The sequence below is a fragment of the Aquarana catesbeiana genome, linkage group LG08 (assembly GCF_042186555.1).
Source record: "Aquarana catesbeiana isolate 2022-GZ linkage group LG08, ASM4218655v1, whole genome shotgun sequence".
Taxonomy (NCBI): Eukaryota; Metazoa; Chordata; class Amphibia; order Anura; family Ranidae; genus Aquarana; species Aquarana catesbeiana.
Genome location: NC_133331.1, coordinates 154,546,596 through 154,690,774, shown reverse-complemented (window position 1 = coordinate 154,690,774; position 144,179 = coordinate 154,546,596). Strand labels below are relative to the sequence as shown.

Genomic DNA, 144,179 nt, shown 5'->3' with positions numbered 1-144,179 from the left:
TAAAATAACAGAAAAAATAGCCAAGAACTGATCATTTTGAATCATTGGAAACAAGCCTTTAGGGTTATTCTCTTGTAACAGACATTTGAACAATACACTGATCATTTTAAGAATTAAAGGTTAGACACCTAGCTTGTGATATTTCGATTGTAGGTTCAGTGACAGGCTGAATCGTCTTATGGCTTTTTCTTTTACCTTGGAAACATCACGATATTGTTGCTATGGTTACTGGTTCTACTCCCACCCATCCTGGAGGGTGTTCGATTTTCTTGCTTTATTTTTTTTTTCTAAATGCAAAAGGAAGGGTGGGACTACTCCATTGTGGTCACAGCAGGTGTGATGCCCAGAAACCCTAAGGTAGAGATCTCCCCAAGAGAGATTAAACCATTAGGTGATTAACCTCTACAGTGGCTACCAATATTACTGTAAGTTATTCGTCTTGGTTGAGCTGACACTTAAAGTACTCTGTTGCTTGCTTTGCTGCCTTATTCTTGAGGCTGGGTTCACATATGAGCATGCAGCGGCTCACAGCAGGAGTCCGGTGCATCCTCCTTCATCGTTTTAGGTCCGATTTCAGCCCAAATTTTAGGCTGAATTCGGACCTGAAACCAACCAAAAGATGCACAGGACTCCTTTGCAAATGGCACCAGAGCCAGAGATTTGTGAACCGGCTCCATAGAAAGCCGGTCACAATCTTCTGTGCGAATTGGATGCGGAGAAAGCCGCATCTAGTTCGCACTAGCGTGAACCCAGCCTTAATGTTTCCATTCTTCACACTGTGTGTCATTCAGATTAGTATTTTGAAGGTTTGTAAGATGGGATTTATCGAGAATGTGGTGGGAGGAATACCACCCCATTGTAACCGCAGCCCGCATTAGTCAGAGAATTACACTTTTTTTCTGATTGCAAAAACACAGGAAAGCAAACGTTGTGCTTTTTGTTTTGTATATTTATCATTGCATTTCAGATAATGATACTACTGGGAAACATATCGGTTAAAGCGGCATTAAACTTCACTAAACAAAATTTCTAAACAAGCCTACAGGAGTAAAGTGCCATAATATGCTAGTATGCAGCACATACTAGCAAAGGCTGACAGACTTGCCTGTCAAAATAAGCCTTCCAGTGCTGTGCTGCCAGTGCTTGGGGCTTCCAATGTCATTGACTTGTAATATTGATATTTCACTGCTCAACCAAGGAGCTTCTCCAGCTCCAGGTAAATGTCCAGAACACACCTCATCAGCATTTATGGTGGAGTATGTTTCTGACAATCATTACAGTGGAGGAAGCTACTTGGTCGAGCAGCAAAAGTCTTCACCATTAAAGAGCAAGTCAAGTTGAACCTGACTAACTACTGCAAGTTATATTGGGAGGGGTTTCTAGTAGCATCCTTTCAGAGAGATTGTGTAAAGCCTAAACTCCAGCCTTACTATTGATTTTATACAGTTGTACAGGCTCCTCTCATGTATTAGAATTGCTGTCTCTGATTTATACTCTGATGCATACTGTTTGCTTCTTACAGTGTGCATTAGAAGCTGAAGAAAATCAGATAGAGCCTGCCTCATTTCCTGGTTGGAGAGTGGCAAGCATCATCTAGCTCTTTTCTCCTGTGTCTTACTGTTTTTCATCCACCACTTTAATTTATTGGATTTCAGTTCTGTCAAATATGGGTACTACCCAGAACAGTCTGCATACTAATGCAGCCTGCCTCGGAATGCTTATATACCCAGACTGACTTGCACTCATCAAGAAATTTAGACATTTGCTTAATGCCTCCCAAGAGCCAGTTACTGGTTACACCAGGGCTAAGCACTTTTAGAAGAGTACTTATATGCTATGTACAGCACCCTGAACTCTGTCTCTCCCACCAGCCAATGATCTTCATGTATTGCATAGAGAAGCACAAAGATGACATCACTGGGTCTACAATAAAGTATGTAATAAAAATAGGTTTTATTGAACAAATTAATAAGCATATTGTTGCGTGGGGAAAGGAGAAACCAAGGATGGCAAAATATAAGCCAATTAAACTTTAGCTTTATTTTTTCTTTACACAAGTGTTTTGATTTGGTTAAACCTGCTCTAATTTTTATAAACCAGTGTTAGTCTGTTAAACTGTTTTCTAGATCAATAAAAACATAAATTATCAATTGTTGGCAAATCTGTGTGTTCGGGCACCAATTGTTCACTGTTGTGTGGGTAACAGGCTGCAGATTTATAGAGACTGAAATTAAGGCAAGCCAAAGATGATTTGATTTTCTAGATTCTAGATTCCCCCATCAACACAGTCATTGTTGATGGGGGGAATCTTTCCCGACACGATATTGTATTCTGTCGGCAGGAAACCTTGCCAGTTGGCAGAACACAATGATTACTGCTAGCAGCTATAGCAGTTGGCAGTAATTGTATGTAAAAAATCTGACAGGCTGGTTATACCCAAGTCAATGATCGATTTGTGTACAACCAGCCTGCACATAGATGGTTTGAATCTCTGTTGGTCCCTGCTTTACCGGCCAAGATTCAACCCATCTATGGCTGGCTTAATTTAAAATTAAATGAATGTATCAAAGCTTGTAAGATATTTTAGAGATTGGATTTAGATTTACAAAATTTTTAAAGTGGTCCTAAAGGCATAAGATTTTTTATCTTAATGCATTAAGATAAACATTCTCTGTGCAATACTTATCTGAGCCCCATCTCGATTCAGCAATGTTGCATGAGCATCTCAGCTGTCTGAGACTCTCCCTCCTCATTGGCTGAAACAGCAACAACGGGTGCCATTGGCTCAAAGTCAGTGAGCCAGTGAGGAGAGAGAGCGGACGGGGCAGACCCGCAGCTCCGTGTCTAAATGGACACACAGGGCATCGGCTCGGGTGCCCCCATAGCAAGCTGCTTGCTGTTGGAGCAGGAGGGAGGGGTTAGGAGCGCCGGCGGGGGACCCGACAAGAGGGCCAGGGCTGCTCTGTGCAAAACTACTGCACAGAGCAGGCAAGTATAACATGTTTGTTATTTTTAAACAAAAAAAAATCAAGACTTTAATATCACTTTAAAATGCAAATGATTCCGACCACATTATAAAGTAGAGAATGGGAATTATGGTCTTCGTTTTTGTATTCCTGTAGCTTCACTGTCTTGTTTTTCAGCTTGGTAAAATCTGCTTGATTGTAGTTGTTTCTCATATTGCTCTTTTCATTTCCTCGTGTTGACCCTATAGACATTATTTAATAACCTAAAAAGTACAGTAACCTACAGAAAATGTGAATTTATATTAGGTTGACCATACTTGGGTTTATGCCCAATGCATAAGGCTGACAGCCTTATTTACAACAAATTTCACCATTTGCTGTTATGGCCATAGCTGACAGATGCATATGTTTGGCACATGCATTTTCCCAATCAGGAAAGGTACAATAGAAATGATCAGTGGAAGGCCAAATATACAGTATGTGGGGACACTACCCTAGGAGAAGTGCATCTTCTACTCTACCTTAGACATTAAATATGAGTTGCAGTTGTCAGTCTCGATTATCAGAGGAGATTCTAACATTGAGCAGATTTCTGCAAGTAAGATAAAAATATACTCTGTACATAAAACTGCTAAAATGTAGGTGGTTGCCTCAGGCAACACTGCCATGCTATTAAAGTCCTCATTGTGCTTATGAATGGGTTTCCTGCTTAACTAATAAACTTATCCTGAACTACATGTATGCTTTTACTCTGTGCCCTTGCGGCTATGAGGGAATTAACTCCAGCAGGCTCGCAGTTAATGCAAATACTTGAAAATCCTTCTAACATGCTCATAGATGAGGATTACCTGGATTTGTCATGGTAGGTCAGTGCAGGCCATGGAACCATTTTCAGACCAGAGGCAATAAACCTTCCTCAGTGTATATCTCTATTAGATGGCATTAACTTTCCAGTTAACCAATACTGGGTTACATCTGATTCTACACCCCTCTGCTCCCACCAAATCCTTGCCCCAGATTTACCCACCCAGTTGCAAAATGTGTACGTTTTATGCACCAGTTGGTGCTATGGTGAGTTCAATTTTATTTATATATAGTTTTTAAGAGACTTGTTCTTACAGAAAACCAGGAGGCTGTCATTGCTAACACCTCTAAAAATGCTGAGCTATCCTGCTGATACAGTTTTTTTTAATGGTTTCTAAGACACTTCCTTACAAGTATGCAGATCAAGAGTTGTGACTTCACTCTGATGTGCTCATTTTCATTTTCCAGGTCAATAATGAAATCTAAGAAAGGCTACGTTTCCACTACTGCAACTTGTCATGTGACAAGTCGTACCCCATGATTTCCAATAAGTACTGTTCATACCTGTGCGACTTCAAATTAGTCCCTGCATTAATTGGTCCAACTTTAATGCGACTTGAGGTCCATAGACCACAGGAATACACAGGCATTGCTTCAAGTCACATCAAAATCGCGTCACTTTCAACTCGCAATAGTGGAAACCTAGGCTAACTGGTGGTATTAGAAATAAATTAGCAATGGCAGTTCCTGTGTTTCTCATTACGGGTTTCCTTTAATTTTCCTGAGCTAAGTGCCTCATTTGTGAACCTTTACTTATACATCAAGCTTTTTTGAGCAAGTGTATATTTGTTCAATAAAAATATGGTGTACTAAATTTGCTTTGCCTAAATGTTTTATTATTTGCCTAAATGTATTATTTAGCTTGTGGAAACAATGAGTATTCATTACCACTCCTCTACATGACCCACATATACTGTAAACAAATCTCTATCTTTGAAGCCTTTGGATAGGCAATACTATCACCAGCAATATGTATAGATTCTCTGTTTTGAGAAAGGAGCTGTTGAAATATAATCAGAAAGCAATTGTGTCAGGTTAAATAAAATCTTGTAGGTTGTTGATGAATTTAAAGGCTAAGTTCACCTTTTGTAAAAAATAAATAAAAAAAATAATAAATGTACATCGTTTTGCCATTTAAAAAAATGTGCATTTAATATCTTTTTTTACACTGCCGCTTATACGGGCAGACGGTTACTGAAGTGCAGGAAGCATCAATGAACTTTGGGGACGCTCACCAGAGGTGGCAGCTATGACTTGTTAATTCATTCACAGGTCACTGTGAATGAATGACGTGTCTGTGTGCATGAAACCCTGCACAGCCAAACGGTTTTGAAATTGTGACAACGGGTGCAGGGATAAGATCCCCCGCCCACAGTCACGGTGGGGGGGGTGTCAGGCAGGTGCTTTATGTTACAAAGGGTGAACTACTCCTTTAAACACTTGTTTATGTTTTATCAAACTTGGTGTTTAATGTTAGGCCCCTTTCACATGAAGCGGATCTGCTGGACGGAGTCCGCCAGCTCAGAGGAGGATTGCTCCATTGATCTCCGCTGAGCAGGCGGATGACTGGTCCGTCTCTGCTCACTATGCAGGGACGGACCTGTCAGAACCCCACTGTTCTCTATAGCGAGAGATCGGATGAAAATGGACAGCCGTTGGTTTTCATCCGATCAGCTGGACAGATGGCGAACGTATCACCATCCGTCTGTTTTGAGCGGATCTTGTCAGATCGGATGGCAGGCGGGTGTCAGCAGACACATCTCCGCTGACATCCGCCTGCCCCTAGAAGTCAATGGGTGGCCCGCTGTAAAACGGACAGGTGGATCCGAGCGGGCCGATTGTGTGAAAAGGGCCTAAGGAACTGACTTGACTAAATAGTAAATAGAAGATGGCAATTCCTCTAAATCGATTAGGAAGCAATGAGAGATTTGTGCTTTATATAGATGCAGGATTTTTTGATTATTGCAAGAATGCATTTTCTCAAATTTATGTTTGTTATGAAGGGCCAGTGTATTGATGGCTATTCACTACTACTACTGCTACTCTCCCTATGCAAGTCTATAAAAAAACAAAAAAAGCAAAAGCAGGTCAAATGCCACTGCAAATAATTCTGAATCTCAAGCATTTCCAGCTGATGTCAAAAGAACACATACATTTTTCCTTCAAACTCCAAAAAACACAGGCTCTAAGAGTTAGATTATTTTTTTTTGTCTGTTGTATTAGTGGAGTTGTGTGAATAACTAAAATGCCCAAGACCAAAAAGGAACAAATTTGAGAAGTTTGCTTTGCTGTCAACTGTATGCTCTCCCACAGAGTTCCTGAAGAGTTGAGTTTGAATACTCTTGCTTGTTGATGAACCAATGAGGAAACAATGGCCTCCGTGCCAGAAAACCAGATCATGCCAGAGCGTTAGAACATGAGGAGCAAAGAATTCTTAGATTGGTAATGGATTGAATCATCTTCACTCTGATCGGTCTGTTGTCACTTATGGTATACTGATTATACCAAAACTGTTTAGCACTTCAAGTGTTACTAAACCCACAACAGTAAAATCAGTCTGTATATGCAGTAAAGCATGCTTGTTATACTTACTCACTGGAACCTAAGGGGTTAATCCTCCGATTTGAGTCTTCTCTGATCCTCCCCTTTTACTGTCCCCAATCTATCTGCTGATAGCACAGAGCCCCAGGAGGCACTCTTTACTCATGCTCAGTTTGGGGTGTATTGCTTAGAGGGTTTTTTTGGGGGGGGGGGGGGTTGGAAGGGTGCGTGTGGTCAGCAAAGGGCCAAAATAAAATAATTGCATTTTTATGTACTGTGGGAGACCAGATATAGTGAATGCAGGGTTTAGTAACACTTTAAAGAACTATTAAACCCTGTCGCTAACTAATCATTGCTATTTATGTACACTGAGGGGAAAAAAGTATTTGATCCCCCGCTGATTTTGTATGTTTGCCCACTGACAAAGAAATGATCAGTCTAATTTTAATGTAGGTTTATTTTAACAGTGAGAGACAGAATAATAACAAAAATATCCAGAAAACCACATTTCAAAAAAGTTAGAAATTGATTTGCATTTTAATGAGTGAAATAAGTATTTGATCCCCTATCAATCAGCAAGATTTCTGTCTCCCAGGTGTCTTCTATACAGGTAACGAGCTGAGATTAGGAGCACTCTCTTAAAGGGAGTGCTCCTAATCTCAGCTTGTTACCTGTATAAAAGACACCTGTCCACAGAAGCAATCAATCAGATTCAAATCTCTCCACCATGTCCAAGACCAAAGAGCTGTCCAAGGATGTCAGGGACAAGATTGTAAGCCTACACAAGTCTGGAATGGGCTACAAGACCATCACCAAGCAGCCTGGTGAGAGGGTGACAGCAGTTGGTGCAATTATTCGCAAATGAAAATAACACAAAATAACTCAATCTCCCTCGGTCTGGGGCTCAATTTAAGATCTCACCTCGTCAGGGCTGGTGCAACTATTTTTGACACCCTAGGCGAAACCTAATTTTGCCGCCCCCCCTTTGCTCTTCCCCATGACTCCACCACCTCCGTTGCCCTGCCCATGTATCAGGAGGCGGTGCTATCCCTGAAACAACGGCTCTGCTTCCTCTAGTGCCGGCTCCATTCTTCACACTGATGGCGGGTCAGAATCACCTTACCGACCCCTTACCGACCCACCATCCCAGAGCAGGAGGTAACAGGCCAAATCATAGGGTGCCAGGGGTACCACGCACCCCTGCTGTAAGGCATGCATTGTGTGTTTCTGTGTGGAGGCCTCCACTCCTCAGCAGCTGGGCACAGCTGGGAAGCTCGTCCTGTTTGTGGAGGAGGAGGAGGCGGCCTCCATAGGAGAAGAACGGCACAGTGGTGTAGTGGATAGCACTTTCGCCTAGCAGTAAGAAGGGTTGCTGGATCGAATCCCAACCACGACACTACCTGCCTGGAGTTTGCATGTTCTCCCTGTGTCTGCGTGGGTTTTCTCTGGGTACTCCGGTTTCCTCCCACACTCTAAAGGCATGCTGGTAGGTTAATTGGATCCTGTCTAAATTGTCCCTAGTATGTATGAATGTGAGTTAGGGACCTTAGATTGTAAGCTCCTTGAGAGTAGGGACTGATGTGAATGTACAATGTATATGTAAAGTGCTGCGTAAATTGACGGCGCTATATAAGTACCTAAAGTCAAATAATAGGCCCTGGCAACATTACACCCATCCACATGAAGCAATGTATGGACAGACACCCGATACCAGTGCAGGAGGGGGTCACATGACTCACCAGAGACAGGTCACTGATCATAGAGGCGCGCAGGGGATGTTTGCTTCCGTTCTGCTGGGACATGTCAGTGCTGAGCCTCTATAATGACACTACAGAGCAGCTGCCTGAGTTACATGCAGCAGAGGCATCCCCTGCATTCCCTCTAGATGTGCATGATTCATCCCAGCCAGTAGCGCAGCATTAGAGGTTATAACATTGTTACAGAGGTATTTATAATACAGCACAGAAAACATAGTGCGGCGACGGAGAGTAGAGAATCCAGCAGCCGTGCGCCCTAGGCGGCTACCTAGTTTGCCTAGTGGTAGCACCGCCCCTGCACCTCGTGGAGATTCAATGATCATGTAAACGGTGTGGAATCAGCCCAGAACTACAAGGGAGAATCAAGTCAGCTGTGACCATAGTCACCAAGAAAACAATTGGTAACAAACACTGCCGTGAAGGACTGAAATCCTGCAGCGCCCACAAGGTCCCCCTGCTCAAGAAAGCACATGTACAGGCCTGTCTGAAGTTTGCTAATGAACATCTGAATGATGTTCATTAGCAGAGAACTGGATGAAAGTGTTGTAGTCAGATGAGACTAAAATCGAGCTTCCGTGTTTGGAGGAGGAGGAATGCTGTCTATGACCCCAAGAACACCATCCGCACCGTCAAACTTGGAGGTGGAAACATCATGCTTTGGGGGTGTTTTTCTGCTAAGGGGACAGGACAACTTCACCACATGAAAGGTACAATGAACGGGGCCATGTACCATCAAATCTTGGGTGAAAACCTCCTTCCCTCAGCCAGGGCATTGAAAATGGGTATTCCAGCATGACAATGACCCAAAATACACGGCCAAGGCAACAAAGGAGTGACACAAGAAGAAGTATGTTAAGGTCCTGGAGTGGCCTAGCCAGTCTCCAGACCTTAATCCCACAGAAAGTATGTGGAAGGAGCTGAAGGTTTGCGTTACCAAACGTCAGCCTTGAAACCGTAATGACTTGGGGAGGATCTGCAAAGAGGAGTGGAACAAAATCCCTCCTGAGATGTGTGCAAACCTGGTGGCCAACTACAAGAAACGTCTGACCTCTGTGATTGCCAACAAGGGTTTTGGCACCAAGTACAAAGTCATGTTTTGCGAAGGGGTCAAATACTTATTTCACTCATTAACCACTTGCCGACCGCCTTCCTCATATATACTGCGGCAAAGTGGCTCGGTTGCGCAAAACAACCTACCTGTATGTCGGTCTGTGCATGTGGTACTGCGGAAGCGCACACACGATCGTGGGAAAAAGGGCCAGAATGGGATCTGTCAATGTAAACAAACAGATCCCCGTTCTGACAGGGGAGGAGAGAGAGATCAGCTGTTCCTAGTGATCAGGAACAGCGAGCTCTCTCCTCTCCCAGGCAGCCCATCCCCCATACAATTAGAAACACCTCCCAGGGAACACGGTTAACCCCTTGATCACCCCCTAATGTTAACCCCTTTCCTGCCAGTGCCATTTATACAGTGATCAGTGAATTTTTATAGCACTGATCACTGTATTGGTGTCACTGGTCCCCAAAAAGTGTCACTTAGGGTCAGATTTGTCCGTCGCAATGTCGCAGTCCTGCTAAAAATCGTAGATTGCCGCCATTACCAGTAAAAACAATTTTAAAAAATTCCCTAACTCTTTCCCCTATTTTGTAGATGCTATAACTTTTGCGCAAACCAATCAATACATGCTTATTGCGATTTGTTTTTACCAAAAATATGTAGCAGAATACATATTGGCCTAAATTGATGAATACATTTGGTTTTTTATATATTTTTTTGGATATGTATTATAGCAGAAAGTAAAAAATATATTTTTTTTTTTCAAAATTGTCGCTCTTATAGCGCACAAAATATAAACCACAGAGGTGATCAAATACCACCAAAAGCTCCATTTGTGGGGAAAAAAGGACATCAATTTTGTTTGGATACAACGTCGCACGACCGCTCAATTGTAAGTTAAAGCGACGCAGTGCCGCATTGCAAAAAACGCCTGGTCAGGAAGGGGGTAAATCCTTCCGGGGCTGAAATTTTTAAAATGCAAATCAATTTATAACTTTTTTAAATGCGTTTTTTTTCTAGATTTTTGGGTTATTCTGTGTCTAACTGGTAAAATAAACCTATAATTAAAATTCTAGACTTATCCTTTGTCAGTGGGCAAACGTACAAAATCAGCAGGGGATCAAATACTTTTTTTTTCATACATTATGGGACACAGAGTTAGGCTAATATTCATTACTACTGGGGTATACGCCATCTCTAGGTGAACTGACACTGTTAGACAAAGTCTTAGACAGGAAGTGATCCCCTATATAACCTCTCCCATACAGGAAGTGCATCTGTTTTTTTACCAGTGTCTGCAAGGTGGATGGGCACGTTTGTTTGAGCTCTCTGAGCTCCAGGTCTCTAGTCCCACAAACGGTTCTTAAATGAATCAAGGGATTGACCAATCGGATCCGTTTGACACAGGCTCTATATGCTTAGATAAATGATACCCAAGCCTCGAAAAGAAGACTCAAGATCCTGTGAGGTTTTGCCTGTAATGCGACCTCCGGGTGCTGGGCCCTGTGAATTGGAATCCTGGACACCACAGTGCTAAGGCATTCCTGCAGGGTGCTATACAGGTCCAAGGGAGTGGATTCTAAACATAAAAAGGGTACCCAGTCCTTGAAGGTCCTCAAGTGACAGGAACCCGCCGTGATGGGTGAAGATTGGGCTCTTAGTTTCTAAGCTGCCCTGTGCCTGGACGGGTAAGTGAAACCCCTTTATTTACTTACCCCAATCACTGGGGTGTCCCAGTGATTGTAACAATCAGTCAAGCTAGCCTAGAGGCTGGACACCTGTGTGCGGTGACCATATGGGGGAGTTTAGGGCTAGCTGTGGGTGTTTGCAAAGGGTACCTTTTTTGCTTGTGTCTGGCTGTTTTTCACCTGTATGATGGCGCACAACGGTTTTGCCTCTTGGTTTAACTTGGTGCACATGCATTCGCAAGAGCGCTGCAGCAGTTTGGCGGCCATGGCGCACGCAGATTCGCCATAGGCATTATGCGCACTCACGCATGCGCCGTAGCCTAATCTGTGTGAGGATATTTGCCAGCACACCATGGAATGACATAAATAGCATCCAAACGGGTAATTTATTGCATGATCACAACACAAGGAGAGTGCAAAGTTTCTGAGTAATGCAGGACCCCTTCGTCAGGCATGTGATAAATGTGGGGTAACAGTGAAAATAATTTAAATAACCAACCAATCAGAGAAAGCAGAAAAAAGAAAAAAAAACAAAGCTCCTCCCACCCCCAGACTGGTATGACGTCACAAATCCCGCCAAAACAGTTCAAATAATTCAAATACATTAGCACAAAATCACAGATTTAAGAAAAAACATATAACAAAAGAAGGGATTAGAAAAAAGACATGCTGATAGTGCCTTTATAATACCTTTCTATTGGTGGTGGCGTGGGTCCCCAATCACTGTGGGGACAAACCAGCTGTCAGGGAGCATCAGGATACAGCGCACAATATTGCTATAGATCGGCGCCAGTACAGGGATTGGAAGCTGTGGGGCAGAACATGGCAGCGATCGCGGGCCGCGCTTGCGCAATGCAGCGACGGTATCCAAGGCAACCAGGGACGCTATAGTCGCAGGGCGCTGTGGCGTAGCCAACGTTAGTGCGAGGATGCTGGGTTTACAACAGCCACCGCCGGCCGCGCATGCGCGTTGTGCCGGTGGTAGCAGAGGGATGCTGCTGTACTGGGGCCACTGATGTCATGGAAACGAGTAACATCGGTGGACCCCGCCAATGAGGCAGAATATGTCCAATCAAGGGAGGTGGGCAAGAGAGGTGTAGTGAGGAACGTGAATACGAAAGAAGCAAGCAGCTACAGAATGAGAGACCAAGAAATGAGAATGAATAGAGGAGAGAGAGTGCAAGCATGAAGAGAAAAAGGGTACAAGCAAAAAGAAAGGAGAAGAAAAAGAAAAGAAGTGGGACCAAAGAGTTATGAAAGCCAAAGCGAGAATAGCAGACAAAATAATAATAAGGAAATAGTAAAGAAATAATAAAGAGAAAAAACAAAGTGAAATATATAAATAAAAACAAAAGAAAAGAACAAAAAAAACAAAAGGAAAAGAGACCAAGAAAATCAAAAGAAAAGAAAAAGGAGAAGAAAGAAAAAAGAGGAAAGAAGGGGGGTTTGTAAAGGGAAAAGGGTGAAAAAAGGGAGGGAGAAGGAGGAGGGGAAAGTGGAGAACGAAAGGGGGGTAGAGAGGAGGGCTCTCGATACGGAGAACCTGTTAAGCTTAGTTCAAAATGAAACTTAAAGTACATATATTGCAGGGAAAAATGCAGGTGAAGTAGTCACAGCAATTACAAAGTAATCCCGAAATAAGTTGCCATGGGTTCGTCATCAGATCATCGCCAAGATAGAAAGAAAAAAAGAAGAAAAAGGGAAGGCTTCACGTTGTAGCAGTTGACGGTCATGGTCACCACCTCTAGTGGGCTGTTGGACATGTTGTAAGACCATTCCCCTTAGTTTGTGTGTTTGATGTCTGTGTTTGAAAAAATGCACAGCCACTGGTTTGTTATGGTCGATCTGTATATCCTCCTCTGTTTTAGACAGTCTAAATGTCGCTTCTGTGTTTTTGAAACCTCCTTTTAAAAGGGCCGGTTATTTTGCCAACATAGGTGAGTGCGCATGGGCATTTGAGGATGTAGACGCAGTAGGCGGTGTTACAGTTTAGGTACTCTTTTATGCGATAGCGGTTACCCCTATGTGGGTGCATAAAGTGTTTGCCGCATATAAGGGAATTACACACATTGCAATTGTGGCATTTGTAGCAGCTGGTCTTCTGGGAAATTCTCCGTATGGTTTTGGCATATTTATGTCTAGGATCAGTAGCCTAATCTGGGCTCGCAAAGATTCATGTCATATGCGAATACAGCTGCGTCTGTTCGCCGGGAACGCGCACGTGCGTGTGCATGCATGCACAGAACGTACTGGCGCACAACCAGCTTATTTAACCTGTGTATGCCAAGCATGCAGTGCTTCCAGAAGCCAGCTGTGGGACACAGAGCAGGCTCTGAACCAGGCATTTGCAGCGGTTCATTTCTCCTTATCACGTGAGTCACCAGGTGTTGCTTGGCAGGCTAAGGTGCTTAGCAGGATTGTTGCATAGGGGCTTGGTGAGCCCTATTAACCACTTCAGCCCAGAGGATTTTACCCCCTTCCTGACCAGAGCACTTTTTGCAATTTGGCACTGCGTCGCTTTAACTGACAATTGCGCAGTTGTGCAACGTTGTACCCAAACAAAATTGACGTCCCTTTTGCCCACAAATGGAGCTTTCTTTTGGTGGTATTTGATCGCCTCTGCGGCTTTTATTTTTTGCGCTATAAGCAAAAAAAGAGTGGCAATATTGTTTACTTTTTGCTATAATAAATGTCCCGCAAAAATATATAAAAAAAAACAATTTTTTCCTCAGTTTTCTACATATTTTTGGTTAAAAAAATCGCAATAAGCATATATTGATTGGTTTGCGCAAAATTTTTTAGCGTCTACAAAATATGGGGATAGTTTTATGGCATTTTTATTTTTTTTTATTGGTAATGGCGGCGATCTGCGATTTTTTTTTTTTATCAGGACTGCGACATTATGGCGGACACATCGGACATTTTTGACACTATTTTGGGACCATTGTCATGTTTATACAGCGATCAATGCTATAAAAATGCATTTATTACTGTGTAAATGACACTGGAGGTTAACCACTAGGGGGCAGTGAAGGGGTTAAGTATGTCCTAGAGAGTGATTCTAACTGTTAGGGGGCTGGGCTTTAACACACAGGACAGTGATCACTGCTCTCGATGACAGAGAGCTGTGATCTCTGTCCTGTCACTAGGCAGAACGGGGAAATGCTTTGTTTACAAAAGCATCTCCCCATTCTTCCTCTCCGTGACACGATCACAGACACATGGCGGGCATTGAGCCTGCGGGACCCGTGGTCACGGAGACCGCGGCGGGCCCACGCCATCGGCCGCGCGCCCGTGACACCGCTTCTTAAAGGGGACGTACCTGTACGCCCTTTTGCCTACCAGCGCCATTCTGCCGACGTACATCGGCGTGCGCTGGTCGGCAAGCGGTTAAAGGGCTCCTTTCTGAGGTGTATTAATACTACACCCAGGCACACTTTTTGTGGCATGTAAATGTCTTCAAAAAAGAGGAGCGGGGCTAACACTATAGGGAAGGGCACACCTATGTCAGTAGCTCCTGATGAACCTAGTTGTATCCCTAGTGTTGTATCCCCTGAAAGACCAGAGGCTTCCGGGCAATCTGAGCCACTGCGCCTATCTGGTATGGTGCCTACAGTCAACGCTGCTGCTTCACCCTTTATCACCAAGGATGAACTGTCCTCGGCCCTAGCCGGGTTAGAGCACAGGATTGCTGGCATGATTGCGTCCATCCCACAGGGTGGCATGAAGCGTGACAGATCCCCCTCCCCTGAGCCTCCTAGTTTGGAGCAGGAATGGGTTAAGGATGGGGAAGAGCTAAGAAGAGATGGGGGCCTGGCGGATGAGTCTGCTTCTGAGCAATCTGGACAAGAAGATATCCAGTTGATGTCTGCCTCTCAGTTGCAGAGGCTTTTGATCCAGACTCTTACCAAGATGGTTCGTTCTGTCTTTAAGTTGCCTCTTGCAGAGGTTACCGAGGTTACTCAGCCCCCCTGGTCCTCTTTGGGGTCTCTGAGGCCTCTTCAGGCCGCACAGGCTTTCCCCTTACACCCATTGTTGGAACAGACGGTGTATTCTGATTGGGAATATCCTGACAGGATTTTTAATCCTCCTAAGAGGTTTTCCCTTTTATATCCCATGGATGAAAAGTTAATTAAGAAGTGGAGCATGCCAGCCGTAGATGCAGCAGTCTCTTCCTTGAACAAGAACTTAACTTGTCCGGTGGATAATGCATGGGGTTTGAAAGACCCTGTTGACAAGAAACTTGAGTAATTATTAAAGGCTTCCTTTTCTTTGGCCAGTTCAGCTATTCAGACAGCTGTTGCAGCAATTGGTATCTGCCAGTCCGTAAAGGATCAGGTCAGATGGCCTGACAGGCCTAACCTGGAAGGATCTTGCTGAAAATAAGACAGATATTCCTCGAGTGCTGTGTTTTGCTGTTGATGCCTTTTAAAGGATTCAATACAGCAGCCTTGCAAAAGTATTCATCCCCCTTGGCTTTTTACCGATTTTTGTTACATTACAGCCTTTGGTTCAATGTTTTTTTTTAATCTGAATTATATGTGATGGATCAGAACACAATAGTCTAAGTTGGTGAAGTAAAATTAGAAAAATATATGCATAAAACTATTTTTCAGAAATAAAAAAATAATTGGCATGTGCGTATTTTTACCCCCTTTGTTATGAAGCCCATAAAAAGCTCTGGTGCAACCAATTACCTTCAGAAGTCGCATAATTAGTGAAATGATGTCCACCTGTGTGCAATCTAAGTGTCACATGATCTGTCATTACATATACACACCTTTTTAAAAGGCCCCAGAGGCTGCATCACCTACGCAAGAGGCACCACTAACCAAACACTGCCATGAAGACCAAGGAACTCTCCAAACAAGTAAGAGACAATGTTGTTGCGAAGTAGAAGTCAGGATTAGGTTATTAAATAAAACAAATCTTTGATGGTCCCTATGAGCACCATCAAATCTATCATAACCAAATGGAAAGAACATGGCACAACAGCAAACCTGCCAAGAGACAGCCACACACCAAAACTCACGGATCGGGCAAGGAGGGCATTAATCAGAGAGGCAGCACAGAGACCTAAGGTGACCCTGGAGGAGCTGCAGAGTTCCACAGCAGAGACTGGAGTATCTGTACATAGGATAACAATAAGCCGTATGCTCCATAGAGGTGGGCTTTATGGCAGAGAGGCCAGAAGAAAGTCATTACTTTCACCAAAAAACAAAATTGCATTGAATTTTGAGTTTGCGAAAAGGCATGTGGGAATGGCCAAAAAAAACAGTGGTAAGATGTGGCAAGCTCATAGAGACTTAGCCAAAGCGACTTGGAGCTGTGATAGCCGCAAAAGGTGGCTCTACAAAGTATTGACTTTAAGGGGGGGTGAATAGTTATGAACATTGACTTTTTCTGTTATTTTGTCCTATTTGTTTGTTTCACAATAAAAAAAAAAATCTTCAAAGTTGTGGGCATGTTCTGTAAATTAAATGATGCAAATCCATGTTAATTCCAGGTTGTGAGGCAAAAAAACATGAAAAATGCCAAGGGGGTGAATACTTTTGCAAGGCACTGTATGTGCAGACTTTTATGGCTTAAGAACTGATCAGCCGAGCTTCCTTGTAAGAAGTTATTGGCAGGTTTCCCCTTTCATGGGGAACCTTTGGTGATGATTTGGACAAATCTATCCAAAAGATTTCCGGAGGGAAGAGCTCTCTACTTCCTGTAAAGAGAAGCACCAGATGTCCCCCGCTTAAAAGCTTAGGGACTGCTTCCTCAGGTTCTCAGCGCCAAGGAGGTTCCTCAGCCAACAGGGCGCTAGAGCCAGGGGCAAGCCTTGCATATTAGCCTAACTCTGTGTCCCATGGCCAGAAAAAGCCCGGGGTCCAAAACTCTTCTAAACCCGGCACCAAGCCCTCCTTTTGAGGGGACGCCCCCACTCCATCGGGTGGTGGGAAGGCTGCTGCACTTTGGGGACATTTGGAGAACAGTGGTTCAGGACGAGTGGGTCACCTTGACTAGATCCTGCGGTTACAAGCTGGAGTTACAGGGGGTTCCCCCTCAGAGGTTTCTAAGATCCAGCGTTCCCTCGGATCCTCCAAAAAGAAACTTACTGTTTCAGGCACTACATCCTTTAGTGCATCAGAAATGATTGTACAGGTTCCTGTATCCGAAAGGGGTGTGGGGTTTTATTCAAACCTGTTTACGGTTCAAAAACCAAACTGGGACACAAGGCCGATTTTTGATCTAAGATCCCTGAACCAGTATCTACTAATCCAGTCCTTTCGGATGGAGTCTGTCCGCTCAGTTGTAGCCTCGCTCTAGATGGGAGACTTTCTAGCCTCCATCGATATAAAAGACCCGTATTTACATGTACCTATCTTTCAGCCTCATCAGAGGTTCCTGCAATTTGCAGTAGAGGAATGTCATATTCAGTTTGTGGCTCTACCCTTCAAGCTTGCCACAGCTCCCCGGGTGTTCACAAAGGTCCTACCACTAGTCTGGGTCTTTTAAGGGCCCAGGGGATCTTGGTGCTCAGAAAACACTCACTACAGGCTCTAGAACAGAGCATAACCTGCACAGTGCAGTATTTGGAAAGCTTAGGCTGGGTCATAAATACCGAAAAGTCAGCCTTGACACCAGCTCAAAGTCTAAAGTATTTAGGTCTGATCCTAGATAAAAGCAAGGGTATTTTTGCCACCCGTAAGGATTTGTGCCCTGAAGGATCACAACCCTCCATTCGGCTCTGTATGAGTCTTCTAGGAAGGATGGTGTCCTCCTTCGAGGCAGTGCCTTATGCCCAGTTTAATTGCAGGCCTATACAACAAGACATCTTGTTGGCTTGCAACAGGAGAGGACAAGCCCTGGATTATCCAATGTTCTTATCTCCTCAAGCAAGCTTAAGCCTAAACTGGTGGTTGCAGGATCAGAGCCTGCGAAAGGGAAGATCCTTCCGGTAACTTGGAGAGTACTGACTACAGATGCCAGTCTCTCAGCCTGGGGAGCGACCCTAGAGGGGCTCACAGCTCAAGGGAAATGGTCAAGGACTGAACAGATCCTGCTCATCAACATCCTGGAGTTACGGGCAGTATGTCGGGCCCTAAGGTCCTGGACGGTGGAGCTTTGGGACTGCCTTATCAGGGTTCAGTCTGACAGTGCCACTGCAGTGGCCTATATAAACCACCAACGCTGTAGCAGGAGTCGTTCAGCTCTGAAGGAGGTGAACCACATACTAGCCTGGGCAGAGGGACATGCGGCAGTCCATATCCCCGGGAGTAGAGAACTGGAAGGCAGATTATCTCAGCCGCTAGCAGATCTGCTTGGGGGAATGGTCCCTACACCCAGGGGTGTTCCAAGAAGTTTTCCAGCGTTGGGGATGGTCAGAGGTCGACCTATTGGCATCCAGGTTCAACAAGCTACAGCAGTTTGTGTCCCGAACAAGGGATCCTCTGGCAATCGGAGGAGATGCTCTGGTAGTTCCATAGAGCCAGTACTCCCTGGTTTATGCTTTCCCCCGGATCCCTCTGCTTCCACATTTGTTGCGCAAGATTCGGAGAGAAGGGGTTCCAGTCATTCTGGTGGTACCAGTCTGGCCCAGAAGGCGCTGGTTACCGGAGATTGTGAGACTGACAATAGACGGGCCACTTTACTTCACACTCCTAGTCGCCCCAATCTACCTTCTCAAGGTCCTATATTCCACCTCAATTTACAGTCTCTAAATTTGATAGCATGGCTATTGAAGGGTGTTGAAGGACTGTGGCACCTCGGGACCAGTGGTGTCTACCCTATGCTAGAAAAGCTGTCACTAGGAAGATCGATCATAAGGTCTGGAAGACTTATATTGCTTGGCGTGAAGCCAGAAAATGGCATCCTCGGAAATACTTGATTGGGAGAATTCTCTTTTCTACAGTCAGCTGTGGAAATCAGATTGGCTTTGAGTACAATCAGAGGTCAGATTTCAGCCCTGTCAGTATTCTTCCAAAGGCCTTTAGCCTCCCATTCGCTGGTATGAACCTTTATGGGGCAACGTGTTTGTTTACCCCCATTAGGTCACCTATGTGTCCTTGGGACTTGAACTTGGTGCTGTCTGTTAGTGTTGCTGTCAGTTTTTTGTTTTACCAAAAGGACCCAAGAAGGGACAGGCAGGTTCCAAAGCTTCCATTGCCAATTGGATCTGTCAGTTGGTCATTCAGGCCTATGGTCTGAAACGTAAAGCTCCTCCCTTTAGGGTGAAAGCTCATTCTACCAGGGGTGTAGGAACCTCCTGGGCTTTTCGCCATCAGATTTCTGTGGCTCAGATTTGTAAAGCTGCTAACTGGTCTTCAGTGCATACGTTCACAAATTTTTATCAAGTGGATGCTCGAGCAGCCGAGGATTCGGCTTTCAGACGCAGTGTACTGCGGGCTGTTATATAAGGTCTGATGGCTATTGTTTGGCAGGGTGTCTCCCTCCCCTCAAAGCTATTGCTCTGGGACGTCCCAGTAGGTAATGAATATTAGCCTAACTCTGTGTCCCATGATATATGAAAAAGAAAATTGTATTTTTTCTGAAACGTAAAGCTCCTCCCTTTAGGGTGAAAGCTCATTCTACCAGGGGTGTAGGAACCTCCTGGGCTTTTCGCCATCAGATTTCTGTGGCTCAGATTTGTAAAGCTGCTAACTGGTCTTCAGTGCATACGTTCACAAATTTTTATCAAGTGGATGCTCGAGCAGCCGAGGATTCGGCTTTCAGACGCAGTGTACTGCGGGCTGTTATATAAGGTCTGATGGCTATTGTTTGGCAGGGTGTCTCCCTCCCCTCAAAGCTATTGCTCTGGGACGTCCCAGTAGGTAATGAATATTAGCCTAACTCTGTGTCCCATGATATATGAAAAAGAAAATTGTATTTTTTCTGAAACGTAAAGCTCCTCCCTTTAGGGTGAAAGCTCATTCTACCAGGGGTGTAGGAACCTCCTGGGCTTTTCGCCATCAGATTTCTGTGGCTCAGATTTGTAAAGCTGCTAACTGGTCTTCAGTGCATACGTTCACAAATTTTTATCAAGTGGATGCTCGAGCAGCCGAGGATTCGGCTTTCAGACGCAGTGTACTGCGGGCTGTTATATAAGGTCTGATGGCTATTGTTTGGCAGGGTGTCTCCCTCCCCTCAAAGCTATTGCTCTGGGACGTCCCAGTAGGTAATGAATATTAGCCTAACTCTGTGTCCCATGATATATGAAAAAGAAAATTGTATTTTTTCGTCATACTTACCTTTAAAAATCTTTTTCTTTGAGTACATCATGGGACACAGAGATCCCTCCCCTCTTTTTTGAGGATTCAGTGCTTGCTACAAAACTGATGTACTTCCTGTATGGGAGGGGTTATAAAGGGGATCACATCCTGTCTAAGACTTTGTCTACCAGTTTCCATTCACCTAGAGATGATGTATAACCTAGTAGGTAATGAATATTAGCCTAACTCTGTGTCCCATGATGTACTCAAAGAAAAGGATTTTACAGGTAAGTATGACGGAAAAATCCTATTTTTTTCCCTCACTGTATATTCTCTTTTACAACAGATATAAACCTTTTTTAAATGCTCAATATTGGAAAAATAAATCTGAAGTGTCATTTATACTACGTTTGAAGTGACATACGACAAAACGCTCTGCTTGTCTGCTTCCCCCTTACTGCTGCCACATTCAGCAACTTTTGGGAGGGAGGAGGGAGTGGGTACCTGGTTTTGACAGGTACCCGCTCCCACTTCCAGCTCAGTTTGCCATGGCAAACTGAGCTGGGAGTTTGCACCCCCTCCTTCCCCCACAGCCTTCTGGGACACTTCACAGGTCCCAGAAGTCTGTAGCCCTTTCACAAAGCGCATGTGTAGTACAAAACTGTCTGTGAAACCGCAAGGATTCGCTGCTAGTTTCCCTCAGTGAAGATGGTGGTGCTAGCACCAGATAGCCAGTTGAAAAAATGGAAGCTGGCCGCCGCATCCTTAACAGCAGATGACTCATCAGCTGTCAGCAGGTTCACCCCCACGATGCATACCTCAAAGCACCTCATCCCCACAACTGGCCGGTGGTTGTGGGAGTCTGCGTGCAGGGGACTTATCGGAATCTGGAAGCCCCCTATGTTAATGAGTATCATGTACATAGAACCCTTACCCATTCACTAAAAAAGTGTCACAAAGTAATAAAATAGTGTTCCCCCCGATGTAAATCCATCATCAATCGCGACGCTCACCGGACCCAAAAAAGAAAGAAACAGACGCTCCAGCTGTAGAAGGCTGGCTGCCTACGGCAGGCTTTGCCGTTTGACATTTGTTATATGGGTAAGGGGCGGGGCCACCTGGCTATGTTACCTGGTGGTACCGCCCCTTGTGACATCACTGACCTAGCATGCACCAGGCTGTGACATCAGAAGGGGCGGGGCCACCAGATGATGTAGCCAGGTGGCCCCGCCGCTTACATATATTAGAAATGTCAAACGGCGGAGCCTGCAGTAGACAGCCAGCCTTCATTGTCAGCCTTTTTTTTTTTTTCTTTTTCGGTTTTGGTGGGCGGCGTAATTGGCGAAGGATTTAAATCGGGGGACGCTTTTTTTTTTTTTTTTTTTTTTTTTTTTAGTAAAGGAATAGAATCGTCACAAAACTGTGTGTGTGTGTGCTTTTATTACTTTGTGACACTTTTGGTGAATGGGCAGGGGTACCCAATACTCATTCACATGGGGTAGACAGCCAGCCTTCATTGTCAGCCTTTTTTTCTTTTTCGGTTTTGGTGGGCGGCGTAATTGACGAAGGATTTACATCGGGGGACACTTTTTTTTTTTTTTTTTTTTTTAATAAAGGAATAGAATTGTCAAAAAACTGTGTCTGTGTGCTTTTATTACTTTGTGACACTTTTGGTGAATGGGCAGGGGTACCCAATACTCATTCACATGGGGGAGGCCGGGATCTGGGGCCCCCTTCTTAAAGTGGGCTTCCAGATTCCGATCAGCCCCCTGCCCACAGACCCCATGTTGATAGGGACAAGGGCCTATTCCCCACAACCGTGGTCGATGGTTGTGGGGATGAGGCCCTTGTCCCTATCAACATGGGGACTAGGTGCTTTGGGGCAGTGGGGCCCCAAAGCACCCACCCCCCCATGTTGAGGGCATGTGGCCGGGTATGGTTCAGAAGGAGGGGGTGCGCGTTCGCCCCCCTGCTTTCCTGACCTGCCGGGCTGCATGTTTGAATAAGGGTCTGGTATGGTTTTTTTTTTGTAATGTTTACATTTTGGCGTGGGGTTCCCTTAAAACACATACCAGACCCGAAGGGCCTGGGATGCATTGGGGGACTCAATGCTTTTTTTTTTCAACATTTTTGTTGTCTTGTTGTCTGCTTTTTTTTTTTTTTTTTTTTTTTTTTACATTTAGCTGTCAGTGGGTAACTCGCCAAAATGTCCAACCACGTCACTTGTAGTGACTCTCCAGTAACAGTAGTTGTAGATTTAGAGGACTTGGCTGTTTTCACAGAATAGCGGCAGCGTATACACTACGGTACATGACAAGTCGGCTGTTTTGACAGCACACCGGCTAAGGCGTAAAAAAGTTGTCGCCGCCTTGGAGGCGACCATGTTAGTTACTAGCGGGCTAACAATGTCCACTCATATCATGTACGGTAGTGTATACGTTGCCGGTGTTCTGTGAAAACAGCCAAGTCATTCTAATCTCCCATTATTGCTGTTGGAGCATCACTGAAAGTGACATGGTTGGAGATTTTGGCGAGTTGGCAGAACACCGGCTTCCTGGCCTGCTCCTTAGCAACCAGCTATTTGTCAAAAAACAGCGTGGGGGTCCCATTTTTTTGACAAATACCGCCAGCAAAACCCTGCTGGTAAATATCACATACTTTTTTACTCTCTGATCCATTTGTGAATTGGACTTAAGAGCGTTTTATGCAATATTTACCTGCGCATTTTTTTTCCTGGTAAATATCGCTTAATTTTTTTAATGAATTGGACTTTATTTACCGCATGCGATAATTATGCAAATGAGTAATATGATACCCTTATCACATGAGGTAAAGCTTAGTGAATTGATCCGTCCGTGTAATGCTTGACAGATGGCACTATACGCTTCCAAACTTAAAGAAATCTAGGTTGTTGGAACTTATTTATTAATAGTTTAGAAAAAACTAGTGCTCTCTGTATAAGAATTTTATTAACATATAAATACACCAAACATACGCAGCAAGGGTCAATGATGGTACTCAACAGGTTAAATTTAATTCACTCATGTACAACAGGATCAGTGAAAAGGCAGATTGTCGGCAAACTGACTCTTTGCAGGTATGGAGTAACAAACTTGTGTAGCATGATTACATCACAAGGTAGACGCCACCCTTACGTGATACGTCCCAGGATTGGACTTCATCAGAGGGTCCCTTAGTGTTTCTTCACATACTGTACCTTTTGAAGAGGAGTGTTTTGAGTCTGGTTTGTGTTCCTTTACTAAAAGAAATTGTCACAAGGACACATCTGAATGATTTTAGACTCAATGCACATTGGACTTTAAGTTTCTTAATTTGTTGTGTGTCACTTTGCACATGCAGTACTTTATAAAGGTTGTAGACAGGTGTAAAAAAAATAAATGCTGTAAATTAAGAATGCCTTCTGAAATAGAAGGGTTAAAAGTTTAATTTTTATCAATTCACAAAATATTAAGTAAATTAACAGAAGAGAAATCCAAATCAAATCAATATATGGTGTGGCCACCCTTTGCCTTCAAAACAGCATCAATTCTTCTAGATACACTTGCTTGCAGTTTTTGAAGGAACCCAGCAGGTAGATTGCTTCAAACATCTTGGAGAACTAACCGCAGATTTTTTGTGAATGTAGGCTGCCCCAAAGTCTTCTGTCTACATGTAATCCCAGACAGAATTGATGATGTTGAGATCAGAGTTTTGTGTGAGCCAAACAACAACTTCCATTTTATCTTCACCTCAGTTCTTATGTTTTCTTGCATAGTTGAGTCGCTTAGCCTTGTTTCCATGTCCTATGCATGAAAACAGGAACTGGGGTACCAAAATATGGCAGCAGGTGCTCTGAAGGGATGAGTTAAAATTTGAACTATTTGGCTGCAGCGAAGGGCTGGAGAGCGGTACAATAATGAATATCTCTGTAAGCAACAGTGAAGCATGGTAGAGGTTCCTTGCAAGTTTAGGGCTGCATTTCTGCAAATGGAGTTGGAGATTTGGTCAGAATCAGTGGTATTTTCAATGCTGAGAAATACAGGCAGATACTTATCCATCATGACATACCATCAGGGAGGTGTGTGATTAGCCCCTAATTTCTTCTGCAGCAGGACGATGACCCCAAACATCAATAACTATATGAAATTGGGTGGGGGGCAAAGATTGAGACTTTGAATGATCAAAGTACCTGATATTTTTTAGTATATGTATTATGGATATCAATCGTCTGCAATCATGTGGGCAAATGTCCTCATTGTACAGTGCCTTGCAAACATATTCACCCCCTTTGGCTTTTTACCTATTTTGTTACATTACAGCCTTTAGTTCAATTTTTTTTTATAGCTAAATTATATGTGATGGATCAGAACACAATAGTCTAAGTTGGTGAAGTAAAATAAAAACCTGATAATTGGTATGTGCGTATGTATTCGCCCCCTTTGTTATGAAGCCCATAAAAAGCTTGGGTGCAACCAATTACCTTCAGAAGTCACATAATTAGTGAAATGATGTCCACCTGTGTGCTATCTAAGTGTCACATGATCTGTCATTACATATGCACACCTTTTTGAAAGGCCGCAGAGGCTGCAACACCTAAGCAAGAGTTCCCACCCCGTCACTAGATACAGTAGTTATGTTATGGTTGAATGTGTGGCATATCCAGTCAGGAGCCTTGGCTCCATCATTTCCGGGAGCTGCGATTTATCCCACGGGCCCTCCTCCTCCTCTTGCCCCAGGGCGGGTGGACGTCCCTGCGCCGTGCATCGACATCACGCCACCAGTGGTGGAGATTACGGCGCCACTTTCTGCGACGGAGCACTCCCGCGGTCATGCATACCGAACGGCTAGATGGCTGGATGTTGACGGCGCCTGGATTGGGCGGCTTGCCAGCCCAATACTGTTGTATTGGCACTTTTAGGTTGATCTCTTTTTCTTTTTGCTTGATGATTCTGCTTTCTAAGTTTAACCATTTCAACGCCTTTACCTATACTACCTTGGACCTCACTATCCCCCTGCCCTATCCTTTATCAAGTATAGGACATGTTATACACTGTGACTAAACACAATATTTCTTTGTAGTATCTTTTGATGGTTCCAACACTTATGATCACTTTTCACTTTTACCTTGGAAGTTGCCCTCCCTGGATGTCTTCCTTGCTGGGTTACAGACCGTCCACACCACCTCAGCCCCCGGTGCTGATGCCCTTAGGGGATCTCTGGTTCTTAGTGCTATTCTTTTACCATGCAGGTATATTTTGTAAACATTTCAGAGAGTGGAGTCTATATCATTTATTTACATTTTATTTATTCCTCTCATACCCTCTTCTCCTTGGCAGGGTCAGACCTTTATAGAATATATTCCCATCATTTTCACGCGCATGCTCCTGAAGAGTGGATAAAGCCACGAATTGCATAGAGCTATTATATGCTGTGTCCTCATGTACTACATGTTCTACCTGATATTTTTTTGTATATGTGTATTATGGATATCAATCGTCTGCAATCATGTGGGCTAATGTCCTCATTGTATGTATATTGATGTATATGAATTGTATTGGATAATATTATATGTCTAACCATTTTATATATAATATATTGATTTCCAATAAAAAATCTAATCTGTATACACCTATGTGCTTCATTCAAAGTCCCAATCCCCCCCCCTTTCATGTCTCCCACGGAGCCCTGATCTCAATATTGAGTCTTAGTCTGTTTTGGATTGCATGAAGCAACAGAAGGATTTGAGGCAGCTTACATCCACAGAAGATATGTGGTTAGTTCTCCAAGATGTTTGGAACAACCTACCTGCTGAGTTCCTTCAAAAACTGTGTGCAAGTGTACCTAGAAGAACTGATGCTGTTTTGAAGGCAAAGGGTGGTCACGCCAAATATTGATTTTGATTTGTATTTCTCTTCTGTTTATCTACTTTCCATTTTGTGGACTGATAAAAATAAACTATTAAAATAATAAAAAATAAAAAATAAACTATTAACACTTCTATTTCTGAAGGCATTCTTAATTTCTAACATTTTTCACACCTGCCTAAGACTTTTGCACAGTACTGTATGTATAGACTACTCTTAACCTTTCAATAGTAAAAAAAAAAACAAAAGCTGGTCTGTTGTATATTGATTAGTGCTAGGGTGGTTTTTTTTTTTTGTGTGGGTTAAATAACCTTGCTTTCATTTTTGAGAATTTACATTTAATATGTTGCTGCGTAGTGACATTTTTGCACATATTACCTATGACATGCTGTAAAAAAATTTAAATACCGGTAATAAAAAAATAGATTTTTGTGTACAGCATAACAATATTATGTCCTGTAAATTGTTGCAAAGAAAATTGACCTGGTGCAAAATATGGGTGAATTGGAGAGTAAAGAAGTAAATTATTGCACATTTTGATGAGTCTGTTTTGTTTGGGTCAGCTAGATTGTCAACCTGAGACAAAGGCAAAGCCATTTATTGGGTATTCTAAGATAAAATTCCTCAAACATCTTTTTGATTTAACGACAAACAGAATATTAGAAATGGACTCGTCAATAACATTTTATGAATGATTCACTTTGAATGCACTTTCTTCCACTTTATTTACAAAATATGAAAACATTCACATCTTTCCTGCTTCAAAAGATCTAACCATGTAATGTTTCCACCACAGTAATACTACCACTCACAATTATACAAGCTATAGACAAGTTGGTGAAAATCCAATTAAACTACATCTGTTTTTGGATAGTGGATGAAAGCTAGTCACCTATTGCAAATGCAGGAAATTGTACAAAAAATTCCTGCTAAATATGCATATTGTCTTTTAATCCTTCGTTTTTTGTCACCATCAAAAGCTTAGACTGTCTAGCTACACAGTAACATTCTGTGTCCTTTCTGCCCCCAAACATCTGTGTAAAACATAGCTGGGCCAGCTCCTCACACATACAGGAATGGGATTTGTTATGACAAAAGGTACAGAGAGGTGACAGGGTGTTAGCTGGCAGCTCCACTGCATTGAGAGATCAAGCCTCTAATCCTGTTTTAGATAACATCGTGTCTGGGGACTAGAATGTTTTTGTGTCCATGTGTGTGTTTGGGAGGGAAGTGGGGATTGTTAGGCAGTATTTGTTTGTAAAGCCACTTGCTCTGTGAATAATACTTGCACTAACTTCTATTGAGAGTGTTCTACGAAACCCTGCAAAGTCCTTTCCCAAAGTGTCTTTGAAGCAAGGAACTCATTGAAAGACATAAAGGAAGGGAGAGGGGATTAGTGTGTTCAGCAGCTGTGAATTTCGGTGGGAGGTTGATGAACTCTGAAGTCTTTGTTTAAATACTAGTTGAAAAAAAGATATCCTTCTCTGTTGGGTTTAAACACACACAGTGGCCACAAACGTAACTCGAGAAGAAACACAATCTGCAGGGTGCTGCATGGTCTCTACCATGTTCTTGCCTTAACTATACTGGAATGGGTGAAATCACTCAAAAACAAGACATGATAATTAAATGGATTAGCTGAAGTCAATACCGTGCTGCACTGACATATTTGACTCCGTTGTGTTTTAGAGTTTGCTGTATGCTAATCATAAAAATGGCAACAAAAAAAAGGAAAATGGCACCTGCTATGTCAGTATATAACTAGTAAAGGAAGGAGCATGTGGAAAGGACATTTGTACATTACAAAAATTCCTGAGCATTCAACCCTTGTAGCCAATCAGGAAACATTCTACCAATTTAATAAAAAACAATATCTCATCTGCGTACATTTGTCAAAATATGTTGAAGCCATACTGCTTAAAGGTGCTGCCATAAGTGTGGAACTATTCCTATCTGTGAAACATTTGGACATATCCAGCAATTAATCCAAAGCTGGATTCTACTGTGTCCATGTTAAAGGTACAGCAATATGTGATCAGACTCTCACAAAGCAGGGAAGTCATTGCCCCACATGCATACACCTTCTTTGCTAGTTAAAAATTGGTTGGCTGGCTGTCACTTTCTCTTTACTGTTTTTGATATACACACACATAAAGTTTTCAACTGCTTTCTACAAGTCTGGATTGCACATGGGTTGCCTCTAGGTAAGCTAAAGCCTGGTACACACTAAAGTTTTTTGTGTTTTGTTTTTTTTTTTGTTTTTTTTTTTTGTTTTTGTTTTTTTATGAAAAAAAACCTGGCAGCTCCGGTTGAGAGCCACTATACTAACTATGCAAGGTTAGTCCATCAACCTCCCCTGCTAAGCTGTTGTGTTCTAACAGGGGGACGCCACCACCCCCCTCCCCACCGGAACACTCCGATCAGCGCTCTCCGCTATTGGCTGAGAACGCTGATCAGGAGTCGGTTGGACTTTCTGCCCGTGTCTACAGGGCTTTACTTTCATGTTTAATTGTTTTATATGTTTGTTATATGTGTGTTTTCTTCAACAAATTCGAGTATGGGTACAGATTGCCAGGAGACAAACCTATATACAGTTGTGCTCATAAGTTTACATACCCTGGCAGAATTTATGATTTCTTGGCCATTTTTCAGAGAATATGAATAACACAAAAACATTTCTTTCACTCATGGTTAGTGTTTGACTGAAGCCATTTATTAATCAACTGTGTTTACTCTTTTTAAAATCATAACGACAACAGAAATTACCCAAATGACCCTGATCAGAAGTTTACATACCCTGATTTTGGCCTGATAACATGCACACAAGTTGACACAAAGATGTTTGAATGGCTATTAAAGGTAACCATCCTCACCTGTGTTCTGTTTGTAATTAGTGTGTGTGTATAAAAGGTCAATGAGTTTCTGGACTCCTGACAGACCCTTGCATCTTTCATTCAGTGCTGCACTGACGTTTCTGGATTCTGAGTCATGGGGAAAGCAAAAGAATTGTCAAAGGATCTGCGGGAAAAGGTAGTTAAACTGTATAAAACAGGAAAGGTATATAAAAAGATTTCCAAGGAATTGAGAATGCCAATCAGCAGTGTTCAAACTATAATCAAGAAGTGAAAAATGAGGTTCTGTTGAAACGAAACCACGGTCAGGTAGCCCAACTAAAATTTCAGCAACATCTGCTAGGAAAATTGTTCGGGATGCAAAGAAAAACCCACAAATAACTACAGGGGAAATACTGGACTCTCTGAAAACATGTGGTGTGGCTGTTTCAAGATGCACAATAAGGAGGCACTTAGAAGAAAGATGGGCTGCATGGTCGAGTCGCCAGAAGAAAGCCATTACTATGCAAATGCCACAAAGTATCCCGCTTACAATATGCCAAACAGCACAGAGACAAGCCTCGAACCTTCTGGCACAAAGTTATTTGGAGTGATGAGACCTAAATTGAGCTTTTTGGCCACAACCATAAACGCTACATTTGGAGAGAAGTCAACAAGGCCTATGATGAAAAGTACACCATTCCTACTGTGAAACACGGAGGTGAATCACTGATGTTTTAGGGATGTGTGAGCTACAATGGCACAGGAAATTTGTTTTAAATTGATGGCAAGATGAATGCAGTATGTTATCAAAAAATACTTGAACATTTGTATTTATCAGCCAGGAAGCTGCACATGGGGCGTAGTTGGACATTCCAAAATGACAATGAGCCAAAACACAAGGCCAAGTCAACCTGTCATTGGCTACAGCAGAATAAAGTGAAGGTTCTGGAGTAGCCATCTGTCTCCTGACCTCAATCTCATTGAACCACACTGGGGAGATCTCAAACGTGCAGTTTATGCAAGACAGCCCAAGAATTTACAGGAACTGGAGGCTTTTTGCCAAGAAGAATGGGCAGCTTTACCATCTGAGAAGATAAAGAGCCTCATCCACAAATACGAGCCAAAAACAAGAAGGATGGGAATCCTGCCTAAATAAATACAAAATAGCACTCACCGGGTGTATTGCGGGGGGTGTAGTCAAAATACTAAGACAAAAATATATCAAATAAAAAAACAAGACTATAACACATCCTAAAGAGTTCAACTACACAATTTTATTAAGCTATAAAATCAAAATACAAAAGGCAATATATAAATCCCTAAATCCCCTATAATAGATCAAAGAAGGAAGTCCCACATAGTGGGAACCCACCAACCTGTCTATAGCCTCCCAAATAATGACCTATAAACAGATGGTCCATGCAATTGAGTCTATATGACTAAAATGGAAATCTGCAGTCCATGGAACCCTCCCACCCCCAATATAAAGCACTCCCCTTCTACGAACCCCCAGCTACCTAAAAATGAGGGCTGAACCCAGAAATTCCCAAGGAGAAGCTCCGAAGAAGTTCCATGATATAGGGAAGGAAACATGTAAGCTTGTTACCTTGGGAGAAGCACCCCGCCATTCACCCACCCCAGCTAACACTTGTTTGTGGGTGTTAGGGCACTGAACTGCTACCTGTCAATATAATTTTGGAAGTGAATACATCTAATGACTCTCAGATGGAATGGTTACAGACAATCAACATTACCTACAGACATCATGGATATGGTCAATAATCATCCTCTGATCTGCTACCAACCCGTGTGAGATACATTGAGATATCGCTTTCTTTCCTTTTTTTTGGGATACCGTTTGGACATATATTACACAGTGTCAACTGGATATTTACAGCACATTCATTGATTGACAGACTGAATCCTACGGTGCATCAGTAAGACTTCTGAGCAATCAACTATCAGTGAGTATATTTTTTTGTCATCCACAAATACCACAAAAGACTTCAAGCTGTCATTGATGTTAAAGGGGGCAATACACGGTATTAAAAACTGGCGTATGTAAACTTTGATCAGGGTTATTTGGGTAGTTTCTGTTGTCATTATGATTTAAAAAGAGTAGACACAGTTGACTGATAATAAATGGCATCAGCCAAACACTAACCATGAGTAGAATAAAGGTTTTTGTGTTATCATTCATATTCTCTGAAAAATGGCCAAGAAATCATAAATTCTGCCAGGGTATGTAAACTTATGAGCACAACTGTACATCTACAGCAGTGGTCACCGTTCTTTCGGACCTCACGGACCACTAAACTCACAATTTTGAATCCCGCAGGCCGCTAACATGAATTTTACATGCCTGGCTCTCTAAATTGGGCAATAACACATTCGCAGTTGAGTGAGCATTCAAATTCCATGTAGTGCCACAATTATTTTTTAAATCTTTATAGATAACATCCTAGCTGCTTGCAGTGCTTATATGATCAACTTTGTACAGCGTGGATAAGAATAGCGGACTCTACTCAATATGTCAGCACTCCATGTTCTTCTACAATACCAGTTAGCTATGATATCCAGTCATCAAGTAGTTCTTATAGATCTAGTGTGATAGGGACCACCATATAAGTTGAGTTGAGTTGCGTCTTGATATAGCGCGGTCATTTACCCCATAAGATCTCAACGTGCTTGGGAAGGAAATAAGGATCTAACTCTTCTTTTTCAGTCCTTCAACTTAATTCTTCATAACCCAATTTAAACCAAGAGCATCAAGTAATCTAAAATGTTTACCGTGAAAGGTGGACTTTCTAGTAGCAACCGACTTGGCTATCTCTCTACTAATTAGGCCTTACTATTAACCTAAACCAACAGGGAATAAGATCCTCTTTTTAGATTCACTCTACATTTGCAGCTGCAACATTGTAAGCTCTTTATGACATGGCTTCCATAGAAGACTAGTTAGGGAATAGTTTGGTCCTTTCTTCTCACTTTCTCTGTTGATTTTTAGTATTTTGCAGACCATTGGTTTTTGGATAAATGTACATGAAAAAAATATTCTTGAGGGGGTCATCTAAGCAGTGGAAGAAACAAATGCACCCATGCTCGTGGTACCAGGCACCCTACTTATATGTGGTGATAGCATAGGTCTCTAAGAAAAGGATTTACTAGTAAGCAGGGCAGGGAGATCTTTTCATAAGATATACATTGTATGAAATATACCTGGACTGTTTGTATTTTATATTTTTTCTTGGTGATCAATCCATGTATTCTACCACACATTTTATATCAAGGACACTAATACTTAATGGAGTAGAAAAGACAACTTTTAGCTCTTGTTAAAGCTAGATTCAGACATGATTAGTCTTTTCTGTGATCTGGTAAAAATAATTTGGAAGTTGTGTGCAGTCATGTGTTAGAGCACATGATCTGATCCTTTTGAAATGCCAGGTCCGTAATTGCATATGTTATTCCTGTTTCTTCAGTTTACGTTCCCCTTCTGATTATTTCATTTACTTTTTTTTCACTAATTTGCTTAAGAAGCTATTGTATTTGTTTATTTTAACTTGATTTCCATAAGTATAGCTGTAAGTTGTTTGGCTGTACAATAGGAGCCCACCATAGGACAAGGTCTAATAATAACTTTGCAAATTGGTCATGTTGTAGAAAAAAAAATATTGCAATAACTTCAGCTCAATGTGAAAATGAGCAAAAAAATGCTATCTTTGTCAAATCAGTTGATTCTTCCCCAAAACAGCACCACAAGCAGATTTTTTTTTGAAAAATATAAACGAAATTTGAGCATGTGAATTTAAATTAGGATAATTATAAGCTTTCCAGATACATTGAATGTTTATAAAGCCATGAATGTGGCATACCAAACATTTTTCTGCAGTTTTTATTCCTGGTGCATGTTTTAAATTATGATTGATTCACCTCAAGTGAATGTCTTGTTTACTGCTTTTAAAAATAAGCCCTAAATATCTGACAAAAATATTTTTATATCAATAGATTGTATACTTTGTTAAAAAAAAAAACACGTAAAACTACCAGTGCAATTTCAGCTCAACTAATCAGACTGCATGGTGTATAGAAAGATGATATTAAAAATATTTGTATCGTCTTTGCATCCCCCAATAGGAGCTTATCCTGCTTTTAGCTAAACATAGTATACAGCCTTTTTATTTAAAACACAAAATGTTTTTATTAGGGCTTTTAAAAACAAAAAGAAAGTTAGATAGATGGATAGATAAGGTATATGGTAACAAGGTAAAAGGGATAGAAATGTAAGCGCTTCCTGGTCTGTTAAACTTTTTTAGGAAGTAATAAACATTTTGTATTTTTTTTAAAAAAGCTGTATATAATGATTTGTTGGGAGCAGGATAAGCTCCTATTGAGGGATGCAAGGTTGGTCTAAATAACCTATGAAGTATCCAGTAACATGAATTTTAATTTTTTTTTCATGAAATTTTGTGCATTGGCAACCGCTCCCATAAAAGCTATTTAACATATATATATATATATATATATATATATATATATATATATATATATATATATATATATATATATATATATATATATATATGTTAAATTTTTTTTTCTTTTATATCAGCCAAAACATTACAAAAAATTACAAATCCACCTCAAACAGGTCCCCTAATCTAATTTCCTCTTTAAAATACAGGGTCTATACCTCTAGTTATTTGAATCCAATAAAAAATGCGTGAAAAACATTGCTGAAAAGACATCTCCGTTTCAATAATGAATTTGTTTACTTTTGTGTATTTATTTTAATTACACGGCAGAAATAGACTGGGGGCTCTCCAGAGCCGATGTGGGCCTGTATTATGAAGGAGCGATGAAATTAGAGGACCTGTTTTTATAGGAATTTTGGATTTATTTATTTTTCTACTCTCCAACTCTGAGAATTTTAGGGATAAAGTAATTTTTATCGGTGATAATACAGTTTTTTCCTGTGATAATAGTGTGGGTTAGGATTAGTGGGTACAGTAAGTCCCCTACATATGAACATTCAACTTACAAACTTTCACAGATACGAACATGCATTCTCATGTCCTATCCTGTAAAGCTGGGTACACACAGGTTTTTTTCGTTCAACCCAGTGGGCTGAACAAAAAAAAAAAAACGCTAGATCGCCACCATACCAACACAAGCAATGTTGGTCCAGCGATCTCCCCATCTGTGCCTTTATGCTCCTACGGGGGGGGGGGGTCCCAGTGATCAGCACTCGCAGCCTTTGTCTGCATGCACTGATCTTCGCTGGATTTACGAACAAGTTGAACTTAGGAACGGAACTCATTTGTAAGTAGGAGACTTATAGTAGCTTTAAGGTAAATGTATTTCCAAGGTTGGATTTAAGGGTCAAGGGTAGGGATGCACTGATACCAAGCATTTGCACTAATTTCGGTACTCGTGGAAATGCTCCGATGCCTAATCCGATACCTGTTGTATGGGACCAGGTGTCCTCAAGCTCAGCAGGGGGGCCAGGCAGCCTCACAGGACATTGGTGTGGCAGTGGGGGCAGTTACAAACACCGATCTCCCTGTATAGCTTTTCTGACAGCCGCTTCCCTCCCACGGCTGTCAAGTGCTTTATTGAAAGCTGTACAGGGCAATCGGTGCATTTAACTGCACCGATCACTCCCCACTGTTCCGTATCCTTCTCCCTCTCTCCGGGTCCCCGGGTCCTCCTCCCATTCTCCGGGTCCCCGGCTCCCCATGTCCTCCTCCGGTCCCCCTCCCCTTGTCCCAGATCTTTCAGGATGGAGAGCAGAGGAAGGAGCCGGTAAATCTGTCATTTACCGGCTCCTTCCTTTTCTGAATGCACAGTCAGTGATCACTGACTCTGTCCATTCATGACTGAAACATCTGTGTTTACGATGCTTTAGTTTATGAATGGAGAGGAGCCTCTGCCTCCTCCCCATTAATTTTCAGTGTTGAGTGCTGAGGCTGCAGAGAAAGGGACTTGGGAATCTGTGTCTTCAGTCCCTCTCTCTGTCTTAAAGAGAAGATGTCGGGTTTGTTCAGACCCCTGATATCTCTCCAAAGCCCCACCAACAGGGCCAATTTAAAAAAAAACGTAATAAATAAGTATTTAGAGGTCAAATTGTAAAAAGAAAAAGAAAAACACTGACACCGTCCACTCCCCCTACCCCCCCCCCCCAAAAAAAAGGAAAACGGAAAAAAAAATAACATATATATAAATTGTAAAAAATAAAATTGTATAAAAAATATAAACAAACTACTGACACAGTCCACGCCTCATCAGTGCCTATCGGTGGTGCATATTAATGCAACGGTCACACTGCATTAAAAAAAGTATCGGTAATCAGTATCGGCGAGTACTTGAAAAAAAGTACCGGTACTTGTACTCGGTCTTAAAAAAGTGGTATCGGTGCAACCCTAGTCAAGGGCTAAGATGAAGTTTATGACTTAGATTTAGGGGCCAAGACTCAGTTCAAGGTTCCATTAGTTAAGTACTACATTTTACAGATTGGATTAGATGTTAGGTTGACTATATTACCAAAAGTTATGGGACGCCTGCCTTTACACGCACATGAACTTTAATGAGTCTTAGTCGGGTTCAATATTGAGTTGCCCACCCTTTGCAGCTATAACAGCTGCCACTTTTCTGGGAAGGTTTAGGAGTGTGTCTATGGGAATGTTTGACCATTCTTCCAGAAGTGCATTTGTGCGGTCCAGGCACTGATGTAGACGAGAAGGCCTGGCTCACAGTCTCCGCTCTAATTCATCCCAAAGGTGTTCTATTAGGTTGAGGTCAGGACTCTGTGCAGGCCAGTCAAATTGCCTCCACCCCAAACTCGCTCATCCCTGACTTGGACCCTGCTTTGTGCACTGGCCCAAATCATTTGGTGGAGGGGGAATTATGGTGTGGGGTTGTTTTTCTGGGGTTGGGCTTGGACCCTTAGTTAGAGTGAAGGGAACTCTTAAGGTGTCAGCATACCAAGACATTTTGGACAATTTTATGATCCCAACAATGTAGGAAGAGTTTGGGGGTGGCCCCTTCCTGTTCCAACATGACTGCGCACCAGTGCACAAAGTGTCCTGACCTCAACCTGATAGAAAACTTTTGGGATGAATTCGAGTGGTGACTGCGAGCCAGGCCTTCTCATCCACATCAGTGCCTGACCTCACAAATGTGCTTCTGGAAGAATGGTCAAACATTCCCATACAAATGCCCCATACACACCGTCGGATTTTCCGACAGAAAATGTTCGATGGGTGCTTGCTGTCAGAAATTCAGACCGTGTGTAGGCTCCAACGGACATTTTCCATCGGAATTTCCATCACACAAAATTTGAGATCTGGATCTCATATTTTCCGACAACAAAATCTGTTGTCGTAAATTCCGATCGTGTGTACACAATTCTGACGCACAAAGTTCCACGCATGCTCAGAATCGAGCAGAAGAGCCGCACTGGCTATTGAACTTCATTTTTCTCGGCTCGTCGTACATGTTGTACGCCACCGCGTTCTTGACGTTCGGAATTTCCGACAAGATTTGTGTGTATGCAAGTCAAGTTTGAGCCAACATCCGTCGGAAAAAATCCATGGATTTTGTTGTCGGAATGTGCAATCGTGTATACGTGGCAGTACACTCTTAAATCTTATGGACAGCCTTCCCAGAAGAGTTGAAGCTGTTCCAGCTGCAAAGGGTGGGCCAACTCAATATTGAACCCTACGGATTAAGACTGGGATGCCGTTAAAGTTCATGTGCATGTAAAGGCAGGTGTCTCAATACTTTTGGTAATATGGTGTATTTAGAGCTTGAAGGCTATACCGCCAAAAAACCTTTATATAGCTGTATGGCTATACAGAAGAGCATAACCACGCTCTGGGTAAAAAGGTAGCTTACAGGAAAAAAAAAAAACCTAAGGGCTAATGAGTTTATTTCTTTTTTAGGAAAGATTTTCCTTTTTGTCCTCGTATTCCAGGCACAATGGATATATTTTCAAATCTGGTTTGAATATGTTAATATTTATTTTTATAATTTGGGGTTATCAATTTCTTGAGTTTCACATCAACATTACTTGCAGTTTCTTTGTTGTTATTTTGGCTGCTTTGACCTGTCTCCCTTAAACTTCCCCCTCAGCCTGCCACATTGTCCATGGGAAATAAATAGCAGCACAACTGCATGACAAAGTTCGCAGCATAGCAATGGCTTGGTAGAACTACAGGAGGGCTCATAGAGTTTTGCTCTTGGCAGCAGGTGCCACTGTGGTGAATAGAAACCTCCATAGAAGGTTCACGTCACGCAAAAACATGACATAAAGAGATGTGCTACCAGCCATTGTATGAAAGGCATTGAGAGCTGCCTGCTGGCCAAGACAGGGAAACACAAACAGTGAATGTGCAGAATCATGAAAAGAGAATTTATGAGCACTGATATCTGGTTTGTTTCCCTCACCCTGGGCTTTGTGTTGTGTACTATCCAAATTCTTCCTCTCCTTCTATGAAAGGTGGAAGAAAAGATGAATATCCTTGCTAATGAGGAAGTTTCTGAAAGGCATAAAAACTGACACATGCCTTGGGAAATAGAAAATGATTGTGTTTTTCTGTGCAAAATGGGAGTCTGTGTTATCAGTTAGAAGAAGTGCTTAATTATGCCCAGGCTCCAAACGGCTTATTTGCTTTGTAGCCACTTTCCAAAAGTACATGATAATTATTTAGACAGGATCAACTTGCCTTTTAAGAATATGAAAATACTAGCTGTTAGTGATGGAGTTGCACATTCAGTACAAAATTTCGCTCTGTCCTATATATGGCAAAGCAGTGTCTTCCTAAAAGCTACTACATGCGTCATTATCACCAGAAATCCCAAAAATTAGGGTTGTGTTCCACAGTTTATGATAGTGGGTAGAACCATGCAAATTGTTTTCCTATATCCCATGACCAAGTGTACATTCAAAACCACTGGCACAGGGGCAGCCTACTATTAAAGAGCCAATTATTCCAAACCGCATACAACTGTTTCAGGCATGTTGGCCATCATCAGTGTAGTCACAGTGCATGGATACCATGGCTTCTATTGAGCACATGGAACTATTGTTATCTAGAAAAGGCAGAGATCAGTGAAAAGCCAGGAACTTTATATTTTAAGAGGCAGCAAAATCATTTTTGTTGCCACCTTGACTACTGGATATGTCTTGTGCTTTGTGTATGTACAGCTCGTGGCCAGGGCGTACCTGCAGCAAGGCGAACAAGGTGGCATTTTTCAGGGGGCTGGCATCGTCCCCTAGGCGACTGCTATATAGCTGAATGACTGCTTTGGACACCGCTGATCAGTTTGGGGTAAAGAGCCAATCAAAGCGGCTCTTTTTAACACTTGATCAGCTGTGTCCAATCACAGCTGATCACCATCTAAACACACTTGCCGGATATCCACATTCCTTTCCTCACGCTGTTACAGAGAGAGCCGGCAAGTGTAAAAGGGGACATCTACACGGATTATCAGTGCAGCCCCAACAATGCCCATCAGTGCTGCCTATCAGTTTCCATCAGTGCTGCCAATCAGTGCCGTCTCATCCTCTGCCCTGCTGACCCTGTCCTATGTCCCGCTGATCCCATCCTCTACTCCATTGACCACATATGTGGCACTTGGACGAATCATGTCTCAGGGTCTGATGAGGAAGCCGCAGTAAGGAGTCATCCTCCCTTGCGCTGCCCATGCATGACATGCATATATCTACCTTTGATTCATTTATACCCAACAGACCTAACTTTTAATTGCTAGGATCTTTGGTTTGCAAGGGAATCCTTTTATATAAAATGCAGTAAATGTGTATCATTCGGTATTGGATACAACGTTCGAGTATGGATATTGCATACTGCTTTTGTTATACACTCTGGATATATTTCTCTACTTTTGTTCTTAAATATGACAGAGCACCTCTTCTGTATGCCGGGTGCAATTCTCAGTATCAGTTTTTATTCTCTTTGTATAGATGATGCACATGAGAAGTGTCTGTTCTGAGGCTGCATATATAGAGGCTGCACATTGCCACTTGTATGCTGTATCTCAGTATACATTATTTAATATGTCTACATAGACACTTGCCCTTGCATCTTGGAAGTTTTTAAACATTCTTATAGAGCATGCGCCAATGATCGGAGGTGTCTGGCAATAGATACTTGGAAACATTTCATATAAACAATTACTCTTAAACATGACTTAGTTTAATGCATATCTGCTGCCACCTTTTTTTTTTTTTTTTTTTTGCTGTATCCCAGATGGGAGATTTCCCTTCACATCTGTCCTGTACACACATCAGTAAGTGAAAGGAAATCTGTCCATTGTGAGGGAAACCCTCTAACTCTCCATTCACACTCTTGCGTCTGTATTTTCATGTGTTTTTTTTTTGTTGTTTTGTACAGTGTTTACGCACGTTTATTCACACTTTTGTATGCAAGTTTATATGCACATTTATGTCAATTCATGCATTTTTCAAGGTTTTTTTCTTTTTTCATTTGCTCACATTAAATGCTATGGAGCCAACATTTCACAAACCAAAGGAAGTACCTGCACCTTTCTCTAAGTTACACTGCAACAATAGTTCCTAAAGGAGGACTTCCCCTCTATTCTTGTTCCATTGACAACTTAAAGGTGAAGTTCACCTTTAGTAACATGTTACGTTACACCCGTATTCAGGGTGTAACATGTTACTAATGCAGCAGTTTTGCACCCCCCTGATCCCCCACTGTGACAGTTGGTGGGGAATCCTCTCACTGCACCCTCTGTCACAATTTAAAAACAGCCCAGCTGGGCAGGGTTCTGCCCAATCAGCCGCATCATTTATTCACAGTAATCTGTCCCATCTTCCACTGCAGCAGACGGCTTATAGTCCTCAATGAACGACCAGGGTGTTCACCTGCGTCCTTGTAATTCACTGACACTTCCTGCAGTGGAATAATAGCTATCTGTCCATATGGAGGTACAAGCAAACAACTGTCAGGAGTGCCTGCAGAAGCCTGACATTGTACCTGCGGTCCACTGATCGTAGATGTAGTGCTTTGCAGGCTTCATGGTAAAAACGACTCTACTCAAACTGAAAAAAAGTCTATTTCTGAGCTTTGTGACTTAAATGTTATTATAGTCTTGGCCTGTTGGCCCCTAAATGAATTTGTATGTGCCGAGCCAATACCTGTTTGTTTATTTTTTTGTCATGACTTATAGTGAGATGTAACTATAATGCTATTTATCACTGAATAAAAATATTAAAGTAAAAGGTGGCATTACAGTGTCTTGAAAAAGTAATCATACCCCTTGAAATTTCCACATTTAGTAATATTACAACCAAAAACATAAATATATTTTATTGGGATTTTACGTGATAGACCAACACAAAGTGACACATAATTGTGAAGTGGAAGTAAAATGATAAATTGTTTTCAATTTTTTTTTTTACAAATAAATATCTGAAAAGTGTGGCGTGAATTTGTCTTCAGCTCCCCAGAGTCAATACTTTGTAGAATCACCTTTTGCTGCAATTACAGCTGCAAGTATTTTTGGGTATGTCTCTACCAGCATTGCAGATCTAGAGAGTGAGATTTTTGCCCATTCTTTGCAAAATAGCTCAAGCCCTGTCAGAGTGAATGGGGAGCGTCTGTGAACAGCAATTTTCAAGTCTTGCCACAGATTCTCAATTAGACTTAGGTCTGGACTTTGACTGGGTCATTCTAATGCCCTGTACACATGGTCAGATTATGTTGTCGGAAATTCCAATTGTGTGTGGGCCCCATCGGATTTTTTCCGTCGGAATTTCCGACAAACAAAGTTTGAGAGCAGGCTATAAAATTTTGCGACAACAAAATCCGATCAGTTAAATTCCGATCGTGTGTACACAAATCCGACGCACAAAGTGCCACGCATGCTCAGAATAAATTAAGAGACAAAAGCTATTGGCTACTGCCCCATTTATAGTCCCGACGTACGTGTTTTACGTCACCACGTTCAGAACGATCGGATTTTCTGACAACTTTGTGCGACCGTGTGTATGCAAGACAAGTTTGAGCCAACATCCGTCAGAAAAAATTCATGGATTTTGTTGTCTGAATGTCTGATCAATGTCCGATCGTGTGTACAGGGCATAACGCATGAATATGCTTTGATCTAAACCATTCCATTGTAGCTCTGGCTGTATGTTTAGGGTGGTTGTCCTGCTGGAAGGTGAATCTCCGCCACAGTCTCAAGTCGTTTGCGTACTCTAACAGGTTTTCTTCTAAGATTGCCCTGTATTTGGCTCCATCTATCTTCCCATCAACTCTGACCAGCTTCCCTGTCCCTACTGAAGAAAAGAATTTCTACAACATGATGCTGCCACCACCACATTTCACAGTGGAGATGGTGTGTTCAGGGTGAGGTGCAGTGTTAGTTTTCCACTACACATAGTATTTTGCTTTTAGGCCAAAAAGTTCACTTTTTGCCTCATCTGATCAGATGAGGCCACATGTTTGCTGTGTCCCCCACATGGCTTCTCACAAATTGCAAATGGGACTTCTTTATGGCTTTCTTTCAACAATAGCTTTCTTCTTGCCATTCCTCCACAAAGACTAGACTAGATTATGACTGACCATAGCCTACTGGACTTTGTGGAGGAAACCAGAATAGAAATAACCACGCTATCTGACCATTCTCTGATCTCAATGAGGATTAGGTTACCGGGGTCCCAAAGACAACCATTTGCATGGAAGTTGAATGAAAATTTATTAAAAGATGATAAAGCGGCAGAAATAGTGCAGAAAGAGATTGAATTATTTTTTTAAGGTTAATGAAACAGGCGAAATAGCTGCCTCCACAATTTGGGAGGCTCACAAAGCGTTTATTAGGGGGGTCCTTATATCCATCGGGGCCGGGGAAAAAAAAGAGAGAACAAAAAGAAGGGGAAAACTCATCGAGGAAATACATTTACTAGAACAAGAACATAAAAAATACAAGGGACACCACCAGGAAAGTTTACACCAGCTGACCATTAAAAGGGAGGAGTTAAGAGAGAGCATGGAACAGGACTCGAGGAGAGCCCTAAACAAAATAATAAGAGATAGATATCTTTGGGGAAACAAGTCAAGCAAGCACCTCGCAAGGTTATTGAAAAAGAAAAGAGACTTGAATTTTATTGAGAAAATACTAAATAAAAATGGTGAGGCAGTATCTACAACTAAAGGAATAGCAGAAGAGCTTAGGAAGTACTGTAAAGCCCTCTATACTGTAGGAAAAAAGGGACATCCGGAACAAATAGAGGACAGGAAGGTGGAAGAATTCTTGAATGGAGCAGGGGTGGCAGGGCTGACTGAGGGAGACAGAGCTGACATGGACAGACCTATAACTGAAGACGAAGTTTATACTGCATTAAAGGATTCGCCCCTGGGAAAGAGTCCGGGCCCAGACGGGTTTACCACTTATTATTTAAAAAAATATAAAAAAACGTTGGTTCCGAAGCTCTGCCATTATTGGAATGAACTGGGTACCAAATGTGAAATGCGGGGAGATGCCCTATCTGCAACCATCACCCTGATATTAAAAGAGGGAAAAAATAACATGCTGTGCTCTAGCTATAGATCCATTGCCCTATTGAATGCGGACACCAAATTATATGACAAGGTTCTAGCGGGCAGGTTGAAGGATAAAATGACTACCTTGGTGCACCCAGACCAGGTAGGTTTTATACTGGGAAGAGAGGGTAGGGACAATGGAGTGCGATCATTGCTCCTCCTTGAGTCTATTAAGTCCAGTGGGTCCCCAACTCTATTCCTGTCGATGGATGCCGAGAAAGCGTTCGACAGGGTAGACTGGGGACTCATGATCAAAACATTGGAATCAATGGGAGTAGGCCCAAGATTTATTACATGGGTAAGAATATTATACAATCACCCTCCGGCATCCGTTAAAGTGAATGGGGTCCTTTTGAGACCTTTTAAGATGGTGAACGGAACCAGACAAGGGTGTCCATTGTCTCCCCTCTTATTTGTATTAACTTTGGAACCCTTGCTAGCTTCTATCCGAAACAATCCAGACTGTAGCGGGGTAAAGATAGGAACAGAGGAACATAAACTCACGGCGTTCTCTGAAGAAAATGTATTTCATAAACTACATACCCTTATAAGACGAAATTAAGCAAGAAATAAAAAATATGTCAATGCGCTCCCTCTCTTGGATCGGACACATTAACACAGTAAAAATGGTGTTGGCCCCGAAAATCTTTTATAAATTTCAGATGCTTCCGATTCCCCTCCCACAGCCATATATGAGAGCCCTACGAGGCCTAATTGCGAGGTTTGTCTGGTGTAACAAAAAGCCACGAATTGCATACACGGTTTTGACCAGGGGGAAAAAACAAGGAGGATTAGCTCTACCGGATTTTAATAAATACTAAATTGCAGTGACACTTTCACGGGTTATGGAATGGTCAAGGGAGGTCTCGGATAAGAGATGGGTCAATATTGAACATAGTATGAGTAGCACACACCTAGGTCACATTATATGGAAGCCCCCAAAATACAGAACACTTAGCACAAAGACACCGGATTTAACACTTAATACACTAGAACTATGGGATCAGATCCACACACAAAATAAATGGTATTATAACTCTCCTTTGATTTACTTGAAGGATAATAAACTCTTTGAACCGGGGATGAGGGAGGTGGGAGGGAATTGGTTAAAGAATGTAAATACACAATTAAAAGATCTAATTAGAGAAGGGAAAATTCGCACATATCACGATTTGAGAACTGAGACAGATTTAATGGAGATTGATCCATGGCGGTACATCTAGTTGTCGCATTTTGTAGAGAAACTTCCGAAACCAATTAGAGGTGAAGAAGATTATAGGCCGCTTGAGCAGCTCTGTAAGAGAGAAAAATCAAGAAATATAATTTCTCAACTTTATAAAATTTTTATGTCTAAAGAGGAACTGGATGTGCCTCCCTATATCAAGAAATGGGAAATGGAATTACGGACACAATGTAGTAATCACACGTTAGGAAAAATTTAGAAAATGATACCCAGTTCTTCAGTTGACACCAAGATGACGGAAACAAATTTTAAGTGTCTAGCAAGGTGGTATGTGACATGGAATGTATGGAATGTTGGAGAGGGTGTAAAAATATTGGAATGATGGCTCATATATGGTGGGAATGCTCCATCATTAAAGCATACTGGAAGAAAATTATACATCTAATAAAGGAAATTACTAATAAAACTATATCGGAAGATCCATGGACATGCTTATTCCATGGGACAGAGGAGTCAATTAAGCAATATCGGACATCTATAGTGCCTATATTGTTGGATGCTGCCAAGAGCCAGATTCCAAAAAAATGGCAGGAATCAGAGTCCTAAAACTCGAGAATGGCTTTTTTGTGTTAATGAAATCTACAATATGGAGTGTTTGGATGGTAATGGAATAGAACCAGATGAGGGGGCTGAACGAAAAGACAAATGGGCAGGGTGGCGGAGGTTTAAGAATACGTGGAGTTATGTCGAGGAGATTATTGGCTAAAGCTTAAACGAGTTTAAAGTCAGGGAACTATTGGAGGAAATCAGGTTTTCGGTATGCATAATGAAATAACTGCAGGATGGTGGTGGGAGGGGGGTGAGTTTCTAGTTTAAGAGGGTTACCAGAGAAGCACTCTTATAAGATGTATGTTAATGTACGGATTTTAGCTTTGTATTTGTAAAACATAAATAAAGAAATAAAAAAAATAAAAAAAACAATAGCTTTCTTTTTGCCATTCCTCCATAAATGCCAGATTTGTGGAGTGCACAACTAATAGTTGTCCTGTGGACAGATTCTCCCACCTGAACTGTGGATCTCTGCAGCTCCTCCAGAGTTACCATGGACCTCTTGGCTGCTTCTCTGATTAATGCTCTTCATGCCGGGCCTGTCAGTTTATGTGGACGGCAAAGTCTTGGTGGGTTTGCAGTTATGCCATACTCTTTCCAATGGCCGGGCTTCCCCAATAGGTTGGCTCCTTCCTTTGTCTCCCTGACAGTGACACACGGTAGCGTCCCCAGTGACAGGGCGCAGCCTTGTTCGCACTTGCGCAATAGTGGAGAGTCGGACCCGGTGACGTCGGTGCCTGACGTAATACAGCGCCGTACGTCTATCCGGGTTGGGAGTACATAAGGCGGCCTCACTGGCCGCTTGTATGCAGACGGCTGACACCCGGGTTTTGGATTCACCAACACAGTTAAAGTAAGTTCAGTCATCATTTTGGTTACATGTGCCTTGTCCTCTCATCCCTCCAGGTGGATGGTGTGATGTCAAGGGCTGGGCTCTACCGATGGTGGGCCCAGCTGCTGCAGCACACCCCAGATGGTTTGGGGGGAGCTCCTAGGCATTATCAAACATCTCATGGTCCTCCTTTTTGTCCTTTATTTTTCAGACCTTCCCACACGAGTATTACTGTTCATTCCCGGGTGTCATTTATAACAATTATTTTTCTTTTTTTTTTGGTTTGGTGCGTATTTGTACCGTACGAACTTTTGTGTCCACACCACCCCCTGGGTGCTTGCAGTTGTTGATGGGACTTTTTATTCATCCTTACCTTCCCCAACCACTTTTCCTTCTGCTTCTCTTCCTTTCCTGACCATTCCCAGCCATCCCCCTCCCGTTCCCCCCCCTCTCTTTTTTTCCCCCCTCCTCTCCTCCCCCCCCCCTTTCACCCCCCCTTTTTTCCCCCCTTTCCTCTCCCTTCCTTCCTCTCCCCTCATTCCCTCCCTTCCCCTCGCCCCTTCTCGCTTTTCCTTTTCTCCCTTTTCCCCTTCCACTTTCCTTCCCCTTTTTCCCATCTTTTCCCCCCCTCCCCCTCTCCTCTCCTTCCCCTTCCTTTTTCCCATCCCCCCCTTCCCCCCCCCCCTTTTCCTCCTTCCCCCCTTTCTCCCTTCCTCCTCTTCTCTCCTCCCCTCCTTTTCCCTTTCCCTTCCCCGTCCCCCCCATACAACCCCCCCCTCCTTTCTTTCTTATTTCCACACTTTGGTGGTGTACCTCTTAGTATAGTTTATAACCCAAACCAACATTTATTGTATATCTTTTTATATTAGCCCGTCTTGTTAGCCCCCCCTTGCTCACCCCCAGGGGGAACGCCCGTTTCTGGGCGTCTCATAAATGCCATTGTTGCCTGATGGGGCAGTTGGTGATTGTGTTTATATGATTTGTAACTACTCCAATATTATGTTTCAATTTAATGTATTAATATTTTTGTATTTTGTAACTGTGATTGTTTCCTCTCCTAGATGCTATATTTGGAAGCCTCCTAAGGAAACGGCATTGGCCGCGAAACTGTTGAGGTTAAACGTCCTTTAATACACCAATGTGCCTTCATTCATATATTTGGGCGTTACTTACTATCATTTTAATGTATGTCTTTGCTGCAACAGTTCCTAAGTTGTCTTGTTGTAAATTGTATATACAATTTTTACTATTTGTAAATTCAATAAATTGAAATTTTATCTATAGTTTTTGTCTCCATTGGGTACCGCTATAGTCCATGCATTTCCTTATGGGGAGGTAGGGTTTGTTTGGAGTAGCCCTCGTTGTATTCTCCCCATTCCCTTCTAGCTTCTATACTTCAGGATGATGGTACTCGTAAATTTAATAATTTTCAGTTAAACCCCTCTGGCAATACCGCTTTATGAGGCCACATGTTTGTTGTGTCCCCCACATGGCTTCTCACAAATTGCAAATGGGACTTCTTTATGGCTTTCTTTCAACAATAGCTTTCTTCTTGCCATTCCTCCATAAATGCCAGATTTGTGGAGTGCACAAATAATAATTGTCCTGTGGACAGATTCTCCCACCTGAACTGTGGATCTCTGCAGCTCCTCCAGAGTTACCATGGGCCTCTTGGCTGCTTCTCGATTAATGCTCTCCATGCCCGGCCTGTCAGTTTAGGTGGACGGCGGGTTTGGTGAGTTTGCAGTTATGCCATACTCTTTCCAATTTCGGATGATGGAATAAACAGTACTACTCTGTGAGATGTTCAAAGCTTGGGATTTTTTTTTTATAACCTAACCCTGCTTTAAACTTCTCTACAACTTTATCCCTGACCTGTCTGGTGTGTTCCTTGGCCTTCATGATGCTGTTTGTTCACTAAAGTTCTCTAACAAACCTCTGAGGTCTTCACAGAACAGCTGTATTTATACTTAGATCAAATTACATAAAGGTGGACTCTATTTACTAACTAGGTGATATCTGAAGGCAATTGGTTCCACTAGATCAGGGATATGCAATTAGCGGACCTCCAGCTGTTGCAAAACTACAAGTTCCACCTGTGTCATGCTATGCCTCATGGGAACTTGGTAGTTCTGCAACAGCTGGAGGTCCACTAATTGCATATCCCTGCACTAAATTTTATTTAGGGGTATCAGAATAAAGGGGGCTGAATACTAATGCACGCCACACCTTTCAGATATTTATTTGTAAACGATTTTGCCAACCATGTATCATTTTTTCTCCCGCTTCACAATTATGTGCCACTTTGTGTTGGTCTATCATATAAAATCCCAATAAAATATATTTAGGTTTTTGGTTGTAACATGATAAAATGTGGAAAATTTCAAGGGGTGTGAATACTTTTTCAAGCCACTGTAGAAAACCTCAATTAGCTGAAATTATATCAGACAAAAAGTCTTTAGTGCCTTTTGATCTATGTACACATTTTAATGCTGCAAACACTAATTCATGGGTAAGTTTAACAACTTGTTTTATTTGAAGAATTCATCTAAGCATGTTTAAAAAAAAAATTCTTGGTCTTGAATTTATTGGATTTTCTAAAAAAACAAAACAAAAAACATAGAAAAGCGCAGTCATCTCTATAAAAAAACTACAAAACTTTACAAGTATATACAAACATTTATCCACAGAGTTGACATAGGTAATCTGTCCAGCTCTTACTTTCACATACAGCTAGCAAGCAACAGTGTTTTACTACAGTCAAGGTGAAACTATAAAGTTCAAATGCTCTATACTGAGGTTCTCATATTCTCATAGTCTTCCTCTTTCATGTGCAATGAGCTACCCAGTACATATGAAGGTGCTAGACATTGGGGGAAATACAGTGGAAGAAAGGGCCTTGTTCCAGACCCAAAACCTTCTACCAGGGAATTGCCACACTAGAATCAGTAGACAATGCTATCATTGTAGGAAAAGGAGCTGCAGCATCTGCAATTTTGAACAGAGTCGGAGTAGGGTATACTTTCAATATCTGTGTGCCAACCATCACAAGAATTATAGGTTTTGTTAAAAGGACCTGTCTATTATGAACTTAGAGGGTGTGTGCTCAGTAATGACTTCTCTCTTTACATACCAAAGTCAGAATTAGAGTAGAAGTATTTCACTATAGATGCTCACTATGAGTAAATGTCCTATAACAAGAGCTGGACAGTTATACCTTTACACTGTGTTTTACTATGCTGTTTTCCAATTACATGACCATGTTAAACATCAACTAGTAAAATGAATCAAAAGATTTCTGTTCTGTACATGATAGCAAACCATGCTGTGCAAAATTCAGTAAACTCTTCAGTTGGTGCTACAGTATACCAATCAACTGAATTGATTTATTAAAGGCAATTAGGCTGTTCACTTTGAAAGGTAAGTTTCTCTTTGCAAGGGATTTTGTCCTAGAGCTGAATGTGGTGAAGCAGCACTTTTCAAAGAATACCCAACTACATGCAAGGAAAAAAAATTGCATTTTTTTTTTCAACATGATTGGATGAAGTCAACAGAGCCTCACCACAATCGCTAAGCTCTAGGGGAAATTACTTTGCAAAGTGAACTGTCTAGTTGCCTTTAGTAAATCAACCCTAATGAATTTAAGATGGAATGACAAAAGATCATCCAGACACAAAATATGAGATTGCTGCCTCAGTCTTGCAATACATTTCTGTTGCAGGGTTATAGATAAAAAGTTATTTCTAAACTTTGTGACTAAGTTGTAAATTTCAAACATGCTGGAAAAGTTGAGACCAAATCTACAGCTTTGTTCTGCACCAAAAAAAAAAAAAAAATATGAGCATCTTTGTCAAACTAGCCAACTATCAACAATTGTATGGCCAAAATGACACGCAATGTAAAGTTTGTACCAATAATTTTATTGTGGTTGAGCACTTGAGCTTTCCCCCTCTGTGTTATGTGTATACTTCAGTACCTGTGCAATAAATTAAAGTAAAAAGTGCTTCACTTTCTATATACAACTTAATTAAAATGTATCTCTAAATACTAATCGTTAGTAACCAGAAAAAAAAAACCTAGATTATATTCAGTGGCACAAATGATAAATTATTTACAATATCTCTCTATAACAAAATTATGTTATCAAAATAAGGCAATTACTTTGTCATTCTAACTTTTTCATTTAAACAACATATTCAAATATAATCAATAAAAAAAAGAAAGACAAACATCTTGTTCACTTAAGAGAGAGTTTGTTTCCCCTCCCATAATTTACAAAAGGATGGTCCTATGCAAAACTCATATTGCAGTCTTGGCTCGGGTTTTGTACCTGATTTCAATAAATTCTTATATCTCTTGGTACCTGTATACCAAGAGCTCCACATCTCATTTCCTAAATCTTTCTGCTGCTTTTAAACCAATGGAAATCCTAATATCACCATGGATTGTTCAATTGTTAAAGTATTAAAAAACACAATAGACAATAAACTTTAATCAGCAAGGTGTTTCTTGCTGCTTACAGGTTTGCTTTAAGATATAACACTCCCTTCCCCCATAAAGTTCAATCATCCACAAGGCAATGTAGGCAGGAGCTTATGACCTGGCGGTTACCTGGTACAGTAAACCAGGGTGATAGCACTATTGTTCAAACTGTGTATAATCCTGTCACTTCACAAGGGAGGATGAATGTGTAGGCAGTTGGTGTCTGTAGGGAGTGAATGCCAGTACAGAAAATGCAAATGATACAGTTCCTTTTCAATCCTTATCAATGTTGTTGGAAGGGATTAGAGTAGATTAAAACTGCTACTTTAATACATCTCTCATCTCTAGCAGCACATACCTTTCCTTTCCTCTCATGCTGTTCCAAGTCAGCCCTCAGGAGTTAGGCAATACTCCTAGATTGTAAGCTCTAACGAGCAGTGCCCTGATTCCTCCTGTATTGAATTGTATTTTATCTGTACTGTCTGCCCTCATTTTGTAAAGCACTGTGCAAACTGTTGGCACTATAAATATCCTGTATAATTATAATACTCAGTACTGTCAGGGATGGCCGAGTGTTGACTCTCTCCACTTCCTCTCATGTGACCACACAAAAGACCGATGTCCCATCGGCAGAGTGCCCTTAACCCTATACAATCTCCAACTGCAGCAATTCAAAGCTCACACAGGGCTGTTTTTCTTTGCTTTAAATGAATACGAACATACAATTCAATTTGCAAAAGTCACACCTGTACAAGAGGAATTGAGATTGGCTGCTAGGAGTTACTGCATTTAATAATCAGCACTGAAGAATTAAAGGAGAAGTATGGGATAGTGCTAGGCTAAATCGGTGGTCTCCAAACTGCGGCCCAGGGGCCGAATGTGCCCCTTTGCTTGTCTCTGTCCAGCCCTTGGAGCACTATTCCATCCACAACTGACACCAATGATGGGGTGTTGTTCCTCCCAATGATATCAACAATGGGGCACTATTATTCCTACTGATTCCAACAATAGGGCACTATTCCTGCCACTGATACCAACAATGGAATGTTATTCCTCCCACTAAAACCAATGATGGGAGATTTTTTACTCCGACTGATGCTGGGTCATTTTCTACTCCCAATGGCCACAGTCTGGCCGTCTAAAAGACAGAAAACTGCACCTTTGTTCAGAAAGTTTGGAGACACCTGGGCTAAATAATTAGCAAATATTACCATAATCATGAGTCGGCTGTTTTCTCCTTCCTTTTGTTTTTCCAGCAGGGGCACGTCATCTGTCATGTAGATCCCAGTAACAGTCCACTTGCTGTTAGAAGGTTTAGAGGGAGCGGTTTTAACTTCAGCAATCCAACCCCCCACCCCCTCCTCTTGCTGTCCTTCCTCCACTGGGAGACGTGGCCACACTTACTGAACAGGCACACACCTGAACAGTAAACAAGTTCAGGCGCACTGTGCTATTCCTCTGCGTAAAAGTGGAAAAACCATAAGTGGCATGGACATGGCTGGATCTAGAGGAAGGTTTTGGGAACCCCCAGTTGTTGTGCCCCCCATCCTCCATGGATGCTGTGCCCATTGAGCTCCTTCTGACATCCCAGCACACAGTCTGGGCATAGACTGAGTATGCTGTTCCTTCAGAGAGCTGTGCCATAGCAGTGATTCCCGTGCTCATGCGCGGGAGTGACATCATTGTGGCTCCGTCATTCAAATGGCTGGAGCCTATGAACCCGGAAGGAAGACTGGGTGATGATGGAAGCCCTGTCAGTGGTGACAGCACGCTGATAGAGGGCTTCGTTTTAAGGCAAGTCTTTCACAATGTGCTGATATTCGATGCATACTAGCACATCATGCCCTTAACTTGCAGGGGGGGGGGGTATTTGGTTTTTTTCCAGACTTTACTACCGCTTTAAATGATTTTCACATTCTCAACAAGTAAAACAAGCTGACTGCTTGTAATGTGAAGTAATTTATTCTCAAAGATCACAACAAAAACTCTGAAATCAGGATTCTATCTTAGAGCCAGTTTACACCAGAATCGCACAGGAAAGGTCCACGTTCCTGTGCATCTCAGTGCTGTGTAATTCTTAGCCCATTAATTTCAGGAAAATGGGTACGTAATGCATGTTTCCCACACAGTGAACAATCACAACAGTTTAGAAACCTCATCTGCTTACATTAGTAGGCTGGCAGGCTGCCAAGATTCTGGTACAACAGAAAGGATTGGAAAGTTTTGGTGTGTACTTTGAAAACAAGTTTCTCCACAATGCCAATAGCTACAAAAGTAAGTAAGGAATTGTTGGAAGTTCTTTTACTACTTATTCAAAATATGGAAATACTTTTATGCCCCGTACACACGGTCGGACTTTGTTCGGACATTCCGACAACGAAATCCTAGGATTTTTTCCGACGGATGCTGGCTCGAACTTGTCTTGCATACACACGGTCACACAAAGTTGTTGGAAAATCCGATCGTTCTAAACGCGGTGACGTAAAACACGTACGTCGGGACTATAAACGGGGCAGTGGCCAATAGCTTTCATCTCTTTATTTATTCTGAGCATGCGTGGCACTTTGTCCGTCGGATTTGTGTACACACGATCGGAATTTCCGACAACGGATTTTGTTGTCGGAAAATTTTATATCCTGCTCTCAAACTTTGTGTGTCGGAAAATCCGATGGAAAATGTGTGATGGAGCCTACACACGGTCAGAATTTCCGACAACAAGGTCCTATCACACATTTTCCATTGGAAAATCCGACTGTGTGTACAGAGCATTAGTGTGCACAGGTTTACTTAAAGTGGAGTTCCACCCACACATATATATATATATATATATATATATATATATATATATATATATATATATATATATATGTGTGTGTTTTTTTAAGGCACCCTTAAATATATGAATATGCTAAAATGAATTAGACACTCTAAAGGATGTTTGTAATAAATCTGCCGTTCCAGTACATCTTTTTTTTTTATATAATTACTTACCTTTGTTTTCTCCTTGCTAAGTGTTTCCATCTTGACTGTGGGCATGTGGGCATGTTCCGGGATAAGGTGCTGCTGGCAATCCAGCATGCACCTCCTGATCTTTTCCATGCATGACGTAGCCTAGGGATTGTATCTGGTTGCCATCACAATGGGTGGCGTCGAAGGAAGTGCCCGCCCCACTGTTATGGCAAATAAGAAAATCGATCTCCACCAAAACCCGGAAGCCTCAGCCTAGCAGAGAGATAAAGCTGCTGTAGTGCTGGGCTGAGGTGAAGTTACTTATCATGTTAACTGTTATACACCTCCATATTTTTACTCTAAACCTTGAAACCTGTTAGTGCTGACACTTCTTCATATATATATATATATATATATATATATATATATATATATATATATCAGTGTTAATATTATCGACTAAAACCGAATAAAACATTTTAGTCGACTAACTTAATACCATTTTAGACTACTAAAATATGACGAAAATTAAAACAATTGAGATAACTAAAATACGATTAAACTAAAATGGCATTTTAGTCAAAAGGCTAAAATGGGACTAAAACTAAAATGCCATTTTATTCAAAAGACTAAGACTAAAACTAATAACTGAATTTGAAATTTGACGTCAAAATTGGTCTGTAGTGCACTGGTCTGTAGTGCATGTTCATACCTCAATAATAACATTAGATTTTTTCACTCCAGCAGTATATAATGAGTTTGGAAATTGTAGAGAAATGCTTAAATAATGCATTACAATTTAACTACAGCCATTCGATTTTAGGTGACTAAAATGAGTTTTAGTCGACTAAAATGATTTTAGTGGACTAAAATGTACTGGAGATTTAGTTGACTAAATACGACTAAAACTAAAACAATTGCAGAAGACTAAAATGGGACTAAAACTAAAATGCCATTTTAGTACTAAGACTAAAACTAAATTGAAATTTGCTGCCAAAATTAACACTAATATATATATATAGTGGGGGCGGAAAGTATTCAGACCCCCTTAAATTTTCACTCTTTGTTATATTGCAGCCATTTGCTAAAATCATTTAAGTTTATTTTTTCCTCATTAATGTATACACAGCACCCCATATTGACAGAAAAACACAGAATTGTTGATATTTTTGCAGATTTATTAAAAAAGAAAAACTGAAATATCACATGGTCCTAAGTATTCAGACCCTTTGCTCAGTATTTAGTAGAAGCACCCTTTTGATCTAATACAGCCATGAGTCTTTTTGGGAAAGATGCAACAAGTTTTTCACACCTGGATTTGGGGATCCTCTGCCATTCCTCCTTGCAGATCCTCTCCAGTTCTGTCAGGTTGGATGGTAAACGTTGGTGGACAGCCATTTTTAGGTCTCTCCAGAGATGCTCAATTGGGTTTAAGTCAGGGCTCTGGCTGGGCCATTCAAGAACAGTCACAGAGTTGTTGTGAAGCCACTCATTCGTTATTTTAGCTGTGTGCTTAGAGTCATTGTCTTGTTGGAAGGTAAACCTTCGGCCCAGTCTGAGGTCCTGAGCACTCTGGAGAAGGTTTTCATCTAGGATATCCCTGTACTTGGCCGCATTCATCTTTCCCTCGATTGCAACCAGTCGTCCTGTCCCTGCAGCTGAAAAACACCCCCACAGCATGATGTTGCCACCACCATGCTTCACCCTATGGGACTGTATTGGACAGGTGATGAGCAGTGCCTGGTTTTCTCCACACATACCACTTAGAATTAAGGCCAAAAAGTTCTTTCTTGGTCTCATCAGACCAGAGAATCTTATTTCTCACCATCTTGGAGTCCTTCGGGTGTTTTTTTTAGCAAACTCCATGCGGGCTTTCATGTGTCTTGCACTGAAGAGAGGCTTCCGTCGGGCCACTCTGCCATAAAGCCCTGACTGGTGGAGGGCTGCAGTGATGATTGACTTTCTACAACTTTCTCCCATCTCCCGACTGCATCTCTGGAGCTCAGCCACAGTGATCTTTGGGTTCTTCTTTACCTCTCTCACCAAGGCTCTTTTCCCCCGATAGCTCAGTTGGCCATACGGCCAGCTCTAGGAAGTTTTCTGGTCGTCCCAAACGTCTTCCATTTAAGGATTATGGAGGCCACTGTGCTCTTAGGAACAATTCTGTCTCTGAGCTCTTCAGGCAGTTCCTTTGACCTCATGATTCTCATTTGCTCTGACATGCACCGTGAGCTGTAAGGTCTTATATATCTATATATATATATACATTAATGAGGAAAAAAAATGAACTTAAATGATTTTAGCAAGTGGCTGTAATACAACAGAGAGTGAAAAATTTAAGGGGGTCTGAATACGGGGGTCCCCACTATATATATATATATATATATATATATGTATATATACACACACACAATGACAGAACATCCCATTTAAGTAGTGACACTGGGTCTGTCTCAGTGGTAGAGATTTAGAGATTGCCATGTCTGGCTGAAAGTCTCAGTTTTTAAAGAGCAAGTCTTAAATCCACTGTGTTGCCTCCTGTACAAAAAGATTATTAATACTTGCCTTCCTTACTGCTCACACTACTGGTCTTCAAGAGCTATCACTGTTAAAGGGTCATCTGTATCTGACACACTTTTTGATGCGTCCTTGGTCTCCTACTGTGCACAATAGTTCCATTTGTCAGTCCCTACCTGACCTGTAATTGGAACCATAGAGTGGAGAAACCAGGCATCCAACACACCCCAAACTGTGTTAGGCCCGATTCACACCTATGCATTTTTAGTGCTTTTTGCATTTTGCAGATTTGCACTACAGTCCATTTAACATGGTTTCCTATGGAACACGTTCTGTAGAGCAAATCTGCAAAATGCAAAAAGCACTAAACATGCATAAGTGTGAATCAAGCCTTAGATGCTTTGGAATTTTCTTTTAGCACTGGTAAAACAAGGTGAAATCAGTGGCATGGACAGTGTTTTTTTTTTGTTTTTTGTTTTTTTTTTCCATTTTTCCCAGGTAGCAACGGAGTCGCTTAAAGCAAGGATTAACAAGATAAGATGTGGAACCACAGATAAAACCAACTAATGTGCATGTAAAGAGCATCACAAATTATTATTATTAATAATTATTATTATTACAACTTCAGATATAAAAGAATCCCAATGCATTTCGAAGTTCCATAGATCATAGTTACCAACTGTCCCGGATTTCCCGGGACATTCCCGGGATTTAGACTCTATTCTCAATTTATTTGTTTCCCGGGAAATGTCCCGAGAAATCCGGTTCTTCACGGATTTTCTCCGCCGACGCTAGAGGTCCGCGGCTCCGCCGGCCTCCATTTTTAAGAAGACCAGGAAGATGGCTGGGGGGGTTAGACGAAGCTCCTGCGTTGCCGCCCACCCTCCGCCCTGCTCCGCCACACCCCGCCTACCCCCTGGGCCGGATGTTATTCTAGGAAGCGCCATGCATCTTCACACCAGAGCTTTCAGTGGGAAAGTAAACCGTGATAGAGCTGCTGCTCGGGTCCTTCCGTGCAGCAGGGGGCGCACTCACACGGAGACTGCCACTGGATAGCGCCTCATCTAGTGGGATAAGAGTGGGAGGGGAAGTTCTGTCAGAGTCCAGGCGCAGTGTCGGAGTACAACATGAGACATGAGCACCACCGGGCAGGTGAGCTGGCACTGGTAGGGCAGAGTGGTATGTACAGACATAGAGCTGTGGGCACAGTGCTGATAGTCTCACTGATTATCTGCGGGAGAGTGGGACGGGTTTGTCTGTGCAGTAAACTTGAACTTGTTGGCGCTCAGCACTGAATTGGCCCTAAGTAATGCTTGTAGAAGGGAGGATAATGGGTGCTGTGTATTATTAAAGATGTAATGAGTCCGTCGCCGCCCACCCTCCGCCCCGCTCCGCCTCGCCCCACCTACCCCCGTCAATCTTCCGCTGGGGACTCCTGGTGTGAGGGGGGCTCCGCTGAGACTCCTGATGTGAGGGGGGCTCCGCTGGAGACTCCTGACATGAGGGGGGCTCCACTGAGGACTCCTGATGTGAGGGGGGGCTCCGCTGAGGACTCTTGATGTGAGGGGGGCTCCGCTGGGGACTCCTGATGCAAGGACGGACTCTGCTGGGACACCTGATGCAAGGACGGACGGCTCGTGGTAGGCGACGTGGCAGGTGACACGCTCAGGGATCCCACTGATTCGGCATTATGGTGAGTTGAATGATTTCATTTTATATTACAATGTAATAATAGAAATAATGCACTTCAATCATCCCAACACCATAACAACCATGGTGTCAGAATGATTGAAGTGCTAACACCAGGTGTTTGGAGTATCTTTATCTGCTGATTGTTAAACTTTCTAGAATACACATATTTCCATTGTTGTGTAGGATCTGGGGCTGCTGTCTGTCCATCTCTCCCCCCCCCCCCTTTCCCTCTCCATCCCTCATTCATCTCAGACTCTAACCACACCCTCTTTGAGCCACGCCCATTTAAGACATGCCCTCTATTCCATGTAAACCACGCCCATTTTTGCCGCGCTTTGCACGTCGCCTTTTTTCTTTTTCCCTGTGCCACACCCACAAATACATGCCCCGCCCCCTAATTATAACAAGACTCCGCCTACAGCCAAAAAAGTGTCCCTAAAATTTTTTTTACAATGTTGGCAACTATGATAGATGTCCCTCTGCATTAGAGCTGCAAGAACTAAAGAAATGGCGTATAAATAACATTTATTAAAACAAGCATTAATGCAGAATTTTTTATGTCAGAATTTTCTTATATCATTTGTGGTGCTCTTGACATTCGTGGTAATTAGCACAGTAGTTCACAAAGATAACAGAACAGATAAGGATACTTATTTTCAAAAAAGTGATAGTTCTCCAATGGGAGTCCAATGGGATATGAAAACTTCAGTCACATGGCTGAAATAAAGGTTCTTATCCTGACATTAAAGCTTCCTGAATTGAGTCTTTTTTTAGGTTAATTTTATTCCATGGCTTGAAACAAGTCATCTTACCAAAATCTCACCTATGCTATGTGGAATAAAAGTCCACGGAATGCAACTGGCACAATCACTTCTCCTTTGCTTAACCACTTCCGGACCGCCCACCACACATATATTGCAGCAGGGCAGCCCGGCTGCGTGAAACAACGTACATGTACATCGTTTTGTGGATGAGATACTGTGGGCTTGTACCGGCTGCACGCTGGGGGAGTGCGCACGCAACCCGCGATCGCTCAACAGAGAGGCAGAACGGGGTCCTGCTTATGTAAACAAGTCAGATCCCAGTTCTGACAGGGGACAACACTGAGATCGGCTGTTCCTAGTAATCAGGAACAGCGATCTCTGTGTTGTCCCAGTGAGCCCATCCCCTACACAGAACACACCCAGGGAACACAGTTAACCCTTTGATCGCCCCCTAGTGTTAACCCCTTCCCTGCCAGTGCCATTTATACATTGACCAGTGCATTTTTTTTAGCACTGATCACTGTATTGGTTTCATTGGTCCCCAAAAAGTGTCACTTAGGGTCAGATTTGTCTGCCGCAGTCCCGCTAAAAATCGCAGATTGCTGCCATTACCAGTAAAAACAATAAAAAAAAAAAAAAGAAAAGTCCCTAAATCTATCCCCTATTTTGTAGACGCTATAACTTTTGCGCAAACCAATCAATGTATGCTTATTGGGATTTTTTACCACAAATATGTAGAAGAATACATATTGGCCTAAACTGATGAATAAATTTGTTTTTTTACGAATTTGTTTGGATAAGTAAGTTGGTAAGTAAAACATTTAGTTTTTTTTCAAAATTATTGCTCTTTTTTTTGTTTATAGTGCAAAAAAATTAAAACCGCAGAGGTGATCAAATACCACCAAAAGAAAGCTCTATTTGTGGGGAAAAAAGGATATCAATTTTGTTTGGGTACAACGTGGAATGATTGCTCAATTGTCAGTTAAAGCGACGCAGTGCCATATCGCAAAAAATGGTCTGGTCGTTAAGGGGGTAAATCATTTTGGGGCTGAAGTGGTTTTTAAATCAGCAGTCGGGGGCTGAAGATTGCTCTTGTTGGGTAGCTAATCCAGCATAGTCCCATTGCATGACAAGGCAAAATGGTTTGTGTAGCAGTGGCGTGCGGGCAGTGTCCACTGGAAAAAAAAAGCACTGCATGTGTATTTGCACCACACAACAGCCAGTTGAACTTTATTAAATGTCTGGGTGACATTTCAATAAAGTTAGTCAATAAAAAAATATTAACAGTGCAATGCGCTGATCCTGCAAGAGTGCACTGCACATCAGCCTCTGCATTGTAACACAGCAGCTGGTGTGAATGGACCCTTACGAATGCATCTTTATGAAAAAATGCTAATTTAGCAGGGTATGGGACTGGCCTTAACTCCAAAAATGTCATTCACTATAACAGTCACTAAGAATTTTAACTACAAATATTTTATAAAACCAGTGGAAAGCTGGAGATGTTGCAACGAATTAGCTGTTTTTCTGTGTTTGCTTTGGTTGTGTGTATGATTCAGCACAGATTTTAAAAAGGCTATATCCTTGAACTTGATGTTAGGATTTAATAGACATTTGATCCAAAACTGATAATTGATTTATAATGCATGTTTTATACCGGATTTCAAAAGGTACCTTTTAGGTGACTAATGCTGTTAACTGTCCTAACTCTACAAACTGGTGGAGTACAGTTGAACCAAATGATAGACTATTTTTTTTTTTTTTTTTTTTACTGTCCACCAAGATAATTGTTATTAGGAGAACCTGTCACTAGGTTTGGGGTTATTTCAGTATTCTACAGGTACTATGAAAAACCATACACGGGCTATTCATAGTACCCCTATATGTTTTAAGCGCCAATTTACTGGTAGGCACTATATGTTCCTACATGCAGGAAACAATTTGGGAAGCTGCATTTTCCTTGCACACCAGGGTCACCAGAACTAGCTTCCCCATTGGAAGATTTCCCCTTTTATTCCTGTTTTTGAGACACTCCAAAATTTGAGATTTTCTTTTAACTGTACTATAGAAATACAGGTGTTATAATCCTTCTCCACTCTAACCAAAACTTAAAAATGTATGTCTTTAGTTATACTTTGAAAATCTTGAATGGTTACTATGATTAGTTGCCAGCACAGAACTTGGTTCTGTATCTGCAGTGTCCCCTTTAAGAGCTTTACTACCCTGTTTCCCCGAAAATAAGACCTAGCGTGATTGTCGGTGATGGCTGCAATATAAGCTCTACCCCCCAAATAAGCCCTAGTTAAAGTCCTTGTAGGTCTTATTTTCAGGGTAGGGCTTATTTTCGGGGAAACAGGGTAGGGCTTATTTGGGGTGTATGGCTTATATTGCAGCCATCACCGAAAATCACGCTAGTTCTTATTTTCGGGTAAACAGGGTAGCTGTAGTGTACAGCATGAGAGCAATGCTTTATGACTACTAAAACGGACTGAAAATCTTCTGGCCCTTGTGTATTTTTTCCCAAGCTGTGTAAATGTATTGGTGTGCAAGATTAATTAATAGAAAAGCCTTTTTTTTCTTTGTAGAAATCCAAACTGCATATTTTCCTTAAAGGCAAAATTAAATAAAAAATGTTCCCCATACTGCATGGTTTTAGTAGTCATAAAGCATTACTCTCATGCTGTAAACTACAGCTAGTAAAGCTCTTAAAGGGGACGCTGCAGATACAGAACTGAGTTCTGTGCTGGCAACTGATCCTAGTAACCATTCAGATTTTCAAAGTATAAGTAAAGACATAAGTTTTTGAGTGTTACTAAATGGAGGAAACAAAATCAAAAAAGTATTTTACTGTAGTTGATGTAAGCCATTGTTTCCCAAATCTGGCCCTCCAGCACCAATAATCATGTGTGTTTTACACCCCTCTACACAGAATAACAATTCTTGCGGATTGATGCTTTTTAAAGAGGACCATCACAAGCAAAACACTGTAAATAGCCATTTTAATTTAGTATAACTTGACACTTGAGGTTCTTGTATCACTAGCTATTCCTCACTTTTTCCATGTAAATTCTAAAGCCTTTGCATTTTAGCATGTGTGTAGTTTCCTTGTTTTATGTTGCTTCAGATAGAGAGTGACAGTCTGAAAGCAAACAGCTCTGTGTTTGTGTTCTGTAAACCTTGTGTCATGAGTGCACGTCATAGCAAATGTTAAATTGAAAATCAAAGATTTTAGATAATAATTAGGAAAATCTATAATGTATCGATTTAAAAATATATAATGTTTAAAACTGTAAATAACCTCCAAACCTCTAAAGTTTCTCTTTAATTATTGTAAGTAATTGGACTGGGCTCTTCTTTATCGCTTAGTGCAGATCATTCTGGGTTTTTTTTGTTTGTTTTTTTTTTTGCAAAGTCCATTTTAATACACCTGTGATCCTGTGTAGAAAACATGCACAATTATAGTGAAGAATGGTTTGGAAAATACTGCTGTAAACCATGTAGTTTAGTCTCACCAGATGGAGAAATCCATTGTGGATATCTGCCTGCACAGGCTGCAGTCTCACAAATGTTTTAATTACAGCTATGTAACCTTTTAAAATTTCTTTCTTAGTTTACTTTCTTTCTTGCGGGGGATTCCACCACCACTCCTCTCACGCTTCTCCTTTTTGACGCAGAAATATTTTGTGACAGTTTTCCTGCACTGTTCACATTTAACAGCACAGCACCAATGAAACTTGCAGTTGCAGCTGGAGACCATATCTGCTCTTCTCTCTTCCACCGCCAGTCCGCAATCTCCGCACAAGCGTTTGCAGCTCCTTTTTTCCCACTTGCTAAGCGTCTTGCCTCTCTTAAGACACTCCCTGCCTTCTGTTCCCAATAGGCCCAGTGTCTTGTTCTCCAGGCAGTAGTCTGGTGAGTCTTCTAGGTGGACAAGTTCTTTCTTTGAAATGGAGCTAAATGTTTCAGCTATAGCGCCCCTGCTGGCTGCACTATTCCCTGCTCCTTGCAGCAAATCAACTTTCAGAGCTTTGTGATATTTTTCCTTTAAATAGTATCCCACTTCTCTAAATTCCGGCAACTGTAGCCAGCAGGTTTGAGTTGTACAGCTTCCAGAAACCCCATGACATTTACATGTCCTCTTCATTGTACTCTTTACTGCCTAAATAGAATGGAAGTAGTAAACAGGACATTGCAGTATTTTACTAGATAATACACAGTATATGCCATATCAAAGAGACAAGTTATCAACGTGTACTTTTTGTTCTGCAATAAATAGAAGGTGTGTGTCTCTGTTTTTTCTGTGTTCATTGAACTGGATGGATTTGTGTCTTTTTTCAACCAGAGAAACTATGTAACTAAAGTATGGACCCTGAAGTGGCAACCATAAAAATCTAACAGGTTTGGAATAATTTTTGGACCTCCCAGGAATTTACAAGTTTGCATAAATACATTCCTGACTGTGACAATAACCGCACCTATTGCACCTTTTATCATTACTGTGCTGTCCTTGAGCTTCGGGTAACTGAGGAAGCATTTCCTCAGTCTTCTCGGCTCCAGTGATCAGACTGCAACATTTTTACTTTGCAGCAACTGGAAGTGTTCAGCAGGGTCTGATCTGTGTCAGACATTTGTGAACAAAGTCAAAATTGCCATGATTGTATCATCTCTACACCAGGAAATAAATTCTGACTCTGGATAATTCCTAAACAAAGTTGGTTCTGTCCCTCTGATGAGCGGGTGAAGGCATTACTAGGGGAAGTACTGTGATTTCTGTGAAAACTAATGTAGCACCCTCTAGTGTGCTAGAGTAGGTTTTTTTTAGTGCATTAAAATAGTTTAGGCTTGGCTGGCAGCCAAGCCTGTTTTTTTTTGTTTTTGTTTTTTATCTGGGTCAGGGTGAGTCACTCAAGGAGGGCTGGATGACACACAGGCAGCCCATCCTGAGACCTCCCCCTACTTCTGGAACTTGCTGGAAACTTCCAGAAGAATGGGAGTGGAGGTGAGGAGGAGCTGCCTAGAGTATTCATGAGGGTCCTAACCAATCCCCAACAGATGGCCCCTTCAAATACTCTGGGTCACCCCAGCTGGGGCAGCGGAGTTCGGATGGAAGCTGGAGATGATGTGTTAAGAGGCTGTTGGAGATCCTTAAGAGTAACCCCCTAGTCTGGGGGAGGGTGGGTGGCCTTGGGTCTGGGAGCTCAGTTGCGTAAGGGACCCTCTTCACAACCCCCAGGGGTGTCCTGACCGGAGGCACGGGAGCAGGAGGAGAATATTGCCGGGCAAATCTCCAGGGAGGAAGACAGCTAAATGGGCTGGTGAGTGTTACGATCGGGGAGGACTGAGTGAGAGCAGTCTGAGATGGATGCAGAGTCAGTCTGGGAGGACTGTGGAAGTTTAGCCACGAGGGCTGGAAAAAGGGGCAGCTGTAGCCAGGTGGGCTGGCAGTGCCTGAAGAGGTGGTGCTGGGATCAATAGCCACAGAAGGACAGCTGAGCACTAGGACTTTGCTACACAAACAAGGGGCCTGCAGTCCCTGGCATTTCCTACCTATCCAACAGTGCCAGCTGGTCCTGGGAGTTGTAGTGCTTTAAGCAAGTATTGTGCTGGAGGAAGCTGAGTGTAAATAGACTGTACAAAAGAAGTTTGTCCTTGAAGGTTCTCCCCATCCAAGGCAAACCCCCCTAATAAAAATAAAGAAAAAGAAAGCACTGGACTATTCCTTGCCTCAAAGTGTGCGGTTTGCCTGGTTGGACAGGGTGGGAGATCCTTTTCTACTTGTGGCTCCTTAACTGGTGCACTACATTTGGGGGCATTGTCTGGAATATAGCCCATGGTCAACCTGCACAGCCGTTGCTCCTAGCAACCAAACTTTCATTGAGCCGGGGAACTGTCACGTGTTCCAAGACCATCAGAGGTTTGAAACTGGGGAAAGGATTTATGTGCTCTGCCAACCTGTGACTGTTCAAAATTCAAGTGCCAGCAGGAGCTGCTACTGAAATTACTGTTGCCCTGCATACCCAGTTGCCCCAACCGTGGCTGGAACGGACACTTGTGTTAACCTGCTATTCAGTAAACTTAACCATGTGCTGTTACCCGTGGCAACTATGGCAGGCGATCACACCCATATATTACCAATATGTCCAACGATATGCTTAAAGCTGGAAAAAGTTACTTTATGCTTCAAAATTCTGCTAAACAGTGTAAAGTAAAGTATGCACAGGAATGTCTGCTGTTGCCCATGGTGATTGGAGTAAGCCAGCGGGTGCCTGCAGGGGGGAGTTTGCCAGTTGTCCAACCATGATTGATGGAATGGACTGTACTAAACCTGCTAACTACAGTGAGATATGTGCCAGAGATTTTGCTGTTGCTAAAGGCAACCACAGTAAATGCCAGCTGCCACCTGCTCCCAGTTGCTCGGGCACAGTCGGTGCCAAGCGGCATGTCTGGAAATGTTCTGCAAGTGCCAGTGTACATGTCGTCATCATTATCATTGTGCCTGCAAACTTCAGTACAGTGAGCAAAAGGTTACAGCTAAACGCCCAGGAAATAGCCTGCTTATCAGCATTGCAGGTGCCAGCCAGTCTGGAAGCTTGGGGGTAGAGCCACACCCCGGAGAAGACCCAGCGTGCCCTGCTAGCAGCGAGTGAGAGGAGCAAGATACCGGAGGGTGCACACGTGTACCTGACTTTAACCTGGTTGCCAGATCTGCAGTAGTGGACACCGGTGTCTGGTTGGAGCATCGCAGGGAATTTGGCCTTGACATGATTGAGGGGACCGAGCGACACTGCTTGCTGTGTCCTGCCTGCAGAATACCAGGTGGTCAGTGCCTAGATCCGGTGCAAGCACTGTGACAACCGCTCACCAGGTTGACATCCAGTGAGCAGGAGCCACTGAGCTATATTGTGGACCTGCGGTCAGGACTTTGAACATTTACAGCCGCAGTAGTCCCGGAAAGTCGGTGCAGGCCTGGAATCATGCTCAAAGTGGGGGAGAGTCTGAGCCTAGCGACTCCCATGCAAAGAACAGCGACACTGTGGAAGAAGGATGGAGATCTGATATGGCCTGCAGTCCGGTCAGGGACCTGGTAACCGTGAGTACTGGCTAGCAGGAACAGACACTGTCCCTGAAATGCTGGCTGTGCCTATGTGCTCTGCTGACCCCTCCTAATAAGGAGCCAGTGCAGGAGGGAGACGTGCCCTCAGGTGAGCCAGAGGGAAAAGGCAGTAACAGGGCCATAGACTGGGGGTCGCCCAGACTCCAGGCAGAATTCAGGCCCTTGGATGATGAGTCGTTGCGGATTAGTCGTTGCACAGTAGCTCAGGAGGAATGGGAGTGGGGATACTCTCAGGAGAAAGAAGTCCACTCCGAGGTGTTGATAATGCCAGATCCAGCTGAAGGGACCAGAGAAGCCGCAAAGACCCCAGTCAGCGTCAGACTAACCTTTTTTTAGCAGCCCCTCCACCACCCAGATCAGGTCAGCTGACAAGCAGTGGGTCAAGAGGTCCCCCAGCGCTTGCGTCCTTCCAGGAAAAGGGAAGCGAAGAGCACTGCCTAGGTTTTCCAGGTTCCAGAGGGAATTTTAGCGCAAAACAGCTCTGGAGCGGGGTCTGCACTACCTCTATGTTCCTCCTGACATCATGGACATCATTGAGAGTGGGAGAATGACCTGGTGTGGGAGTATATGCACATCCCTAAGCCTCTGTGGGTTCCAGATTGTGAGGAGATCTGGACATAGTTTCAGAACATTCATCAGGAATGGAGGCTGGGGAGGGCAATCTACAAGGACAGAGTGGTGATTGTGAAGGCAGGACAGCCCATTGGGAGCCACTCTTTTTCTGCCAGGAGAGCTGATGGTAGCATGGGAAGATTGCCAAATCCTGATTTTTATCTGTGAGGGACTGCTGCAGTGTGCAGCTTACAGGTGAAGATCTTTACATGGACAGCTGGAAGAATTGCTGCCTGTGTCTTTTGCTACTATGGACTAGGCCAGCCTGCCACCCTGACCTATGCCAGATGGATCCCTCTGATGAACTCGGGTGAGGCCTAGTCTATGATACAAGCCTTCTGAAAAGAGCCTGCTGACAAGGGAAGGGGCTCCACTCGTCAGAGACTCTAGAAAGGAAACAATGCTTTGGTGTTTATTTTTTCTATCAGAAGGCCTATAACCCCCTGCTGACAGAATATGTGAATAGTTAGCTGAAGTTAGTGATGGGATTGTGTTTTCCTGTTCTTCTTTCCTGTTTGCAGGTGTCATTTTGGGCGGCCACCCACCCTAGAGTTGCCTCCTTATGCCTTTAAACCCGAACACAGATGAATTACACAGGTTCTGAGGTTCATTTAATGCAGCTAAGGCACCAAGTGAGTTTAATTACCACCTTAATCTGCCACATAACCTGTGTAATTATTATGTGTTCAGTTTTAAAGGGATGAGGTGGCAACCCTAGCCCACCCTGCTGTTCACCATGCAACATTTTTCAGCGGGCTGAGAGGGCTTCCCTCAAGGGGGATGTGCTCTGGCCTTTTTGTGGCTTTTTATATTGTGTAGAGTTAGCTCCTGGGACCTGTAGCTAGGATGTATATTTTGTGCATATAAATTGTATATAATTATTTCAAGGGGACCTGAATAATTTTTGATACCTTTCATTTATTTGTGTATATCCCTGTCCAAGTTGATTCCCTTTTCCCATCCCATTATATTTTATGGGATGTCCTTGCTCCTAGGCTCAGGAGCTATTTTTCTAAATTTCCCAGCCACAGGGACAGGCTGGACTTTAGGGAGGAGGGGGGGGGGGGGTGTAGCATCCTCTAGTGTGCTAGAAACGGCCTTTGTTAGTGTAGGAAAATTGTTTTTTTTCTTCTGAGACCTCCCCCTACATCTGGAACTTGCTGGAAACTTCTGGAAGAATAGGAGTAGAGGTGAGGAGAAGCTGCCTGGTATTCATGAGGGTCCTGACCAATCCCCAACAGATGGGTTGGCAGGGGGAGGCCCCCTTAAATACTAACCCTCTAGTCTGGGGAGGGGGGGTGGCCACGGGTCTGGCAGTTCAGGTGCAGAAAGTACCCTCTTCCCAACACACAGGGGTGTCCTGACCAGAGACACGGGAGCAGGAGAAGGACAGCAGGAGGAGAACACTGCAGACAGCTGGGTGGGCTGGTAAGTGTTACGGTCAGGGAGGACTGAGAGGACTGGGTGAGAGCAGTCTGAGATTGATGCAGATTCAATCTGGGAGGACTGAGAAAGTTTAGCCAAGGGAAGGGAAAGAGGCAGCTGCAGCCAGGTGGACTGGCAGAGGTGGTGCTGAGATCAGTAGCCACAGAAGAACAGCTGGGCACTAGGACTTTACTACACAAACAAGGGGCCCGCGGTCCCTGCCTGTAAAGGCCATTTGCTATCCTGTGAGGAATCAAAGGAGATGATGGAAGTCGCTGTTCCATTAAGTAGTGGGAGATTTGTCCATCCAAGTGGTTTAGTGTTGATGGGAAAATCTGTCTGTCTATCTCTCTTGTTCTGCCCAGTGGGCTATAAATCCTTACATGTATGATCAGCTTTACAGTTACACATCACATACATGCACTTAGCATATAAACATATCTTATATAAGGCCCACTCTAACCAGTGGATTAATAAAGAGCACAAGAACAAACAAAAACAAAAAAATGAAAAAATAAACAACACAGAGCTCTTAAGGCTATACCTTCCTTCCAGCCTCATTATTATGAAGATTCATGGCGGCTCTAGCATCTTGTCCAGTCTCCAGTGCATCCACAAACTGCTTAGATATTGCCTCTCCAAAACCAACATTGTCACTGCAACCACCCCAAAGCCACCCTTGTCCTCCTGTGAGCAGACAAATTAAACACCTGATATGATTTGTTTAATTCTTTTAACATTAGATATACTGTTTTTAATGCAGGATATACTTAAAAGGTCAGACTACCCAAAACTGGTATTGCTGGGAATTTAAACACCTGATAATTGCTTTAATTTTTTTAGGGACTGTTTTTAATATTTGTACACTTGTGTTCCTGGGTCTTGTGGCCATTATAGGTGGTTCCCACTTTTTTACTGGAATTTCTTTTTTTATTTATACTATGGAAAATGCAACAGTAGGGGCAAGCATTTGCAAAGATGTGCAGGAACACTGAACACTCACATGTGGACAGGAATAGAGTTAAGAATTTTGTCAAGCTGATTTACCTTTCAAGATAAATTAGGAGGCAGGGACTTAAAAAATATCACTTTAGGGTGGGCTGACCCTTTAAAAATACGTGTATGCATAACATAATACAGCAGAGGCATCTGGTGCAGATTGGACAACAGAAGCAAAGTTTTCAGGATAACAAAAAAAAAAACAGAATTTACATTTTATCAGCAAATTTCAGTCAGCCAGAGCAGTAAGTTTTCCCTTTTGTCATATTTACATTTCTTTTTTGAGGGATAATGTACACAATAAATTAGCTCCAAAGTCATTGGGGTTTATTCTACTAAATGCAAATAGACTGTGCACTTTGCAAGTGCAGTTTCACTCATTTTCCCCAGAGCTTAGTGAATGTGGTAAAGCTTTGTAGATTTCTATCATCCAATCACGTGCTCGCAAAAATGCTTTTTTTTTTTAAATTTTCCTTGCACCTGTTTAGGTATTCTTTACAAAGATGATCCTCACCACATTCACTAAGCTCTGGGGAAAATGAATGCAACTACACTTGTAAAGTGCACAGTCTATTTGCCTTTAGTAAATTAACCAAATAGACAAGCAGACCTGTGGTAAATATCTGTGGTTTGGTTGGTATCTGTAATGCAGTGTTTGCAATGTATTGGTTAAATTATAATAAAGTTTACAGGCTACCATACTTCAATATCAGATTACAGCAAAACATAGGGCAGTGCACATAATGCCATTCACTTTAATACATGACTAAAACTGAAATTTACCAGGCTCACTTTATGTTGTCCACAGCTGGGTGCTACATTGTCATATTACACCACATAGATACATAAGGGAAAACTTCACCTAAAACACTAATATATACTGCATTATTGTTAAACCATTTTGCAATTTAATGTTAATATTGGTATTTCAAACTTCATTTGGCTATGATAATCCAAATATTACTTCCTGTACTCTGTGTATAAATATCCACTGGAAGGTCAGTAACTGCCCATGTGGTTGGTTTGATGCTTTTCCAAACAGTCTATCTCTAAAAGCACTTTCACTGGTCATTCCCAGTGTTTTTTTGAGCAAGCACCCTGTACATGCCGGGTCTAAAATGGTTTACTAATTTGAATGGTTCAGTCACACCTTGCAGCTGGGATGAAGGGTAGCATTATTTAAGTATGTTGTCTGCATTGTTCTGGCCAGGGTTGCCTATCGTTCTCTCTGCATTTTGTTCCCACCACTGCTGAAAAACATCTTATAGATGGTGAAAAGAACCATATGCCAACACTAGTGCTGATTATGAAGTGATAGGATGTAAATACAGTGTGTATATATATATATATATATATATATATAATGACAGAGAACTCTTTTGTTCTTACCAAGTTGTCCATTTCTGGAGTCATCGCAACCACAGTTATCAAAATCTCCAAGGCTACAGTTCCGTGTGAGTGTATACATTACTCCAGCTGAGCTGATGGCATGCACAAAGGCAGTTTCTCGATTTGCTGGAAAAAAAAATAGTGCTTGTTTAAAATTTTTTTTTTTTTTACTTATATTATAACTAAGATAAACACTTAGGCTGGGTTCACACTGTGTGCGGACGTGGCTCACAGCAGGGGTCCGATGTGTCCCTTTTCAGGGACAAATCAGGCCCAAATATTTGTCTGAATTTGGACCTGAAACAGAGCCAAAGATGCGCAGGACCTCTGTGCAATGCGCTCCGTGGCCACCCCGCAGCTGTGTGACCCAGCTCCATTGAGAGCCGGTCACAGTCTCCTGTCATGCGAATTGTATGCAGAGAAAACCGGATCCAATTTGCATCAGTGTGAACCCAATAAACGTGGGAAAAAACCACGCTAGAAAATATGACCATAAAAAACAAAAGAAAAAACAAAACCTGTAGCTGCACAAACAAACACCAATATCCGTGTAAACATAAATCAATAATCAAAAATAAGTGCGCTTACAGCTTGTATACAAACATTGGTAACAATGATTGATTAAAAGATGAATTGTGAATTTCCGTGCATAATGGTGAAATCAAAAGTATATATCATAAAGAGTGATGCAATGAAAAGCAACTGTGAAAACACTGAAAATATACCATATACTAAATGAGTAATTATATCAAACTACTACAGGACAGAGTGAACTTCATTAGTAGTAAAAAACAAAAAACTAGTAATGAAAGTCCATAAATTAGAAAAAAGAGCGAAAAGACAAAATAAAGTTCATGAATGAGTATCAGCTTCATGCAGATAGGGAGGCACATCCACGCTCCGTCCCGCCGTGACCCATGTAGGTGAAGGAAAAGGAAAGGAGTATAAAGATGTGACTCTCTGTTGAGGTGACTCCAAAAGCAGTGCTAAAGATGGACCCTTACCGCGAACGGTGGACCTCCCTTATAGCAAGGTCTATCGAGCAAGCGGACGGCTTGGACGGCTTCACGTTACGGTCCCTGCAGAGGTGAACACATGGAGGAGAGGACAAGTGAGCGCTCCCCCCCCTATACCAGGTAGACTACTTGGACTGCGCCATCCTGGAGATGCAGGACACAGCGACGGGGTTGGACGGCTTCACGTTACGGTCCCTGCAGAGGGCTAGATCTGCTTGCTCGATAGACCTTGCTATAAGGGAGGTCCACCGTTCGCGGTAAGGGTCCATCTTTAGCACTGCTTTTGGAGTCACCTCAACAGAGAGTCACATCTTTATACTCCTTTCTTTTTCCTTCACCTACATGGGTCACGGCGGGACGGAGCGTGGATGTGTCTCCCTATCTGCATGAAGCTGATACTCATTCATGAACTTTATTTTGTCTTTTCACTCTTTTTTCTAATTTATGGACTTGCATCACTAGTTTTTTGTTTTTTACTACTAATGAAGTTCACTCTGTCCTGTAGTAGTTTGATATAATTACTCATTTAGTATATGGTATATTTGCAGTGTTTTCACAGTTGCTTTTCATTGCATCACTCTTTATGATATATACTTTTGATTTCACCATTATGCATGGAAATTCACAATTCATCTTTTAATCAATCATTGTTACCAATGTTTGTATACAAGCTGTAAGCGCACTTATTTTTGATTATTGATCAGTGTGAACCCAGCCTAAGACTAACATTGCTACTAGGTATCCATTAAAAAGTTAAATGACGTTTATTGCTCCTAATGCAATATTTTCTCACTTGCAAAAGCTTATAAGACCCATTGGAGGTTATTTACGAAAGGCAAATCCACTTTGCACTGCAAGTGCAACCCATTGGAGGTTATTTACGAAAGGCAAATCCACTTTGCACTGCAAGTGCACTTGGAAGTGCAGTCGCTCTAAATCTAAGGGGTAGATCTGAAATGAGTGGAAGCTCTGCTCATTTTATCATCCAATCATGTGCAAGCTAAAATGCTGTTTTTTATTTGCATGTCCCCCTCGGATCTACAGCGACTTTACTTCCAAGTACACTTGCAGTGCAAAGTGGATTTTCCCTTAGTAAATAACCCCCATTGCATTGATCCCATTGTAGTCCAAGATAGGGGGTTGTTTAGGTGGTTTTGTCTATCTCTAATATAGTTCTTAATGCAATTTGTCTTGGCAACACTGTTTTATGCAAATTTGTGCACATGATGCATAAGTCCACAAACACCTTCATAAATGGTGATATCTATACATTGTGCACCTACAAAATCTACATTGCAGAAAGTATACAACACTGAATGCCCTCCTGGGGTCCCCTGGACCTGGAGGCCCACGTGCCTTGCTGCTTGCATGTCCAAACTCTCCACCTGTGGTGTTGGTTAAAGTGGACCTGTGAGGATAGAAATATGAAAACTGCTATTGCTCACATTGTTTTTAAAGGTCCAGTCCTAGGGACTGTCATGCTAATCCTTATTTCACTACCTAGTAACTGACCTGGAACAAGCATGCAGCTAATAAAGTCTGGAAAGCATGATCTCCTGCCCTACATGCTTGTACTAGGTCAACGACACACTAGGCAAAGATCAGAATGACATCCCTGGAATTAATACAGAGTCAAAAATGAGAGCTATTTCTTTCCCTACATATTCAAATTCTTAGTCACTGTGGGAGAGATTTACTAAAACTGGTGCACACAGAATCTGGTGCAGCTGTATAGAGTAACCAATCAGCTTCTAACTTCAGCTTGCTCAATTAAGCTTTGACAATAAAGCCTAGAAGCTGATTGGTTACAATGCCCAGCTACACCAGATTCTGTGTGCACCAGTTTTAGTAAATCTCCCCTTGTGTGTCTACCTGCAAGCCAAGGGATGCACATTATTCACTTATTTATCTTATAGCATTTATTGGTATTGCAGAATGTAGGCGCGCAGCTGTCTACCATGATTTACGTATCAAGCTCCCATCAATAAATGTCGCCAATCCTTACAACTAAAGAAAAATTCCCAATTCTTTATCATGTGCCTAAATCTAACTGCAGCCTGTTAAATGTCGCTTTTCACACGTCCTACGCTATTATGAGTTGGTTGAATTACATGTAAAATTTATAAGATATTTTCCATGGAAAAAAACACATCCTTGATGCAGTGGTCCAGGACTAAAATGTAGGAGAGAGAACTGAAAATGGATATAATGGAAAAAGTGAAGCATTATAATAATTTTCACTTTTACATTCATGGATCTCACTAGCAGCAAGTCATTAAAGAGGAGAGCAACTATTAAAAAGGTTTGTACCTAACTTTTTAAAATAAAGCATGACTACAATTATTGCACATGTACTTATTCAACAACTAATACAGAGAAACAGAGAATAATCATTGTACTATATAGGACATACATACTGTATACCACACAGCACATAGGCAAAGAAAATATACATTTTAAGCTAAAGTACTTTGGCAAGAATCAGTAATGTATTTGTTATTCAGTAACCATAATATACCCTTCTATGCCTGTAATAACATGCTGATTCCTACAATACAATACAAAGTTGTAATATAACTAGCAAAGTGTAATTTGCCATAATCATACCAAAATCATAATCCTTTGGTTGTGTGACAGGTTGCTCAATTTTTTTAGAATTTTGTTCTGAACCACAACCCATGACCTTCTTTTACTGCTATTATCTATTATATAACCCATAAACTAGGAAAATATGCTAGGATATGTATTTCCAAGAAGAATGGAGATTTTTTTCCTGGCCCCAGTTGTGTTTGATGGGGAAGTGGGGAAGGTGGCAGCAGATATACAGCCCTGGCCAAAAGTTTTGAGAATGTGAAAATTAATATTTGTGTCAAAGTCTGTTGCTTCATTGTTTTTAGATCTTTTTGTCAGATGTTACTATGGCATACTGAAGTATAATTACAAGCATTTCATAAATGTCAAAGGCTTTTATTGACATTACATTAAGTTTATGCAAAGAGCCAATTCAATATTTGCAGTGTTGACCCTTCTTTTTCAAGACCTCTGCAATTCGCCCTGACATGCTGTCAATCAACTTCTGGGCCACATTCTGACTGATGGCAGCCCATTCTTGCATAATCAACGTTTGGAGTTTGTCAGAATTTGTGGGGTTTTTGAGGATTGACCACAAGTTCGCAATGGGCTTAAGGTCTGGGGAGTTCCCTGGCCATGGACCCAAAATTTCAAGCCACTTGGTTATCACTTTTGCTTTATGGTAAGGTGCTCCATCATGCTGGAAAAGACATTGTTCATCACCAAACTGTTCTTGGATGGTTGGGAGATGTTGCTCTCGGAGGATGTTTTTGTACCATTCTTTATGCATGGCTGTGTTCTTAGGCAAAATTGTTAGTAAGCCCACTCCCTTGGCTGAGAAGCAACTCCACACATGAGTGGTCTCAGGATTCTTTACTGTTGGCATGACACAGGACTGATGGTAGCACTCACCTTTTCTTCTCTGGACAAGGTTTTTTCCGGATGCCCCAAACAGTTGAATTCATCAGAGAAAATGACTTTAACCCCAGTCATCAGGAGTCCAATCCCTGTACCTTTTGCAAAATATCTGTCCCTGATGTTTTTCCTGGAGAGAAGTGGCTTCTTTGCTGTCCTTCTTGACACCAGGCCATCCACCAAATGTCTTCACCTTACTGTGCGTGCAGATGCACTCACACCTGCCTGCTGCCATTCCTGAGCAATCTCTGCACTGGCAGTGCCCAGATCCCGCAGCTGTAGGAGACGGTCCTGGCACTTGCTGGACTTTCTTGGGCACCCTGAAGCCTTCTTCACAACAATTGAACCTCCCTCCTTGAAATTCTTCAAGAAGTGTTCACTGACCACTGATTTCCATAGTCTCTGAGAAAAAAAATCACAATCCTTTGTGGTCCACAATAGAACAGCTGTGCGGGTGAAGTGTGAGTTCTTAAAACACTCTGTCTGAGACTGCTTGCTCCAAAATCTCTGGTGTGAGAATTGTTGATGTCACTACTGTCATTCACGGATCTTCTTGCAGGACATGACATTTTACCTTGGTCTGCAGTGCAAGGATCTCCTTGCTTCTACTTCATTCTTTCTCCATTAGTCTTTATATAACCAGTCATCAGGGGGCCACTCTGACATGAGAAAACAAAACCCTATTCTTCTACCAAATTGGCACCTTCACACAGAGACACAGGCATAGTACGCCAGTCGTGGAGAAAAATATTGCAGGGAGACCACAGGCAATACTGATGACTAGTCCTTTGCTCTCTGCTTGCCCTTTTTGAGTACAGTTTCCACAGTTCAGGTCCTCTTTGAGCCTTATATTGCCAATGAACAATGTTGTTTTAGAGTCCACTGTAAGGGTAAATTATAATTCTTGCCCTCAAAAATAATGGTAGTTTTTTCCCCCACAACATATCATATTTAAACTTATCATAAAGGTTCTTAAAGTAAAAATAATGGCAGGGATGATTGACAAAAACATATAAGATCAAATTATAGACTTTTTCAGTCTTCTTGGAAGCCCTCGGTAGCAGTGGTTGCCATTCACCACTTACAGATGTTCTGAGGCCATGCATCTAGAAAAAAATCAGATGTGTAAACTATTATTTTTTGTAAATGTATTTAATACTACTTTGATTTCTGTTTAAACAATGTACTGCAACATCAAGACATTTTCAGTTCAAGGTCTCAAAGTCATAAGCTCTAGGCGCTATGGTACCTAGTGCTCATTATTTGATGTGGTCAATTCGGCCAATGCTTTTGTGAGTTCTTTACTAAGCACAAACATATATTGAGCTATTTGATTCAATATAATCTCTTAGTGACCTTAGTGTCAAGGTGGTGTTAGACTCTTTAGATAGTTGGGAGCTTGGTGCATGCTCCTAAGAAGAAGAAAAAATATGTCTTTAACAGTCCTTATTACCCCAGGGAATTGATAGATGGCACAAAGAAGGCTAAGACCTGTTTCACTATAGTACGAAGCGTCCATCAAGGAAAAAAGCAACACAAAAATTTTTTTCATGAAAGAAACTCAAGCTGAAATGATGGCGTAAAAGCAGCAGGTTATGTGACAAAGATTTGTTAATGATACAGAAGAATAAAATATTGATCTTATAATTAAACCCAAAAATGGAAATCTCTGTAGGACTGGGCAAATTATTTTGTAAAAGTACAGAATCTGGAAAAAAATACTTGCACTGTAGCAATGGAGCCATGAAATAGAAGAAAGCTCTAACCTGGAGAAAGGAATCCCGCAGAAAGAGATACTCCAGGTGGTGGGTAATTCGGTGGAAATGGGATCTGGAGACGAGATAAGAATGTCCGGTTGTACTGAGATTCAAGTCTAGAGAAGAGGATCCTGTTGAAGTGAATGCTCCAGACTGGAGAAGAAGGCCCGGTGTCATAGAGGCTGCTGCCTGTGGTGGAAGATCCAGTAGAAGGGGGGGTCCAGTCTGGAAAAGAGGATACTTGGGAAATTGAGGGATTTTAACCCCAACCAACTTATCTTGAAATATATATCCTGAATTGATTGATAGAATGGAATCAATTTGGACTCCTGGAGGCATCCATTGGCAAAAGGTCAAAGGGTTAGGTGATAGCTCTTGGGTAGAAATGGCAAAACACCACCACCAGGAAGAAGAACCAAAATCCCCACATTACCAAACAATTTTAGAAAAGTCACCCAGGAAATATTTCATAATAAAGCCACAGAAAACACGCTATAACTTAAGTTTATATATTCCTATGACAATTTAAGTAACTAACTTCTTACTACCTAAATAGTTTAAAGGATATTCTTAAGATGAGAAGAAGAGCACACAAGATACAACAATCAAGATATGATGAATAAATGAAAAAAGAATTACCGCTGCGTAGACCCCCATGGCTGGAAAGCTGTAATGTTCTCTCTGGGCAGTTCCACCGGTCCCAAGCAAACTGGTATTTACACTCTTCAATACCACTCTGTGCCCCAGCTGCCACACTGCTTGAGTAAATAAGATAGGCCTACAGGAAAAAAAATCAAAGTAGATGGTAAGTGCATCTACTTCCATGTAGTGGTAGAACAAAAATATATTATGGAAGCGTGGTAGGAGACAGGACAATCTTGTTTTTTTAACATATGTAAGGCTTTAGCTTCTATATTCAATATCCCAATAGAGGGTCCTGTTTTTAAAAATTGGTGAAGCAAATGCTTTTCATTTTGTCACACTTAACTCTTCTGCAATGCTAATTTTCACCTGTTTTTATACCAATATACTGTATATGAAAAAAATGCAAGGTCTGCATTTCCCTTGTTACTCTCTCAATGACCACTGACATCTTTTGCCAATTCTCCTGTGGAGAGTTGCATTGTCCCATCACTTGACTCCATACTCTGCATTTTACAGATGCTGGGAATGGGCCAAGGTTTTTTGGAAAACACTTTGCTAAAACACTCTAGCTTACAGTATTTTTTTATTAGAGGAATTTTGTTCCACTTTAAAAAGAAGACAAATTGCTAAAACAAGGCAAAACACAATCATGGACACAACTTTAAAGAAAGTGGAAGTAAGGTTGTGCACAGAATCATGTGTGCTGCCATGTTTTCCTTGATTTCTGCTAAACGAACCATACTTATTTTATTTAGGAGAGCCTCGCGAAAAGTGTTGTCCCTATAACAAGGCAGTCAGAGGGATGCATGCTTGTGTCTGTAATACAGTTACACTGACAAGTCTTTTCTGTGGACCCATGCAACTGGGAGATTTACATATGATAAGTCTGAATGACTTATTCGCTTGTTAAGGTATTTTTAACTATCTTAATTTTTTTTTTATTTTACATTAAAAGACCAGTGCATTCTTGCTCTATTTTTATGGATACCTATTTTATTCAGTCTGACTTGGCCTAGCACTAGACATGTGCATGATGAAAAAATTTGTTTTGTTTCGTTAATCTAGTTATTTAGTTTAGTTCAACTCAGTTGATTCATTCAATTCGTATTCGGAATTTTTAAATTTTCTTTGAATTTACTAATTTTTTTTTCGATTCAAAACGTTCAAATCGATACATTTTCGAATCTGTCAAAATTAAAATGTTATATTGTTTTCAATTTGAATGCAGCAAAGTGATCAAACAAAAGAAAAAAAATTCATCAAATCATTCCAATGACTCTTTAAATCACCTTAGGCTTAACAAAACAGTATTATTTTGAAATGGTACTCTAATAACACACATAGTCTTTGATTTCAGCAATATGTGTACAGTTAGAATTCGACTGGAGTTCAATGTAAAATAAGATTCGAAATTCGGACCAATTTTGTTACGTTAATGGGAGCATTCGGTAAAATTTGTATATTTGGGTATTCGGATATATCTGAATCTCCGAATAATGAAAAATTTGTCCAAATATTAATTCGGAACGAAACGAACCACACATGTCTACCTAGCACAGGAGGCGATTTAGGGACTTATAATTGTGACAATCTCTTTATGGATAGGGCACAGCCTGACACACTGGAAGACCTCCAAAGACCAACATTGGTATCACACAGGATGTAAAAGGTTGTAAAGTTGACAGAATGTGTAGACTGCAACTGCAAACCCTATGTTCTGGAAATCTGGCTGTCATGCTCATTCTTCTTTTCTCTGAGTTCCTATGTTACTGTTTCCGATACAGTTACGAGAAATTGCTTTAAAGGGCGCTAAATATAAGATATTACCAGGCCGTGCCCATACTTCTCAGTAACATTGTTCAAATTATTTCTGTGTTAATAGACTACCAACAATCATAAACTATGAGTTACAATTTTGAGAAGATGGAATCTTTGGTTTGCCTCTGCCTTTGCCTCTATTGTAGTATCCCTATATTCGAGGTAAGGAGCATTGCAGTTTTAGATACTGTACAATGCAGATGCATAATCCTCAAAAACTACACATGTAGCTGTAATATGTGACGGTCCTCCAACCCTGCAAAGGAGACCTCTTACAGGACAAAAATCACTCTGCAAAGTGTAAATATAGATCAAAGGAATGTCTCTTACCTTGGGACCAGTCATCAGAAAATTGTTCACTGACCTGCAAGAGACAGAGCAGACCATTAATTGAAAGAAACATACTCCAGCTTCCCCATCCAGAACATGCCAGGAATTCTTCATTCATTTGTCTTACGAGATGCATCCATTATAATACAGAAAATATAGAACATGTGGAAGACTACTTCTAAAGAGTATGGCCAAACATTATAAAGGGCATGTTGTGTGGGTCACTGTTATGCTGGATTAGTTTTCGATTTTTCAATCAAACAGACAATCATACCCAACAGTTAGTCTATTTAGCTAAAGTCGGCATATGCTTTGTTTGCATAGAACAATTTCCTTTGTACAAAAGAGTACTCAAATAAAAGGACTAAGCAGCTGTATCGTATATGAAGTTAACTGAGCTACAAATATTGTGTGCATATTTCTGCAGCAGACCAGTCCCTAGCAAAGATCGCTGAACAGTATTTTGGGAGGAAAGGTACTTTAGCACAATATAAACTTGTGTTAATGAGAACTCGAGTCACACCATGCAAGCGACTTTTTCTAGGGTTAAAACATCTACCTCCAGTCACAACAATGGAAATCGGGCAAAATCTGTAATCCATTAATGCACTTATGTGCAAATATTTCAAATACTGGTGTTAGGTAATAATTAGCATTGTTACTTTGCTTATGGATGCCAAGGAATGGCAGAAGTATTGGTCTTTTTTGGGATGCAGTATTATAAACAGGCTACACAGGGTCAAATTAGTCTTCCAAATTATTAATGCAGTTCAGAGACTGTCTACAACACTCCCTCAGCTGTGTACTAGCCTTCTGTTCCTTTCTGTTGCTAGAAATTTAGTGTAAAAGTAAATGTACATTGAGGCTGCATTCACACTTTTACGTAGCGGGAACAAGGGTTCCCACTCGCATTTTGGTTGATCAATTATTATACAGGATTTATATCACGGCAACAGTTTGCGCAGCTATTTACAATAAGCACAGCACTTTACAATAAATTTGCACACGATTTTGTGTGTTGCATAGGGCCAGCCCATTTACTTCAATGGGCTGCCCTATGCGCATTTGACGCCCCAAACGAAGCTCCTGCTTCTTTTCAGATGACAAGCTTCAAACAATTTTAAAGGCGCAGTTTGCTGCATGACAAACACAGCAGAATCAGATTGCGTTATTCTTTACTGACACCCAAAAGCACATCATACATTGCGGTGTTCCAGCCAGCGATCCCAAAACGTGGGATGTGAACGGAGCCTGAATGTCTAAGCTTAGAAGATAACAACTACAAAAGCTCTGATGCCAAGGAGCTAAATAGGTAAGTAGGGATGAGCTTCGGGTTTGGGTCAAACATGAGCTCAACCTTTTTTGCAGTTTGGAAAACTGGCAAACTAATGTGGCCATTTACTGCTATAGTAACCAATTTAATGGTCTTTAAACTGTAGAAAGGTGGCTTGAAAGGGCCAATATAGGGAGTTGTCCCATGTGACAAACATCTCTGTATATAAAAGTCAGGGCTCCCAGCATCTTTTTGTCAGTGTGTGTGTGTGTAGGGTCCTGGAATGGGTGGGGACAGCTGACAGAGTATTTGCAGTTGCTGTTATACAGAGCTAACCTGTGCTATATCATGCAAAGATATTACAGTGTGTACCCACCTCTTTGTTCACAGCGAATATAAACTTCTTTTTTTTTTTGGTCTACCTTTTTGTATGTCTCAGCAAGAACTTCAGTTATTGTGTAGCGCTGTGCCTATATATATATATATATATAAATATATATATATATATATATATATATATATATATATATATATATATACACAGTATCTCACAAAAGTGAGTACACCCCTCACATTTAAATATTTTATTATATCTATTCATGTGTCAATACTGAAGAAATTACACTTTGCTACAATGTAAAGTAGTGAGTGTACAGCTTGTATAACAGTGTAAATTTGCTGTCCCCACAAAATAACTCAACACACAGCTATTAATGTCTAAACCGCTGGCAACAAAAGTGAGTACATCCCAAACAGAAAATGTCCAAATTGGGCCCAAAGTGTCAATATTTTGGGTGGCCACTATTATTTCCCAAAGACACACTTGTCTTTGTACTCCTCACCTGGTTACCGCCAAACACGCTTGACACCATCTGAACTAAATAAGTGTATATTGGTCTTATCAGACCACAGTACATGGTTCCAGTAATCCATGTCCTTAATCTGCTTGTCATCAGCAAACTGGTGGAAGATTCAAGCCTGTCCCTGGATAGGAAACCAGACTAGCAGTAAGTTTGGGCTCATTTCATCTCCTCCAGGGGCGAACGAGTTGTGAGGCTCTCCTTTCCCACCTAGCACTTCTCCTGGATTGGAACCGGATCTAACCCTACCGTTTGACGGTACAAGCTTATCTGACTCACCGCCAACGGCCTGTGAGTCCATCATCTCTGGTAAGGGCATTACTCTTTTCTTTGTTTGAATTTATGTTTGGAGAAGACCTGGTTTTGCATGTTGGTATGCCTCTGACTTCGCTGTGGGAAGCATTTTTTAAATTTTGGAGCATCCTGCATACCCATGAATCTCCACTTTATATATGGACTTTTAACACAACATTATACCCATATGTCACGTTTTTCCTAGTCAGTATTTGTTCTGTGCATTTTTGATATGATAGACATGTGGCATCGTCTTTTCATCTATGTTTGCATTACCACGCTAATGTGATTTCTGAGACCACTCACTGTATTTTGGCTCATTATATATATTTTTTACCTTCTCCTTTTTGCACTTTTATTTTGATGTCACATCTAGTAGGACTCACTCACACTTTTTGTGGTCACTAACCTAGTTTAGAATTCTTAGATATAGGAATTTCCATTTTTGGGGTTACACACCCTATATAGGTTATTCACATAACTTTGTCACTTTGTGTATCATCCTTACCATTGTGACTCTATATTCACCAATATAGATTTTCAGTATTTTTTATAGCGCCACACATTATTCTTTTATTTAAGGATTATAGAAAGGGAGGGCATATGCTGCCATGGATTGGCACCATGAAAGGAAAATTACGGAAAGGTAAGTATTCAATTTTCCGTTTTCCTGGCGCCCTCATGGCAGCATACATATGATCAATAACTCACTCACAGGGAGGGTTGCTGCAAAAAAATTGTTTTAATTTAGATTATAGAGCAGACAACTGCAAAGCTTTTTTCCCGAAGTCACGAGAAGTGAGCGCGGCTGGATCTAGACTGTAGTGTGTCATGAATGTGGTGAAAGATGACCAACTTGCCGCACGACAGATACTTTCTGGAGAGACTCACACTAATGCCGCCCAGGAAGGTGCCGTTCCCTGCGTCGGGTGAGCATTGATTGATTTTGGAACCAGTAAACCACTAGCCCAATATGTTCTCTGAATGAGACGTACAATCCAACTTGCCAAGGTTGTCTTTGACGCTGCCATTCCTCTTCTTGCACCCTTAGGGATCACAAAGAGACGTTGATCTTTACGAAAAAATTGTGTCAGCTCAATGTAATGTCGGAGAGTGCTTGCCACGTCCAGTTTATGCAGCTTTAATGTTGCTGGATCTTCCCCAAAAGCTGGGAGTACCCATTCTTGGTTAGGATGGTATACAGAGGGAACTTTAGGAACGAACTGGTGAATCGAGACCACCCTGTCTGGAAAAAAAACATAATGTAGGGGTCCTAGCTTCTAAGGCTTGAATTTCCGAGACCCTTTGACCAGAGGTGATGACGATTAGATGCTTTGAGAGTAATGTCTTCTAGAGAGCATTCTTCCGTAGGTGCAAATGGAGGAGCTGCGAGCGCACTGAGTACCAGAGGCAGATCCCACTTTGGATATAGCGACTTCCTTGGAGGTCTTAATCTAAGGACTGCCCTAAAAAAAACATTTTATTAGTGGATCTAGAGCCCATCTGGTGTCTTTTAGGGCAGATAAGGATGAGACCTGAACCTTCAGGGAGTCCCCCTAAATCTAACCTCTTTTGTAGAAACAAAAGAACTTTGCGAAATACTGGTTTTAACGGATTGAAATTGTTAGTTTCCGCAAATTCTGATTTTTTTTTTGCCAAATCTTGTAGTAGGTGCTATTGGTGGAAGCTTTTCTGGCTTGAAGCAATGTCTGTATTACTCTGTGGGAGCAACAGAATTTTTCCAGCCTCTCCCGCTCAATTTCCAGTCCTTCAAATCCAGGATTTCTGGATGTGGAAGGAAGAGGTTCCCCTGAGACAGAAGGTTGTGTGTGACCGGAAGTGTTAATCGATCGCAAAGATGGTTACTTGTTCTTCTGTTAGGCGTTGAAGAAATCTCAGTATCGGAGGGAATGCATATCCTACTTGGAAGATCCATAGTTGGACAAGGGCATCCACCCCCGCTGAATCCCGGGCTGTAAACCTCTTGAAGAAGCGGGGTGTTTTAGCATTGAGAGGAGACGCGAAAAGGTTTATTTGAGGGCTGCTTCATCTGTAGCAGATCCATTGGAAAACCTCCTGGTGCAAGGACCATTCGTTGTTGATGAACTTCCTTGATAGGCGATCTGTCGGGTGATTTTCAAGAGCTGGGATATAAGATGCTCTGAGGTTGGTGAGATTCCTTTTGGCCCAGAGTATTATCGGGGCTACCTCGTTGGACAACGACCTGCTGTGCGCCCCCCCTTGGTTCTGGAAATAGGCTACTGCCGACTTGTTGTCCATCTGTAGCAAGATGGACTTGCCTCTCAGAGAGAATGCTAGATGAGATATCACCATTCAGGCTGCTCTTAACTCCAAAATGTTGGATATTATGCCTTCTGTGTTGAACTGCCATCTCCCCTGGATCAACTGATTTTCGAAGTGGGCGCCCCAACCCAAACGACTTGCATCTGATGTAAGAGTGATCCAAGAGATGGGGCCAAGATGGCAATGATTTAACAGATTGTGGGGTCTTGTCCACCACCATAGACTGGATTTCATCAAACATGTAATCAGAATCAAGCTGAAAAATGCGGAGATGCCACCAGGCCCACCTTACCATTGGGATGCATGAGGAAAATTATCCCAGGAGGCTCAGACACTCCGCTGCTTACATGGTTCTGCTCGCCATAGCTCTCCCTACCTTGGCTATGATTAGAGGGATTTTCTCTGGTGGGAGTGACACCGCTCTCTTTGGGGTATTGAACAATGCCCCAAGGTATATCATTTTTTGTGCTGGGAAAAACTGACTCTTCGGATAGTTTATTAGCCAACCGTACTTTGTTAATGTTGTCCACAACTTCCTGTAGGTGAGTTTGGAGCGTTTCCTTGTGTTGAGACAGGATCAGTATATATCTCTAGAGTGCAGGATACGTATCCCCTTCTCCCAAAGAGTAGAACTGCCACCAACACCTTTGTAAAGGTTCTGGGGGCTGTCGATATACCGAAAGGCAGACCTTGAAACTGTAGACGAAGTTCCCCTACTTTGAATTGTAGAAAGGGCTGGAAATCATGATGAATTGGAATATGTAGGTAAGCATCTTTGAGGTCTATAGAGACCATCCAATCCTTCGGTTGCACTGCTAGGATTTCCGTATTGAGAGATTCCATGGAATGTTCTAGACTGATGAATTTGTTTAATCTCTTTAAGTCCAGAACTGACCTCCAGCAAAAAACCTTTCTGATTCCGGGAACTGATATTACTGCTTCTTGATGTAACAATGTCTGTACATACTGGATAAAAATGTGCTGTTTTTCTCTGGAACTTGAGATCTTGGTGGGTAGAAACGAAGAACGGGGCGGGTGGTGCCTAAACCTCCAGAAGTGCCTGTAGAGTATTGTGGAAGTGACCCACTGATCTATAGACATGTGCATTCGTTTTCATCCGAATGCATTTTCGTCCGAATTTCAGGTTTTTTCGTTATCACTTTAACAAATGTTAACGAAGGTGAAGAATCCGAAAAACGAAAGATCCGACAATAAACAAATGCTTTATTTTCGTTTTTGTTGCTACAACAGTTCGATATAGATATGAGATTCGACATGATGATGACAATAACAATCTGTGTCCATCAAACCTGTGGTCGAATGTGCCTAACCTTAACTCTATTAGTCCAAGATTATTCTACATAGAGAGAAAAGATTCGACATAGAGAGAAAAGATTCGACGTAGGGGAGAAAAGATTCGACGAAGGCGAGAAAAGATTCGACGTAGGGGAGAAAAGATTTGACGTAGGGGAGAAAAGATTTGACGTAGGGGAGAAAAGATAAATAAAAATAATGATGATGATGAATGTTATTGGCTGATTGTAACCAAAGAGGAGGAGCAGTAAAATAGCTAGAAATAAGTACATATGTACTTTGGCTTATGGTGTCTGTTGAAAGTTCTAAGAAGATTCAACGGAGCAGGTAAACTATATGGCGTCGTACAGTTTAGCTGCTCCATCGAATCTTCTTTGAACATTCGACAGACACAATAAGCCTTCAATGACAGATTCAACCTTAATTTGGATTTTCGGACGAATGCAATTTTTAACGAAAAACAAAATAAATAAAAACGAATTTCGGGAGTAACTAAATACAACGAAAATTCCGAAACGAAATATTTCAGTGTGCACATGTCTACTGATCTGTGCAAGATTTCACCCAAACTTGGGCGAAAGCCCTGAGACGAGCCCCCACTGGACCGGTTTGGGTGGGCAGGAAGTCAAGAAGACTTTTGATTTTCAGGCGTAGTAGATGTAGTCTTCTGCTTTCCCATCTTTAAAAAGGTAGCCTGGGAACCTCTCCAGCCTCTTCTATATTCCCTTCCTGGCCTATATGACCTGGTGTCCTTGTTTCTCTGTTGAAAGGAAGGGCGGGCTGCGAACTTTTTCCTCCTGTTCCTATCCTGAGTTATTAGCCCACTCTTTCCCCCTGTTACTTGGTTAATGGCCGTATCAAGCTTTTCGCCAAAGAGGGCTTTCTTGTCATAGGGTATGCGGCACCATGTTTGGTTAAAACCATGGTCAGCGGACCCCTCCTCCAAACTAAGTGCTCTTCTGGCAGTAACTGAGTATAGCATGGCTCGTGCGGAACATCTCAGTGTATCAATGGCAGCTTCAGCCATAAAGTTTGAAGCCAATTTCAATTCATCCAGGGCTTTAATAATCTTGTCTGACTCGATACCCTGCTTCAAAGCTAACTGGATACTATCAGTCCACGAGCACGTCTATAAAGGAAACTGCATCTTCTAAGGGCAGTGTCGTATCTCTTGCTAACCTTATGATAGAGGTGTCTACTGATGGTAAGGAATAAAATAGCTGCGCATCTGAGTCAGCTAGGGGATACAACTTGTGAGAACACTTATAGGCGACCGGCCTTTTTTCCACCTTCCACCATTCCCCCAGAATTACCTCCCTTATTTCTTCCATAAGTGGGAAGGTTGGTGCTTTTTACTTTAAATTTCCTGGACTTGGCAGGAGGTTCAGAAGCTTCTTCCCATTGGATCGCATCTTTTACTGCCACTACAAATGGTTCAATTAACCCAAAATCAAAAGAGGAACAGTGTTCTTCTGTCGTGTCTTTGTCTTCATCTGAACTGAATTCTGCGTTTGTTTGCTGAGCCGGGGGTCTCCGCGGAAAATTCACTTGTTGAAGGAGTTGCTAAATCTTGGGATGAAGATAACTCCTGAATTTAGTCCTTTATCAATTTTTTCATAGTGTCTATGGACTCTTGCTTTTCCTTTTCCTTATCCCCAGCTGCCTCCAGAAAACATGCCTTTGCAGACCAATTTCTCTGGAAGTGCTTTCTTTCTGCAGACTCAGCAAGCCTTGTCTCTGGGGTGGGCAGAATAATGTGGAGAGGGAGCTCTTCTAGTCGTATGCAGGGGGGACCTGCGGCTACGAGATGCATGAGCTAAGAAGAGTGTTCCCTTCTTGCGATACTGTGACCTTTCGACCTCCTATCTGGAGAATCTCTGCAGGATGATTGACGTTGCGGGCTATAAAGAAGACACAGGAAATCTTGTTTTTCCATACAAAACACCCGGATGTTCTTTTATTTGAACTTACGTGGCAATTGCAGCCACTTACCTAGTGGTATGTTGAGAATCTTTTTGTGACACTGGACTGTGGGAAGTGGCTGTCAAAAAGAAACCAAAAGGGTTAACTCTTTTTTTTTTTAATACTGTTCAGAAAGAAAAAATAATTTTCCCTTTTTTTAATTTTTTAATTTTTTTAATTGCATTTTTTTTCCGGCTCCGCTCCACTTCCCTTAACTTGGGCTGGCTCCATAATGAGAAGCACGAGTCTGTTTCTATAAGAGGGAACCTCTTCCAGCTCTTAGGAGATGTTTCCCTGATGAGAGCTGCTGCCATAATGAAGTCACACAGCTCCTTATATACAGACAGCTAGCTTGGGTGCACCAAAATGGCCGCCAACGGCTTCACAAAGCCACAGCGCATGCGCCAATGACGTCACATTCCCATGCGATGCAGTTCTGACTCTGAAGGGGATAAATGAGTCCTGGGAGGAGCACGCCAAGCACCCCAGATGTTACACAGCGAGGGGAGGCATGTGGCCAGGCTCTGCAGTATAACGTTTGCCATGCCAAGCGGGTCTCTTGTTCCAAGAAGGATAAAGGAGTGGTAATGAGCTGAAGAGAGCCCAAACAGGTGGGGGCTGTCTTTACATTGGAGCAGTTTTCCCAGCAGAGAAATGGAGGGAATGACTGAGCTTCTGACCCTAAAAAGATCTACAGAAAAACGGGTTCCCAAACTTTTTGGTGCCTTTAGTAACCTAAGTTATGGGACTCTATATACAGGGAAGCATGAACCTGCAATGGTTGTACCATTATAGTGGTATAGTAAGGGTTGTATCCAGGTGATCCATGATCCTGCAGGTTTGAGGACAGAAAAAAGAATGGCGTGTGGGGGGGCTGACTCTTTCTTTTATAGATTAAAAATTGGTCCTGTGGGTTGGGTTGGGTTGGGTTGAGACCAATCATTCAGGGACAGCTACGGGGATAAAATGGCATCGGATCACTTTCGGCGGCCCTGTCGAAAGTCTCGTAACTGGCCAGCAGCTGAAACCGGAGAGCGACAGTGTCATTGAGGGTGCGCACTCAGCGACTCGGGGCCAGGAGGAAACAAGGCTGGCCAAAATGGGCAAATGGGCCAAGAAAGGCTCTTCTAGCTCATAGCGTGGACGGACCTCCGGACCAGAGCTTGAGGGCACTGTTGGAGCAAAGTTCCAAAGTTCAGAGTTTCCCAACCACCAGTCCCAATGCATCCTGATCCGCTGGGTGTAGACCCTTGAGACTTTGGTGATTCGGCCAGTGTCAGGGATTCAGGCAGCTGAGAACAAGGACGCAGTTGGTCCGCATGCCGTCTGCAAATGGAACCATCTTCCAGGCAGACCCTATACATCTTGAGTCCCAAAGTCTCTGCAACGATAGCAGGAAGCCAACAGGTGTTGGAAGCCCCATAAGATTGGGCCCATACCTTTTTGTTGGGCTGTGAACCGGGGGAGCTCGTCATGTTTGACCATCTTGTCTTGGGACTGCAGTACATATTCCTGGACCGTTTAAGGGAGGAGCATGTCCAAAACAGTCCATGGCTGCTGACCCAGAAGGTGTTCAGCTGGAGTTTCCCCAGTGGTTGCACGTGGTGTGTTTCTATAAGCAGAAAGGAAGGAGTCTAGCTGCTGGGGTAACAGGGACTGTTGTTTACTTGCAGCCACTGTAGCTTTGAAATAATGTTTGAAAGTCTGCACAAACCGTTCTGCTTGACCATTTGTAGCCGGGTGGTTAGGTGTGGTCAACTTGTGCTTGATGTTGTGGGCAGTCAGGAAACTCTAAAACACCTGACTGGTGAATTGTGCACCGTTGTCCGTGACGATCCCCCTGGGGTATCCAAACGTAGCAGCAATATGTAACAGTATGGATACCATCGCCTTAGTTGTTGGCTGAATAATGGCAATGACCTCAGGCCACTTTGAATGGGCGTCCACTATGATCAAGAAGGTGTGTCCTCTGATCGGGCCTGCAAAGTCCAAGTGTAGGCGAAACCAGTGAGCCGTGGGCCAAGTCCAGGGCTGGACACTACCTCGAGGAGGGTCTCTTGCAGTTTGTGCACATCCAGCACAAGCATTCACATATGTTGTGATATCTGTGTCTAGGTTCGGCCACCACACCTCGGCCTTTTGTTTCATAGGTGTGCCCCCCCCCAGTATGTAGCAAGTCCAGAATGTGTCTCTGAGGGGATCTGTGGAACGTTCACTCGGTCTCCCTATAAAACACAGTTGCCAGCCACAGTTAATTCCATGTGTCTACGGAAATAAGGTTCATAATCCTGTGTGACGGTTTCAGGCCATCCAACCCAGGAGAGTATTGTTTTCAGGAAGGAGTCCTTGGCTGTATGGGCTGCTATCTCTCCAGAAGACAATCACTTTAAGCAATCATACCCAGCGAGTATTTACCTGGATGAAATGCTGCAGAATCACAAGCTTCCTGATAGCCACCTGTTATATGATACCTCCACGTGCTAGAACTCCATGTTGGCCATGCTACAGTGGCTGCAGTTTTTATTGAGTATTTATGTGGGCACAGAGTGAAGACAGGCTCTGTAGATTTGGGGTTCCACTGAGTGTGATTATCACTAGTCGGTGGGGGATGTCAGCCTTTTTCCTGTGCACTCTATGTCCTAAAGATGGGTCTTTTAATATATTTTTATGCATTCATTGAGATACATATTATTATATTTTCATATTTTACCATGTGATGTACTTTAAGTGATGTAAGTGTATCTACTTTTGCTGTTCCATATTGCACTTTTTTTGCACTTTATGTTGCAGAATGCACTTATGACACTTTAGAAATGTAGCGCTGCTTATGTTCTTTATCTATACAGGTGATAGGTATCACAATTTGTAGCTGGCTGCTTTTAGGACTACTAACTTAGCACAGATTTATATATTTATTGTTAATAATATCCCCTTGTGTGGATTTGTTGAAATAATACACTCTTTTTAATTTCATGAGAAAACTTGACATTGGAGCCTAGCAAAGAGCTAACAGTATCCCTAGTGTCTATACACTCTTTCTGGCTTTTGTCCCACAAATAATACATTATTTTATTTCATGATAAAACCTGGATTGTCTCTCCTTTAATTGTGGCCTGGTAAAAATGTTCAGCAAGTCTGTAAAATATTTCTGGCAGTTGTCTCTCAAGCAATACACTCTAAATTTGATTTATTGATAAAAACTGCTTAGTTCCCTCTTACATTGCAGCCCAAACAAGAATCAAGCAGCTTACATACCCTCCAGCCACTCTACTACATGTGTATGTGTGTGTGGCTATTGTCTCTGAAATATGGCACATTCCAAGATAAAAACGACCTCAACTTTGGAACAGAGGATGTGGTTTTGAAGTGTTTTTTGTGTATCCTGTTTTGATATTTTATTAAACTTTTTTATGCACTACAGTGTGGCAATGCTAGCAAAAGTAGATCACCACCTCTAATATGAAATTGTTTGCCACAAGTCAATAGCTATGAAGTTGAGGGCTTTAACTTATTTATTTTGTAAACTTTTATGCAGCTTTAAGATCTGTTGTTGCTGCCATTCAATTGAGATCTATTGCTGCTAGGTTAAAAAAAATGGGTGTCACAGCCAAAACTACCTAAAAAGACTTTTTGTTTTAATTGAAATGAATCGAATTGGGGTCCTGCTGCTCTACTTAAAGGAGTTGTAAACCTTCATGTTTTTTCACCTAATTGCGTCCTATGCATTTAGGTGAAAAAACACCTGGCAGTGACCGGCCCCCCAGCCCCCCCGTTTTACTTACTTGAGCCCTGGAACTTGACCCGGCGGGAACGCGCTGTCTCTCTGCCCGGGGTTCTCGGCTCTTGATTGGATAGATTGATAGCAGCGCAGCCATTGGCTCCCGCTGCTGTCAATCAAATCCAATGATGCGGGCGCCGGAGGGTGGAGCCGAGTCATACATTCGGCGGCTATGGATGCTGAATGCTGGACTCGGGAGAGCGCTTCTCTTAGGGGGTTATCTGATGTGGGGAGGAGCAGGGAGAGCTTATCTGATGTGGGGATCCCAGAAGAGGATGTTTGGGGCCACACTGTGCAAAACGAGCTGCACAGTGGAGGTAAGTATGACATGTTTGTTATTTGAAAAAAAAAAAACAACCCTTACAATCACTTTATATGTAAACCCTCATCTTGTAAAACAATCAATTCAGCTTAAAATAGAAATTAACGGCAAAACATTTGTGTATACATATAAAAAAAACTTTACAAAAACCTTTTTTCCCTGTTGGTAAGGGATCACATAACCTCTGTTCTCAGCTGCAAAAGAGCTGGTGGAGGAAAACCAGCAGCACGCTGGTCTTCTAAGTACATGGCTGTGGGGGGGGGGGCACACGCCTGATTATTGGATTAGCTCCCAGCACAGCCAGAAAACTGACCATGCTGTGCTCTTATGCCTAGTGTGCTCCGTTTTTAACAGAAAAGCATAGGGACTGGCAGGGACAGCAGACATTTCACACAAGGGGAACAATACAAAGAGAACAGGATACTTTATCATACAAGTACATGGCATAGCAGGCACATACCAGGAATATGAAATGCTGGGTTTACATATTCTTTAAGCCAAGCAATAATGTAGCTGGCAAAAAATAAATTACACATGCAAAATACATGATGTTACTCATGCTGTGCGTGAGAATCCTTCTGTTTTGTATTACCACATACAGTTTAAATACATTTCCGAAGCATGTATTAAAAAAGAAATTGTGTTTTTCCCATGTCACATTTTAAGTTACATAAAAAGGAGGACCCTTTCCCCTTTGCCCTTTGAGCAGCATATTTAGGGTTTTTTGTTTTTTTTTGCAGTGCCCAGCTCTCTGTACACATTGTTTTATGATCTTTTACCTATTAGCCTTGAAAATGTCCAGAATTTATCATCAACCCCCCCCCCCCCATAGACTTCAGCGGGGTTCAGGTTAACCACTTAAGGACCGCCCTGTGTACATGTATTGTGGCAGGGCGGCCCCCTAAGCGCAAAGTCACATACCTGTACGTGATTCCTTGGATCGGCTCTGGGGCGTGTGCCGCTGGAGCCCCACTCCCACTGTGATTGGACACAGCATGAGCCAATCAGCAGGTCCAGCGGCCGCGATGGCTGCTAGCCACCCGCGATCATTCACAGGAGCAGAACGGCAGTCTGCTTATGTAAACAAGGCAGACGTTCAGTCAGAGAAGAAGAGAGAAATCTTGTGTTCCTGCTAATCAGGAACACAAATCTCTCTCTTCCTCCAGTCAGTCCATCCCACATACAGTTAGAAATCACTCCCTAGGAGCACACTTAATCCTTCAGTCACCGCTGATGTTAACCCCTTCCCTGCCATTGTCATTTACAGTGACAATGCATTTTTAGCACTGATCACTGTATTAGTGTCACTGGTCCCCAAAAAGTGTCAGTGTCAGATTTGTCCCCTGCAGTGTCACAGTCCTGCTAAAAAATCACTGATCGCCACCATTACTAGCAAAAACAATAAGAAAAAATAAAAAGTCCATAAGTCTATCCTATAGTTTGTAGACACTATAACTTTTGCGCAAATCAATCAATATAGGCTTTTTGGGATTTTTTTAACCACAAATATGTAGCAGAGTACAAATTGGCCTAAACTGATGAAGAAATTAAATGTTTTACATTTATTTATTGGATGTGTTTTATTGCAGAAAGTAAAAATATTGTGTTTTTTTTCAAAATTTTAGTTTTTTTTTTGTTTATATCGGCAAAAATAAAAACTGCAGAGGTGATCAAATACCACCAAAAGAAAGCTTTATTTGTGGGAAAAAAGGACATCAATTTTAATTGGGTACAGTCTTGCACAGCCGCGCAATCGTCCGTTAAAGCAACGCAGTGCCATATCGCAAAAAATGGCCTGGTCAAGAAGGGGGTAACCCTTCCTGAGCTGAAGTGGTTAATGATCGTTTTGCTAAACTGCCCATGAACTGAATTCAGACTGGTTTGCTCATCCCTAGAAGTATGTATAAATCTGATGGGCTGGGGAAGTCTTCTTAAAGGTTAACTCCATCTTTTTGACTATGTTACATAATACACCAATATTTAGAGTGTAACATGGTGCCAAGCTGACCCACACCCCCAAACTGCCCCCTCCTTTGGCAAGATCATGGGGTTCTTCTTCCCAGTGACTCCTGTTACCCACACAGCCAAGCAATTCATTCACAAAGATCTATGAATTAATAAATTACATGTCCTGTTTTCCACTGAGGCAAAGAGAACTGTAGTTATCAATGGAACCAAAGTGCAGTGATCTACGCACCAGTAGTCCACTCACACTAAAGCCGCGTACACACAACTGGACTTTCCGACGGGAAATATTCAATGTCAGGCTGTTGGCGGTAAATCCGACCGTGTGTCCCTTGTTAATTTTACATTGTATTTTTTAAAATGTAACTGCCTACTCCCAAACTGTCATTTGAAGTAAAACAAATAGCCAAGTAATATTCTCCACAATTTTTTTATTGTGCATTAAAATAAGAAAACAAATACAATTAGACATGCTATCTGCCAATAGAACTTAACCAAAAAGTGCATTCTATGCATCCAAAATATAGAAAATATACCAAATCAACTCATTATTTAACCAAAAAATAATGTCAAAGCAATAACTCCAAGGCCAATAATAAATAGCACATTATCTCCTCCAATTCCGCCACATGTCTGGTTAACGAACGGCCGTTCAGAAACGAACTGAGAAGCGTGAACTGAAAAACGTGAAATGAAAAGCACAAATCAACACTCACAAACTTCTACTAACACGAAATTAGCAGAAGGAGCCCAAAGGGTGGCGCTAAAAAGCAGAAAATACACGTAGTACGTCACTATGTTTGTAATTGTTGGCCAACAATTGTGTGGCCGTGTGTATGCAAGACAAGTTTGGGCCAATGCCCTTCGGACAAAATTCCACGGTTTTGTTGGCCAACAATCCGATCGTGTGTATGAGGCTTTACTGTAGCCCTGTGACTAAAGGTCTGTACCAAGGTAGCGATCAGCAGCTGCAGAGAGAGTCCGCAGAAGCCTGTGCATTGCACCTCCAATCCAATGTTGACAGTTGCAAAGCTTTGCAGTTTCCTATGCAAAAAATAATAAATTAACATTTTTTATTCCTGCAAATATGGGTACATTTTATTTATTGCAAAAGGTGGACTTTAAAGCAGTTGATTTTTGTACCACCATTCCTAGACAGTGTGTTAGTTACAGAAAGCATGCAAATTTAAAAATATTGATAGCTTTCTTTTTTTATCCCTATTTTGTTTCCCTGGTCTCTTCACTACTGTAAAGCACTGTGTATTGCCTTCGATATTGCATTCTAGCAATAGATTATACCTAAATAATAAAATAAGGCAAGGGGGAAGCTTGTATGAAAGTGAATCATCAGTCGCTTGTGCCAAGGACAGCATGCTGTGTAACTACAGCTCTGGTCACAGTGGGAGAATAGCAATATCTGTGACCATTTTTCTTACTACACTAAAGCTGGCCATACACTATACAATTTTCTTGTTCAATTTCCTTTAGATTTACCTTCAACTATGTAGTGCAAGGGCCTGCCTGATTGCATACAAATTGAAAGTGTTTAGGTGTGACCTCATATTATATGGTTTTGGTAAATCTAAAGGAAAATTGTATAATGTATGGCCAGCCTTACACTGGAGGCAGTTTTATTCATAATTCAGGAACTGTAGAAATATGTAAACCATTGCACAGAAGTTTGCACTATGTATGCAGATTCTAACTAATAAGCAAACAACCTGTATGTTTTATACACACCCTTTAAAGGGCTTGTGTATGTTAAAAGGGCTTAAATTTCTACTATCTTTCTAGAAGCAAAAAATATTTTGACGGTCTATGTAAAAAAATGTATTCTAAAGATGGCATTCAGTTACCTGACTGCTTTACCAGTAAGTCAGGTATAGTTTATTCAATGCGGCTCTTCACCGGACCACAAGGCTTGGCGCTGAACTTGCCTGCTTTGGATGAACGGATTACATCTTTCCATTTCAGCCTCAACACTTCCATTTCTATCAAACTCTTGTCTCAGACCAGGTTCCAAACATCATTTAATTACGAAGAGGCTTGAAATGGAGACGCGCATCACCACGTGTTTTTGAGGTTACTTGGTAACCATTTCTATGGGGCTATTCTCAAACAGGATGTTGAAAGAAGGGGGGACAACTATTCCGGACTTGCATAATTCTACTTTTCCATGTGAATTTTCATTGTAAGACTGTTCTAAGGACTTCATGTGACCTCTTCAAATTAAATGCATTTAGGATGGGAAAAGCTAAAGGCTCTATTCCTGTTAAGTGTTTAGGACCAAACAGGATACCCGGGGATTAATTTGAAGAGGTAACCTCTGATACCATGGGACAAAAAAGGATAATGACCATGTGGAAAAACATTGAGATTGGTGGTTAGTCAATGTTATCTTAATCCTATTAACTCTAAACCCAGTCACACCTGGTATGGGGTGAATCTGAAGAGTGGGAGGCTGTACTCCTTCACACTAATTTCACCTAATTTGCAGTTGGACTTTGCTGAAAAGAATGGACAGTTTTAAAGAGACCAAACGTTCCAGTCTCCATATTGCCTGTTTTATGTACAAAATTAATATTAACTACACCTGTGCTTAAAGTGACACTAAACTCTGGTTTAAAAAAATCTTCTATTGCTTAGCCCCCTCCAAATTTTGCTGCTGTGATCCAACTTCCTGATGGAGGGTGGCTATGTTTATCCCCTTCCCGCCGAGCGTACGCAGATGTGCGTACTCGGCTTTCAGGGGTTATACCGGGATGATGCCCGCAGCTGCAGGCATCATCCCGGTACCGTTGTTTAGAGCCGGCGATCGGCTATCCAAATATAACAACCGATGTGGCTAAAAGCCGCTCGGCTGTTATACCGGAGGAGCGGGAGGGGACGTCCCCCCTCCCGCCGCCTCCCGCGGCTCTTACCGGGCCTCCCATTCGATCGGGAGGCCCGCTGATAAATCGGCTGCCTCCAGCCGCTGGGGGTGGGCTGGAACGAAGCTGTGGGTGGCTTCGTTCCAGCCTTCTAATTGTAAACACGGAAGCGACGTCATGACGTCACTTCCCGTTTACTCGGCTGCCAATGGCGCCGATTTGAAAAAAATACACAGTATTCAGAATCGCCGTTTTCAGCGATCTGAATACTTTGAAGTGCAAAGGAGGGATCGGGGGTCTTTTAGACCCCCGATCCCTCAATAAAGAGTACCTGTCACCACCTATTACTGTCACAAGGGATGTTTACATTCCTTGTGACAGCAATAAAAGTCATCAAAATTTTTTTTTTTTTAAACACAATTTATAAATATATAATTAAATAAAATACATTTTAAAAAATGTTTTTATAAAGCGCCCCCGTCCCTGCGAGCTCGCGCAGCAAAGAAAACGCATACGGAAGTCGCGCCCGCATATGTAAACGGTGTTCAAATCACACATGTGAGGTATCGCCGCGATCGTCGGAGTGAGAGCAATAATTCTAGCACTAGACCTCCTCTGTAACTCGAACCTGGCAACCGTAAAAAAAAATTTAAAGCGTCGCCTATGGAAATTCTTAGGTACCGTAGTTTGTCGCCATTCCACGAGTGCGTGCAATTATAAAGCGTGACATGTTTGGTATCTATTTACTCGGCGTAACATCATCTTTCACATTATACAAAAAATTGGGGTAATTTTACTGTTTGGATTTTTTAAAATTCATGAAAGTGTCCCTTTTCCCAAAAATTTGCGTTTAAAACACTGCTGAACAAATACCGTGTGACATAAAATATTGCAACAATCTCCATTTTATTCTCTAGATTCTCTGATAAAAAAATATATATATATATATAATGTTTGGGGGTTCTAAGTAATTTTCTAGCAAAAAGTACGGATTTTAACTTGTAAACACCAAATTTCAAAAATAGGCTTAGTCATGAAAGGGTTATTCTCCGTGGTCCTACTATACGTGGGAATGTTCTCTTGACAACTCCCAAGATGGACTAGGGACTGTGGGTTGTGTAACATGCATAGAGCAGTGCGCATGTCCACAAGTAATGTGTACTGCTCATTCCAAATGAAGAGAAGTGAGGTGAGAAATGAGAGGTTTAGAGGCTAGTTACAAGGAGGCAAAAAAACACAGCAAGAATAATTTCAAGAGAGACAGATTACAGGGCTAATAAGTAGTGGGGTGTGTATATATTAACCATATATTAACCACTTGCCGGCCAGCCGCCATCATTATACTGCAGCAGGTTAGCTCTATTACGAGAATCGCCATAGCTGTATGCCGGTTCGTGTAATAGATACAGTGGGCATGCACACCGCGCCAGAGCCGATGCACGTGACCAGTGGCCATGATGTCCGCCTGCCACCCGTGATCGCTCCACAGAGAGCCAGAACGGGGATCTGTCAATGTAAACAAACAGATCCCCATTCTGTCAAGGCAGTAGAGAAAGCGATCATCTGTTCCTAGTGATCAGGAACAGCGATCTCTCTCCTCCTCCAGTCAGTGCACTCCCTCCACAGTTAGAAACACCTCCCAGGGAACACATTTAACCCCTTGACCACCACTAGTGTTAACCTCTTCCCTGCCAGTGTCATTTATACAGTAATCAGTGCGATGTTTTAGTACTGATCGTTGTATAAATGTCACTGGTCAAAAAAAAAGCGTCAACAGATCTGTCCGCCGCAATGTCGCTGCCCCGCTAAAAATCGCTGATTACCGCCATTACTAGTAGAAAAACAAAAAAGAATAAAGGTGCCATGAGTCTATGGCCTGATTTGTAGCCTCTATAACTTTTGCGCAAAACAATCAATATACGCTTATTGTGATTTTTTTGAGGACTAAGGAAGAATATCTTTTTTTATATTTTTTGGGGGGATATTTATTATAGCAAAAAGTAAACAATATTGCTTTTTTTTCCAAAATTGTCGCATTTTTATGTGTATAGTGCAAAAAAATAAAAACTGCAGAGGTGATCAAATATCACCAAAATAAAGCTCTATTTGTGGGAAAATAAGGACATAAATTTTGTTTGGGTACAACGTCGCACGACCACGCAATTGTCAGTTAAAGCGATGCAGTGCCGTATTGCAAAAAATGTCCTGGTCATTAGGGGTAAATCCTTCCGGTCCTTAAGTGGTTCAAGTGGTTGTAAAAGCTGAAGGTTTTTTTTATCTTCATGCATTCTATGCATGAAGATAAAAAAACTTTTGTTTGCAGCAGCCCCCTAATACTTACCTGAGGCCCCTCTCGATCCAGCGATGTGCACGAGAGCCTCGGCTGTCCTGGTGTTCCGTCAAAATAGCCAATTCATCACGATCTCCAATTACATCACTTCTGGTTACTGTAAACCGTCAGTAATTGGAGATTGTGTTAAACCTGCTGTTTGACACAACACCGGCAACCGTATACACTCCGGTACACGGTATTATGAACGGATATTGCTAGTCTGCTCCCATACTAACCAACAAAATGGCTGCCTCCGCGGTGGCGACAACTTTTTCCTCATTACCCGGTGTTGTGTCAAAACAGCAAAGTCTTCGTGTACCAGAATGCACACGCCTGCCGATGTTGTGTCAAAACGGCAAGTCATTGAAATCTCCAATTACTGATGGTTTACAGTAACCGTAAGTGCCGTAATTATAGATCTTAATGAATTGGTTATTTTGACAGAACACAGGGACTCCTTCTTCTCATTGGCTGACAATTACAGCCAGTGAGCCAATGAGGAGAGAGAGGAAGGCATAGAGCAGGGCTTAGGACGAGCATGCACCAGTGCCCCCATAGCAAGCGGCTTGTATCGGGGGCACTGGTCAAGGGGGAGGAGCCATGAGCCTTGGTGGGGGATCCGAGAAGAAGATGATCGGAGCTGCTCTGTGCAAAACCATTGCACAGATAAGGTAAGCATAACATGTTTGTTATTTTTTTTTGAAAGCCGAACCTTTAAAGTGGTTGTAAACTCTGTTACACCTATAATAAGGCTTACCTGTAGGTACTGTAAATATCTCCTAAACTTGCACAGTTTAGGAGATATTCACTATATATGCTGCTGCCAACATCATCGGCACATGCGCACTGAAGAAATGACCCGCGGGTGCTGTTTTTCAGGGCCCGTACTGAGACCGGCGGCGCACGTGTGCGGGAGTGACATCATCACGGCTCCGGCCAATCACAGCGCCAGAGCCTGCGAACCTGGAAGTTACTCTAGTGAAAGATGTTGGACGTGGGAGCGGAGTTCGGGCGGCACTGCAGGGCATCGTTCTAAGGTAAGTATTTCATAATGAGCTAGTATGCATACGATGCATACTAGCTCATTATGCCTTTCTCTTGCAGGTTTCTTTTTTTTTAGGGTTTTTTTTTGGAGGTTTACATCCTCTTTAATACCACTTTAATTTTAGAGAAAACAGAATAATGTTTTGTGTCACTTTAACCTCCCTGGCATTATGATTATTTCGGATTTTAGGTGCTGAAAGCGGTACAATTATTTTGCATGGAAATTTGGCGTTTTATATTGTAGGTCTGTAATTCTTAACAATAACACACTTAAATCTGTCCAAACAAGAGTCTAGTAGATATCCCGGGTATGATCAAGTTTGAAACACAAAAGCATAAATTATAATATAATAAATAAAAATAAATAATTAAAAAAAAAAAATTAATAATAAAATAAATTTCCCCACGATTCACTATCGCTCAATTCTGCAAGTGTTCTAATTTATTATCACTGTTTTCTAGCTGGTCTAAAGCCACTTTTGATGTAAAGGGACACTTTTTGGTTGCTATGGACAATCTCCAGTTTCCAGGCAGAAAGAACAGTATATATAACATAAAACTGCATGCAGGGCACTGGACAAACCACTGGGGACAAAAGGGATGTGAAATAATTTCATACAGTACTGTAATCTGTAAGATTACAGTACTGTATGTGTTATGATTTTACAATTTTTTGAATTTGCCGCCAGGGAACGGAGCCTGGCACGGAGAGGCTTCGGAGGAGGACGGAGCCCGCAGACACAGCGGGGGACATCGCAGGATCCCGGGGACAAGGTAAGTAAAGCCACACCAGGATCCTGCGATGTAATCCCGAGTGTGACTTGGGGTTACCGCTAATGGTCCTGAATTTTAACCCCGAGCCACACTCGGGAAAACCGCCAGGGAGGTTAAGATACCCTCAAACATGAAATAATCATCATTTGATTGGCCAGGTCAGGTAACGAACACCATGTTTAAAGTAATGACCTGATATTACCAGATCCTCTCGATGTGGCGGTCTAAATATAAAATATCACTTTTAGTGGTATATTATCCTACATGCATAATGCATACCTCCCAACTTTTTGAAATGGGAATGAGGGACACCTATCAGCAAAAGTATTCAGGCATAGGACACACCCCTTGCCTTGCCCCCTTAAAGGAGAATTGTACAAAAAAACAAGATTGGTTAAACCCACAAGTGCTTTTTTTTTACTACTACTATTCCTTTATATTGGCTTTTGGAATTTACAAATGTAGCAATTTATAAATCAGATGAAAGGTTTAGGACTGGAAAATACTTTTTGATAGATAAAAAGTGCATTTTATTATCAACTCTATAGATCAGACCAAAATGAGGGACAAATGAGGAGGAATGAGGGACAGAGGGACATTGCTCCAAATCAGGGACAGTTGGGAGCTATGCATAATGTACTACTAATGGTCAGGTTTACGATGACAATGAAACAGATGTAAGGCAATGCATATCATGCCTTGAACAAGGAAAGTAGTGGTTACAAGCTGAACAAGTTCTGTCCAAGCAACAACTGTTCTATAAAATATTACCAGTAACAGCCTTTATATTGTTCATTATTCAGTAGACTATACACCAAGATATACAGTGCTACTTAAAGTGCATGTCAGGGCAAAACATATTAAAAACACATATGCAGTACATCTCTGCAATACATGGACATTTCCAGGCTTTATCCCTTTAAGACCCTGCAAGCACAAAAAATACCTTTAATCTGCCAGAATTGAACTCTACTATGACACACTGTAATGCGAGTGAGTGGTGCCCTATTGTTTTTGGCTAAAATCTATTTCTCTGAATTTCTAACATGATCAACAGGTATTATTTATTTTTTTGCACTTATTAAATACATATAACAAAATACTTTCAATTGTATATTTACCAGACCAAAAGGAAGCAAATAAGAGAAGTTCATTGTTGGGGTTTTCATACACTTTAATTACTTCAGGACTGGCGTGTTAGACCTCCTTCCCACCCAGGGGCCATTTTTCAGCCTTCACAATTACTTTGTCATGCAATACTACGCCCAAATAATTTTATATTTTTTTAACCAGTTCAACACCAGGCCAAGTCTGTCACTCTCACATTTATGTATAAAACTACACTTTTTTTGCTAAAAAATTACTTAGAACCCCCAAACTATATATATATATATATATATATATATATATATATATATATATATATATAATGCAGAGGCCCTAGAAAATATAAAATGGTGGGTGTTGTAATTTTTTTATGTCACACGGTATTTGCACAGTGGTTTTTCAAATGCAAATTTTTTGGAAAAAAGTACACTTTGGTGAATTTTAAGGCACAAAAACACAATATAATACCCATGTGTTTGGTAAGATATAAAAGATGATGTTACTGTGAGTAAATAGGTACCTAACATGTCATTCTTTAAAATTGTGCATGCTCATGAAATGGCACCAAACTACAGTGCTTAAAAATTTCCATAAGCGACGCTTCATAAGCCTTTACAGGTTACCAGTTTAGAGTTACACAGGAGGTCTGGTGCTAGAATTATTTCTCTCGATACAACATTCATGGGACACCGAACATGTGTGGTGTGTACACCATTTACATATGTGTACCAACCTACATATAGTTTGCCTTTGTGTGTGAGCATGGGGGGAAGGAGGTGCTTTCAATCTTTTATTTAGTATTTTGCTTAAAAAAATATATATATTTTTACACTCTTTCATTTTTTTTTTACGATCAACTTTATTACTATCACAAGAAATTAACAACATCCCTTGTGATAGCATGGGCAGTGACAGGTACTCTTTACTGAGACATCTTGGGTCTATTAGAACCCAGATCTCTCCTCTGCCCTTAAAAGCATCTGATCAAAGTGAGATTGGTTTGATCAAGAGTTTGCACAGGCTGGTAACGCCCTGTTTGCAATAGACCAAAACTGAAAGTGACAAAATACTCATCACTTTCAGGTTCTTAGGCAATAGAGATGATTGGGGATGTTCTGGTCCTTGGTCAGCTCTATGGAAAACTGGCTGAAATTCTGGCTTCAGTCCCCAGTGAAATGGTTGTGCCTGGGAAGGCGATGGAAGGAAGGCAGGAGGGGACCTCTTTTCACCACATGTTTTTATTATATGAAAGAAAAAGCGGGGAAAAAAAATGCTTCCTTTACTTTCTAATGTACAATATATCAATGAAAAATGGCAGAACAGTACCAACACCCCCAAAATGACTCCTTTTTGAAAAGTAGACATCCCTAAGTGATCTTATTGTTTGCCAAATTTATTTGAATATAAAGAAACAGGGTGAATTTGGTAAAAGAAAAAAAATAGTGTACTTAGCCTTTCAAAATCACCCACTGAAACCAAGTGCAAGTCTTTTGTTATTAGTTGAAGTTCCCTGTCAGATGAAAATGATTTCCACTAAAATTTAATTGTCCGCAATGGCTAGATGTAATGGATAAATCCAAAACACTTGAAACACCCTCCTCAGAAACAAAAAGAAAATTGGTAGTCAGTGGCAATGTAAACCCCACTTTATCATTGGTGGTCAGTGGTACTTTAAAACCCTCCAACCACCTCCCCCTACCATTGGTGGCAGCTCGCACTTTAATACCCCCCAAAACAATCCCACAACATTCGTGGCTGTTGTATCTTTAAACCCATTCCCCCCTCTCTTTCCCCACCTACCACTGCTCTTTACTCCGCCAGGGATTTATTGAATGGATTTATTCATCAAATCTTCCTTCTCCCCTTCGTCTGTTGCGAGAGGTATGGGAGCGATGACCAATATAAACAGTGCTACACTGTTTACATTGGTGATTGCTGTGATTGGTTATCACAGTAGTCAAATGCTACAGAGCCCCTCCTATTGGCTCTGTGCCTTTAGTTGATGCTCTCTGCTGCCTATTGACAGTGGGAGGAGAAGATTTGTGCATGTGATGAGTATACTCCAAGTGTAAACACAAGAAAATACGAGTATGTCCACCCACCCAAGTAAAGGTACCATGCAGCCATTTCGCTACAATGGCCCAATGCAAGGAGGTTAAATTGTACCTTTCAGTAACATTACAAGTCTGCAAAAATAAATTCCTGACATCCCACAATAGTGAAAGTGACTTAGTCTCTTCTCCACCAGTAATCAGATTTTCATCACACGGTGACAGGCTGCACCATGGACAAATCTGTGTCAGACATTTGTGAACTGCACAGGCAACAAGAAAAATAGACAGTAACCTTGGATGATGCCTGAATCTGTGATGGCTCCCTCTCTGAAGAGAAAACAGATGAATCATTACCAGGAAAATGTTGTGATCCCTGTGAGAGATGCTGCACTAATAACTTAAAATGAGAAATATAGTTGATGTTGGTTCCTTTTTATTATTTGAAAAGTGGCTACTGCTGCAAGTTGGACCATCCACTCTTCAACCGTATGCCACAACGCAGTAGAGTAGAAAATGGCCTTAAAGTGGTTCTAAAGGTAGAATTTTTTTGCATTACCAGCTTGCTATGTGGGCACTCAACAGGATGGGGGACCCCAGAAGAGGAGTTTGTTTGTTATAAAAAAAACCCCTTTAGAATCACTTTAATGCATGAATAAATAGTCAGGGCTTTGGAAACCATTCCCTTTGCTACCGGAATGTGAAGGGGGCAAACTTGTGACTAGAATTGCTCTGTGCTGAAGTGAGTTTTATGTAATAGGGGACACACATGCTTCAATTTTTTTTTCATCCGATGTGTGGTTCAGACAAAATGATCACACCCGCAAACAATCGAATAGCCATAATTTGCCTTCTGATCAATTTAGAGTCGATTTCAATCGGATTCAATCAAACTGAGTCAATCAGCCAGGGCAGAATATTATCGATCATTTTGCATAAATTGACAGCACTGAGATAATTTGTTCATGAATATGATGGCATTTGATCATTTCGATTATGGGATTACAAGCTGAAAACAGAGACATGATCAGTAATTTACGATTGAAAGTTACAATTGTATCTTAACTATAAATCAATCACTTCCCATGTGTGTGGCATATCGATTAAACGGGTCATCGATCATAGATCAGAAAGGAAGTCAATCATTTAGCGAAGCTCTTATGGCCACAATTAGTGTTTCTTCCAATGTTAACTTAGTTATCCATGTTCCTTTACTCAGTGTTCATTAGTTCTTGCACTGATATGTTTGTGACTCCATCACATTTTTGCCCTCACAGATACCCTGGAGTATAATATTGTTCTTTAGGGATTTTGGGTAGGGGTGTCAGAACTCCCAAAATTCATGAAATCAAAGGGAATATTCTAAGGCAGTATGCCAACTAACCTAATGGTCCTGGTGGCCACATCAAACATAAAAGTAGATCATGGCATAGATGCCTAAACCAAAAAAGACCCCCTTATAAAGGACCCACATGGCCTGTGCACAATATGAATCTTAAACAAAATATAACAAATTTATTTCTTTTATTACACTTATAAACTTCAAATTACCAAAATACAAAAATAAATATAATGAGGTTGATTTACTAAATGCAAAAAGATGGTGCCCTCTGCAAGTGCAGTTGCTGCAGAGGGAAACCTTCACTTTGCAAAGAGTACCCAATCACACACAAGGAAATTTTTTTAAAAAACATCATTTTATCTTGCACATGATTGGATGATGGCAGTCAAGAGAGCTTCTGCTCATTTACAAAGCTCTGGAGCAACTGCACTTTGCAAAGTGCACAGTCTTTTTTCATTTAGTAAATCAACCCCAAACACTGTTCACCATTACCCAAATAAAAATAAAACATTATCTTTGTCACATATTAAAAGTCCAGACGTCACACTGGCTGCTGTGTGTAAATACAATGACCCCTAAACTATTCAATTTAGTGTAACAATTAGGCATATACAGTAAAGGGGTCACCAGAATTTAAATCGCAGTGCCCAAAATGTCAAATACTACAAAATGCGCAATCGTTTTCAGGGCCGCCATCAGGGGGGTACAGGCATTACACATGTAAGAGGCCCGAATGTCCCCAGGGGCCCGACCGGAAAGGGCACATTCCCCCCAACAGCAGAACATGTAAGGAATCTTGCAGTATGCACCCGCTCCGCCGCTAAACAGCGCGCTGCTGCAGAATCACATGAAGATCAAGAGGAGATGACACTTTCACTTTCGCCAGCAGCAACCTCCCCTCATTTTTCAGGTTGGCAATGGCAACTTGGTGGCAGTGTTAACATCCCCAGGCTGGTGACCGTGGCCAGCGCTCTCCCCATCCATTCCCTGCAGAGGCAGAGCCTGATAGCTTCTGCAGGTTTTCGTGGACTGTGATTGGCCAGGACAGGAACAGGGGGAGTGGCCAGCTCGTCGACGGTGCACATGGACACAGACAGCAATAACAGGTCGGAAAGTGCAGCATGGAGGATAAGTCTCAAAATGTAATGTGTGTTGCTGACTGTGCCCCCTGTGCTGCCTGTACATTTTAGTGGAGCCTTATTCATCTCCTTCTTGGATAGGCCACCCTTAGGCTGACTAGCTGCCTATTATTGATTTGCATTGTGAAAATGGATGACTCTGGGTGCAAATGAGTTACATTTTGGAGAGCCCGCTGCCCGCCTCTTCACTATGTAACTCTCATCCCCACCCACAGTCATCCTCATCCATTTTCACAATGCAACTCAATCATCTTCATCCCCACCCAGCATCTACTCCAGTCTCCACAACGCACGCATCCCCACCCACGCCGAGCACCATCCACCCCTCCAGTCTCCACAACGCACGCATCCTCTCCTAGTCACTCCCCTCCCCACACAGTTAGAACACACCTAGGGAACACATTTAACCCCTTGAGCCCCCCAAGTGTTAACCCCTTCCCTGCCAGTGACATTTACACAGTAAACAGTGCATTTTTATAGCACTGATCGCTGTGTAATTGTGAATGGTCCCAAAATAGTGTCAAAAGTGTCCGATCTATCCATCACAATGTTGCAGTACCGCTAAAAATCGCAGATCACCGCCAATACTATTAAAAAACAAACAAATACAAAATGGCATAAATCTTTCCCATAGTTTGTAGACACTATAACTTTTGCACAAACCAATCAATATACGCTTATTGTGATTTTTTTTTTTTTTTTTGCCAAAAATATGTAGAAGAATACTGATGAAGAAATTTGTTTGTTTTTTAAATTTGGGGGATATTTATTATAGCAAAAAGTAAAAAATACTGTTTTTTTTTTTTTTAAATTGTCGCTCTTTTTTTGTTTATAGTGCAAAAAATAAAAACCACAGAGGTGATCAAATACCTCCAAAAGGAAGCTCTATTTGTGGGAAAAAAAGGACACAAATTTTGTTTGGGTACAGCGTCGCACGACCGCACAATTGTCAAAAAATATGGAGCTTTAATAGCCCCAAAACTCGCAGAAGTATTCACAAGTGGGTTATTGAAAGGGGTCCATCCAGACTCAATGAGAGAGGCACAAATTGCAAAAAGTGCTCTGGTCAGGAAGGGGGTAAAATCTTCCGGGGCTTAAGTGGTTAATGGGCAGGCTGAATGTATCAAGTTGATAGATTGATCAGCTAGGGTACAACCAGCCTGCTGGATTCGCTTGCAACTATTGTGGGCGGGTGGGCCCTGGGGAATGTTGGGGGTCGGGCCCCGGAATGTTGGGGGTCGGGCCCCGGGGGGCTGCCCTGATAGTTTTCATCAAAACATGCAAATCCTTAATTCAACCTTATTAAATTGCAAAATACTATAGCTTCTTATAGTCATATAGATCAAGGTAAAGTATTGACCAGGCAGTCACGGCTCAGGCATTTGCAATTGTGTCCAAATTCTTATAATTCAGCAGTATCCTCTCTGCATAGATTATCAGCATATAAATGAAAGAACAGAGGATAATAGTAATCAAGCAATGTAGACAAAGGATTGACCAGCACAAAAACCTAAAGACACTCAAAGCAAGTTTGCCCAAATGGCAACTAAAATATCAGATCATCCTCAAGTTGCTCTCAGGTAGTTATCATCGCTAATAAATGGATAGTTGCCGCTATTCATTCACGAAAAAACAGCATCTTTTCCATTTTACCCTCGTATATTAGAGACAGTGGCACATCTATAAAGATTTGCCGTAACCAAAAAAAACAGTAGCAAGCAAACAGTGTAGATGAAGGCTTGAAGCGGCAACAGAGCAATAACAGCTTAAAGCAGGTACTTTAAATCAGACCAATTGACATAATTTGAGGAATTCACCATCCAATCTGTCCATCCAATTGGTCCACTTAGCTCTGGGACTGAAAGGGGCATGGACAGTGTGACATCTGACATTTGACCTTATGACGTCAACGCATTTTACCACACAGACATAACTCAGCTTCGTCAGGACAAGAGATAATTTTGAAATTTTTTGTTTAAAGTTCATATTGTGTACAGTCCACGTGGGTCCTTATAAGGTGGTCTCTTTTTGGTTCAGAGTGCCTATGCCTTGACCCACTTTTATGAAACAGAATTACTGCTCCAGATGAAAACTGCTGGGCTGCAAATGAACGAACATCAGATGGGATGCATGCCCTGTCACTGCTGCAGGAAACATATGGATAAACGAAAGTTGGATGACCACACTCCCAAGTTGATGCAAAAAGGAGATTCATTGGAGAAGTATAAAAGTGTATACAAAAAAGCAATGACATAGGCATATGGCAGGAAAAAAGATGACGGCTAGATCATACGGCTAGCACGCTTCGTCAAAACCGGTTTTGCCAAAGCACGCTAGCCATGTGAAACACGTCACCTTTTCCCCTGCCATTTGCCTATGTCATTGCTTTTTTGTATATGCTTTTTTACTCCTGCAATAAATCTCCTTTTTGCATTGACTTGGGAGTGTAGCCATCCTACTTTTGTTTATCCATTGACCTACTTTTATGTTTGAGGGGTGCCAGAACCGCCTGGTGCTTTAAAAAAGGAGTTTTGAACAGTTAAAAATTTTAAAAACCACTACCCATCCTAAATCAACATTTTTACAATATTCTGCTTTATTCTCATTTTGTGTGGAGTACAAACATTCAAATATTTAAAGCAAAGGAAGTCTGCTACACAACTTTATCTGGGTCAGCAGCAGATCCTCAATATGCACCGTTGAGGATTAAGGTCAGCATAGGTTGCCTATAATCTCTGTTTCTGATTTAAGCGGGGACTCCTAAGGACGACTGATATAAGAGGAGAATATAATGGGCACACTAATGGAAGGGGAACTCCTAAAGAAGATTCCAATGTAAGGGGGGCTCGGATAGGGACCCTAATGGAAGGGGAGAAATCTAAGGCAGACTTCAATGTAATATGGGGGCTCTGATGGGGACCCTGATGTAAGGGGGCACTCCTATTGCAAACTGTGATGTAAGAAAAGACATTGATGGGGACCAGAAGTAGGGGGACTCTTTTTGGTACCCTGATGTAAGGGGGGGCTCTGATGGGGAGCCTGATGGAAGGGGGTCTCCTTAGGCAAACTCTGATGTAAGGGGGACTCTGATGGGGATCCTGATGGAAGGTGGAATCCTAGGAAAGGCTAATGTAAGGAGGGCTCTGATTGGACTCTGATGTAAGGGGGGGCGACCTAAGGCAGACTTCAATGTAAGGGGGGTTCTGATGCTTTTTTTTCTTCTTTATTTATTACAGGTAATTATACAGCAGTCAATTTACACAGTGCCCTGTTTTAGAGTAATGTTATGGGGGAATATGAAGGGCACCCTAATGGAAGGGGAACTCCACAAGAAGATTCCAATGTAAGGGGGACTTGGTTGGGGACCCTAATGGAAGGGGAGAAACTTAAGACAGACTTCAATGTAATATGGGGGCTCTGATGGGGACCCTGTTTTAAGGGGGGACCCTGATGTAAGGGGGAACATCTAATGCAGACTACTATGTAAGCAAAAACATTGATGGGGACCCTGATGTAAGGGGGGGACTCCTAAGGAAGACTCTGATGTAAGGGGTCTCTGATGGAGACCCAGATGTGAAGGGGACTTTGATGGGGACCCTGATGGAAGGCGGGACTCCTTATTTATTTATTACAGGTAATTATAGAGCAGTCAATTTACGCAGTGCTTTACTTATATACTATCCATTCAAATTAGTCCCTGTCCTCAAGGAGCTTACAATCTAAGGTCCCTAACTCACATACTAGGGCCAATTTAGACAGGAGCCAATCAACCTACCAGCGTGTCCTTGGAGTGTGGGAGATAACCGGAGTACCCGGAGGAAACCCACACAGGCAGGCAGACTGATGTAAGGGGGACATGATGAGGACCCTGATGGAAGGAGGGCTCTGAAGGGGACTTGCTATTATTTACAAAATATACAATGCGGTCCTCAAACTAAAATGTTTGAAGAGCCCTGTTTTAGAGCAATGTTCTGCAATTCTGCAGATGAGGTATGTTGTGGGAACACTCCGCTGGAAATCAATCTGTGAAATTATTACAGATATATTAGGGTTGTATTTGCCAATGCATCCCTTTGAGCCATCAGATTATGTATAATTTAAACGTATACTACAATTAACACATCCTTTTGCTAAAACTATTGTAATCTTACATCTTACCAGTTTTTAAAGAGCCAATTTCTCCAAGCTATCCCTGTTCCCTAAACAAATGCCACTATCTCTTGTTTCCTTTGTGTTCCATCTCATTTCCAATTAACGTAATTCCTACAAGGTTCTCCAGGGCTGGGCAAACACATTAGCACAGATGTGATCACAGATGCCTTACTCAACACCAGCCTCATCTAAATTGTTAATTTCCCAAAGTGAATTGTGTTTAGTTGACATTGGCTTTTGGGTCACAACAAAGTATGGCAGTCAGCCACTGAGATCATGACATACCTTTATAGTGAAAGGGAAGCAGTAATTGCATAACGTCCTTCTTATTAAAATGTGTCACGGAATTCTTAAAAAGTTGACATGAAAGGAAACACAAATAACATGTGTAATAAAACATTCTGAAAGTCTTCCATGGCTGTTAGGAGATGTTATCTTTGTTCTGTACAAGTGGGTTTAGTGCTAATTTTGCAATAGTGAGTAAAGCATTGCTCATCAATCTTTTTTCCCTGCTGTCAGCTGTGCATCCAGAGCTGCTGCTTATCCTGTATAAAGCCTTTTATTCCAATCTGCATTCAGATGTTTCAACATGATTGGATGCCATGGGGTTGATTTACTAAAGCCAAAAAGGCTATTGACTTTACAAGGGAAGGAGCACTTAGTGAATACGGTGAAGTGGTAAAGTTTCACTGTGCAAAACATTTCCAATGATGTGCAAGGAAAATCTAAAAGAAAAAAAAAATGCATCCACCATCCAATCATAGGCAAGCAAAAAAAATATTATTTTTAATGGAAGTAAATAAAGCTTCACCTCATTCATAACCTTCTTGTATATTATTGTATTGTAACTGTACTGTATCACTTTTTATATTGTACAGCGCTGCATAAACTGTTGGCACTATATAAATCCTGTATAATAATAATAATTCAAAGTGAACAGCCTATTTGCCTTTATTAAAGTGGAGCGCCACCCAAAAGGGGAAGCTCAGCTTGTTTGCACACTCCACCCTCACATTTGGCACTTTATGGGAGGGATGGGTACCTGGTTTTGACAGGTTCCCACTTCTTAGTAAGATCACAGATCGGCAATCTACCTGCATTTCCGTCCCCTCCTCCTTCCCCCCGCTGCCTTCTGGGACACACAGAGGTCCCAAAAAACGTTCAGAAAGCACAGCGCAACAGCACTGCCGTTTTTCCTTACAATGCCGTCGCCTGCACCCAAAGCCGATTATTGAATCAGCTTGGGGTGCCTTCATCGCGGGATCCCTGGACAGGTAAGTGTCCTTATATTAACAGTCAGCAGCTACAGTATTTATAGCTGCTGACTTAATTTTTTTTATTTCCAGACTGGAGCTCTGCTTTAAATCAAACCCCATGATTTCTATGTAGTAAGGCTTGGCAATCAACAAAGAATGAAGAAAAGGCAGACAGGTTATGATGAGGTAGGAACTTTTTGGTTCTTTTACGATCACATCACCATAACTTGTCTGCATACTGTAAAAAATTGTAAAAAAAAAATGTAATCAAGCAATTTACATACAATTTGTTCATACAAAATGCCTTTGACATAGCCAGCACCATATCTACTATTTGATGAAGATATATAGCGGAGAAGAAAGTGATTTTAAGGTAGAACTCCAGGCAAACAGTTAAACACATTGGATTTGTTACTATCCAGCATTGAGATTTACACAGCTCTGGCATACAGCACAGTTGTGATTGGGAGGGAGACCTGAACTTTCTCTGCTGCAGTTGCACTTTAACTTATAGATCTCCTCCCCATCCTAATGCTGAGACTATAAGTAAAAAAAGAAGCAACTCACAGATAAGTTCATCTCTCTGTCAGTCTGCTCTCTCCTTATATCAGCATGCTCATTGCACTGCAACACAATGGATTGGCTCATGTGCTGTTTTTCCCTCCCTCTCTTTGAGCTATGCTGTTCCAAGGCTGTTAAATTGAGGTACTTAAACAGCTTGCATTTAAAAAATACACTTATTACTGTATTAATGATTACAGAAGTGTATTATTTTGTATCTCTTACATCTGCCTGGTGTTTGGCTGTAACCCAATAGATTTTTTTTCTCCATGTGGGCTACAAGACAGTCGCTACGTCCCATGACATTGTGCAAATACTGTCTCCTAAAAGCACTTCCCAAATTGTAATAATTTGCCACAAAACCCAAATGTTACTATAGCTATTGCCTTTAGTATTTTGCTAAATGTATGGCCAACGAACATTATCCTCTTGGTTCTAGATTCTTGATTTGCAGCCCTTTAAAAAAGGGCATTTTAGGAAGTAATAGGCAATCCAGGGGGATAGCACTGGCAACTATCCATATCTGGAGACAACAGAAACAAACAGTGGTTTGTGCACATGCCAGTGTGGCTCTTGAACAACTGCATGTTCCATCCCATCCAAAGATTCAAATTGATAGCTACTGAAAAGGAAAGTTGGGTGTTGCCAGTTAGCTGCAGTGAAAGTAAAAAAAATTAGCCTTCTCTTCAGATAATCTATCTGTTAAGAAGCTATTAGGCTCAGTTCACACCTAAGCCTGGAATATTCAGGTGATTTTAAAGGCTTTCTTTGTGTGTTTTAGGAGTGATGTGCGGTACAGGGGTTTCTCTGAGGGCTGAATTGACAGTTTTTGGCTTCATAGACATTTATTATGCCTGAAAGAGGCATGCAGGACATGTTTTTGGCGTCTGGATTAGGTTCCTCTGGTTTTCACTTTATGTAAACACATCACTAATCAGTGCCTGAGCCACAGTAAACTATACCCAGCATTATGACCTGATGAGTCCTTCCTTGTGGGTAAGATTTTGCTACACCTTGAAGTCATATTGCTTTATCTACCAGTGATCAAAATCATTGTGTATACAACATGGATTTCCAGACTTCTCCTATCTGTAGGAAGTTTGGACTTTGGTCTGTGTGCCCTGACTGAATGACATTTCGTTTGGCATTAAAAACAACTGAAATTTTTATTTCTCTTTAGAAAATACTGTTTTCACTTTTTTTCATCCTTTCCTTGCATCTCATTGTTAAGGCCCATACACACAATCGGACTTTTTGACAACAAACATGCAAATTATCTGTTTTAAGGCAACATCCGACCGTGTGTACGCTCCATCGGACAAACTTTTTTGGTTTTCATCGGACAAATGTTGGCTGTGTGAACAGACAAACTTGGCGGCAACAAAAGTCCGACGTCGGCAAGTCCGATCGTGTGTACACAGAACCATCGGACTTTAGTACAAAGTACAAACACGCATGCTCAGAACCAATGCAAAAGATCAGACAACAATACAGAAGTTGACCAAAGGGTGGCGCCAGGGAATTGAACGTCCTCTTTTGAAGTGTCGTCAGTACGTTGAAACGTCACTACGTTCGTGTTTGTTGCCTAAAAAGTCCTGCCGTGTGTATGCTTAACAAGTTCACGGCCAACGCCCTTTGTACAGAAATCCACGGGAAAGTTTGTATAAAGTCCGATCGTGTGTATGAGGCTTAACTGCTGCAGCGTACTTTTAGCCACTTGTACCTGTCTAAGGCCCAGTTCACACTAATGCGACATCAAAGTCGTGCGATTGTTAATCCGACTTTGCCCTGCAACTTCAGTCTGACATCGATACGATTTCCTGGCGACTTTAATGAATGGGATATGATTTTGATCCAACTTTGAGAAAAAAAAAATGGTGTGGGGGTCCCCCCACCAAAATCCATACCAGGCCCTTCAGGTCTGGTATGGATTTTGAGGGGTTTCACCAAAAAAAAAAAAAATGGCATAGGCCCCCAAAATCCATACCAGATCCTTATCCGAGCATGCAGGAAAGGGGGATGGACAAGCGAGCTCCCCCCCTAAACCATACAAGGCCACATGTCCTCAACATGGGGTGGTGCTTTGGGACAGAGAGAGCTCTGCACCCCCCACCCCAAAGCACCCTGTTCCCATGTTGATGGGGACAAGGGCCTCTTCCCTACAACCCTGGGCTGAGGTTGTGGGGGTGTGCAGGCAGGGGGCTTATCGGAATCTGAAAGCTTCCTTTAAGAAAGAGGGCCCCCCTATATAAATGAGTAGGGGGTACCTTTACCCATTCAACCAAAAAAACTGTGTAATGTAATAAAAACATGAGTCAGTTTTTGAAAAGTTCTTTTAACAAAAATGATCAAAGTCCCCCGTGGTAGCTCCAATGTCAATCACGATGTCCTCTGCTGCCGCCGCTGACAGTAAAGAGAACGCTCCTCCTCTGTCAGCGCCGGTCTCTGACAGTTTATATATATAGAGAGAGAGAGCATTTTTTTTAATTCTCAGCAGGTCGGCAGCAGAAGACATCATGATTGACGTTGGACATTAGTCATTTTAAAAAAAGGTGGGGGCAGGATCTGAGGGCCCCCAGATTTTAATAAGCCCCCTGCCTGGTTGTAGGGAAGAGGCCTTTGTCCCCATCAATATGGGGAGAAGGTGCTTAAGGGTGCGGGGGGACAGAGCCCTTCGCCCCAAAGCACCCTCCTATGAGGGTGTTTAGGGCATGTGGCCTGGTATGGTTCAGGAGGTGGGGGACTGCTTGCTCATCACCCCCCTTTCCTGGCCTGCCAGGCTGCATGCTCGGATAAGGGTCTGATATGGATCTTGAGGGGGGGCCCACACTGTTTTATTAAAATTTTGGTGTGGGGATACCCCTCAAAATCAATACCAGATCCGAAGGGCCTGGTATGGATTGGGGGGGGGATCGATATCAGATCCGAAGGGCCTGGTATGGATTCGGGGGGACCCCCACACCATTTTTTTCAATACATTTTGCATTGCTATCATTGCCTCTGAGCACATGTCACAAGTCAAGTCAGTTAAAATGCTGATCCGGCTTGGATGCAAATTCAGTTAAATTCAATGGGCTCAAATCAGGACCAAAGTAGTGCAGGAACCTTTTCAAAAGTCAGACCAGTTAAGACAGCTCTCATAGGGAAACATTGATTTTTACATTTTTCATGCGACTTGTGCTCTCAAAGTCTGAGCGCTTGTCGCACCAGTGTGAACTGGGCCTGACATGCGATCACTTAAACAATGGCTGTATGATTGCTCATGGTGATTAGAACCATGAGCATCAGCACAACCATTTATAGTCTCCACAATTAGTGCATGTGACAGAATGACAACGCAGAGCATTGTCACTTTGCTTTATAAAAAAGACAGTAATATTGCCTTAAAATGTTAAAGATTTTATGACATTTTATTGATTGGGTTTACATCCAACTTAATATTACAAACTATGACCCTTTTACACAAATGCACATGTGTTAACCCACAGATTTGTATATTTTAAATGCACATGAATGCATTTTTTTAAATGCATGTTGAAACATTTAAGAATAAAGATTTTATGACATTTTATTGATTGGGTTTACATCCAACTTAATATTACAAACTATGACCCTTTTACACAAATGCACATGTGTTAACCCACAGATTTGTATATTTTAAATGCACATGAATGCATTTTTTTAAATGCATGTTGAAACATTTAAGAATAAAGATTTTGCATTGTGTATATACTAGAAAAGCACAAAAATGCACTTTACGAAAATTGCTTGTGTCATTGGACCTGCCTAACACGTGAAAACGAATGAAAATGCAATATGTCTTACAAAAAAAAATGAAAAAAAAAAAAACATACAGCACAAAGGTTTATGTTTTCCATCCTTTTAGGCACTATAGGATTCTTTGAAGATGTGTGTGTGCCATGTTAACTGAACAGTTTTTTTTAAAAATCCACCAATTTCTTAAATGGCAACATTTATTCACATGGAACCTTTATCAATATTTTTTTTTTTCTTACTGAAATTTTACAGAAGAAAGAAAACAAAAAACACAAATGAATATACTGCAAATAAAAACTATTTTTTCACCACTGTTTTTCATACATGAGGACCCATATTTTTAATTTAGGTTTTGGAAGCAGGTTAATCATTTTTATTTATCTTCCGAATTAAAATCTAAGAGAATGCAAATATATTACTTTACTTTATTAACAATAATATGAACATTAGTAGAGCTCTGTGCCATGATAGCATTACTGTCAAAGCTGTGCCCATGGTGGACATCTTCCATCCACATATGCCCATTGGGAATTTTGACAAATCTTGTCTTGTATCCAGCTGTTCAACCAGCTTGTGACCAACCAAATTAACCCGTAGTTCCTATCTCTAACTTATAAGAGATTTCCCAACACTAGTGCTGTAAATGAAGAATACTTTCAGAAATAAAGTTTATTTTTATCTGTGAACAAAATGGAAAGTAAATGAACGGAAGAGAAATCCAAAACTAATCAATATTTGGTGTGACGACCCTTTGGCTTTAAACCAACATCAATTCTTCTAGGCACACACAGTGCTTGTGCTCTGTTTTTGAGAAATACAGGCAGATACTTATCCATCACGCAATACCAACCGGGAGGAGTGTGATTGGCCCCAAATTTATTCTGCAGCAGGAAAATGACCCCAAACATAAAGCCAATGTCATTAGGAACTATTTTCAGTATAAAGAAGAGTCCTAGAAGTGATGGTTTGGTCCCCACCCAGCCCAGATCTCAACATCAAGTCTGTCCGGGATTTCATGAAGAGACAGAATGATTAGAGGCAGCCTACATCCACAGAAGATCTGTGGTTAGTTCTCCATGAGGTTTGGAACAACCTACCTGCCAAGTTCTTTCAAAAACTGTGTGCACAAGCACTGTGTGTACCTGGAAGAATGGATGCTGGTTTGAAGGCAAAGGGTGGTCACACCGAATATTGATTTGATTTGGATTTTTCTTCCATTCATTTACTTTCGATTTTGTTCATTGATAAAAATAAACTTTATTTCTGAAAGTATTCTTCATTTACAGCATTTTTTCACACCTGCCTAAAACTTTTGCACAGTACTGTATGTGTATTTCAACTATGTATCTGTCTGCTTCCCTGGATCATTGTTATGTTACTCCTACTATATGCTTAGTTTACACATCATTTGTTCATGATAACTAACACAGCTGATTACTGTAAATTTTATTTTTTTTATTGGTACCTGGACCTAGAAAAAGGAGGCAGAAGACAGCTTGCCCCAAAGAAATACCTGTTGGTGTTATTACAAGTGCACTATTATGGTTAAAACTAACTTATTTATGATTAAATAAACATAATCACTCAAGTGTCTTTCCAGATAATATAAAAACAACACCCATTTTTTATTATTATTATACAATATTTATATAGCGCCAACAGTTTACGTAGCGCTTTACAACTTGAGGGTAGACAGTACAAATACAATACAATTTGATACAGTAGGAATCAGAGGGCCCTGCTCACTTAGAGCTTACAATCTAAGAGGGAAGGTTAAGAGATACAAGAGGTAATAGCTGTGGGTGATGTGCTGATTGAGAAGATAAATGTACAGTTGTTAGGTGGGGGCCAGATAGGCTTCTCTGAAGAGATGAGTTTTCAGGGATCGTCTGAAAGTGGATAAGGTAGGAGAAAATCGGACGGATTGGGGAAGAGCATTCCAGAGGATGGGGGAGGCTCTGGAGAAGTCCTGAAGGCGAGCATGGGATGAGGTGACAAGGGAGTTTGAGAGCAGGAGGTCTTGGGAGGAGCGAAGAGAACGATTAGGTTGGTATTTTGTGACTAGGTTAGAGATGTAGCTAGGGGCCAGGTTGTGGATGGCTTTGTAAGTTATAGTTAGTATCTTGAATTTAATTCGGTGACTGAGTGGCAGCCAATGGAGGGATTGGCAGAGGGGTGTAGCAGACGCTGAGCGGTTTGTGTGGTGGATGAGCCTGGCCGCAGCGTTCATGATGGACTGAAGTGGGGATAGCCTATTTAGAGGTAAACCAATGAGGAGGGAGTTGCAGTAGTCAAGGCGGGAGATGACCAGGGAGTGGATTAGAAGCTTTGTGGTGTCATTGGTTAGGAAGGGGCGTATCTTGGAGATGTTGCGAAGACAGAGGCGGCAAGCTTTGGATAGTGATAGAATGTGGGGTCGAAAGGTTAGTTCAGAGTCCAGGATTACACCTAGGACCTTGGCGTGGGGAGATGGGTTGATAGTTGAGCCGTTGATCTTGACAGGGAGATCAGGGGAAGTGGCACCTGAGGGAGGAAATATCATGAGCTCGGTTTTGGATAGGTTGAGTTTGAGAAAGTGATGTGACATCCAGGCTGATATGTCTGCTAATAAGTTGGTAATGCGTGAGGAGACAGATGGAGAGAGCTGGGGGGTGGAGAGATAGATTTGGGTGTCATCAGCGTAGAGATGATATTTAAAGCCGTGGGAGGCAATCAATTGACCCAGGGAGGTGGTGTAGATTGAGAAAAGGAGAGGTCCGAGAACAGAACCTTGGGGGACCCCGACGGAAAAAGGAAGAGGAGAAGAGGAAGTACAGTTGTAAGTGACACTGAAGGAGCGGTGGGATAGGTAGGATGAGAACCAGCGAAGAGTACAGTCACGGAGACCAAAGGAGTGGAGTTTTTTGAGGAGGAGGGGGTGGTCCACTGTGTCAAAGGCAGCAGAGAGGTCCAGGAGAAGTAGTACAGAATAGTGTCCATTGGCTTTAGCCATTAGTAGGTCATTTGAGAGTTTAAGGAGAGCAGTTTCCGTGGAGTGTTGAGGGCGAAAACCGGACTGAAGGGGATCAAGAAGTTTATTCATGGTCAGATGGTCGCTTAATCGGTTGTAGACCAGTCTTTCAAGAAGTTTGGAGGAGAAGGAGAGTAAGGAGATGGGACGTAAGTTGTTGAGATTGGTGGGATCCAGTGAGGGCTTTTTTAGTATGGGGGTGACTAGCGCATGTTTTAGAGAGTTTGGGAAGATGCCACAAGAGAGGGAGAGGTTGAAAATGTGAGTTAGAGAGCGTAGAATCGAGTCAGAGGGTGAGCGTAGCATTTGCGAGGGAACAGGATCCAGGGGGCAAGTGGTTAGATGAGTGCTAGATAAAAGTTTAGCAACCTCAGTAGTAGTAGCAGGGATGAATGAGGGAAGTAATGATTGTATCTGTGGACATGGAGTGTTGCATGGGGGAGGTTTTTGCGCATTGGCGATCTCCTCATGAATTGTATCAATCTTAGTTTTGAAGTGATTGGCAATCTCCTGGGCAGTGAGTGAGTTGGTGGGTGGAGGCAGTGGAGGACAGAGTAGAGTGTTGAAGGTAGAGAAGAGTTGACGTGGACTGGATGAGAAGGTGTTGATGAGTGTGATAAAGTAGGTCTGTTTGGCAGTGTGAAGGCAGGAGTAGTATTTTAGGAGGGCAGATTTATATTGTGTGAAGTCTTCCTGGGTCTTAGTCTTATGCCACAGGCGCTCAAGAGCGCGGCTACGTTTTCTGAGACTTCTGGTGTCATCTGTTTGCCAGGGTTGTAGCAGTCGGGGCCTAATTCTGCGTGTAGTGAGGGGGGCCAGCTTGTCTAGGGAGGAAGACAGTGAGCTGTTGTAAACGAAAGTAGCTAGGTTGGGACAGGACAGGGGGGAGATTTTGTCATAGAGGTGATCAGTAGCAGAGTAGAGAAGAGAAGGGTTGAGGTGGCGAAGGTTTCTGCGTGTAACTGTTAGGCGGTTGGAGGGAGAAGAGGTGGAAGACAAGGAGAGAGCAAAACTAATAAGGTGGTGATCAGAGAGTGGGAGTGGATTGTTGGAAAGGTTGCATGGAGTGCACAGATAGGAGAAGGCAAGGTCAAGGGTGTTGCCATTGGAGTGGGTAGGAGCCTGTATCCATTGCTTCAGGTCAAGCGATGAGGTTAGACTGAGAAGTTTAGAAGTAATAGTAGTGTTAGTGTTGACAGGGATGTTGAAGTCCCCAAGAATAATTGTGGGGATTTCAGAAGAGAGAAAGTAGGGTAGCCAGGCAGAGAAGTCATCAAGAAAGGCTGATACCGGTCCAGGGGGCCGGTAGATGACAGCAATTCTTAGAGAAATGGGAGAGAAAAGACGAATGCAGTGTGCCTCAAAAGAGGAGAGTATCAGAGAGGGAGGTGGGTGAAGAACCTGATAGGTGCTGCATGGAGCTAGAAGGATTCCCACTCCACCTCCCTTCCGTCCACTTGGTCTGGGGGAGTGAGTCCAGAGAAGGCCCCCATGGGAGAGGGAAGCAGGAGAAATAGTATCCGATTCATGAAGCCAGGTTTCAGTAATGGCAAGTAGGTTAAAGGAATTTGTGATGAAGAGGTCGTGGAGGGCGGTGAGTTTGTTGCAGACAGAACGTGCATTCCACAGGGCACAGGAAAAGGGGGGGCTGGTATTGGAAAGAGGAATAGAGACCAAGTTCTGTGAGTTGCGGCTCCTGCCAGAGGGTGTAGGGGGATGGGAGCAATGGGCAATGACAGATGATGGTGGCCCAGGGTTTGGGGATATGTCACCAGAGATTAGGAGAAGCAGGAGGGTGAGGGAGGTAATGTGGGACTGTGATTTATGTGAAGGGGCATGTTTCAGAGTACTGGAGGTTTTATCAGTGTATGGATGTAGAATGAGCGAGAGTTGGTAAGAGCAGTAGTAGGGGGAAGACAGAAGGCAGGGTGATATGTATAAGCAGGCGGGTGGAGAGGGGGGGTGAAGGTAAGAGAGTTTGAGGAGAGAGGTCAGGAGTGTCAGAAGTAGTGGTAGAGAGTGCATGTTACAGAGTGGAAGGAGAGCTTAAGAGAGAGACAGGGTCACCTGTAGTCTGTTAGCTGCTTTCCAGTGCAGATTGCTGTAATTGTTTGCTTCGTGCAATCGCTGAAGTGCAGAGAATGAAGTGCATATCACTTGTAGAAAGAATCACTTAGAGATAGAAGCCATAAGGATAGAAGCCCCTGCAATGTGCACCCCCCAGCAATGTGCTGACCCCTTAAGGATGCTCAAATATATACTGTTATAGGGGTGGGGTTGAAGTTCGTTAATTAATCATGAGTGACTATAAGAGTGCCTGGCAATCAAAGTGAACTTTTTGCTTCAAAAGTCAGAATAGCAAGAGGCCAAGACAAGATCAACACATAAAACTTAGGTAAGACAGTCCAGAAAAACAAATAATGTCATGGTTGTTCGCACAGGGCAACAGATAGAGAAGGCCACATACCAGAGACACACACACACACAGAGACAGCAGGCAGATTCCAATTTCAGTTAACGGTGGAAGATGTGGATGAGCTGACACATACCAGAGACACACACACACAGAGACAGCAGGCAGATTCCAATTTCAGTTAACGGTGGAAGATGTGGATGAGCTGACACATACCAGAGACACACACACACAGAGACAGCAGGCAGATTCCAATTTCAGTTAACGGTGGAAGATGTGGATGAGCTGACACATACCAGAGACACACACACACAGAGACAGCAGGCAGATTCCAATTTCAGTTAACGGTGGAAGATGTGGATGAGCTGACACATACCAGAGACACACACACACAGAGACAGCAGGCAGATTCCAATTTCAGTTAACGGTGGAAGATGTGGATGAGCTGACACATACCAGAGACACACACACACAGAGACAGCAGGCAGATTCCAATTTCAGTTAACGGTGGAAGATGTGGATGAGCTGACACATACCAGAGACACACACACACAGAGACAGCAGGCAGATTCCAATTTCAGTTAACGGTGGAAGATGTGGATGAGCTGACACATACCAGAGACACACACACACAGAGACAGCAGGCAGATTCCAATTTCAGTTAACGGTGGAAGATGTGGATGAGCTGACACATACCAGAGACACACACACACAGAGACAGCAGGCAGATTCCAATTTCAGTTAACGGTGGAAGATGTGGATGAGCTGACACATACCAGAGACACACACACACAGAGACAGCAGGCAGATTCCAATTTCAGTTAACGGTGGAAGATGTGGATGAGCTGACACATACCAGAGACACACACACACAGAGACAGCAGGCAGATTCCAATTTCAGTTAACGGTGGAAGATGTGGATGAGCTGACACATACCTGTAAAGAGACAGAAGGAATGATCAGGTGAGGCAGAGAATGAAGTGCATATCACTTGTAGAAAGAATCACTTAGAGATAGAAGCCATAAGGATAGAAGCCCCTGCAAATGCATTTGCAAAGTATCTTAAATATATCACACCCTCCTAATATACCCATTTTTCCAAGCCCAAATAATAGATATAGATAATGCCTTAAGATCCTGCCATTCCATTCATAATAACTCAGTTTCCTTTGTAGGACCCACAAAACTTGATCAGCCACTGCTGAGTTGGCTAGTCCACCAATAGTTAACTCTAGGCATGTTAAAAGGCCTCTTCTGGTGTGCATGCACACAGAAGCCTTTGGACATGTCTAGAAATTATGTCTAACTGTACATCTGGCCCTGACTTTGTGTAAGTTCAATGTAGTGACCTTTGTTAAAAAAAAAAGTCCAATGTAGTGACATCACTTGCAGTCCTGACATCTATCCTCTTGCAAACCCCTGTCCACTGCTGGAAGAGGAAAGGACAAGCACAGAGGTTTAGTGGTCATGTGGTCACAGAGTAAAACATTTTAGGTCTGTTTTTATGTTAGTATTATCTTCAAATGTAATCTGTAAATTTCATTTGAGGGAAAGAATAACATTTCACTGTGCAGGAAACACAAAGGTCATGAAAACTCTTAGATCTTAATTGCCCTTTTACATTTCCCAACACTATCTGATTTTTTTGGTACAAAAATCTCTTTTCTGTTTTTTCAAGGAGGCCTGGGTTTTATGGCAGCCATAAACTGGTCAAAATAGTGGCTCTTATCAGAGGAAGAGACATAAATTATATCTCTGTAAACATAGGCATATAGGGTAAACAAGCATGCTTGGCAGCCAGGCAAATCTGTTACATATGGGCCAAGATTATAGGGGTCTGTTTATAAAAATTGAGGAGAGAAATTTCTTTACAGGAGATGAATATTTACCTACAGCAACTAATTAGGTTGAATATTTTATAAAATATATAGTCATTTTATTGGCCACTATGAGCAGCTTTCCTGATCTTTGTACTCTATAGTCTGTCATAAGCAGAAAATTGCGTAAAATTGAATAGTATTGGGAACCTTTGATACAGCTCTTCATCTCATGTATAGATGACCATTCAACGTGGCTATTCCTAAATTGTATTCTCTATTACGTTGTATTGTTAATATCAGCACTAACAGAATAGACCTGAAAGATGCTGCTTTAGCTGAATAGTGTATATATAAATGGGCAGCTGAAAAAACCCAATCAGGCCAGAAAACTATGAGATGGAGGTGTCTGAAGTTATTCAAAGTCAGCACAATCACAGTTTAATCTGAACCTTTTTTTTTCATTTTGGAAATGTGTAATAGGAGCATTGTTAGATTTAATTACTGACAGATTTAATTAACATATTCTTAGTCTTTTACTTTCATTATTTAAATGCATATTATATACATTTTCCTATTGTTTATGATTTTTCAATATACTGTCTCTGAGTCCAGTTATAAATTTGGAAGGGAATGCAATGAAACGTTCTGGCTGCATTCTGCACAATACCAGTACAGTGAAGTCATTTGTTGTGAATATTAAATATCTTTAATTAATAATTTACTCAAATGTTGGCTACATAAAGTTTTAGTAATCCGATTAGTAAATTTATATTATTGTTTATTTGAAATTGAATCTTGAATTCTTAAATTTGTTCCTGACATTCCAAACTGATAATATGTTAGAAGCTTCTTGGAATTCCAAACCAGTGGGCTTTGGTATGTGGTGATCACTGTTATTACTGGGTCACATCATCTGAAATCCTTTACACGAGAAACATGGTGATTCATGCACACAGATAAAGAAATTAGCCCGGGTGATTTACTAACATCCTCTGTCTTCTGACCAAGATACAAGATAACTAGCTGAGGACCTGACAGAATAATTGCTCATATAGTTCCCACGAGATCTGACAGCATCTGTTGCTTTCTGATATATCTGTAAAGTAACACATGACTCCTAACCCTAATAATACAACCGGAACTAGGACCAAAAAAAGGATATAAATTGAATGTGTAATAAACATAGCATTATCTGCCTTTGATTGTTTTCAATAAAGCTTAGTCGCATCAACGTGCTGGAAAAAAAGTTGTGCAGGCTCTATTTTTGGTACATTAACCTGCGTTTTGCTTTTCCAGTCAACTCAAAAATACAAAGGGGGTACTTTTATGAAAAGCGCCTTTTTGTTTACAATAGATAATTTGCTGATTTTATTTTAAATAAAATGTGGGAACTGATTTATTTATTTATTTTTTGCATACATCTTTTATATTAAATTATTTGCTATGAAAATAAACCATTTTTGCACACATTTAAAAAGTGCCTTTAGCATTTCTAAGTTCTGTAGCAGTTCTAAAGATAAATGTGATCCCTAAATAAGTGTTTGCAGTTAAAAAAAGGAAGCAGACAGTCTCTATTTGGCCACATGATCAAGCAAACCTAAAACGATCGCTCTTGTCGCAAAACAGTTCCAAAATTATTGCTAACTTATTTGTGCACAAAATGCACAAGTAACCTACTGATGCAAAGCAATTGCGATAATAAATGTTCTCCAATGTATCTAAAATTCTGCAAACACAATGCACTGCATTGCAAATATTTTGCTGTGAACGAGCAATTACATTATGGAAGGACAAGACCCTTTTTCTAAGCACACATAACTTTGGGGTTGATTGATTTAGTGAATGAGGCTGTTCATTTTGCAAGGGAATTTTTCCCTAGTTTAGTGCAAAAAATACCCAATTACAATAAAAAAAAAAAATTAAAAAAAAAACACTATTGGATGATGGAAGTCAGCAGAGCTTCACGTAATTTCCAAAGCTAAGTGAAATTTCCTTTGCAAAGTGAATAGGCTATTTGCCTTTTAGTAAATCAACCTCATTGTCTTTCTGTGGTATAGTAAAAAAATCAGATTTATCAGTCTTCTAAATATTCACAGTATACAGAAAACCAACAACAGTCTATACCTAGAAAATAATATATCCACCTTTACGCTGGACAACATGTAGTATGGGGTCATTCTTGGGCTCTCAGCAGAAGATAAAATTTGAAATTGCTCCCTCCAACCACATTACTTTTATAACATGTTCACGCTATATAGATTCATCTGATTTGTCCTTTTTTAGGAACGGTCCCTATGTCAAGAGACATTAACAACTTTGCTGTTAGAAATATGCCTGTGGTTTATATTACATAAAATGAGCAGGTGAGGGAGAGGTGAAAGTGTTCCATGTTGTGTCTGATGTCTACAATCAGCTTTGCATGTCATTCTCTCTATTTACATGTGTCAATTAGCTCACTCAGATACACCTTTTAAGTTACAGTGCAGCTATAAGGATTAGGCACAACTAATAGATTATTAAATAGATATTCATTTTCATTGCAAACCCAATAAATACTTTTACCACAGCTTTATATTGATGCAATCTTAGAATTGCATATAAAATACTTGGAGTACTAATACTAGGGATAGAACAGATTGTTCTCTTTAATGCTGCAATCTATATTATGGAGAAAATACCATATTTAACCAACTTCACATAATTGAATAACATTTCATTAATACAGGTATCAACACATGATATGGATAAGTGATAAATCATTTTTCAAAAAGAAATATCAAGCAAACATCAGAAAATGTGACTTTGAAGATATTATACAGACATATATAAATTTATAATTTCACAAACTTTAAGCATTACTGCTAGAAAAGTATTTACCAACCTTATTGAATTAAAAATTCTCATGCTTAAGTGCTAAGTCATAAGTACAGCAACCCTATAGCAATGAATCAGAATTCATCTGGTCTTGCTCCGACTTCAGCAAAATTAATTGCGATTGCTTGCTATGGGCTACTGCACTGCAGAATAAAGCATTGTGTTGTAATAAAAGTATGTATTATATCTAGATATTATTCATTAAAAAAAACATTCTTTTAAAAGTTTCTACATGACAAAATCCATTGACTTTTTTATATATTTTTTTATATTCCAGTAAATACATTTATTTTTATGTTTTTATATAATATTGTAAATCATAGCTGTTCAGTGCAATGGTTCTTTCTGTTGCTTTTAATGATGGTAATGTATAACTGATATGATAATAAAATATCAGCATCTACAGTTTTGTACATACACTTGTGGAATCCTTCAAAATAAGAGTATAGAACTGCATTTTAAGCATGTCATAATACCGAAAGGCAGCCCCGCAATAAAAAATGTATTCACTTATATAATGTTCAGGTGGACACAGATCTAAATATTCATTCACATATTTTTTTTTTTAGTTATAATATTTACAGTAAGTTTCATTTTTAGTTATAGTTATATAATTGATAGTGTCCAGCCGCAAGAACTCTAAAAACACAGTAAATAAAGTATACCTAAACAAAATAATGAAGAATACAATTGTATTGCTCAAATACTATTTTGATATCTGAAGATTAAAAAGTGCTGAAAGAGATGTAAGAGGTTCATTCCCATGAGTACAAATCCACACTTTAATTACTACTACAAATCTAGAGTATTATTTTCAGCTAGGGGTAATTTCCTGTAAGGGCTTTACATGAGTAAAAATGTCCAAATAAATTATGTTTTTTTTATATATAAACATTTAATCTTTTTACATTGTGTGTTAGAAAATGTATATATGTTGCCTTACCTCATATCTTGATAGGCTTTAAGCCTTTCTGATGCAACAGGGAGAACATTCAATAACATCCTGTTTTATGCTACTATATAAATATCAGTTCAAAAATACACTATATATATTTATTTTTCCCTGGCATGTGGTCACACATGTTCACACCAGAAAGCATCATGAGATGTCATTAAATGCCATACTACTACTTACCAACAATGGCCAAAATGGACTAGAATTAGGAGGAAGATGATCAAGTGGGATCCAATAAACAACATAATCCAACACTGGAAAACCCTGAGCCACTACAAGCAAAGACTGTTCTTCTGCAAGTTTAAATCAGGACCAGTAGGAGATCCCAAGTGAGAGCCAAGGGGTAGAGAAATGGAGCTGCAAACCTACTAAGAAGAGATTATCTACTTAATTAAAGATTTTCTCTCTAAACCCTTTAGCCAATCAGGACTCAAGTGCCAGAGTGAGATTGACTTGATCAAAAGAACACCCCAGGCTCCAATAAAACAAACACCAAGACAGAGGAGAGAAGACAGAAGCTAAGAGGGAGGAGGGAGAGGTTCAACAAAAAGTGATCCTGTGTGTGTACTGTGCATAAAATTCACTTCTATCTTCTGCTTTTGTGGTTGTCCCTAAAATCAGTGTATTATTAGGAAAATTTTAAAATATTTAGCTATATGACAGTTTAGAGACAGTCATGGTGGCTTTGCAGATCAGGAGCTATCCAAACATTCCTTTGGATCAAAGTGTTTAACATGGCCCAAGGTTTTTTTTTATGAGACTAAAAAAAGTGTCTTATCTTTGGCCCTCGTCTTGACAATACAATTAGTAATTCATGTTTTCTCATGTCATATCCAGGTATATACAGTATTTGTCCTTTAGTGGTAAAATGCTTTAGAAATAAAAATATTTAATTGGTGGTCAACAGCAAAGGATGATTTATGACTGAGCTGGAACACATTTACTGCTTCCTTCTTTCTTGGTGGAGAAACCTCCCCATTCCATGCCTTCTTCATATTTGCCTTGGGTACATCAATGTGAAGGAGCCACAACAAACCTGAATAGAAAATAGAAGCGTACACTCTAAAACAATAGCTCATATAGATAGAGAAGTTGTGCATTATTTCAAAGAAGCCAATGTCTATATTTTGATGGTGATACTTCCATACACCTTCATTAACCACTTCAATACATGGCATTTATATACTCTTCCTTCCCAGATCAATTTTTATTGGGTACTCAGATGAACTGTGACAGGTACTCAGGTATTCAGATGGACTGTGACAGGTACTCAGGTACTCGGGTACTCAGATGGACTGTGACAGGTACTCAGATGAACTGTGACAGGTACTCGGGTACTCAGATGGACTGAGACAAGGTACTCGGGTACTCAGATGAACTGTGACAGGTACTCGGGTACTCAGATGGGCTGTGACATGACAGGTAGTCAGGTACTCAGATGAACTGTGGCAGGTACTCGGGTACTCAGATGAACTGTGACAGGTACTCAGGTACACAGATGGGCTGTGACAGGTACTCATGTACTCAGATGAACTGTGACAGGTACTCAGGTACTCGGGTACTCAAATGGACAGATGGACTGTGACAGGTACTCAGGTACTTGGGTACTCAGATGAACTGTGACAGGTACTCGGGTACTCAGATGGACAGATGGACTGTGACAGGTACTCGGGTACTTGGGTACTCAGATGAACTGAACTGTGACAGGTACTCGGGTACTCAGATGGGCTGTGACACGTACTCAGGAACTCGGGTACTCAGATGGACTGTGACAGGTACTCAGGTACTCGGGTACACAGATAAACTGTGACAGGTACTCGGGTATTTAGATGGACTGTGACAGGTACTCGGGAACTCAGATGAACTGTGACAGGTACTCGGATACTCAGATGGACTGTGACAGGTACTCGGGTACTCAGATGAACTGTGACAGGTACTCGGGTACTCAGATGGACTGTGACAGGTACTCAGAAGGGCTGTGACAGGTACTCGGGTACTCAGATGGGCTGTGACAGGTACTTGGGTACTCAGATGGGCTGTGACAGGTACTCAGGTACTCAGATGAACTGTGACAGGTACTCAGGCACTCAAATGGAGAGATGGACTGTGACAGGTACTCGGGTACTTGGGTACTCAGATGAACTGTGACAGGTACTCAGGTACTCAGGTACTCAGATGGGCTGTGACACGTACTCAGGTACTCGGGTACTCAGATGGACTGTGACAGGTACTCAGGTACTCGGGTACACAGATAAACTGTGACAGGTACTCAGGTACTCGGGTATTTAGATGGACTGTGACAGGTACTCGGGAACTCAGATGAACTGTGACAGGTACTCGGGTACTCAGATGGACTGTGACAGGTACTCGGGTGTTCAGATGAACTGTGACAGGTACTCGGGTACTCAGATGGACTGTGACAGGTACTCAGGTGGGCTGTGACAGGTACTCGGGTACTCAGATGGGCTGTGACAGGTACTTGGGTACTCAGATGGGCTGTGACAGGTACTCAGGTACTCTGATGGACTGTGACAGGTACTCGGGTACTTTATCAAACTTAGGCTCCATGCACACTGGCTTAAAATCGCTGCTTCTACAGGAGTTTTGTGTTTTGCCTGTAGGAGCAGCTCAATTTTATCCTATGTGTCCATGCACATTAGGATGATTACAGACATATTTTAAACTCAGCGTTTAGAGGAATAAAAAAAAACCTTATGGTTTGCATTTCTGATTTGAGCTTTCTGGCAGAAAAAAGGCAAAACTCTCCTAAACTCGTCTAAACTTTGTACAAAAACGCTCTATATGAGCGTTTTTTTCTGCCAAGGGAACTGGAGTGTTTTTAATCCCAGTGTGCATGGAGCCTAAAGCTACGTACACACGATCTGATTTTCTGACGGGAAATGTTCGATGACAGGCTGTTGGCGGAAAATCCGACCGTTTGTATGCTCCATCGGACAATTGTTGTCGAATTTTACGTGGACAGATTTGGATGGCAGGTTTTAAAATTTTCCACGGACAAATGTCTGTTGTCGGATTTTCCGAGCGTGTGTACACAAGTCTGTTGGATAAAAGTCCAAAGTACAAACACGCATGCTCGGAAGCAAGGATGAGCCAGAAGCGGTCGGTCCTGCAAACTAGCGTTCATAATGAAGAATTAACATTGTGACGTGGCAAATTATGAAATCTCCAAATGCAGCGCACATTCTCTTCTTCTTTAATGGGATAATAATGAAGCTGCTTTGCTGATGATACTGATGCAGTTATTGTAAACAAATTTTCAAAGCCTTTTTTTTCTAGTGATATCAAGAATAATATTATTATGCTTTTTTTTTTCTTTTTTTTGGGCAAGTTACCACAACACCACTATCCCGTAGTTTTTAAGATCAAAGATACAACTATGTTGGTGTCCCTTGTTAATTTTACATTGTATTTTTTTAAATGTAACTGCCTACTCCCAAACTATCATTTGAAGTAAAACCCATAGCCAAGTATTATCCTCCACAATTTTTTTATTGTGCATTAAAAAAAGAAAACAAATAAAATTAGACATGCTATCTGCCAATAGAACTTAACCAAAAAGTGCATTCTATGCATCCAAAAATATGGAAAATATAACAAATCAAATCATTATTATTCAACCAAAAAATTAAAAAAAAAACATCATGCATGTGTCCTGCATCTTAATATAGGGGTCAACAATGCCAAGAGTTGGTAAAAGCAGGGGTCCATCATCCGGAGATAATTCCAAAAATCATCTGGATTATTCTCCTGGAGCTCCCGCAGCAAAGGCATATGACATAATTGGTCACGATTAACCAGTTGCCGACCGCCGCACGACTATATACGTCGACAGAGCGGCACGGGCAGGCAAAAGGACTTACAGGTACGTCCTTGCCTGCCCGCGGGTGGGGGGTCCGATCGGACCCCCCCCCCGGTGCCAGCGGCGGTCGGATCGAGGTCAGGGTCGATCAAAGGTGAGGGGGAGGCCACTCATTCGTGGCCCCCCCTCGCGATCGCTCCTGGCCAATGACAAGCTTCCTCGGCTTCTGTGAATGTAAACAGAAGCGGAGGAAGTGATGTCATCTCTCCTCGAGTCGGTCTTTTCGTCCGGCGCCGAGGAGAGAAGACATCCAAGTAAGTGCACCAACACTACACATACAGTAGAACACGCAGGCACACTTGTCACCCCCCTGTCACCCCCCGATCACCTCCTGATCACCCCCCTGTACCCCCTGTCACTCTGACACCAATAGCAGGTTTTTTTTTTTTCTGATTTATTGCATTGGTGTCAGTTTGTGTCAGTTACAAGTGTTAGGGCAGTTAGGTTAGCCCCCTTTAGGTCTAGGGTACCCCCCTTTAGGTCCAGGGTACCCCCCTAGCCCCCCTAATAAAGTTTTAACCCCGTGATCACCCCCCGTCGCCAGTGTCACTAAGCGATCGTTTTTCTGATCGCTGTATTAGTGACACAGGTGACGCTAGTTAGGGAGGTAAGTATATAGGTTCGCTGTCAGTGTTTTATAGCGACAGGGACCCCCATATACTACCTACTAAAGGTTTTAACCCCTTGATTGCCCCCTAGTTAACCCTTTCACCAGCGATCACCATATAATTGTTACAGGTGACGCTGGTTAGTTGGTTTGTTTTTTGTAGTTTATTGTAGTTTATTACAGTTTTAGGGCACCCGCCGTTTATTACCCTATAAAGGTTTAACCCCCTAATTGCCCGGCGGTGATAGAAGTTAAGTTTTTAGGATCAGATAAGGTCTGCGTCGCCCCAGGCAGCGTCAGGTTAGCGCCAGTACCGCTAAAACCCACGCACGCAGCATACACCTCCCTTAGTGCTATAGTATCTGAACGGATCGATATCTGATCCGATCAGATCTATACTCCCCAGCAGTTTAGGGTCCCCCAAAAAAACGCAGTGTTAGCGGGATCAGCCCAGATACCTGCTAGCACCTGCGTTTTGCTCCTCGGCCCAGCCCAGCCCAGCCCACCCAAGTGCAGTATCGATCGATAACTGTCACAAAACACTAAGCACACATAACTGTAGCGTTCGCAGAGTCAGGCCTGATCCCTGCGATCGCTAACAGTTTTTTGGTAGCGCTTTGAATCAGTCGCTGACAGTCAGGAGCTTTTTTGCCTGTGAGTCTCACTAGTGTACCCCTAAATTTAGAGGCCAAAATGGCAAATCGAAGGTACACTAGTGAAGAGGCCTACACGTTTCTGAGTATGACAGATAGTGAAGAGGAAGTCACTCATCTGTCAAGTTCAGGCTCAGAATACGAACCTGTAGAGGACAGCGGCTCCATGACAGATAGCTCTGACGACGAAGTTGTGGTCCCTGCTAGGGTCAGGCGTACCAGACCCCGATCTTCTTCTTCTGTCCTTGAAGTGCAAGAACCGCAGGGCTCTCGTAGGGAGCAGAGAGGTACTAGTGCCGCTACTCCTTCTGGTGAACTGGCAAGCACCAGCGGCCTAGTACACCCTGGTCGTACATTCAGCACTGCAGTATCACGTGGTGACGTGGCGAGTCCCATAAGTGCAGTTCAAGCTGGCGAGGTGGCAAGCACAACTAGTGTCCCGCTGCCACCAATAAGACAAAGACAGGCCCGTCGTGCCCATAGTGCCCTTCCTGCTGCATTCGCCAATCCGAATTGGGTACCCACCACTTCTGCAGCACCCATACTTCCCCCTTTCACTGGCCAACCCGGAATTCAGGTGGAAACAGTTGACTTTATTCCACTGGATTTTTATTCACTGTTTTTCACCGAAGATCTCTATAGATCTATTGTGGACCAAAGCAATTTGTACGCTGGTCAACACATCGCCGCTAATCCCCAGTCCTCCCTTGCCAGAGATTGGAGACCAATTACGGTCTCCGAATTTAAGATCTTTCTGGGCCTTTCCCTCAACATGGGCATAACCAAAAAGAGTGAGTTGCGGTCATATTGGTCCACTGACCCAATTCACCATATGCCCGTGTTCTCTGCCTCCATGACCAGGGCACGATACGAGCAGATTTTGCGGTTCATGCACTTCAACGACAATGAACTCTGTCATCCTCGTGGAGACCCTGCATACGATCGGCTCTACAAAATTCGGCCCCTCGTAAACCACTTCAACCAACGTTTTGCAGACTTGTTTACCCCCCATCAAGTTGTCTGCGTTGATGAGTCCCTGATTAAGTTTTCTGGCCGCTTGTCCTTCAAACAGTACCTTCCCAGCAAGCGTGCCAGATACGGGGTCAAGATGTATAAGCTCTGTGACAGGGCCACAGGCTATACATGTAGATTTATGGTTTACGAGGGCAAAGATAGTTACGTAGAGCCGATCAACTGCCCTGACTACATAGGAAGCGCTGGCAAGATAGTGTGGGACTTGGTGTCACCCTTATTCGGAAAGGGGTACCACTTGTACGTGGACAATTATTATACGAGCGTGCCACTTTTTAGTCACTTGTTTGATCAGCAGATTGGAGCATGTGGCACCGTGCGACCTAATCGCCGGGGCTTTCCCCAGCGGCTTGTAGAGTCCCGTCTTAGGCTGGGGGAGAGAGCCTGCTTGAAGTATAATAATTTGCTCGCTATGAAGTGGAGGGATAAGAAGAATGTTTTCGTTCTCACCTCCCTTCATGCAGACACGACGACCCAAATTACTACGGCGACTGGTGTTGTGGAGAAACCCCTCTGTGTCCACGAATACAACCTTAATATGGGAGGGGTGGACCTCAACGACCAGTTGTTGGCGCCGTACCTAATTGCCCGTAAGGCCAGACGCTGGTACAAAAAAGTGTCTGTTTATTTATTTCAATTGGCTTTGCTGAACGCTCATGTGCTATACAGAGCTTCAGGACGGACTGGATCCTTCCTTAAATTCCAGGAAGAGATCGTCAGAGCCCTTCTGTTTCCAGACGGTGCTCCACCTCACCTTCCCAATCCAAATGCAGTAGGCCGGCTGCATGAGAGGCATTTTCCTTATGTCTTTGAGAGTACCACTACCCAACGAGCCCCCCAAAGAAAATGTCGTGTCTGCAGAAAGCACGGATTTAGGCGTGACACCCGGTATTATTGTCCCTCCTGTCCTGGCAATCCTGGTCTTTGCATTGGTGAATGTTTTGAACGCTACCATACACTAGTTGAGTATTAGCGTAGGGTACAGCACTGCACAGACTAGGACACACTTCCACAGGGTCTCCCAAGATGCCATCGCATTTTGAGAGACCCAAACCTGGAACCGTTACAGTTTTAAAAGTTACAGTTATAAAAAAAAAAAAAGTAAAAAAAAAAAAAATACACAAAAAAAATATAAAATAAAAAAACCAAAAATAGTTGTCGTTTTATTGTTCTCTCTCTCTCTATTTTCTCTCTATTGTTCTGCTCTTTTTTACTGTATTCTATTCTGCATTGTTTTATTGTTATGTTTTATCATGTTTGCTTTTCAGGTATGTAATTTTTTTATAGTTTACTGTGTTTTAAACATTTTTTTGTTTTCAGGTACGCCATTCAGCTGCAGCGCGGATTTATTTATCTTGACAGCAACAGCGTTTGCTCCCACGATACATAAAGCCGTGACTCCAGCGCTGTCGGAGGTGATTTCACCACCACAGTTACATACTTCAGCATATATGCCGAAGCGTGGGGGCAGAAGTGGGTGGAGGAGCGATTTGCTCCTGCCTTTTGCGGGAGGATGCCCCCATGCTTCGGCATATATATATTTTAGGTAGGCACAGGTTGCGTTAAATGTTTTATTTTTTACTATGGTTTTTTTTTGTATTTGCTTTGCAGGTATGGTAAGTATTACTGTTATACTGTAATGTTACTTTGTTTTTTGTTAACCATCATTTGCTTAGCAGGTACGCCATTCAGTTGCAGCGCGGATTTATTTATCTTGACAGCAACAGCGTTTGCTCCCACGATACATAAAGCCGTGACTCCAGCGCTGTCGGAGGTGATTTCACCACCACAGTTACATACTTCAGCATATATGCCGAAGCGTGGGGGCAGAAGTGGGTGGAGGAGCGATTTGCTCCTGCCTTTTGCGGGAGGATGCCCCCATGCTTCGGCATATATATATTTTAGGTAGGCACAGGTTGCGTTAAATGTTTTATTTTTTACTATGGTTTTTTTTTGTATTTGCTTTGCAGGTATGGTAAGTATTACTGTTATACTGTAATGTTACTTTGTTTTTTGTTAACCATCATTTGCTTAGCAGGTACGCCATTCAGTTGCAGCGCGGATTTATTTATCTTGACAGCAACAGCGTTTGCTCCCACGATACATAAAGCCGTGACTCCAGCGCTGTCGGAGGTGATTTCACCACCACAGTTACATACTTCAGCATATATGCCGAAGCGTGGGGGCAGTGGGTGGAGGAGCAATTTGCTCCTGCCTTTTGCGGGAGGATGCCCCCATGCTTCGGCATATATAAATGGTGCATGTATGCCCATCATTAGAAGTGGGTGGATGAAGGGAGGTATTCTAATGGTGGGCATACCCACCGATCAATATCTTTTTTTCGTTCAGCCCACAGGCTGCATGAAAAAAAAGTTTACAATATATGCCCAACAAGGACCAGCAACGTACTGGTATGTTGCTGGACTTTGAGTGGTTATACCAGAATGATGCCTGCAGGTTTAGGTATCATCTTGGTATCATTCTTTTCAGCCAGCGGTCGGCTTTCATGTAAAAGCAATCCTAGCGGCTAATTAGCCTCTAGACTGCTTTTACAAGCAGTGGGAGGAAATGCCCCCCCCACCGTCTTCCATGTTTTTCTCTGGCTCTCCTGTCCCAACAGGGAACCTGAGAATGCAGCCAGTGATTCGGCCAGCTGACCATAGAGCTGATCAGAGACCAGAATGGCTCTAAACATCTCTATGGCCTAAGAATCCGGAAGCTACGAGCATTTCATGACTTAGATTTCGCCAGATGTAAACAGCGCCATTGGGAAATTGGGAAAGCATTTTATCACACCGATCTTGGTGTGGTCAGATGCTTTGAGGGCAGAGGAGAGATCTAGGGTCTAATAGACCCCAATTTTTTCAAAAAAGAGTACCTGTCACTACCTATTGCTATCATAGGGGATATTTACATTCCCTGAGATAACAATAAAAATGATTTAAAAAAAATAAAAATGAAAGGAACAGTTTAAAAATAAGATAAAAAATCAAAATATTAATTAAAAAAAAAAAAAAAAAAAAAAAAAGCACCCCTGTCCCCCCCTGCTCTCGCGCAAAGGCGAACGCAAGCGTTGGTCTGGCGTCAAATGTAAACAGCAATTGCACCATGCATGTGAGGTATCACCGCGAAGGTCAGATCGAGGGCAGTAATTTTAGCAGTAGACCTCCTCTGTAAATCTAAAGTGGTAACCTGTAAAGGCTTTTAAAGGCTTTTAAAAATGTATTTAGTTTGTCGCCACTGCACGTTTGTGCGCAATTTTAAAACATGTCATGTTTGGTATCCATGTACTCGGCCTAAGATCATCTTTTTTATTTCATCAAACATTTGGGCAATATAGTGTGTTTTAGTGCATTAAAATTTTAAAAAGTGTGTTTTTTCCCCAAAAAATGCGTTTGAAAAATCGCTGCGCAAATACTGTGTGAAAAAAAAAAATGAAACACCCACCATTTTAATCTGTAGGGCATTTGCTTTAAAAAAATATATAATGTTTGGGGGTTCAAAGTAATTTTCTTGCAAAAAAAAATAATTTTTTCATGTAAACAAAAAGTGTCAGAAAGGGCTTTGTCTTCCAGTGGTTAGAAGAGTGGGTGATGTGTGACATAAGCTTCTAAATGTTGTGCATAAAATGCCAGGACAGTTCAAAACCCCCCCAAATGACCCCATTTTGGAAAGTAGACACCCCAAGCTATTTGCTGAGAGGCATGTCGAGTCCATGGAATATTTTATATTGTGACACAAGTTGCGGGAAAAAGACAAATTATTATTATTTTTTTTTTTTTTTGCACAAAGTTGTCACTAAATGATATATTGCTCAAACATGCCATGGGAATATGTGAAATTACACCCCAAAATACATTCTGTTGCCTCTCCTGAGTACGGGGATACCACATGTGTGAGACTTTTTGGGAGCCTAACCGCATAGGGGACCCCGAAAACCAAGCACCGCCTTCAGGCTTTCTAAGGGCGTAAATTTTTGATTTCACTCTTCACTGCCTATCACAGTTTCGGAGGCCATGTAATGCCCAGATGGCACAAACCCCCCCCAAATGACCCCATTTTGGAAAATAGACACCCAAAGCTATTTGCTGAGAGGTATAGTGAGTATTTTGCAGACCTCACTTTTTGTCACAAACTTTTGAAAATTGAAAAAAGAAAAAAAAAATACGTTTTTCTTGTCTTTCTTCATTTTCAAAAACAAATGAGAGCTGCAAAATACTCACCATGCCTCTCAGCAAATAGCTTGGGGTGTCTACTTTCCAAAATGGGGTCATTTTGGGGCGGTTTTGTGCTATCTTGGCATTTTATGGCCTTCAAAACTGTGATGGGTAGTAAGGAGTGAAATCAAAAATTAACGCTCTTAGAAATCCTGAAGGCGGTGATTGGATTTCGGGGCCCCGTATGAAGCTAGGCTCCCAAAAAGTGCCACTCATGTGGTATCCCCGTACTCAGGAGAAGCAGCAGAATGTATTTTGGGGTGTAATTCCACATATGCCCATGGCATGTTTGAGCAATATATCATTTAGTGACAACTTTGTGCAAAAAAAAAAAAAAAAAATTGTCACTTTCCCGCAACTTGTGTCAAAATATAAAATATTCCATGTACTAATCATGCCTCTCAGCAAATAGCTTGGGGTGTCTTCTTTCCAAAATGGGGTCATTTGGGGGGGTTTTGTGCCATCTGGGCATTTTATGGCCTTCAAAAATGTGATAGGTAGTGAGGAGTGAAATCACAACTTTACGCCCTTAGAAATCCTGAAGGCGGTGCTGGGTTTTCGGGGCCCCGTACGCGGCTAGGCTCCCAAAAAGTCTCACACATGTGGTATCCCCATACTCAGGAGAATCAGCAGAATGTATTTTGGGGTGCAATTCCACATAAGCCCATAGCCTGTGTGAGCAATATATCATTTAGTGACAACTTTGTGCAAAAAAAAAAAAAAATTGTCACTTTCCCGCAACTTGTGTCAAAAAATAAAATATTCCATGGACTCAACATGCCTCTCAGCAAATAGCTTGGGGTGTCTACTTTCCAAAATGGGGTCATTTGGGGGGGGTTTGTGCCATCTTGGCATTTTATGGCCTTCAAAACTGTGATAGGTAGTGAGGAGTAAAATCAAAAATTTATGCCCTTAGAAATCCTGAAGGCGGTGCTTGGTTTTTGGGGCCCCGTACGCGGCTAGGCTCCCAAAAAGTCCCACACATGTGGTATCCCCGTACTCAGGAGAAGCAGCAGAATGTATTTTGGGGTGTAATTCCACATATGCCCATGGCATGTTTGAGCAGTATATCATTTAGTGACAACTTTGTGCAAAAAAAAAAAAATTGTCACTTTCCTGCAACTTGTGTCCAAATATAAAATATTCCATGGACTCAACATGCCTCTCAGCAAATAGCTTGGGGTGTCTACTTTCCAAAATGGGGTCATTTGGGGGGGGTTTGTGCCATCTTGGCATTTTATGGCCTTCAAAACTGTGATAGGTAGTGGGGAGTAAAATCAAAAATTTATGCCCTTTGAAATCCTGAAGGCGGTGCTTGGTTTTCGGGGCCCCGTACGCGGCTAGGCTCCCAAAAAGTCCCACACATGTGGTATCCCCGTACTCAGGAGAAGCAGCAGAATGTATTTTGGGGTGTAATTCCACATATGCCCATGGCATGTTTGAGCAATATATCATTTAGTGACAACTTTGTGAAAAAAAAAAAAAAAAATTGTCACTTTCCCGCAACTTGTGTCCAAATATAAAATATTCCATGGACTTAACATGCCTCTCAGCAAATAGCTTGGGGTGTCTACTTTCCAAAATGGGGTCATTTGGGGGGGGTTTGTGCCATCCTGGCATTTTATGGCCTTCAAAACTGTGATAGGTAGTGAGGAGTAAAATCAAAAATGTATGCCCTTTGAAATCCTGAAGGCGGTGCTTGGTTTTCGGGGCCCCGTACGTGGCTGGGCTCCCAAAAAGTCCCACACATTTGGTATCCCCGTACTCAGGAGAAGCAGCTGAATGTATTTTGGGGTGCAATTCCACATATGCCCATGGCCTGTGTGAGCAATATATCATTTAGTGACAACTTTTTGTAATTTTTTTTTTTTTTTGTCATTATTCAATCACTTGGGACAAAAAAAAAAAATATTCAATGGGTTCAACATGCCTCTCAGCAATTTCCTTGGGGTGTCTACTTTCCAAAATGGGGTCATTTGGAGGGGTTTTGTACTGCCCAGCCATTTTAGCACCTCATGAAATGACATAGACAGTCATAAACTAAAAGCTGTGTAAATTCCAGAAAATGTACCCTAGTTTGTAGGCGCTATAACTTTTGCGCAAACCAATAAATATACGCTTATTGACATTTTTTTTACCAAAGACATGTGGCCGAATACATTTTGGCCTCAATGTATGACTAAAATTGATTTTAATGGATTTTTTTTATAACAAAAAGTAGAAAATATCATTTTTTTTCAAAATTTTCGGTCTTTTTCCGTTTATAGCGCAAAAAATAAAAGCGGCAGAGGTGATCAAATACCATCAAAATAAAGCTCTATTTGTGGGAAGAAAAGGACGCAAATTTCGTTTGGGTACAGCATTGCATGACCGCGCAATTAGCAGTTAAAGCGACGCAGTGCCAAATTGTAAAAAGTGCTCTGGTCAGGAAGGGGGTAAATCCTTCCGGGGCTGAAGTGGTTAATAAAGCAACCAATTTTTGATCCAAGAACTCCTCCTGTTCCTGGACTGGACTTGGGTCAAAGAAATAACTCCAAGGCCAATAATAAATGACACGTTATCTCCTCTGATTCCGCAACATGTCTGGTTGACGAACAGCTGTTCAGAAAAGAACTGAAAAGCATGAAATGAAAAGCGCAAACTGAAAAGCGCTAGATGAAAAGCCCGAAATTAGCAGAAGGAGCCCAAAGGGTGGTGCTAAAGAGCTGAAAAACCACGTAGTACGTCACTACGTTCGTATTTGTTGGCTGACGATTCCTTGCTGTTTGTATGCAAGACAAAATCCAGGCACACGCCTTCGGACAAAAGTCTGAGGTTTTTGTCTGCGGAAAATCCGATCGTGTGTACGAGGCTTTAATGTCATACAGTTAGTGTTTAACTTTGCTTCAAAAAGGATCTCTAGTATGCACAAAAATGTTCTTAGCACAATGGCTAAGTGGTTAGCACTTCCACCAGCACTAGGGTCACCGGTTTGAATCCCAACCACAGCACTGCCTGCCTGGAGTTTGCATGTTCTCCCTGTGCCTGCATGGGTTTCTTCCAGGTACTCCGGTTTCCTCCCACGCTCCAAAATTGTGCTGGTAGGTTAACTGGCTACTGTCTAAACTGGCCCTAGTATGTGTATGTATGAATGTGAGTTATGGACCTTAAATTGTAGGCTCATTGAGGACAGGGACTGGTGTAAATGTACAATATATATGTGAAGTGCTGTGCAAATTGTCAGTGTTATATACAGTGCATCCGGAAAGTATTCACAGCGCTTCACTTTTTCCACATTTTGTTATGTTACAGCCTTATTTCAAAATGGATAAAATTAATTGTTTACCTCACAATTCTACACACAATACCCCATAATGACAACCTGAAAGAAATCTTTGCAAAAATAAAAAAGGAAAAAAACACATGACTATAAGTATTCACAGCATTTGCCATGGCACTCAAAATTGAGCTCAGATGCATCCCGTTTCCATTGATCATCCTTGAGATGTTTCTACAACTTGATTGAAGTCCACCTGTGGTAAATTCAGTTGATTGGACAGGATTTGGAAAGGCACACAGCTGTCTATATAAGGTCCCACAGTTAACAGTGCATGCCAGAGTACAAACCAAGCCATGAAGTCCAAGGAATTGTCTGTAGACCTCCGAGACAGGCTTGTATTGAGGCACAGATCTGGGGAAGGGTACAGAAAAATTTCTGCAGCAATGAGCAAAGTGGCCTCCATCACCTGTAAAAGGAAGAAGTTTGGAACTACCAGGACTCTTACTAGAGCAAGCCGCTCGGAAAAACTGAATGATCAGGGGAGAAAGGCCTTAGTCAGGGAGGTGACCAAGAACCCGATGGTCACTCTGACAGAGAGTTTCTCTGTGGAGGGAGGAAAACCAATCAGGTCTGTATGGTAGAGTGGCCAGAGAGACGCCACTTCTCGTTAAAAGGCACATGACAGCCCACCTGGAGTTTGCCAAAAGGTACCTGAAGGACTCTCAGACCATGAGAAACAAAATTCTCTGGTCTGATGAAACAAAGATTGAACTCTTTTGTCTGAATGGCAAGCGCCATTTTTGGAGGAAACCAGCCATCACTCATCACCTGACCAATACCATCCCTACAGTGAAGCATGGTGGTGGCAGCATCATGCTGTGAGAATGTTTTTGATCGGCAGGGACTGGGAGACTAGTCGGGATCGAGGGAAAGATGAATGCAGCAATGTACAGAGACATCCTTGATGAAAACCTGCTCCAGAGCTCTCTGGACCTCAGACTGGGGCGAAGGTTCATCTTCCAACAGGACAACAGCTGTAAGCACACAGCCAAGATAACAAAGGAATGGCTATGGGACAACTCTGTAAATGTTCTTGAGTGGCCTAGTCAGAGCCCAGACTTGAACTCGCTTGAACATTTCTGGAGAGATCTGAAAATGGCTGGGCACAAACGCTCCCCATCCAATCTGATGGAACTTGAAAGGTCCTGCAAAAAAAAAATGGGAGAAACTGCCCACTAAGTTTGTAGCATCATACTCAAAAAGACTTGAGGCTGTAATTGGTGCCAAAGATGCTTCAACAAAGTATTGAGCAAAGTCTGTGAATACTTATGTACATGTGATTTTTTTTTAGTTTTTTATTTTTAATAAAGTTGCAAAGATTTCAAACAAATTTCTTTCACATTGTCATTATGGGGTATTGTTTGTAGAATTTTGAGGAAAATAATAAATTTAATCCATTTTGGAATAAGGCTGTAACGTGACAATTTTTGGAAAAAGTTAAGCGCTGTAAATACTTTCCGGATGCACTGTAATTACCTGTAATAAATAAATATACGGTCTAGTATATAGTAATAGTAAAAATGTTCACATATACAGTGACTTATTAACATTTGTACTTTCTTTACAAAATCACATTATTAATGCATCACCATGTGTATGCATTTATTGCACATTTTTATTTTATCCCTAAACATTCCAAGAGTTCAGAAAAATATTGACTAGGTTGTACAGTACATATATACATCTGTGGTTCAGTCAGTGAGTATAGCTGCTAGCTGTCATAGCTGATTCCATCTTCCAGAGTTGAAGGCTGCTGTGGCCTGACTCACAGAGGTGCCAATTCCAGCCACGGGACACCTGGGATGTTTTACATACAGTCATGTACCGACTCTGAAACTAGCAATGTCTGGGAAGGGTGACGCAACAGGCTCTGGAATTTGATGTAAGCCTTGGATCTGACAAGTGACATCCATACTGACAGGTTCCTTTTAGATCTTGTCACCAGTGACTGAGCCCCAGTTACGTCAGGCTGCCCAATCTCTGCAGGCTTAAATCCTAGTCAAAACTGTGAAACTTTATGATCTGTATAAAACTGACTGAGCATGAACACTAATCTTTGCCTGTTCCAATTCAAGTAATCTTTTAAGCTATTTTGAATGTATTACTATGCCAGATTCTGGAGAAATGCATTTTCTGCGGTACATACTTTTAAAAACTTTACTAACATGGCCCCAGCAATTTTTTCATTTTCTTTGGCTCACATATGTATTTATAGAAACAATAACCTTCTTTAATACTGTCACACCTAAACATTCCAAAGCCAAATTTTCCATGGTAACAACCAGACAGTAGGGGGGCACAAAGGACTAGAGCAGCCATTATCAACCAGGGTTCCATGCAACTCTAGGCATCTTCCAGAGGTTACTAGGGTTTCCTTGAGCTTTGGCTGATTGACCTCCTATCTGATGATGACTGCATAGTTTTGGGGCCAATGCCACTTGGCAGAACCAACTGCATGACACCAATGATCTTTTCAGCTGTCTATTAGAGTGGCATTCTGACCCTTTCTTGTAAGGGGGGCATTCTTCTCACTGACAAGCAATAAGTGGCATTTTTCCCCACCAACCCCTAATGAGTTTAGATTAGCAGGGGTTCCCTGAGACTTTAAAATTATTTCAAGTGCTCCTCTTAGATTGGAAGGTTAATAAAGGCTGGACCAGAGAATGATTAACTTAGTGCAAAACTCCTGGTAAAATGCACATTTTACTGTACATTACTACAAAACATGGTAATGCAATAAACAGTGGGATGCATGGTGGCGCCATTTATTTTGTGCGCAGTGGTACAAAAAAATGCTGCATTTCTGTGTTTCATCACTCTGAAACATAATAATTGTTTATCTCCATCCAAACCCCCCCCCCCCTTTTTTTTTAAATTTAAATAGGGAATGATTACAATCTCTGTATGTTTTTTATTGCTGTGTCCCTACTGGGAAAATCTGCAGTCACTATTTGTCCTGGGGAAGGCCAGTGTCATCAGAAGAGAAAATGATGGAACAGATACAGTATAATTGTACAGCTCACACTGGACGAGTGGTAGAGGAGAATCTTTCAATAGGGACACTTTTTCAGGTGACAACTGTCAGAGGTGGGATTTGCCTTTAATTTAGGAAGATTTCCACTTATTTCCAGTTATGTCTCTGGGAACATGAAGAACAAGGAAATCTCCCTGATGGTGACATAGCTAATGATAAAAACCTAATGAAGATTCTAACCCATCACCAATATATCCAAAACTTAAATAAACAAAAAAAAACCCTTTTGTATCATCTCTCTCCTTTGGGGTGGACTAGTACTGGAAACAAATGTAGCATGGCCCCCCTAGAGGACTGCTTAAAATGACCTGCTCATCTGCACAGCCATGACCTGGTGAACCTTCCAACCCACCTGACTCTCTGGGTTCAGACATCCTGGTATCACTGTGTGGCAATAATCAAACACCTCAATGTATATAGGTTCTATGAATATTTTACTTGAACCAATAAATGGGAAGTTGTCACAAGAGGAGGTAATAAATCTACTGAGTTCTAGGCAACAGCGCCAACTCAGCAATATAATTCCTCCGAAAGACACAAGATAATATTTTAACAATGACAGTACTATATCCATATATGTACACTTCCTTTAGATGTAATGTTACCCCCGGATGTTTCAGTTAACTGCTTATACTGCCACACTAATAAAGATGGAACCTGGGCAGCCTACACGCTATCCTAGGAAGGGAGAACGGGTCTGGAGAAGAGTAATATAGGGGCCTTTATATAAGTGATGACAATAGAGTTCAAGTTGCAGATCTGATGTTTTTCACCATCTAGTCGGAGCTCGTTAACTGTAATCTGTTTGGATGTGGTGGAAACAGTAGATTCCTTGTAGTGAAGAAAACTAAAGGTGTCTTAGAACAGTGTTCAAATGATGCAGTAAAGTGATCTTGGAGTAAAGATGTCTGTGCAAACTGTCTCAATTTAACGGTGGCAAAGAATGGATAATGGTCAAGCAATTTGCCCTCTCGCCAATGACCAGAGTGATCCAATGTCCTCCGAACAAGAACTCATGTAGCGACACTCGTGCAGCTGATCCGCTGTCTCGATCTCCTGACGTAGACCTTGCCACACACACACCAACAGGCAGCGGAAAGGATGTCCAACATCGAACAACAGAGTGAGGCCCCTCAGACCACGGGTTAGAAGTAAGACTCTGCATGGTAGGCCGCGACCTCAGAGAGGTCCGTCTTGCATCAGGCCCAGGAGGAAGAGAGCATCCACGCGGGCTTCTGCTGCTTTTATAGCTACTCCCAGCATTCCTTAGATGACAGCAAAGATCCCTGGGATATGTAGTCCTGGCACACAATCGCGCAAAGCAATTATCCGGCGGGGGAACTATTCGTCCCACAATCCTTTTATTTGGCACATAGATATGATGTCACTGGATACATTGATCACTAGAGGGACAGGCAATACCTCAAAATGTGAGATACGGTGCTTTATGGTTGTAGTCCATATTGCTACACAAACAACGTGTATTGCACAATGTTGGGTTCTAATTTGCCATTGCCAGATGTCAATCAGAATTCAGTACGCATTGGTCGTGATTTACTAAAAGTGGTGCACACAGAATCTGGTACGGCTGTGTATAGTAACTAATCAGCTTCTTGGTTTTATTGTCGGCATAAAAGCTGCTTGATTGGCACTTGCGGCCAATGGCTGCAGCACTGATCTGTGTATTCGGACTGCAGGGAGGATGTGTGGTTGTGGGAATCAGTTCAGTTCAAACTAAATAATTTATGGCCAGTTGAAGTAATAGATCACCATATGAGATATGGAGTTTACCCCACATTAAAGTGGTTGTAAAGGCTGAAGGTTTTTTACTTTAAAGAGGAACTGCAGTCTGCTCACATAATTTGTAATAAAATCATCTTTGCTATTCTGAAGCTTTCCTCCAACCACTTTG

General features: G+C 41.8%; 2 protein-coding genes across 7 annotated transcripts in view; one reads left to right on the top strand and one right to left on the bottom strand.

Moving 5' to 3' along the window:
- SEC31B (SEC31 homolog B, COPII coat complex component) overlaps positions 1–4,644 on the top strand; it is a 387,082-nt gene extending 382,438 nt beyond the window's left edge. For all 5 annotated transcript variants that reach the window (XM_073596586.1, XM_073596585.1, XM_073596584.1 and 2 more), the window contains one exon: positions 1–4,644. This exon is cut by the window's left edge and continues 1,436 nt beyond it. The gene's annotated coding sequence lies outside the window, so the exon portion shown is untranslated.
- Positions 4,645–60,128: 55,484 nt separating this feature from the next.
- WNT8B (Wnt family member 8B) lies at positions 60,129–125,913 on the bottom strand. 2 transcript variants are annotated; one of them, XM_073596580.1, is made up of 7 exons: positions 125,706–125,913; positions 77,977–78,010; positions 75,823–75,961; positions 75,193–75,408; positions 68,925–69,050; positions 67,081–67,223; positions 60,129–61,544 (listed from the first exon to the last, which is right to left on the bottom strand). In XM_073596580.1, exons 1-7 carry the CDS (start codon positions 125,768–125,770, stop codon positions 60,978–60,980), a joined length of 1,290 nt encoding a protein of 429 aa, XP_073452681.1. In that variant the 5' UTR covers positions 125,771–125,913; the 3' UTR covers positions 60,129–60,977. The 2 variants fall into 2 exon arrangements, with proteins under 2 accessions (XP_073452681.1, XP_073452682.1); XM_073596581.1 differs by lacking the exon at positions 75,193–75,408.
- Positions 125,914–144,179: the final 18,266 nt, after the last annotated feature.

Excerpts from the sequence above, each read along its gene's own strand:
- WNT8B (XM_073596580.1), bottom strand. The coding sequence starts at position 125,770 with ATGTTGTTTATTGGATCCCACTTGATCATCTTCCTCCTAATTCTAGTC. Across the intron at positions 75,962-77,976 it reads TTCTGATGACTGGTCCCAAG|GCCTATCTTATTTACTCAAG; the intron begins GTAAGAGACATT and ends TTTTTCCTGTAG. Across the intron at positions 61,545-67,080 it reads ATAATGAGGCTGGAAGGAAG|GCAGTAAAGAGTACAATGAA; the intron begins GTATAGCCTTAA and ends CATTCTATTTAG.